The sequence below is a fragment of the Homarus americanus genome, unplaced genomic scaffold (genome assembly GCF_018991925.1).
Source record: "Homarus americanus isolate GMGI-L3 unplaced genomic scaffold, GMGI_Hamer_2.0 scaffold41643, whole genome shotgun sequence".
In the NCBI taxonomy this organism is placed as follows: domain Eukaryota; kingdom Metazoa; phylum Arthropoda; class Malacostraca; order Decapoda; family Nephropidae; genus Homarus; species Homarus americanus.
In genome coordinates, this window is record NW_024719383.1 from 54,043 (window position 1) to 198,221 (window position 144,179).

At 42.1% G+C, this 144,179-nt stretch overlaps 1 protein-coding gene across 3 annotated transcripts; it reads left to right on the plus strand.

The window, feature by feature from the left end:
- Positions 1-10,242: 10,242 nt before the first annotated feature.
- LOC121860053 (phospholipid phosphatase 2-like) lies at positions 10,243-73,998 on the plus strand. Of its 3 annotated transcripts, XM_042357063.1 has the most exons (8): positions 10,243-10,428; positions 41,254-41,293; positions 51,347-52,199; positions 66,246-66,400; positions 69,735-69,958; positions 70,192-70,321; positions 71,567-71,743; positions 73,678-73,998. In XM_042357063.1, exons 3-8 carry the CDS (start codon positions 52,139-52,141, stop codon positions 73,885-73,887), a joined length of 957 nt encoding a protein of 318 aa, XP_042212997.1. In that variant the 5' UTR covers positions 10,243-10,428; positions 41,254-41,293; positions 51,347-52,138; the 3' UTR covers positions 73,888-73,998. The 3 variants fall into 3 exon arrangements, with proteins under 3 accessions (XP_042212997.1, XP_042212998.1, XP_042212996.1); XM_042357064.1 differs by lacking the exon at positions 41,254-41,293; XM_042357062.1 differs by lacking the exons at positions 10,243-10,428; positions 41,254-41,293; positions 51,347-52,199 and adding an exon at positions 64,107-64,499.
- Positions 73,999-144,179: the final 70,181 nt, after the last annotated feature.

Here is a 144,179-nt window from a genome sequence, read left to right on the forward strand (position 1 = left end):
GTTTATAGTGACGCCATGTTAGTTTATAGTGACGCCATGTTAGTTTATAGTGACGCCATGTTAGTTTATAGTGACGCCATGTTTGTTTATAGTGACGCCATGTTTGTTTATAGTGACGCCATGTTGGTTTATAGTGACATATGTTAGTTTATAGTGACGCCATGATGGCGTTTATAGTATTGACACCATGTTAGTTTATAGTGACGCCATGTTTTGTTTTATAGTGACGCCATGTTTGTTTTATAGTGACGCCATGTTAGTTTATAGTGACGCCATGTTAGTTTATAATGACGCCATGTTTGTTTATAGTGACGCCATGTTAGTTTATAGTGACGCCATGTTAGTTTATAGTGACGCCATGTTTGTTTATAGTGACGCCATGTTAGTTTATAGTGACGCCATGTTTGATATTGATTGTGAAGATTATTGTTGTATAAATAAGAGGTTGTTATTTGTATTTTATTAGCATAGGTGATGTTGTGGTCTAGATAAAGAAGATTGTAGTGTAGGTAATTTTGTTGTTGTAGCAGTACGTAGCCAAGCAAAATAACACACACACACACACACACACACACACACACACACACACACACACCAAACGTTTTCTTCTGTCACCTGGAATAAACGTTTTTTTTGTGTAATCCATTAACGTTTTGTGTATTTGTGAACGTTTGTTGTATTTTAGTTATGGGTTTTGTTAATCAGTAAATTATGATTGTGTATTGTGAAGTTAAATTAAGCAGTTATAGTTTGGTTATAGACACCAGTATAGGAAACATATAGACCACTTCATAACACTGTCAACTTAGTGAAGCATAAATATAAACGAAATGAAAAACTTTAAAAAATAATCTTACCTTAATTAATATCCCGAATAAAACTTCACCAGGTAAGAGTCTTGTTGTTAATTAGATGACATTTGTATTTTATTGAGTATTTTAGTGTTTAATTGTATGTCATTTCAGTCGTTCTTGTAGGTGTGGTCGTTCTTGAAAGAGGATTATCTACTCTGAGGTTAACGTCACGGATTTTCTCACGGCTGTACGAACGCTATGACGTCATTCTTATTTACAAACAAACCGGTCAGACCTTGAAACTGACGGGAAGGGGTGAGTGAGAGGGGAGGGGAGGGAGGAAGGGGGAGAGAGAGGGGGTGGAAGTTAGATGGGAGAGGTAGAGGAAGGGAAGGAGGAGGTAATTAAGAGAAGAGGGAAAGATAATAATAAAGGGAATTAAAAGGGAAGGTAGAGACGAAAGGAGAACGAAAAGTAAGAGGAGTGGTAAAGATAAAGTAAAGATTGGGGTAGGGAGAGTAAGAAGAAGGAGGGAAGGAGAGAGAGAGTGAGGGAGAGGGAGGGGGAAGGAGAGTGAGGAAGAGGGAGGGGAAGGGAGGGGTGTTAGTAGGGCAGGATAAGTGTAAGGAGGGAATGGTGTAGGGAAAGGGGATGTGTGTTGAGAGGGGGTGGGAGGGGCACACCTAGAAAGCAGGAGGGTCGTTGTGATGATGGTCAGTTGCTGCATCAAGTAGCAAGGACACTGGTTCAGGCTTCCTTGTCAGTCAGGAGGGGCTATGGATGAGGGGAGAGTAGGGGCTATGGTTGAGGGGAGAGTAGGGGGCTATGGATGAGAGGTAGAGGAATTTATGGATAAGGGGAGAGGAGGGACTATGGATGAGGGGAGAGGAGAGGGCTATGGATGAGGGAGAGTAGGGGAGCTGGATGAGGGGGATGGGGGCTATGGATGAGGGAGGAGAGTGAGGGCTATGGATGAGGGGAGAGGAGGGCCTATGGATGAGGGAGAGTAGGGGGCTATGGATGTGAGGGAGTAGGGGCTATGGATGAGGGAGAGTAGGGGCATGGATGAGAGGAGAGTAGGGGCTATGGATGAGGGGAGAGGAGGAGGCCTATGGATGAGGGGAGAGGAGGGGCTGGCCTATGGATGAGGGGAGGAAGTAGGGGCTATGGATAAAGGGGAGAGGAGGGGGCTATGGATGAGGGGAGAGGAGGGGCTATGGATAAGGGGAGGAGGGCTATGGATGAGGGGAGGTAGGGGGGCTATGGATGAGGAGGGGGGGAGTATGGACGATGGGAAGGGGAGTGGAGGATGATGGAAGAGGAGAGGGGAGAGGATGAAAAAAATATAATGAGAAGAAAAAAGTAAAGGGTGTGTGTGTGTGTGTGATGAGTGATGAGTGTGTGGGGTGAGTGAGTGAGTGAGTGAGTGGCGTATACTGTTCAGCGTAGTGACGATCCTAGACCTTTGACCTTTAAAATCACCCCTCATACCACGAGCCACTTTTGTTTACTTACCCACGCGCGTTCAATCATCTTTGTTTACGTTCGTGCAAGTCGGATAACATAAAGTTGGATCAAGTCGTATTCTTCCACGAACGCCATTGTGGATTCATGATTGTTTTTTGTTTTTTTTTGGGTTTTTTACCGTATTAGTTTGTTGGTGTTAGAACGTTTGTGGTGTTAAATGGTGTTAAATGGTTTAATTTGAGTTTTATTGTTTGGAGGTTTAAAGATAATGTTTCCTTAGATGTTTTATTGAGTGTTTAAGAGACTTGCTTGGGGTGAGTGTTGTCTTGTGTGTGGGTCTTTGTTTCGAACCCTTGTTTAGTTTAGTTCAGCCGAGATATGGTTACCTTCCACCCACATTCATTTGTCATTACTCCACCCATACACTTTCTAACTAACCCCTTCTTCACCCACACTCTCTACCACCCTCTACCCACAGTCTCTACCACCCTCCACCCACAGTCGCTACCACCCCCCACACCCTCTACCACCCTCCACCCACACACTCCCACCCTCCACCCACACTCGCTATCACCCTCCACCCACAGTCTCTACCACCCTCCAACCACACACTACCACCCTCCACCCACCACTCTACCACCCTCACCCACCCCACACACCCACACACCACCACCTCACCCACCCCTCTACCACCCCTCCTCCATCGTCATAAATAAGAATGACTGCTTCAGGATCCTTGAAACGTTCACTTGTCAAATGCTTGAGTGGATTCCTAAGGTGGTGAACGTGTAGTGTTACGACAGACAGACATGACAGACACGACAGACAGACAGACAGACAGACATGACAGACACGACAGACAGACAGACAGACAGACAGACATGACAGACACGACAGACAGACAGACAGACAGACAGGATTGCAGATTAGGTGAACCTCTGATATGATAGGCCCTGACCTGATTTGACCTGTCCATTATGACTGAGGCCATTTCACTAGTCACCTCAAACACAGACAGACAGACAGATAGATGGACAGTTAATAAAACCCAATTTGCTACAGTGATAATTTTTTCCTGTCTTATTTTCATTTTGTTTCCTGTTTTTTTCGTCTCTTGTTTTTTTTTTCTTATTATTTTCGTGTTTTTCTTGTGTGTTTTTTCGTATTTGTGTTTCTTTATTATTTCGTCTTGTCTCGTTTTATTTCGTTTTGTTTTTTACTGACGTATTTGAACGTGAAGGAAGGAAAAGGAGAATAGGGAAGGAAGAGAGGAAAGAGGAGTGAGGTAGGTAACGGAAAGGAGAATGTAGGGAAAAGGAAGAGAATAACGCAGGAGGGAGGAGGAAGGGAAGGGAAGAAGGAGGAGAAGAAAATGGAGATATGAGAAAAGGAGAGAGGGAGAAAGAGAGAGAAACAGTGACGTCGAAAGAGATAATAGGAAGAGGAAGATGGGTAATAAAGACGAAAGAATGAAACAGAGGGAAAGACACTTGAAGGATGGATAAACAGAAGGAACTTTTGAGGGGAAATGCCGAGGGAATTTCAGCCCGAGGGGAGGAAATACCATGACACTCAACTTCTCAGCACTTTAAATTTTTTTCCTCTCCCCTCCTCTCCTCTCCCCTCACCCTCCCTCTCTGGTCAGGCAATTGGTGGCAAGTATGACCTGACCTGACCTGACCTGACCTGACCTCCCCTCTTTTGTGATTTCTATAGGGGCTGCCATCCACTAGCTCCAGTTTATCTTATACTGTATATATTATTTATCTGATTGAGTAATGTCCTGTCAGATTAGGTTAGGTTAGGTTAGGTTAGGTTAAGTTAGGTTAGGTTAAGTTAGGTTAGGTTAGGTTCCCATAGCCCTTTGATGAGTTAGGTTTCTGAGTGGTGGCGCCAGTTGTCCATCTCGGGAAAAAAAATAATCAGAATTATAATGTTCTAAATAAGGGGGCATTATAGTTTTGAGAAGCCTTATTAAACACGGGTCATCTAAATATATATATATATATAAGGCTTTCGTATTAACCCCACCAGTTGGTTAGTAAGAATCAACTTTTTTTTGACAATGTTCCGAGAAGTTCAGTTCGCTGTCAGTTTTAAAAGATGTAGGAAAATGTGGTACTAGGAATAAAATGGGACAACTGATGGCTCACCAATCACATCAAGAAATGTAAGCCTTGACCTGACCTGACCTGACCAAGTTATCACCCTCATCCATTCCTCAGAGTTGCATTCTCAGTAGTCTTCTTGAGAGCCAAACACGATGCTGATAAAAGGTCCTTTTGTAGTGCTTTATAGTCCCCTTAGAGATAATATTTACCCTGGATAATTTACCATGAGCTGTAAACATTTGTAAACAGGATTTGGGCATAAAATTAGCGCTCGACCACACTAGTCATTCGTTGTTTACAAGAGTCGGGGAAAAAAATGTGTGTATTCTTATTTTTCTTATCTAATCTATCTTATCTATATATCTAATCTATCTATATCGTCTATGTAATCTATCCACGGTATCTGTCTATCTATCTATTCACGGTGTCCTATCTTTCTATCTACAATAAAATTAAACCCTGGCCCCCCACCTCTCAGACAAGAAAAAAATATATACTTAACACAATATAATCTACAATAAATTCCTAGCATCATCATCATCAGCCTAATGAAGGGAATAAGAGCATTAATTACCCGAGTAGTTAGACTCAAATTACCAGGAAAAATCAGTCGTTTTCGTAATAAGGGTAAATTAGTATGTAAATGAAGCTCCTCCGGTTCTTTGATGTATTATAAGTGAAGCTTGAGGATATTTTAAGAGTGAATATTGGCTAAAGTAATTTACCTGTCACACCTGTAGGGAAGTAGATGACAATTAGGTCTTTTAAATGGTGCTGTAGTGACCTTTTATGACCTTGGACCTCTGATGTGTTATTAGGTTTGTTATGTGAGGGGTAATAATAGTGTGTGTGTGTGTGTAGTAGTGATGGTTGTGTAAGTTTGTAGGCAGTACGTGTTGTGTAAGTGTGTGTGTGTGTGTGTGTAAAACATATTGTACACGTGTGGGGCATAAATTCTGGGAGAACTGGCAACAAGGTCGACCAATAATTTAATCGCTTCTAATAAGTCAGTAAAATGAGACTGAACACGGAGAAGGAGTGGCCCATGAGGGAGTGATGAGGAGAGTTTAATGAGGAAACTACCCCCAGAAGGATGTAATTTAACGAGTTGGTCTCTAATTGGCTGTTTGTGTTTATCTGGTGACCCATCTAGGTGTGTGTGTGACGTTACTGTTTGATCTATGAGTAAATGATTATAGTGTTGAGTGTTGTTCGTCTCTCTGTTAGGTTTGGTTAGGTTAGGTTAGGTTAGGTTAGGTTAGGTTAGGTTAGGTTAGGTTAGGTTAGGTTAGGTTAGGATGGCTCGTATAGATTGATACACAATCTAGTGGTCCTGTTCATATTTTGTGAACGTTGTTTAGCTAGTTTGTAAGTTATTTCGCAATATTACCACTATGCATGCTGGGAATTTTGCAAAATAACCGATTTTGCTAAAAATATAACATATTCTGTGTTCTGTGTCTGTCTGTCTGTCTGTCTGTCTGTCTGTGGTCTGTCTGTCTGTCTGTCTGTCTAGTGGTGGTGATGGTGGAGGAGATGGAGGTGCGGGTGTGGTGGAGGAGGAGGAGGAGTTAGAGATGAAGTGTGAGTAGAGAGAAGAGGAATGGAGTTGCTGTGTGGATGGGTGGGTGGGTGGGTAGGTGGGTTTGTGGCAGATAACAGCATTTAAATGGATGTGGCAACAATATCACACTAATGAAAAATGCATAAAAACAGGTGTGATAAGATTCATAGGTAAACACAGGCAGGTAAGAGAGTCGGGATTATCACGTGTAAAAAAAAAAAAAACCTCATATCTCAATCAAATGTCATGAATGGTGCAAATTTATGACCAGACAGACAGCAATGGGGGAGACTCACATACACAAGTAACCCAGGGTAACAGTTTATACAAGACGTGAGGACTACCCTTTGCCGCCTAGGATCCGACACGGGCCAGCAGGAAGAGATATATAATTTACTGATAGTCTTTATTTTCACATCCCTCGTCTTGACTGAGTTCTTTCTTTGTGTGTAGGTGAGCAGGTGGCGTGTCTCCGGAAGTCTGGGATGGGATGGTAATTATCTCCTAGTCTTGGTTCTCTGGGCAGATGTTTCAGTCCCAAATGGTTGATTTTTTTATTTTTTTTATTTTTTTTTTAAAGTTTTATCAAAAAGGCTGATGCTGTGTGTGTGTGTGTGTGTGTGTGTGTGTGTGTGTGACGGTCATTCAGCCACACTATCTCCCTCAATCAACCACAATCCACCATAAGGGTAAATGTTCAGCATATCTCTGCCGCTTTGATCTGTTATTAACCATAACTAATCAACTCAATTATGGTTAGATTAAATTAAGCTGGTTCGTGTGGACTACTTAATAAAGTTATGGCTTACACACACACACACACACACACACACACACACATACACATACACATACACACACACACACACACACACACACAGCTGTTCCTTGTTCTAGTTGGGTTTATACTCTACATATGAAAACAAACGTATCAGTGAAATGACCCCACAAAAAAAGTAATTGACCTTAATTAAACACTGACCTTCACATGTCTTAGGTCAGGTCACGGGGGCGGGGGGGGGGGTGGTCCTAGTTGTTGAAGCTACATCGGAAAGCTTAATAAGTCACAGAAGAGAACTGTAGGACTCTTAGTAGCCAAATAGTCACACCTCACTAGCTTCTTGTAGTATATTACCTCATTGTGTAGCCTCAACACCTGTAATTATCTCATACCTGTACTCAACCCAGGTAAACACAACAGTACACTAAGTTTCTAATCAACTTTTTCTTATCCTTATCATTTTATTTTTATCAGGATGATGATCAAGTGTAAACAAACCACACAAAGTTTTGACGTCCGTTTGTTTACATTATTACGTCATGAGTTGCCAGATGCCTCGACAGGTGGGCTAGGACGAGCGGCTGACGCAGATTAACCTTGAAATTGACTTGAGTTTAACCAGTTTAGGAAATCATTGAGACTTTTGCTGCGTTCTGAACGTCATCTGAGTTCATTGATTTATTGTGCTTAAGTTTAGTGAGAATTTATAGATACATTTACTGCCTTAAGAATCACGGTACATGTATTGCACTCGACTTAGGTGGCAATTCAAGCTGGTTGGTGTCTTGTAGGCAATACCACAACCTAACCTAACCTCCTCTTCCGATATAATAATAAGAATAGTTAATGATGATAATAGTAATAATGAGGAGGAGGATGGTGATGATAACGATAATAATAATTACCACAATAACAACAACAGTAGTAACAATAATAATAACAATAACGACAACAAAGCATAACACTAGTAGTCTCCCGTATAACATTCACAGGTGTACAACAATCAAGGTGTGCATGATATTGAACACTAAGACGACCATACCTGTGTAACATAACCCATGACAAAACAATAGTAAAACAATAATAATAGACCTTTTACGGCTATTGTACATCTAACAAAAAAATAAATAAAATAATAGCAATGTATTTTCGTCATATGTAAATTCGGGAATACAGTATTGTAAGGTAAGGTAGTTTGTGTGATTAAGAGGAGTTAGTATCTGAAGGTGAAAGAACCCGTAAGTCATCCAGGTATTGACGTCACATTCCAGGTAAATTAATTGGGAAGAAATTAACTGCATACCTGTAATTATCTCGCTCTTGGTTATGACTGTGAGGATGATTCACCTAACCTAATCCAGCCCGTGTGTGTGTGTGGGGGGAGGGGGGGGGTGTTGTATGTGTGTGGGGGTGTGGTTATGTGTGTGTTTGTATGTTTGTGTGTATATATGTGTGTAATCACTATATAAATCTATTATTTAAATATAAACGATACGACTTCATTTTATAAACACAAAACCACATTACTAAGTTTATATTGTTACCTTGTATACCTCTACCTGTTATATTGTTACCTTGTATACCTCTAACCTGTTACATCATCAACAACAACAAAAACAACAAAACAACAACAACAGATAAATTGACCCTACAATTACCTACCTGGGTGGATTAAGGGAGAGTACCTGGATGGGTTAAGGGAGATTAAGGTAACTTCACCCTTATAATGAGTTAACATAAAGCCTGTAGTGTGTGTGTGGGGGAATAAAATGCTAGTCATGGTATTGCTTTAGGCAGGACAAGATCGATAATTGTTTCTCGAAGACTAAAGAATCTGGTTTTGTTTTTTTGTTACTTATTGTGACGGTTGAGTGTCTGTGCGTATATGTATGTATGTATGTATGTATGTGTATCTACGTGAGTATATATATGTGTGTGTGTGTGTACAGTATGTATATTTGCGTATTCATCTATGTAGGTATGTGCTTATATGCGTATGTACAGTCCTACCAAAAAGTAGCGTTACCCCTGGAGTCGATTTGGATCCTGATAAATTATTCAAGTTCTTTAAAAATTCACTCAAGTGCTTTAATAATTCACCTAAGTACTAAAATAATCCTTGGAGTATAATAAAAAAAGAAACCTTGAGCGTTATAAACTAGGGAGTATGATAAAAGACCCTTGATTATTAATAAAACTCCTGTAGTATGATAAGAGTTTTGAGCATTATAACCCATAAAGTATGATAAGACCCTTGTATGATAACAAACCTTGAGTATTATTTTAACCCAGTAACTATAATGCCTAGCCTCTATGTATTAAAACACGAGTATAATAACAAGCCTTTGAAATATAATGACAGCCTTTGAGTGTGATAATATTTTTCATTATACTCTTATATCCTAAAGTTGACTAATTAAGCCTTATGAGGAATTACTTAAGGTGGTAGTTAGTAAGTACTTTAGTTTGTGTATAAGTATTTAGTGCACTTAAATAACAGTTTTAAGTAAATAGCTCGACTTTATAAGGGTTAATTGAAGGCAGTATTACTTTTATCACCTTGATAAAGTATTCCTTTCACTTCATTAAAAGTTTTTCATTCATTCATTACGTCATTAAAAGCATTTCTTTCATCAACAACAATAAAGTAATTCATTCATCTGGTCTGTAAAATTCTGATTGATGTATTCTGCTTGAGGGATTATTTTCTTTCAGGTGTAATGATTGAAATGACTAATTAACTGTGTATACCTGGCTGCACTGTCTACTGTATATACATTGTTTATGTGACTGTAGTGTCTATGGGAGCATCGTTTGTATACCTGTAGTCTCTATGTACAGGTGTAAACACAAGTGAGTGATTTCCTAAACGATATCAGATGAACATTACTTAAGGCCACTCTACTGTTATTGGGGTCACCTGAAGATTAACCACCCCAGTTTATTTCACCTGATCAAACAGTGGGGTTAGATTAAGTTAGGTTAGGTTAGTGTGTTTAAATCACCAGGTGAAATAAGCTGGGGCCGGGGCTAATCATCAGGTGATCCGGTTCATTAGCGCTCTGTCAGCAGGATCCGATAGGTGATATCCCGACCTGAACAAGGCCATAAGTAGTGACAGGACCTTGTGTCAGGGCTGGCCTATACTGACGGGCGTGGGAGAGAAGGAGGGGGACAACGCACTCACTCACTCACTCACGGTCGGGAGGGGGGGATGTAGGGGTTGGTGGGGAGTGAAGGGGGATATAGGGGTGGTGGGAGGCGGAGGGAGGGATGGGGACAGGGAAGAGGTAGGGAGGGGGGTGATGGGGGCAGAGTGAGTGGGGAGATGAGTGGGAAGTAGGTGGGAATCTGTTGGAAATGTTTGTTTGATGAGGAAAGGGAGAGGGAGAAAATAAAACAGGAAGAGAGAGAGGGGCAGGACAGTGGCGGGGAGGGAGGGAGGGAGGGAGGGAGGGGGGCGGGTGGGGTGAGGAGAACTCTTCTCTCATGCCAGGCCACAGGGAGGCAGGAGATAGTGTGCCGCGCGAGGCCGTGGTGGTGGTAGTGGTGGTGTTGGTGTCAGTCACTCAGTACTACTGGTGGTGTCGGCAGTGACGGTAGTGTGTGGTGCTGTGCTCGCCTCCTTGCCTGTCCGCGCATTAACTCACCAATAGCAACAGGTGTCTTATCCTTCCACCTCCCTGCTCCTTCACGTCAACTAGCCTGGGTGTAAGTAGCTGAAGATATATATAATTGCTAGTTTATATCAGGGGATGACAGGTGCTAGGTGAAATGACCCCCAGTGTTAATTTCAGTTGTTCCTTATGTGTAGAGAACAGGTAGAGTAATACTAAAAGACACAACTGTACATTAAAGTCTTCATAGATACCGGACAAAATTTATAATACTTAACGAAAAAATAAATACAGGTGAATGAACTAATTTCGTCAATGACTGCCATTCATAATTTCTGATAGTACGAGAAATATATACAATTATTCGTGTAGTTTGTTGTATTATTATTTTATTACGTATTTATACACGTATAACTTCACATAAATACAGTAGGTTAGGTTAGGTTAGGTTAGTGTGATGTATTAAAGGTATCTGGAAGGTATAACTCACGTGTGTCTGTATATCATATTTTTTACTCCGCTCCAAAACACTCAACACACGATGAATGTGTATCACCAGTCCTTAAGAATCACCACAGTATTGCGATTTATTGTTTAGGATGTTGTTCGTACTCTACCCTCTACTGAGTACTATATTGGGTGTTGAAGAGTACAGAGTCATCAAGTACTTAAACACATACTTTATTGCCTTGCGTGTTATGAGTACTTGCCACGCTGTTGAGTATGATACAGTACATTATCACCGAGGGGTCAGCCTGGGAGGGAACACCAAGTAGAAACAGTATGTCAAGACGCCCAGTACAGGACCCCCACACACACACACAAATTGCTTTGAATATTTTAATCTTTGGAGTATTTCAGCGTGGGGACATTTTACTATTTCCTGTACCGTAAATTAGGGAATAGTTAGCTATACTATTTTTTAAGTCTTCCATTTCTCCATACAAAAAATAGGAACATTATCTTGTTTTCGTTATCCAATTACGAATTTATCCAGTTACGAATTTATGCTCAGGTTTCCATTACTCACCTATATTGATGTTATTTTGTTCTTCCTGTTCTACCGCCCTCCTGTGAACACCATAACGTTCCTCAAAGCTTTACACAGTTGCTGAATCAATAACACTGAGGATCCACCGCGGCCTCCATGGTGTGTGAAGAAGTGCTTTGTAATGTTGTAACACAGGTCTTGGCTCAGCTCTGGGCGTCCTCTCGGCTCTGTTTGTTTTACTGTAAAAATAATTTGGGTGTTGAATTGTTTTTATTTTTTAATCTTGAACGTCGTAATTATGTCACTATGATGTCTCCTGTTTGTGGTACAGCGGTGGCCTGTTATTTAAATGTTCAGGGTTCGATTCCTGGCCCGGGTCAGATGTGATAGGGGTGTTATCTGGTGTGACCCATCAAACAGAAGGTTTTCTCCGAGTGCTATGGTAATATTTCAATTGGATGAGCACGTTTATAAACTATACAGTTATACAGTTCAGTGTGAATATACTCAATGTAGGTGTTGTACTGTATATGGTACACGTAGGCCGAGACTGCGCAGGTAAACAACAATAATAAACAGTAAGGCAACTTGACCAAGGATAGTCGACAAAGCTGTCAGCTGTTTATTTCCAGGACACTGGAGGTGGTAACAAAGAACAGACCGACCGACCGAACGGTTAGTAAGCTGATAAATGGTGTAATATTAATAATAATAAAAAACATCTTTGGAATGTTAAGTAGTTGGAGACGCCCCCCAGAGGGCAGCCTGGGGGAGGGGACCAGCCTAGTGATGCGGCTCTGAACGTTTTCAAGGACCTTGTGGTTGTGCACACCTGGCCTCACCCAGTGCGGTACTGCAGGTAAACATGAAACCTTCAACTATGCAGTAACTCGTCTTGGGTAAAAGATAAACCATGCGGTACTGTTTTTGTTGCAGTGAAATGACTTATAATGTGTTGTTTAAACTTTAGGTCTGTAGTTGTCCTCCTACCCAGCTGCTGCCCTTCCATCTGTGCCGCAGTGCTCACGGTGTACCAAGATGTTGTCATGCACGTGTCCACATTCTGTTGTGAGTTTATCTTACAACATATTTTGATGGAATCTTATTTACACGGATCATTTTAAGAAGCTCATTTATTAGCACGAGGAAAAGTATCAATTAAATACAGATCCTTGAGCGAGTCATCCACTCTAGGCAAGAGTTTGCCCGAGACACTGTACAGTTTTAAAGTCCGAGGAAGGTATTTGCCTCTCGTGTCGTGTCGTGCTGGTGGCTGAGGCGTCCGTGTCGCACACACAGCATAGAAAGGTCACCGCGTCATCCTTCACTATTCATCTACTCAGTTAGTGATGGTTGTCAGTTAATTTGTGAGGCAGAATCTACCTTGTCAAGAGCAGCCATCTTGCCGGTGAACATTATATTTAGTGTGTTGGACAACTCACTAATGAGAACACCGATGACTGCGTTACAGGTCATTGTCTTCCTTCTCTAAGTAACCAAGGAACAGTTGTTGTCAGGGTGTTGGGAGGAGCAGCCGGGGGGAACACTGGCCGGAATGTTAGTGTCAATATGGGGAAGATCAGGTAGGTGAGCCTTAAACGTGAGACTATACACACCTGAGGCTGATATTTACATGGAGGGGGCCAGCCAGGTGATGGATACACATACACACGGAGGCTCACACGATAGCAGGAGGAGGAGGAGGAGAAACGCATACCTGTGGAAGACCGATATTTTTTATTTTAATCAGCAGTGAAGGGGGAAGGGATGGCTCACAACCTCACCGTGGCTCCCTGACACACACACACGAAGGGAAGAACTCGAGGCTAAAGAAAAATAGATGAAGGTTGTAGACTAAAGGCAATTATACATAGATGATACTGGATACATATCAACACTTGTATACATAAACACAGATGGAATAAAATTGATGATGATTTATTTGACTGGAAGAGATTAGATTTCACTGATTAAATATTGATGACCGACAGAAATAGATAATAGCGAAGAGAATTGGACAGATTGATATAGACAGTTACTGATAGATGTAGGGAATATACAGTGATTGAATACATAGGTTACAGGTATAGACAAAATTACAGGTACAGAGTGAATTACAGGTAAACAAAATTACAGGTGCAGAGTGAGTAACAGGTATAAATTGAGTTACAGATAGACAAAGTTACAGGTGCAGAGTGAGTTACAGGTACAAATTGAGTTACAGATAGACAAAATTACAGGTACAGAGTGAGTTACAGCTACAGATTAAGTTACAGGTACAGTAATACATGTAACCAGAGTGATAGTTATGAAGTAATAATCTTGTTAATGCATTTCTGTCGGTGTTGAGTGTCCATGAGAGTGGATGAGTGACCACTTGATGTAGGGCCGCCACTACTTACTTCCCCCGTCACTCATCCAATAGCCAGGTTTAGCCCGTCCCTCACACACACATACACACACACATACATACACACACACACACACACACACACACACACACACACACACGTAGGGGTATTGGTGAGTGTCGGTGAGGGAAAATAATGAGTGATTAATAAGAGTAACGTCACTAGCTCAACCGTCACTCCATCACTTTAAGCGCTAAGGGGATGATGGAGTGACGGTTTAGGGCCTTGAGTAACTCACACGGTTGAGTGACTAAAGGGTGGCTAGATGAGTGGCCAGTTAATAGAGTAACCCCGCTATTTCTTCCGTCACTCAGACACCCGGGAGGCTCTGCTGAGTGACGGGGAGGGGTTGGTTGAGTGACCAATTTCGTACTCTTGGGAATTGGAGTGGCCCAGGAGAAATAGAGAGGGAAGGAGGGGAAGGGAGGGTATAGTCGAGGGAGGGAGGGGAAGGGGGGGCCATAGTCGAGGGAGGGAAATGTAAACAGAGGAAGAGGGAAGGAGAGGTAAAAATGAGGTGTGGGAATAATAATAAATACAGAAGAGAAAAATAGACGAGGGGAGAGGAGTACTGTGTGTGGGAGAGAGAGAGGGAAGGAGAGGGAGGAAGGGAGTGAGAGAGAGGGAAGGAGAGTGAGAGATGTGAGGGAAGAGGAAGAGGCTATGGTTGAGAGATGCAAGTCACGGTTATGAGGTAAGAGGGTGAATGTTTTGGTGAAGATGGTGACTGGTGGTGGTAGTGGTGGTTGGTGACTGGTGGTAGCGGTGGTAGTAGTAGTAGTAGTGGTGGTGATTGATGACTGGTATTAGTGGTGGTGGTGGTGGTTGGTTACTGGTTGTGGTGGTGGTGGTTGGTGACTGGTGGTAGCGGTGGTTGGTGACTGGTGGTAGTGGTGGTGGTTGACTGGTGGTAGTGGTGGTGGTTGATGACTGGTATTAGTGGTGGTGGTGGTGGTTGGTTACTGGTGGTAGTGGTGGTAGTAGTAATAGTAGTGGATGGTGGTGGTTGATGACTGGTATTAGTGGTGGTGGTTGGTTACTGGTTGTGGTGGTGGTGGTTGGTGACTGGTGGTAATGGTAGCGGTGGTTGGTGACTGGTGGTAGTGGTAGCGGTGGTTGGTGACTGGTGGTAATAGTGGTAATGGTGATATTAGTGGTGGTGATAGTGGTGATTATGGTAGTGATGATGATCTGTTTATACAAGTTATATTACAATGTGCTGTAACTAATTAATTAATTTATCTCGTATCATCAATAACAACACGACTAGTATACGTTATTGATATTGACAATTAATTTAAATTATTCCACACACACAAAAAAAATCATCTGAGTAAACACTAAAACACATTCGGCCAGGTGACATGAAGACGTTCTCACACACGACTGATCACGGCACTAACAGGATCTGAAAGTGAGACGCTAAAGGGATTAGAATCTACAAAGGAGATCGAAGCCTAAACGATTCTGCTCTATATTGCGAGTTATTTATTTTTTGGGGGTAAATTTGTTGAAAACCGAAATTATCATCAAACGAACAGGTATATATAACTTCCTTTACGCAAAAATTCCTCGAATATTGGATAAATTTCAATATTTTTCAAGTTTATGTTAGTTAAGATTGCTATTGCCTTTAGACGCCACGAGATAGGACAACAACTGCTTGCTTTAACATACACCCAGTTATTAACACACACACACACTCCCCCTGTTCTCCCCTCCCCCTCCCGTCCCTCTGCCCTCCCCCTGTCCTCCCCTGTCTTCCCCTCCCCCTGTCTTCCCCTCCCCTGTCCTCCCCTCCCCTCTGTCTTCCCTCCCCACTGTCTTCCCCTCCCCTGTCTTCCCCTCCCCTGTGTCTTCCCTCCCTCCTGTCTTCCCCTCCCCCTGTCTTCCCCTCCCCCTGTCTTCCCTCCTGTCCTTCCCCTCCCCCCTGTCTTCCCCTCCCCTCTGTCTTCCCCTCCCCTGTCCTCCCCTCCCCCTGTCTTCCCCTCCCCTGTCTTCCCTCCCCCTGTTCTCCCCTCCCCCTCCCGTCCCTCTGCCCTCCCCCTGTCCTCCCCTTCCCAACACATCCCGTCCCTCTGCCCTCCCCCTGTCCTCCCCTTCCCAACACATAGAAGGAGAAGACGAGCTAGGCCAATCCCTGAAGCCATAGAAGTGTTGTTGCTTGTAGGAACCAAGACGGTGGGGAGGTACGCAAGCAAGAGTTGTCGGGGAGTGTAGTGTTACTCCCCTTTCCTTGCCTTACCCGTCCTTCCCTCCTTTCCCTTCCTTTCCTCTCCTTTCCCTTAGCTTCCTCTCCCTTCCCTTAGCTTCCTTTCCATTACCTTCCCTCCCTTTCCTCCCCCTCACTCTCCTTTGCCTTGCTTTCCCCCTCCCTTCTTTCCCTTCCCTTCCTGTCTGTTCCTTTCCTTTCCTCTCCCTTTCTTTATCACAATTACGCAACACACCATGGGTCATTCTTTCAACGCCCACACCCTTTGTTCCTTCCGTAGCTCCACCCTATATCTTTCTGCACCCCATGCTATCTCCCCATCACCACCCCACTACACCCATGTTACCTCCCCATCACCACCCCATGTTACCTCCCCATCACCACCCCATGTTACCTCCCCATCACCACCCCATGTAGAGTACAACAAAAATACTTATTCTTCTGTGTTAATAAACAACTCCCAGCGCCTCTAATGACCATCTTAACTACCCAACCACCGCTCTAATTGCCGTAATATGACCGTAACCATGGTAGTAATAATGAAAACTGTCACAAAACCGTAACATCTGGCTGACGTTGCCCGGACATTAGTTAAATTAAGACGAATATTAAGAGAGAGAGGAAGGGAGAGAGGGACGTGGAAGAGGAGAGAGAGAGTGAGTTGAGTGCGTGTGTGTGTGTGTGTGTGTGTGTAATCGAGGCCAGTAAGTCCGAGACGTGACCTATAAAAATCGAGACATTCCCAATTTCAGTATTTATAGGTTACCAGGTGATATAGCTCCCAGGTAACTTCTCCTTACCTGAACTTAACCTAATCTAACCTAACCAAACCAGTCAACAACTCTCTTCCAACAGAACTAAAAAGAAATAAATGTGTCTCGTGGCTTACATCATTGAAAGGGGATGCCAGATTTCAGATTGAGATTTCATTATTGGATTTGGTTGTCAGGGGGAAGGGGTGCTGTGAAAGGGAGGGGTGTTGTGAGGGGTAAGGTTGTGGGAGGGGGGGCTGTAAGGAATTGAAGGGGTAGTGTTGTGGAGAGTAGAGATCCCTTACTATACCATACCGCTCATCACTAACGTATGACACTGTGCTACAAGATAAAGAAGAGGAAAATAGACGGAGGAAATTATAGAACGAGAGAGAGAGAGAGAGAGAGAGAGAGAGAGAGAGAGAGAGAGAGAGAGAGAGAGAGAGAGAGTGTGTGTACTGGAGGTGGTGGGGTGACGCCTTGTGACTGACTGACTGACTGACTGTGTATATATGTGTAAGATAATATATACTGTACACATGACTCGGGTTAATGTACATAGTGGATAGTTGTTGATATCTGTGAGTGGTTAATTATTTTTTTTATCTGGTTGGCTGTCCACACTGGCTGACTCTTCAACTCCCTTCTCACTGGGACAGTTTTTGTTCTCACGAGGAGGAACATTGAGAGACCTTATACTCTGCCTGACAACAGTGAATGAGCTTTGTGTTGAAAAATCGATTTAACACTTGACATTTGTTGCTTTTGAGTATTAATAGTTAGTTTGTTGCAGCTTATTGCAGGACCGTTTCTTATAAGTACACATTACACCATCCCCCAGCACGTCAGACACCGTAATGTAAGGAAAGTACATTGAAGTACACTGTTTACACTAACTGTGTTTACATAGGAAAGCTTTTGTTTATAATTCCACATTTTGTTTACTTTTTGGATTATTTGTTTAGTGTGGTTCTCGTACCCTCGCCTGGCCCAGAGTCTCTTAAATTTCTCACTTTCATTTCTTACCTCAAGTAACTACGTGAGAACCCTTGTGGGGACGATAAAGTCTCCCTATAGTTTATACGCCACTTGGGTCGCCGTATTAGGTCGTATCATAAACCTTTCTGATAATATTTTACAGCTTGAGGTAAGGGAGATAATCAAGACTTCGGTGTGTTGGGGTGAGCCAGGTAGTAAGGTACAGCTGACTGGTGAGGGGGAGGTGGGTGGGGGGGGGCAGGTAATGTTAATTACTTGAAAGTCGTAAAAGACATGATAGACAAATAAACAGATAAAGATTGTGTTTACATATCTCTTGAGTGGGAGGGAGGCCATGATAAATTTATATCCCATTAAATTATCACTAAGAGACATTCCCTCCCCCCCTCCTATAAAGTTACTCCGCATCCTCTCGCGTGTATGCAAACCTAAGGGAAATTTGTCTTCATTTGTAGATCCTCTGATAGTTTAGGATAGTTATACCTTTATTCCTCTACGGGTCATATCTTGATGGTGTGTGAGGATGTCTTGATAACCAACAGAAATAATAAGAGGTGAGTCCATTCAACACTCCGCTATTGACCTTGGCTATACTACTTACTCTCGAGTTTAAGTAATCCAATCTCCCCGCCGTCGCCGCCTCCGTCAAGTGCCTTTGTCTCTGTGTTACACCTGACAACGAGTCCACTATTCAAGGAAGTTTAGGTGAGTTCACTGTTATTGTGTTGAAATTCCTACCGTCGACGAATTTTTTTTTTACTCTCGTTTTACCTCGATATATTCTAGATTAAATGGAGACATCGCTGGTAGACAAAAACATTTCAATCTGGTGTGATATTAAACATTTTTTGTTTGTATCTATATATTTTTTTTATCTTGAGGTATTTTTCATGATCTCCTTTAAGATAATTCCTTGGTATTCAGATACACTCGCTACAGCCCAGCCATCAACACCACGACACCACGTTTAACTTAATTGCTAAGGGAACAGAGTCAATACACATACCAATATTCACTATCTGCAGTCAGTCATTCCCATAACCCAGAGAGAGAGAGAGAGAGAGAGAGTCCGACATTTATTAGTCTCCGTAAGTGTAGTGGTCACGTAATTGAGAAGTTTATGTATGTATGTGTGTATGTAATAATAATAATAAACGGTTTATTAATAGATTTGCAGCCGGTGGCTGAAAATATACAGACTTACATTTGATTTAGACATAATGATATAATATGCATTGAATACATTTACAGGGCTGTACAGTACATAAATCAGGAGTTGTTTATTATTTTAACAATAGATGGGATGGTGCTGTTCTTATATCTATCGGTGCGGGCTCTTATGGGCTGTATTTTGTTGTAATAATAATAATAATAATAATAATTAACGGTTTATTGAAAGAGCATGGCAGCCGGAAGGCTGAAAATATACAATTACATAATCGGGGAATGGGTCTCTTGATTTACAAATGATGTACAAGTAACATAAGTAATACAAATATGATATATAATAATTAGGTGTTGATAATTTTTACAATGGTTGGGACTGGACTGTTCTTGTAGCAATCAGTTCGTGCTCGTATGGGCTGGCTGCGGTTGGGCAGGTGTGTGGCCACGTGGCCAGGACAGTAGCTTGGGGCAATGCAGGTGTGCTCCATCCTTCAGGTTAGGTCAGGTGAAGCCGAGAGGTCAGGTCAGGTTAGGTCAGATCCAGCCACAATCAGTATTGCTGTGTTTTTGTGCTTTTCCTTCGAATTGAAATTGCCACTTTTGTATATCACTTGTGGGTTGATCATCAATCTTTGCACTGTACTGTTGGTGTGAGGATGTTGATAAATCCAGATGGGAAGGCGGAGATGGGGGAGGGGACGGACCGTAGTGGCGGACTGCGCGAGTTGGGTGGGGGGCTGCAGGTGGCAAGAGGTGGCGATGACGAGGGTGGTGCATGATTCTGCAGGCCCTTTTCTGTACCTTCTCTAGCTGACGTTGTTGGGTGGAGTTGAGAGAAGGCGACCAGGCTGGTGACGCATATGTAAGTTTGGGGAGAATAAAGGCGTTGTAGATGGTCCTCAGCTCTGGCGTGGGTGTCCCAAGTGACCTAAGTCGTCGTAGCATGTAGAGACGGTACGAGGCTGCCTTGACTGTGTTATTTACATGGGCCTTCCAGTCAAGTTTGTTGTCTATAGTTACACCCAGGAGTTTGGCAGACTGCACCAGCTGGAGAGGATGGGCACCCACTGTGACTGCTGGGGCTTGCACTGGAGTGGTGGCGGTATTGATGTGCATGACTACGGTTTTGGTGTGGTTGATGGTGACCTTGTTCTCCGTAGTCCATGCCTGTAGCCTGTCCAGGGTGCCTTGTAGCGATGAGTAGTCTGGTGCGGTGTTGTCCACTGAAACCCCTACAGTGCAGTCATCCACGTACTTCCACCTGTGAGGAGTGTCCGATAGAGCGTCGTTGATCAGGATGAGGAAGCACAGTGGTCCCATCTTGGTCCCCTGGGGAACACCGCAGGTGTGGTGTTGGAATGTAGAGACCAAGCCCTGATTCCTCACTGCCTGGCGACGTCCACTCAAGAAATCAGTGAGCCATGAGACCAGGTTTGTGGGCAGCCCTAGTGCAATAGCCTTGTTGATAACAGTGCAGTGATCAACAAGGTCAAAGGCTTTCCTGAAGTCCACAAGGGCAACGGCCAGTGTTGTCTTACGTTTCTGCAAGTTTTTGTGCAGGAAGGTGTACCAGAGAAGCATGTCAAGGTAGTGTGTATTACGGACGACACGACACCTTGTGGGGAACATGGTGCTGACGTCCCGTGTCCTTACCTGAAGCCTGAGAAGCGGTCGTAAAAAGTTGGTTTCATCTTAGGGGGGGGGCTTCATTTCAGGGGGGTTTCATATTATGGGGACTTCAACTTGTGGATGGGGCTTCATTTTGTAGATGGGGCTTCATTTTGTGGACGGGGGCTTCATTTTGTGGATTCATTTTGTGGGAGAGGCTTCATATTATGGGGCTTCATCTTGTAGTGTTGACCAGTAGTGAGGCTGGTAGACCATAAATTTGTTGTGTCACCATTACTGAAGGGACATAGTCTCTCCCAGACCTCTGCTACCATGCACAAGGGTTAAGTTGGGTTAGGCTGGGTTAGTTTAGGGTAGTTTAGAGTGAATTAGGTTAGTTTAGGATGAGGTAGGTTAGTTTGGGTTGGATTAGGTTAGTTTAGGTTTGGTTAGGTTAGTTTAGGTTTGGTTAGTTTTGGTTGGGTTAAGCTAGTTTGGGTTGAGTTAGATTGGGTTAGTTTCTTGGGATATAACTGTCCTCTTGCTTGTGGCGTTAAACACGGTATAAAGTTATTCAATACAGTGTGTTGCAACATTATTGTGGTGTGTCGCCTGATCGTGCGGTGATGTTGTCGTGTCCTCACCCCAGCCCACCTCGCCTACCTCTTCCTACCCCACTCACGCCCATCCCACTCACGCCCACCCCACCCACGCCCACCCCACCCACGCCCACCCACGGCCACTCTTACGAACAAGGGATAGTTAATTCCTTCAGACAAGAATGCTCTCTAGAATGCACTTGTGAATAAACAAAGATTTAGTTCATCCATCCCCTTGTACAACACTGCCCAGGTCTTGTACAACACTGCCCAGGTCTTGTACAACACTGCCCAGGTCTTGTACAACGCTCCCAGGTCTTGTATAACACTGCCCAGGTCTTGTACAACGCTCCCAGGTCTTGTACAACACTGCCCAGGTCTTGTACAACGCTCCCAGGTCTTGTACAACGCTCCCAGGTCTTGTACAAGGCTCCCAGGTCTTGTGTGCTCCTTTTTGGTCTTATTACTGCTTGGGTCTTGTACAACGCTCCCAGGTCATACAACACTGCTTGGAGTCTTCTGGCTGCTGCCCAGGTCTTAGCCTGGCCACTACTTGGGTCTTGCTGGCACTGCCCAGGTCTTGTACAACACTGCCCAGGTCTTGTACAACGCTCCCAGGTCTTGTATAACACTGCCCAGGTCTTGTACAACGCTCCCAGGTCTTGTACAACACTGCCCAGGTCTTGTACAACGCTCCCAGGTCTTGTACAACGCTCCCAGGTCTTGTACAAGGCTCCCAGGTCTTGTACAACACTGCCCAGGTCTTGTACAACGCTCCCAGGTCTTGTACAACACTGCCCAGGTCTTGTACAACGCTCCCAGGTCTTGCACAACGCTCCCAGGCCTTGTACAACGCTCCATGGTCTTGTACAACGCTCCCGGGTCTTGTACAACGCTCCCGGGTTTTGTACAACGCTCCCAGGTCTTGTACAACGCTCTCATGTACATCGCCAAATCCAAGTGAACACTACGTGAAGTTTTAAGGAATGTGGAGCGAACCTTGTGCATGACGACACAGCCCAGGCAGGTGTGCAACGTAATACTATACCTGGCACGTGTTACTTTACCTGTATAAGATTGTACCCGTTACTGTTTTATAAGTGGAAAATTGTAGTCACAGTCGCGTTACAAGCTTAGAATTGTAGTCACAGTCGCATTACAAGCTTAAAATTGTAGTCACAGCCGCATTACAAGCTTAAAATTGTAGTCACAGTCGCGTTACAAGCTTAAAATTGTAGTCACAGCCGCATTACAAGCTTAATATTGTAGTCAGGTCGTCACAGTCGCGTTAAAATTGTAGTCACAGCCGCATTACAAGCTTAAAATTGTAGTCACAGTCGCGTTACAAGCTTAAAATTGTAGTCACAGCCGCATTACAAGCTTAGTATTGTAGTCACAGTCGCGTTACAAGCTTAAAATTGTAGTCACAGCCGCATTACAAGCTTAGTATTGTAGTCACAGTCGCGTTACAAGCTTAAAATTGTAGTCACAGTCGCGTTACAAGCTTAAACTAGTAGTCACAGCCGCATTTCAAGCTTAAAATTGTAGTCACTGCCGCATTACAAGCTTAAAATTGTATTCAGTACCGCGTTACTCACCAGAGAAAGATTGTTGTCGGCAATATACTGACGTGGTTGTGATTGGACCTCGCTTAAGCTGCACAATACCTCCCAGTTGCAGATCTGAATGGCGCCAGTGTAAGAGGATGGGTGGGTGGGTGGTGGGTGGTGGAGTTGGTGGTGTTGGGTGTTGAGAGGTGGGTGGGTGGTGTTTTGGAGGGTGGGTGGTGTTGGTTGTTGGCGAAGCTAGGTTTGTGGTGTAGGAGAGGGTGGGTGGGGGAGGGGGAGAATGAGGAAGAGAGAAGATTGAGTGACTGTGAGAGAGGGAGAGGGAGGGAGATAGTGAGAGAGAGGGAGAGAGAGAGAGAGAAAGTGAGAGCGAGAGTGAGAGTGAGTAGTTCAGTGATCCGGGCCACGATGAGAGTGTGTTGGGAGAGTTCCTGTCTGGCACCTCCCTCACTCTCCCTCACTCTTTCCTCTCCCTCATTCTCTCCTCTCTCTCTCCTCTCCCTCACTCTCTCATCTTCTTCACTCTCCCCTCTCCTTCACCCTCTCCTCTCCCTCACTCTTTCCTCTCCTTCACTCTCTCCTCTCCCTCACTCTCTCCTCTCCCTCACTCTTTCCTCTCCCTCACTCTCTCCTCTCCCTCACTCTCTCCTCACCCTCACTCTCTCCTCTCCCTCACTCTCTCCTCTCCCTCACTCTCTCCTCTCCCTCACTCTCTCCTTTCCCTCACTCCTTCCTCTCCCTCACTCTCTCCTCTCCCTCACTCTCTCCTCTCCCTCACACTCTCTTCTCCCAACCGCACACTCCAGAACAACGGTAAATGGCAACAGGAATCAACAGGAGCTGGTGTAACTAGGCAACAGGACGTAGCACCGGCTGGACCAATCGGAAGGAGTTGTGTAGCTGCTGAGACGATGGTAGAGGGAGGGAGTAGTATGGTAGGGAGGGAGGGAGGAAGGGAGCAGTATGGTAGGGAGGGTAGTGAGAGAGGGAGGCAGCCAGCAGTATTGTAGGGCAGGAGGCAGTAAGGGAGGGAGGCAGCAGGGAGAGGAGGAAGGATGTGCGCATTGAGCTCCACACAGTTAGGAGCCCCCACGAAGAAGGTACTGGGGGTGTCTGGCTGGTCCTCTCTAGTTCACGCTCTTCCGTGTTGGAGTCACATTCAGATCCACTTCCGTCCCGTCAAATCCTAAGGCCACAGTATTCATTATAGTGTGGAATCGAATCGGGTTTTTTTAAAGTCGGGTTCGAATAGTGTATAGACCATGCTAAGTTGTTTTTCTTTATTTACTCTATGATCGTAATTTTATATGTTGAGTTAAATTTCTCAATCAATATAACATTGCTATTTAGTTATTTGTTTTGATGTGCTAGTGTTATTATTGTTATTAACCCATTATTTAGATAAGGTATGGAACATTCTAACGCGCACACACACACACACACACACACACACACACACACACACGTTGAAAAACTATGAAATGAGAGAAGAAACATAATATTATCACACACACAAAATCTTCTGCGTCACATTTAAACATTCTTTGTGTTTGACGACACTGCCCCCTACTTCATCTCTCTGTTGTTATAGGACCCTCGCCCCCATAAGCTATTCTCAACCATAACAATAAAACCTTTAGGAAATCCGACTAGACTCGTAATCCGATCTTCCGCGAACGGCTTCTCTTGTTTTGTTTACTTTTGGGGTCTGCTGGTGTGTGTGTGTGTGTAGGGGGTGTTGATGGGTGTAGGGGAGAGGGGTAATGGTGTGTGTGGTAGTGTAGGGGGTGTTGATAGATTGAGAATGTGGTGTGTGTGTGGTAGTGTGGGGTGTTGGGTGTGGGGAATGGTCTGTGTGTGGTGAGTGGGGTGATGGGTGGCCAAGGGGTCTGTGTGGTGGTGTGAGTGGGTGTTGATGGGTGTGAGAGATGGTCTGTGTGGTAGTGTGAGGTGTTGATGGGTGTGGGGAGAGGTAATGGTCTGTGTGGTAGTGTGGGGAATTTGTTGATGGGTGTGGGGAGGGTAATGGTCTGTGTGTTGGTGTAGGGGGGTGTTGATGGGTGTGAGAGAGGGAATGGTCTGTGTGGTAGTGTAGTGGGTGTTGATGGGTGTAGGGGAGAGGGGTAATGGTCTGTGTGGTAGTGTAGTGGGTGTTGATGGGTGTAGGGGGGAGGCAATGATCTGTGTGGTAGAATTGTAGAAGCGGAAGACGTTTAGCAATAATTGGTCACCACTTAAAGTTAAGACGTCAACACCGCTCTCACTGGCAGGCAACGGAGGTTAAACCAATAATGACTTCAACCTAACCTAACCAAACCAAACCAAACATAACCTAACCAAACCAAACCTAACCAAACCAAACATAACCTAACCAAACCAAACATAACCTAACCAAACATAACCAAACCAAACCAAACATAACCTAACCAAACATAACCAAACCAAACCAAACCAAACATAACCTAACCAAACCTAACCTAACCAAACCTAACCTAACCAAACCTAACCTAACCTAACCAAACCAAACCAAATATAACCAACCAAACATAACCTAACCTAACCAAACCAAGCGTATCTAACGACGTCAAGTTATAGTTTGTGTTGCTTAGTTTCATTTGGTTCTGTTTTGTTAGTTCGTGTTCTTTGATGTCATAGAGAGTTTAGCTTCCCCGGCTACTGACAGCAAGACCATGACAATGTATAGGGAATTTTTCAATGTTATTTTCCCTAAGTTCACGTATTTTTTTTTTCCCTAGTCCCCCTGCCAACCCTTAGACTGGGCTTTGAGATTTGTTCGTGAAAATCCCGTGGAAAAATGGCCTAGGGTAGTGTGGGAATCCTCTATACTGGAGCGTAGGGGAAGATTGGGGGTGTGTAGGGGAAAGATGTCAGGGGTGTGTAGGGGAAAGATGTGAGGGGTGTGGGGGTGTTTAGGGGAAGGTGGGGGACGTGTAGGGGAAGGGCTAAGGGTGGTGTGGTAGGAGAGGGAGGTGTGTGGAAGGGTGAGGATGGGGGTCTGACAGTAGTGTGCCGCTGTAAGTGATGGGAGAGGTGGTGGTGAGAGGGAAGGGAGAGAGAGTGTGTGTGTGGTGTTGTGTGTGTGTGTGTGGTGTTGTATTAATGTAGGGTAACAGTTAACGATATCATACACAGACTAATATACTTAGACTGAAGACCATCATATACAATACAGCTTGTTAAATATATTCCTGTATACCAAAAGAATCATTATGTATTTTGTGTATATTTTAAGATAAGTCAATGATGAATACAATATACCATACGTGTTAAAGAATAAATACACATTACAGTGAGATGTTACACTGTATATGAAGATAAATGCAAAGGGGTTAGATAAAGAGGAAGATAATGGAGCATAATGGCGTATAATGAGAGCACTGGACGCTAAGAAAGGTACAGATTAGGTTTGTGGTCATCAAGGAGAGGAGCTAACCCACCCACCCACCCAATCTTAAATAAGGCATCACATAGTAAAACCTCATTAAACTGCTGTGTATATTTTTTATTTTACTCTGAGATGATTGATGAGATTAATACCTTTTCATCTCACGTTTAATACACACTAAAGGTTTAATATCATTCTTGCAACTGTTTATCATGGAGGTCTTCTAATCATGTCTCTGAAGTATGTAAATTAGTTAGAATAGATTGATAGTTTGTTAGTTTTATCACTGAAATGCCTATATGTTAACACCCCCCCCCCAACTCACTCCCCACGCCTACTACCCCATTCCCCCACTTCCCCCACTCCCATTCCCCCACTTCCCCCACTCCCATTCCCCATCCCCAACGCAGCGTGATAAAAGTAAACATTGATTGGTTAAGGTGGCCGCCGCTAGAGGTCCGGTGTTTATGGTCATTATCCATTTAATTACACAAATACGCGGGAAAATCAACAACACTGTTATTGGGGGTAAAGGTAGTGGTAAGGGTTGTTGCTAAGGGTAAGGGTTGATGCTAAGGGTAAGGGTTGATGCTAAGGGTAAGGGTTGATGCTAAGGGTAAGGGTTAGTGCTAAGAGTAAGGGTTATGGTAAGGATAAGTGGTGGTGGTAAGAATAAGGGGTGGTGCTAAGGGTAAGGGCTGGCGCTAAGGGTAAGGGCTGGCGGTAAGGGCTGGCGCTAAGGGTAAAGGTTAGACACTAAGAACAACCTAACTCAGCTCCCCAAGTAGTTCCAAGAAGCTCCTAAGCAAATACTGTATCCTCATTATTGAACTCACCCCCCCCCCCACCACCACCTCCCTCCATGGTATAAATCGACAGGCTGGGCGATATAGGAGGGAGGTGTTGTCATGTGAGGCTATAGACAGTATATAATATAGTCTCCTCCTATAATGTGCTATATTAAAATAGTTTATATAACTAGGAAAAAGTAAAGAAGTGAATAACAATTGACGTGAATGAGGATGGCTGCTAAATCTTACTTGAGATTATAACAGTGTCTCGGGTTGTATTTTGAGTGATATAATACACAATTTAGGTGTATGATTTTGCAATTGTTGTATTGTTGAATGGTTGTAGGTTGTGAGTGAGGTGATCAGGTGGTTTTCTTACTTCATAGTATTAATAATATTGTTTCTTTTGTTTCTTTCTTTTCTCTCCCCTTCTTCCCATCCCCCTTCCTTTCCCCCACCCATCCTCCCCCATCCATCCTCCCCCACCCCTTCCACCCATCTCCTCAATTCCTTCTCCACTCCATCTCCCCCAATTCTCCAACCCATCCTCCCGCACTCCGTCTCCATCCCCCCACCCCATCTTCCCTCCCCTCCTCCCCATCTCCCCGTGTAATGCAGTTAGTCAACAAGTTCACCTCCCCAACAAAGGGCATTAGTCAGTGGAATTGGATCCTACGTTGTTGTGTTTGTTTTCCGGGCTCTGGGTTCATCATCCCTTCGGTCTGTTGATTACAAACCCAGAGTAGTGTTGTTCATCCTGTTCCTGTTCTAAGGCTCACTCGACTGTACGTGTGTATAAATATCCTTGTTCGTCCTGGGGGTAAAAAAAAAAATATGGAGGGTGGTTTCTGCTGATAGCGTCTGTGGCTCCTTGTGTTACCCATACTATTACCACCAATTGCTTTGTTAGCCTGACAATATGGGAGTAGGAGGGAGGTTATTTCCGTGTTGTCAAGATGGTGTTTAAAATGAACATACACACACATAAGCAGACAGGTAGGTTCTATTTTTCATTTTATTGGATGGCCATATATACAAACATTTTTATTATTGTGTGTTATAAATTGTGTACAGGAAATGCGCAGAAATTTCCGCTAAATCCAGTGAAAATCCGCTAATAGTGCCGCTGTCTGGAGAAGATGTAAGGTTTTGTGACCCGGAGATAAATATGTGAAATGTCACTAGTTTAAAAAAAAATGGTTAATTCGGGTTTATTATTATTATTATTATTATTATTATTATTATTATTATTATTATTATTATTATTATTATTATTATTATTATGATTAATATTAAGATTATTATTACTACTACTACTATTATTATTATTACTGTTGTTATTATTATTGTTATTATTATTATGATTACTATTAATATTATTAATACTACTACTAATATTATTATTATTATTATTATTATTATTATTATTATTATTATTGTTATTATTGCTATTATTACTGTTATTATTATTATTATTATTATTATTATTATTATTATTATTATTATTATTATTATTACTATTTCTATTATTATTACTGTTGTTATTATTTTTATTATTATTATTATCATCATCATCATCCTGGCGTGGGTCGCTACAACAGGTGACTGACACTAGGACTGACTGTTGTTGTAATCTAAGAGACAGTGACCTGTGTCTCCAGGGCGTGGGAGGGAAGGAGACGAGACAGAGAGATAATACTAGTCTCCCTCCCACTGGTCTCTCCATCTCACTAGTGCATTGGTTCCCACGGGCGGTTATAAAAATCTGGAAAATTTACAAGAAAATCTGGAAAATCTGAATTAATTAAAGTTTTATTATTCAGTTTGACTTGACATAATTTTTTTTCAATTTGACTTTGAAATCACTCACTGGATGACGTCACGTGTTATTATCACTGTAGAAATGGTTGTAGTTTATAGTTGTAGTGTTAAGTTATTGGTGGTTGTGATTTTGGTCTTCATTGATCAGTTTTGTTTATTTTATTTTATTTATTTATTTATTTATTATTTTTTTATTGGGGAGGGGGGGGGGGTCCTCAAGGGGGTGGATGGAGTGGAAGAGATAGGGAGCCACTCCACCAGTGTCTCCTTCCCTCCTTCCACTTTAATCAACTCCACCACTTAACCACAGTGTCTGGGTCAAGATAATGCTAACACGTCACTTAATGGAGGTTGAAATGAATTGCAGATGTCAGTGTGTGTGTGTGTGTGTGTGTGTGTGTGTGTGTGTGTCGTTTGTCTTATGGATGGATGGAATAAGTATGATGAAATGCGCCATTTTTTTTTTAAATGTTGGTGGGTGGGTAGGTGGATATGTGAGCGGATGGGTAGGTAAGGAAGTGGGTTCGATCATACATGGTACAGTATATGTATGATTACCGGGTATGTATATATTCTTAAACGTACACAATTAAGCATGTATGGGTGTATGCATAATATATACGGGTGTGTATGTGTGTGTGGACAGATATATTTGCTTTTAAATGTTTGTCTACAGATCATTGTGTGACCAGACAACACCCTTTGTTTACTGGCGGTCAACAATAACCCCTCTCCCCTTCCATTACCCCCCCTCACCACCCCCCCCTCATACTGTTCCCTCCTGGTGGTCCCCTCCTACCCACCTGCCTTTCCACTGTCCTCTCCTACTCTATCCCTTACCCATTCCCCTCTTTCTTTATCTATTCCTTTTCATCTCTCCCTCTGTATCCCTCTTCCTCTCTCTTTCCTCCTCTTCCTCTCTCCCTCTTTCGTCCCTCATCTAACAGACAAACACACCATCAGGCTCGTCCAAATACGGAAAACAGCTGATTTCCTTATTTTTCCGCGAACGATTCATGATCGAGTTGTTTGTAAACAGAAAACTCTTGACGAGATATGAACCAATCAGATTAAGTAAAAAAAATACAGCGCCTTATGGTAGTAACTAAAACACTCCCTGGTGGATATGAATAAGTAGATGGGGGACTGTGATTGGTTGAGAGAAGCGTCTAATGTAACCAAAACACTCCCTGGTGGATGTGAATAAGTAGATGGGGGACTGTGATTGGTTGAGAGAAGCGTCTGATGTAACCAAAACACTCCCTGGTGGATATGAATAAGTGGATGGGGGACTGTGATTGGTTGAGAGAAGCGTCTGATGTAACCAAAACACTCCCTGGTGTATGTGAATAAGTAGATGGGGGACTGTGATTGGTTGAGAGAAGCGTCTGATGTAACCAAAACACTCCCTGATGTATATGAATAAGTGTATGGGGGACTGTGATTGGTTGAGAGAAGCGTCTGATGTAACCAAAACACTCCCTGGTGTATATGAATAAGTGTATGGGGGACTGTGATTGGTTGAGAGAAGCGTCTAATGTAACCAAAACACTCCCTGGTGGATATGAATAAGTAGATGGGGGACTGTGATTGGTTGAGAGAAGCGTCTGATGTAACCAAAACACTCCCTGGTGTATATGAATAAGTAGATGGGGGACTGTGATTGGTTGAGAGAGACAGTAAATAGTGTTCTTGATGTTTATATATGAATAATTGAACGTATGACTCTTAACTGATCGTGTTGATATAGTAGCTAGGTATTTACTGGTCGTGTACGATAATAAACGGAAAATTTTGGAGGTTGTGAAGAAACTTTTGACGGCAGATTACCACTCACTAAAAATACCGGAGGTGTCGGATGAGTGAGGGTGATGGATGAACGAGGGTGATGGATGAAGAAGGGTAACGCAGATAAGTGAGGATGGAGGATAAACGATGGTGGCGGATAAGCGAGTGGCGGCTAAGCAAAGATGATATGGATAAGCGAGGATAATAGATAAACGAGTGACGGATAAGAAAGGATGTCGGATAAGTGATGATGACCGATAAGTCTGCTACCTCGCCTGGATATGATAAGGAAGGCGGATAATGAACCTCGTATTGTGTTCAGAAATAGACACTTTTATGCAATACCTTCAAGCACTTCCTTCACTATTGTTTTGACTGTATTGTTGTTATTATTAATGTTATTTATTATTTTATCTTGGGTGTTTCTTAATCGTTTTATTGACCCTTATTATTATTATTGATGTTATTGATATTATTGTTATTTTTATTGTTATTATTGTTGATATTATTATTTTTATTATTATTATTATTATTATTATTATTATTATTATTATTATTATTATTATTGTTATTGATGTTATTTATTATTATTATTATTTTTGTTTTTATTGTTATTTTATTGTTATTATCGTTGTTGTTGTTGTTAAGTACAGTACAATTTCCCCAACAACACTGAGGTCTTCCCATTATAACAACCCTCACCTGATAGCCAGTAATTACTTCCCAGAACCACCACCAGGGGGCTCACGACGACCCTACCAATGCTATAGTCTTCACAGAATGCTACGTCAGTGAGTTTCTGACGCCCGTATTATTAAACAACATCTTCCCTTGAAGAGGGTCGTCGTGTTTCAACCTGAGTTTTAAACTAAATGAGTCGTGAGGGACACCGCAGTACAGTACTTAACGGGGTGGTGTGGCGGTAAAATTAACTAATTCCTCTTCCCCCTCTCCCTCCACCCTCTCCTCTCCCTCCATCTCCCCCTCTCATCTCCCCTCTCTTTCCCCACCTACAAGTAAGATGAGGACACTTCTAACAGGTCCACTAGAAGATGGTAACTTGAAGGTGTGTTATCGTCGCCCCAGTAGAAGGTAAATAAGGTAAACATAGGTCTGGGTACGAATCAGTGAGAGAAAATCCGCTTCGAAGTTACCCTGGAGGTAACTGTGCTTAGGGCCCTGTGAGATATTCCGTCGCACGAGATGTTTGGGTAGATCTCTCTCTCTCTCTCTCTCTCTCTCTCTCTCTCTCTCTCTCTCTCTCTCTCTCTCGTGTCTTGGGAGGATGTGGGAGACAAACTGTTTTGGTCAGGACAAGGAGCTCTCTCACGCCATAGCCTTGAGCATTTGACCGAAATACGATTCCATCCTCTGACGAATTGACCCGGACGCGTCAAGCCTCGGACCATTTAGCCAGGGTCATGTTAGGATCATCGGTACTCACCATACTTAAAGGAAATAATTTATGGTTCTCAAGGATTTAAATCTTCGTTCTCAAGGGGTAAAGACATCGTACTCAAGGGGCCAAGTCATCGTACTCAAGTGGTTTAAATCATCGTACTCAAGCGGTTAAAAGTTAAAACAACATTACTCCCTCGCGGCATCAACATCAGATTCTGAAAGCTTCCTGGTAAATCAAGTTAAATAGCTGTAACCGACCATGAAATTACAGTGGGGAGCTTATCTTATCATAGTCTCGTGAGATAGAAACATGTGGGAGCTTGAGTAGGGGTGATGAGGCCTTGTGGGGAGTTGATAGTGTCAGAATGGGGTGCCAGGTGGTTATGGGGAGATTAAAAGATGGGTAAGAGTGTGTTGGGGGATTATGGGGAAGTTAAAATGTGGGTAGGGGTGTTTTGGGTGATTATGGGGAGGTTAAAAGATGGGGAAGAGTGGTGGGTGATTATTGGGGAGATTAAAAGATGGGAAGGAGTGTGTTGGGGGATTATGGGGAAGTTAAAATGTGGGTAGGGGTGTTTTGGGTGATTATGGGGAGGTTAAAAGATGGGGAAGAGTGGTGGGTGATTATGGGGAGATTAAAACCAGGGGAAGTGACTATGGGGAGGTAAGATATGACAGGTAGGAGCTTAGAGTAGGAACGTGGGGGTGCTTATATTAGTGACCTTTAGGGGAGCATAAACATTTAAGTCACCTGGTGTATCCCTGTCCTCTCCCCTTCCACCTAGCACTTCACCTCCACCCTTCACTTCACCGTCACTTCACCTCACCTCTACCGTCACTTTACCTCCACTTCACCTCAATATTAACAGATTATTCTTATCTTCCTTCTGTAACAATAAAACATTTGTTATCTTTTAATGACAGATAACAGGCCTGACTATTAGAGATAACTATTGTGTTATTAGATTGATAACATGACAGGTAATCTATTCTATCACGTTCATTTCTCCAAGCGAAAATTTAAGATACTAATTCACGACTTTAGGTGAGTTAGGGGATAATGTGGGATTTAAACCAACGAGTGACTTATTTTTTATCACAGGTGGCGAGTGTTGAGTCCACTTGGCCACCCGCAACTCTGATGATTAGATAAGAGAGGAAAATTATATATATTGATGAGAGAGACGTCCAATTGATATCACACTGGGGCTTTATTTACTGAGAGAGACGTCCAATTGATATCACACTGGGGGCTTTATTTACTGAGAGACGTCCAATTGATGTCACACTGGGGGCTTTATTTACTGAGAAGGATGTCTGGCTTGTAATAAGGACATAAATGATAACAGAGGAAGAAGTCATGACATACAAACAGGTAACTAGGGCGGGCTTGAGTCACCACCAGCCTCTTGACTCACCACCAGCCTCTTGACTCACCACCAGCCTCTTGACTCACCACCAGCCTCTTGAGTCAAGGATCTGGAGGGAAATGACAGCTGTGACAAGGTAGAGGCGGGTGTTCACTGGTGAGTCATGGTGGCGGTGAGTCGCAGAAGTTGGTGACTGCTGACGGAGGCAAGGCGGGGTACCTGAAGGGGGTTGACTCACGGTGTTTGAGGAGGTGTGTTCAAGACTCAGTTGGATTAATTTCACCACTGGAGTTAAGATTTATTATTACTTACACACACACACGTACACAGACATACACACACAAACACCTCGAGTGACCTACGATCTTGCGCCTTACGTCCCAGTGAACTGTGTCGATATCCTCTGTACAAGATCCTCAGTAAACACCACAGAATAGATAAAAATATTTCTCCAGTCTTGTGAGTAAAGTTCAGTAAATAAATCACTTTCTCCCTCTTTCTTTCATTATCCCTTTCTCTTTGTTTTTACTCTTTTGTTTCGTTCTTTTTACCCCCCCCCCTTTTCCTCCCTTCCCTATCTTCTCAGTTCTCTCCTCCTCTCTCCTTCCCTACCTACTCAGTTCTCTCATTTATCTTCTCCTCCTCTCTTGTCCCCCTCCTTTCCCCCCCTCTATCTCCTTCCTGCCTTCCTCTTCATTCACCCTCCTCGCCTCCTTCCTTTCCACTCCACACACCCATCTCACCTCTGCCCTCCTGCCCACCAAAAAAAAAAAAAAAAAATACAAAGAAAAAAACGCCTCTTCTCCCCATAGCAAAATGGAAAGATAAGACTGTGCCTGGTGGAATGGGTGGGGGGAGGGGGAAGGGGGAAGGAAATCTGCTCTAACACAAGCACGTCTCCCTCAGGATGTGGGGCAGACTATGGAGGTGAGACGCAATTTTGTCCAACGTCTCTCATTATGTCCAGTTTTGTCCAATTCAGGTCGTTATGTCCAATACAAGTCATGCATTTTACGATTAGGAACACTTCTCAGTTTATTTCACCCGCTGGTTAAACTTTCCTAATGATTAATTTGGTTAGGTTAGGTTAGGTTAGCATTAGGGTAGAGGAGATGGTGGTGGAGGAAGGTGTGGGTGGAGTGAGGTGAGGATGTTAGGGGGGGGGGTGTGGACTAGGTTGAGATGTTGTGTTAGGTGGATTAGTTATGAGGCTATAGGGAGTGTGTGGGTAGAAGGAGGGATGTGTGGGTAGAGGGATGTGTAGGTAGAGGGAGGGATGTGTAAGCTAAGGTGTGGTTATCAGGATTTAAGTGTGTGGAATAATGTGTATGTATGGAATCAGTAGGTGGATGTGTTAGAGGTGGAGAGAGAGAGAGAGAGAGAGAGAGAGAGAGAGAGAGAGAGAGAGATTGCGTTCCCTCGTGTATCGGGTGGCTAGGGTGCATGTCAAAGGTGTAGTTGGTGTAGTGTAGGGTAGATGTTGGGTGTAACGCCAGGTGGACGGACGGACGGATTTCCTTAACGGGGATGGTACAGAGGGTGGAGGGTTGAGGGGGATGATCTGATTGGTCGAGGCCAGTTATACTCAGACCTTGCAGTGAACGGTGATTGGTGGGTAGTGACGTATAGCAAGAGTGATGACACACAATGTAAACAAAAGCAAAAAAAAAAGATAAATAGAGTAAATAAGAACGAATAAAAGACACATAGAATTATATGAAAGGAGATAAATAAACGAGTAAAAGTTAGACATAATAGAGATAAATAGATAAGAATACCAAGATAGACTGATAAATAGATAGATACTTGAATAAGATAATAAATATATAGATGAAGTAATGGATTGATGTATCATATATAAATGGTGGTTTTTATTTTTGGTTGTAGTTCAGAAATAGTTGTAATTGTGATGGTTGTAGTTGTGAGATGGTTGTAGTTACGAGAGAGAGAGAGAGAGAGAGAGAGCAATCAAATGATGTGCTAAATCATCTTGATACTGACTAACTGAATGTGTGGGTGTGTGTGTGTACAGGTGTGTTAGTGTACAGGTGTGTTAGTGTACAGGTAAAAGCATGTGTGTTAGTGTGGGTTATGTGCTACAGGTGTGTTAGTGTACAGGTGTACATGTGTGTTAGTGTACAGGTGTGTTAGTGTACAGGTGTGTGTGGCAGGAGTGTACATGTGTGTTAGTGTACAGGTGTAAGCATGTGTGTTTGTGTACAGGATGCTATGTGTGTTAGTGTACAGGAGTGCTAAGGCAGCATACAGGTGTGCTACGTGTGTTAGTGTACAGGTGTGTTAGTGTACAGGTGTGTTAGTGTACAGGTGTGTTAGTGTACAGGTGTGTTAGTGTACAGGTGTGTTAGTGTACAGGTGTGTTAGTGTACAGGTGTGTTAGTGTACAGGTGTATGGTGGAGGAGTTATTGGTCATACCTATAGTGTGTGTGTTTCTTGGCTGTATTCTGTTTGTAATATTCACACTGACGGAGGCCTGGAAGTGTTGTTGTTGATGTTATTGTTGTTATTGATGTTATTGATGTTGTTGTTGTTGTTGTTGTTGATGTTGTTGTTGTTGTTGTTATTGATGTTGTTGTTGTTGTGACTGTGCTTAATGGTAGTGTTAAGAGAAGGAAGACAGTAAACAGCTGAGCAACTACTTTACCAACTAAATTGTTTACCACACACACACACACACACACTGCCATCATGCCTTTATTTACAATCATTACCACAGACAGTCATCATCATCATCATCATCATCATCATCATCATCATCATCATCATCATCATCATCATCACTGTCATCTTGTGTCCTCTGAGCTTCACAACCTTATCACTGACTCTAGATTCGAGACCTGGATGGGTTACTGATAACAACCTCCATAACTAGCTGTGGATTTCCTTCATAGCTGGACACTCAAACACTTACCTGACCTTGTGTGGTTATTCAGTGTTGTGATGCGGAACTGTAAAACACGTGAATTAAGGAAGAACTGACTGATGAATGTGAAGCAAAGTTGATGAATGTAACTATACGAGGAGTCTTTGTAGGGTGATTAAAGCCGTGTGGTGTTAAGTCAAATGAGATATTAAACGTGGCATCCAGTAGTGAAGGTGTTGAATGATATCTGTTGCCCACCGTGATAACAAGATCAATAGACCACAGGATGTTGTTACTGTCAGACTCAAGACAGGATTATACCTCCATCTGACAGTACTGTTATAGCTTGAGAATGGCCACACCAACACCTCCACACCCTGTCAATCCAACGCCATACCACCCTCCCCCCCTTCCTACTATACCATCATTAACCCCTCTCTCATTAACCACACTCAGTATACCACTTTCTTCCCCCTCACCATGTCAACCACCACCCTCCACCACCCCCAACGACCACCTCTCAACCACACACCACCCTCCTTTCCTCATCGACAAACGATTCCTGCCCCCACACAAGTATTTCCTGTAGCACCTCTCCCTCTCCCTCTCTCCCCCTCCCTCCCCCCACGCCTCACGCCCCTGCCAACGCCCATGAAAGATGATACCTGTACTATAGAAAACGTTGAGTGGAAGGGGAGGAGGATCTCTTATCTCTCCTACCCCTCCTCCTCGTTCTTTACCTCCTCCCATCCCACTCTTTTACCTCCTTCCTCTTCTTCCTCTTCCTTCTTATTTCTCCACTTTCTTCCCCATCTTCTTTTCCCATTCTACTCCTTCCCTTTTCCCTTACCCACTCTATACCCCTCCCTCCCTCCCCTCCCTCCCTCCTCCCTCCCTCCCTCCCTCCCTCCTCCCTCCTCCTCCCTCCCTCCCTTCCTTCCTTTCCTCCCTCCTTCCCTCCTTCCACAGAGTACAAGGATCGTGACGCTTTACTAAACACAGGAGGAGGAAGTCTGGTCCCCTAAATCCTCCGGTCACGACAAAACAACAGGACTCCAAGGATTCTCAAAGGATCCCACGTTGAATTTTCCTCTCTCTCTCTCTCTCTCTCTCTGTTGAATATTAATACGCACATATCTTTGTAAATGTCATAACGTGCGTGTGTGGAATATTAATGCGTACACGTGTAAGGCGTTGTAGCGTACACGAAGCACACATTTTAGGGGCAACTGCGCGCATGTTCAGGGCGTTTCCTTACAGTGATTGATGGAGATAGTTTCACACGTGGAAATTAGTTTAGGTTTGGTTTGGTTTGGTTTGGTTTGGTTAGGTTTGGTTTGGTTAGGTTTGGTTTGGTTAGGTGTGGTTTGGTTAGGTTTGGTTTGGTTAGGTTTGGTTTGGTTAGGTTTGGTTAGGTGTGGTTTGGTTAGGTTAGGTTTGATGGTTTGGTTTGGTTTGCGGTATCTGGCTACACGTCTTCATAAACACCAAGAGACACTATTCACCCCTCCAGAAGCTGTGTGTGTCTTAACGCTATTAATCCATAACTATTCGACTCTCAAGGTCAAAATGCCCAAACATCAACTTTAATCAGCCACAATGTTCTCAGTTCTCACCTTTAATTACCCGGATTTCATGTTCGGGACCTTTGACACTTTGCTATTGGTCGAAACTCGGAGTAACAATAGATCTGTGACGTCATAGGCCAAATGGAAAACAAACAAACACACACGCACACACACACACACACACACACACACACACACACACACACACACACCCACACCTCAAGAAAGTGCCAAACCAACCATAAGATTCAATAAACTTAACTAAGGTCGAAATGCAATTAGGTTAACGATACAAATAAGACCTTGTATGTTTTGATTCGCTGGGAGGTGTGTTCGCTGGCGTGGGTTTGGCGTGTAAGTGATGGACGCTGAGCCTTGTTTGGTTGGTTGGGCGGGTAGGGTGAGGATTTGTGTGGGGAGGGGAGAGGAAGGGGGAGAAGAGGAGGGGGGGGTGAGAAGGGGGAGTAAATTAGTAGGTGGGGTTGAGAATTTGTTTTCATGGGCAGTAATACGGGAGTTTAAATTAAGATGAAGAGAGAGAGAGAGAGAGAGAGAGAGAGAGAGAGAGAGAGAGAGAGAGAGAGAGAGAGAGAAGTGACTTAGGGAGAATAACAATTGAGTGAGAGTAATCTTAATGTTCCTGTTGTTGCTCCTTCCTGTTGTCTGTTGCTGTGTTCCTCTTCTGTTGCTGTGTTCCTCTGCTGTTGTGTCCTTCTGTTGCTGTGTTCCTCTCCTGTTGCTGTGTTCCTCTCCTGTTCCTGTGTTCCCCTCCTGTTGCTGTGTTCCTCTACTGTTGCTGTGTTTCCCTCCTGTTACTGTGTTTCCCTCCTGCTGCTACTGTTGTTTCCTGTTGTTCGTTCCTATTGCTGATGTCCCAATCTGTTACTTCTGTTGTTTCGCTACTGTTGCTTCTGTTCTTTTGCGCTTCTGTTATTCCCCCATTTTTTTTATTTTGTTCCCTCCTCCTACTTTTGTTTCCTCTCCACCACCTCTTCTCTTCCCTGCTCCTGCTTTTGTTACCTCCTCCTGTTCCTGCTTTTGTTCTCTCCACCTGCTACTGCTTCTCTTCCCTCCTTCTGCTCCTGCTTTTGTTCTCTCCACCTGCTACTGCTTCTCTTCCCTCCTTCTGCTCCTGCTTTTGTTCTCTCCACCTGCTACGGCTTCTCTTCCCTCCTCCTGCTCCTGCTCCTCTCCTCAGCAGACAGGGACTCGAAACTTTCACTCTCCTTCGTGGTGTTAGCTTAATATACACTCGTCATGCCTCGTGAATTCATTCCAAGTGTATTTACTCTGTCATTCTTGCTGAGAGAGAGAGAGAGAGAGAGAGAGAGAGAGAGAGAGAGAGAGAGAGAGAGGACAGTACCTGGCCATACCCCCCCCCCCCCGCACTCCCCTTAACGACTGGCCCAGATGACCTCCAGGTATTTCCTTCCCCTCCATCCTCCTTCACCCCCCTGCATCCACCCCTGTATCCACCCCCCCCCATTCCACCCTGTCTCCACCACCTGTCTCCACCCCTGTCTCCATCCCTTCCCCTCCACCTCTCTTGCCACACTACCCCTTCCCTCCCTCACCCTCCCCCCTCCTGACCCTCCTCCTCACCCTCCTCCCTCACCCTCCTCCTCACCCTCCTCCTACCACTCCCTCCCTCACCTCCTCCTGACCTCCTCCTACCTCTTCCCTCACTCTCCTCCTCCCACCTCCTCACCTCCCTCCTCACCTCTCTCCTCACCTCCTCCTCACCCTCCTCCTATCTCCTCACCCCTCCCTCCCACCCCTCTCTTCCCTCACCCCTCCCTCCCACCCCTCTTCCTCACCCTCCTCCTACCCCTCTCCTCACCCTCCTCCTCACCTCTCTCACTCCCCCCTCTCCTCACCCTCCTCCTCACCCTCCTCCTAACCCTCCTCCTAACCCCTCTCCTCACCCTCCTCCTACCCCTCTCCTCCAGACAGCCTCGGGGCCGTGGGTTGGTGGTCGACAGGTTGGTAATAATACAGGTAACAAATTGATAATTAACTACCTGCAGTGACTAGTGATTCACACATCCCTATAGTTAATAGTGACGGCGATGTGTGTGGGCGTTCATTGGCTGTGGTGGGGAGTACAATAGGTATCTGGACGTTCATTGGCTGTGGTGGGGAGTACAATAGGTATCTGGACGTTCATTGGCTGTGGTGGAGAGTACAACAGGAATATGGGCGTTCATTGGCTGTGGTGTAGAGTACAACAGGAATATGGGCGTTCATTGGCTGTGGTGGAGAGTACAATAGGTATCTGGACGTTCATTGGTTGTGGTGGAGAGTACAATAGGTATCTGGACGTTCATTGGCTGTGGTGGAGAGTACAACAGAAATATGGGCGTTCATTGGCTGTGGTGGGGAGTACAATAGGTATCTGGACGTTCATTGGCTGTGGTGGGGAATACAATAATCTAACTATACGTCCTTTGTCTCTACTACCACACTAACCACCCCCCTGCTAGTGATTCAGACATTGCAGTAGGTAGATATCAAAGTCATTATAATTACTACCCCACTACCTGACCATGTACAGTTGTGGACGAAATTACCTGGACACGTATGGTTCTGAGGTTGAGGGGGGGATTCTTACGTATTTTCTCAGATTTTTTTTGTCTTTGTATTAACGAGTTGTTGTTTGTATTCTCCGATGTAATTATATAAAGGAAAGTAGTATTATTAACTACTATAACCTTTAATTACACTAGCTATTGTTTGCTAGTTCACCAATACATTTAGCTTCACTCATAAAAGATGCATAGATGAATGAAATTGATACGTAGATGGATAAAGAAGATACATAGATGGATAAAAATGATACATGGATGAAATAAGAAGAAACATAGATGGATAAAAATGATACATGGATGGATAAAAATTATACATAGATGGTTAAAGAAGAAACATAGATGGATAAAAATGATACATAGATGAATAAAGAAGATAAATGGACTGAAGCATAGTCAAACTGCTGTACCATGTATCACAATAACGCCTTGGAATAAAAATGGTGATGGTTACTGGCAGACACGCTTTAGGTACGGCTTAAGTTATGCAAATTAGGGGCATTTGCATATCACAGGAACCGCTACAACGAAGACTACAGTGAGCTGCATGGGTAGGTGCTGTGGTAGGTAGGTAGGTAGATGGTTTGTTGTAGTGAGTTAAAGGAGAATGAATTGTTAGTGAGTGTGTGGAAAAGTGTGTTGTATTTAATGAGTTGAGTGTGTTGTGTTTGATGAGTTGAGTGTGTTGTGTTTGATGAGTTGAGTGTGTTGTGTTTGATGAGTTGAGTGTGTTGTGTTTGATGAGTTGAGTGTGTTGTGTTTGATGAGTTGAGTGTGTTGTGTTTGATGAGTTGAGTGTGTTGTGTTTGATGAGTTGAGTGTGTTGTGTTTGATGAGTTGAGTGTGTTGTGTTTGATGAGTTGAGTGTGTTGTGTTTGATGAGTTGAGTGTGTTGTATTTGAGTGAGTTGAGTGTGTGTGTGTGTTGGTGAGTTGAGAGTGTTGTGGGGGTGAGAGTACAGTGTAACTAAGAATATTTCCTTGTTATTTCTCTCTTTCAGGACTGCTAAAATACCTTCACTAACGACCCCGCTACACCAGGTGGGTTAACTGTCCCCCAGGTTAATTGTTTATATTTGGGAGTGAGTTAAGAAGGAAAGTACAGTAGGCTGTTAAGATCAGGATTCTCAGAGGACCGTAGGTTTTAATATTCCCCGCCGTGATGTTGGGATGAGGGGGGTAATTGTGTTTCCCCGTCTGTCTGTGGGTTTTCGATATAAGGATGCTGTAGGCTTTGTTATTTTCTCTCTTCCATTCTTTTATGTTTGGTAGTATATAATATAGGGTGTTGGGTATTATCTTATTTATAAGGTATTTCGATCTGCTGGTGTGAGGCGCCGACAACTACCCCACGTCACGCCATGAACAAGAATCAATCACCACAAATCATGACTACATACACGTGTGGATTTTCCCAGATTATCTCAGGGCTCTACTTGGATCTCTTTTACCCTACTCCTTGTCACGGTGGCTCTACAAAATACCCTATTACTCTATTAACTTAACTGAGTGATATTATCCCCGTGTCATATTTCATGGAATCGTTTTATGTCTTTTCACACACAATAGCACCAACGTTCGCCACTGTCACAAGTAAGACATTTAACATCGTCACCTTAGTTATACTGTATATTTTTTCCGACTTTATAAATAGTCCAAGAATTTATACACCAAGATGGCGGCTCGTCATAGGGGTTACTTAAGTGTTTGGTGTTGAGGAAAGTATAGACGACGTGACCCGTGTTTGGTGCGACCTCTGGCGGGTGTATGACAAACTCTCCTCCCTGTAGAGAGGTTTAGTGGGGGTTCCTCCTCCTCCTCCTGTAGAGAGTTCCTGCTACATCAAAGTCGATCTACTTCCACCAATTTCTTCCTCCATCACCCTCCCCTTCATTCTCAACCCCCCTCCTCTTCTCTCTTCGACCACCACCCTCCTCCTCCTCCTCGACCACCACCCTCCTCCTCCTCCTCGACCACCACCCTCCTCCTCCTCCTCGACCACCACCCTCCTCCTCCTCCTATCATCAGCGGATCTCACGTAACAAATCAACAACATAGGTAGTGATGACACCTTTAATACCAGAGTAATAATGCGAATTTCTCGTGTGTGTGTGTGTCCTCCCTGTCACCCCGACTCACCTAACAGCTGATACCAGTGTAAAACTCACAACACACACACACACACACACACACACACACACAACATACATACACACACAACATACACACACACACACACACACAACACCACACCATCACACACACTTTAAAATGTCAGATAATTTAGTCACCTCAGTCATAATGTTTGTGTAGTGTCTCGAAGCGTCATGGTAGACTCACACCCAGGCCACAGCAAAGAAAGACAGACATACCTTCACTTACCTACTATACCACAAGATTGTCCTAGAGAGTTACTGAAGAATACCACTAGCTCTTGAATTGGTGGTGTTGGTGTTTATATTGTGAGTTTAAGGTTAAGTGAAATACCCGTGTGTGTGTGTGTGTGTGTGTGTGTGTAGGGGGGGGGGCAGACTGACACTTAAACGCAGACTAATTCTTTCTCCCACGTATGAGATGAGTCACCTGGGAGTTGACTTGATTCCCAGCCAGTCACGGTAGTAAGAACAGTTAAGTCCTCTTCCTTCAGAGTCTTTCACACGTAATGTCTGTCTTGTCTGTCTGTCTGTGTCTGTCTGTCTGTGTCTGTCTGTCTGTGTATGATGCTCTTCCTTCACATTTTTCGGTAATTAGTGTTGTTATGTCTTGTTGGTCACTTGTTCAGAGGGTCACTCACTCCTCGTGTTGTTACAGTCGGCAGGTACTGGAGGTGCTCAGGCCTTTAGCGTACTTTAAACCAGGACTTTAGAGTTAATTCTTCTTTACTATCACAACCTTCACCGTTAGTCTAATTCCAAAACTTCACAACTCTTACTCAAAAGAAGTTAATCCCGATAGTTTCCCGTGTTAGTACCTTTTTTACCTCTGATAATTGCCTCGTTATAAAAGGTAGTACACAATATGGCACAGTTTACACTACTTATGATGTAACTGAAGAAAAATCACCACTAGAAAACCGAAATTAATCCATACTAGTCTCGTAGCAAGTCTTGAGGCCCCGAGTCACAGAGGATAATGCTCCTTCTGGCTACTTGTATCAGGGGTGTGTTTGTGTCCTAAACCTGATCCACCAACCTGACTACTGTGGTCACCCAGGCCTCTTCACTGATACACACACACACACACTCCTCAACTCCACACTGTTGGTTTATGTTTAGTTAAGAGCACCACGAACACGAGGTCTCTCTCTCTCTCTCTCTCTCTCTCTCTCTCTCTCTCTCTCTTACCATTTTCAAACAACAATAAAGTACACAGTCAAACAAAATCCCTCTCCTCCCCCACCCTCCCTCTCCCTCCCTCCTCCCCACTCTCTCCCCTCCTTACTTACACTCACTCAGTCAGTCAGTCAGTCGACAATTTCCAGCATTTACCAACAGTACAGCCGCTACTCTCGCGCGAGGTGGGGGATGGCACACGTGGGTAACCTCCCTAGTGTTCTATAAGGATATACGCCCCTATGACCAGGTGAAGTAGGGGTGGTAGTATCGATACACAAACAACGTGGTTAAGGCGCCTCTTGGGTCATGGTGGCACTCACTGGGCACTTGTTAGATCACTGTCGTCTTATCGTTACCTACACGCGAAAGGGAAGAGATGGGTAGTAGTGGTAGCAGCAGTAGTAGTGGTGGTAGTAGTAGTAGTAGTAGTGGTGGTAGTAGTAGTAGTAGTAGTGGTGGTGGTAAGAGGAGTAGTTGTAGTAGTAACAGTAGGAGGTGGAAGAGGAGGTGGAAGAGGATGGGGAGGTAACGTGAGGCGGAGACAGATGTCCTGTAACGTGACCACCTACTCAGGAAGTGTCCACCCAGAGAGGAGGAGGAGGAAGGCAAGAAGGAGGATCAGAAAGAAGAAGAGGAGGAGGACGTTCAAGAAGAGGAGAAGCAGGAAGAAGAGAATCAGAAAGAAGAGGAGGGTCAAGAAATGAAGAGAAGAAGAGATGAGAGGAGAAGAAAAAAAGAGAGGAAGAATAAGGTGTAGAAGAAAAGGAATAGAGGGAAGAGGAAGAGAGAGAGAGAAGGAGAAGTAGTAGAAAGAGAGGGAGAGAAGGAAAAGAAATGAGAGACGGAGAAGACAGAAGGAAGGAAGGAAGGAAGGAAGGAAGGAAGGAAGGAATGAATGAATGAAGGAAAGAAGGAAGGAAGGAAGTAAGTAAGTTTCTTTGTTCCTCACAACCACCTGTCTCATACCTTCTTCCCTTCTAGTCTCTCCCCTATTCTCCCCAGTTTTTTCCTCCCCAACTCTGTATCTCCTTACCTTCTCCACCCCCAACCCCCCCCCCCTTCCCCAAAAAATTACCTGTACAGTACCTGGAGGCGAGGCAGCGGTCACACGATGGTGGTCAGCGTGGTGGTAGTTCATAGTTCACGTGTGTGGTTGATCGCCCTCTTATCTAGTGGACGAAATCAAAGTGAAATTTCAGAGGTTGAAGTGTGTGCGTGTGTGTGCGTGTGCGTGCGTTAAGTAATAATTTTGTAACATCTATTGCTATCGTGTAACGCTTATAACACGGGCCATACCGCCATGACACACACACACACACACAGACACACCCACACACACACACAGACACACACACACACACACACACCCCCCACACACACACAGACACACACATGAATGAAAGCTATAGTAAAGCGGGATTTGTGGGTGCTGGAGGTTAAGGATTTATATATACATAATACCTCCAGAAAGAGACTTTTTATTCAACCCTGTTTTAAGAGAGACAGTAAATAATAATAATGATAATAATAATAATAATCAGTATTAATAATAACGTAGATAATAACTTTATTGGTTCCACACACATTATAGATGGCGTCTGCAGATAATAGGAGTTATAGGTAAATCATTATACCAAATAGTTGTTGTTGGTGTTTTGTGATGCGGCAACTTCCTGTTTACACCACTCGGAACTATAGAATCAGAGCCGCTCGGGAGGATTCCACACGACAATACCAACTAGCGAAAAATGGCTATGCAATTTTTTTTAGATCATTTACTTTATTTTTAATTTAATGTTTGTGTTGTTGTAAATATTTATCACCTGACATACACAGTAAATTATTTTATACCTGTTCCACCTGTCGCCACCTCCACTTGTAATATAAACGTTGTCTATATTTATAAGATTAAACCTTTAACTCTTCAGAGGCAAAAAATTTTCATGTGTACATTTGATATCACTGCGGTAGTCTAAGATGTCGGTCATAATGTAAAAATAATTCTTGTTTTTCTTCTTCTTCTTTCTTGTGATTGTCATTTGTTTTTGTTTTTATTCAGGGATTTTTAATACATGAGGATATTATGGTATGTGTGTGTGTGTGTGTGTGTGTGTGTGTGTGTGTGTGTGTGTGTGTGTGTGTGTGTGTGTGTGTGTGTGATGTAGGGTGTGTAAGTGTTAATAATAAAAACTATTGAGCCTGACACAAGTCCTTGAGGAACACAGTTTTCGTTCGCTTTAAAAAATTGGTGGAAAAAGTTTTACATCAAAATATTCTTCGTGTAAAAGATGACTTGATGAACTCTTTATATATTAAGTTGTTACACACACACACGCACACACAACTTATACTACTTTGCTGTCACTCGGAATCTAGTATGACGAGTTATTAAGGATATTTCCTTCGTTGGTGAGCTCTGAGGTGACTCGAGAGGCCGATGTTGCACTTGTGGAGGGCTATATCTAGTGCGGGAGGGGCGGCGACAGCGACTTTCCGGCGTTGGCGCTTGTCTGCCTCGGTTTGCAGTCGGACTAACTCGAAAGTAATGACACCTTCTCGTGTGGTGCTCCTCCAAGCGTTACGGTGTGGGGTGATCGTCTCTCAGGTGAGGGGGTCGATTTGGCACTTTTTCAGGTTTGCCTTACAACTATCCTTATAACTTTTTCGTTGTCCGCCAGCGTTACGTTTACCATTTGTTGGGTGACTGTAAAATAGCTGCTTTGGCAATCTATTGTCGTCCATGCGGGTAACACGGCCAGTCCAACGTAGTTGTTCCTGGATAATGGTAGCCTCGATGCTCCTACAGTTGGCGTCAGCAAGAATACTGGCAGTTGTTCTCTTGTCTTCTCAGCGAACTCGGAGGATGGAACGTAGACTACGTTGGTGAAAGTTTTCAAGTGCCTTGAGGTGCCTCCTGTATGTGACCCATGTCTCGCTGCCTTATAGCAGGGTGGGGAGGACCACTGTTCGATATACGTGCAACTTTGTATAATTTCAGCTCCCTACAGCTGAAGACACGAGTATGGAGTCTGCCAAAGGCTGAGATGCACATCTGATCCGATGTTGAATCTCTTCATCGACGTCCGCAGTGGTGGACAGGTGGGAGCCGAGATACCGAAAGTGGGTAACATTAGAAAGGGTAGTACCGTTAAGCTTATATGGGTGGTGGAGGTGTGGCTGAACCAGGGGCAGACTGAAAGAGAATCTGAGTCTTACGTGTATTTACCTCAAGGCCGAAGTGTGCATACGCATCTGCGCGGGTGCTCAGGATCTCCTGTAGGTCAGTGTGAGCGACGAGTGTGAGGTCGTCTGCATACTGAAGTTCAGTGAAGGAAGCGACCGACATCTTTGTTCCTGCCTGGAGTCGTCTTATGCTGAAGACCCTTCACCCGGTACTTGAAGAATAGTCCCACCAGCCTATTTCACCTGAAGACTAACCTAGCCCCCCAAGGTAACGTTAGGGTGGTTAATCTCCAGGTAAACCTTATTATTAGTCACAGGAACTTGCGGTTAACTCTACATAAAACTTTTTTGACATATTTCTTGATGTTGAATAGTAACAACTTATTACTACCAGGGAATATCCCATAACGTGGAGTAATGACCGAACACTTATACCCAATACATGTTGCAATAACCGATGACTTGTTGATAATTATCGTAAGTCGGAAGTAGGAAAAGTCACCATCTACGCCGTGAGTAAAAGAAAACGGAAGCATAACCAACTACGCCGTGACAATAACAAGCTGTCACGTCTCACCCCGGAAGTGTTACCAACTACGGCGGCGTGGCGGAGTTGACGCAGTGTTGCCATGCCCCGGGTGACCGCAGGCAGGGCCGAGAGTCATTCATAAAGGTGACCTTGAGGGTGTGGGCCCGGTAGCTGCCACTCACCCTCCACGCTGACCGAGGAAGTCCACAGGCCCTCGTCCGGTGTTTGTCTGACCACCCCCCCGAACACCCCCCCTCCATAGGTCTACCCCAACCTAGGTAGATGGAAAGGTAGAAGATGTTCCCCATCCCTCACCTACCCATCTTGATAGTTTCCTCACTCATCACACCTGGATCAGTCAGAATATAATGACCACTTATGCTGGATCACGTGAGGATTACCCCCCCCCCCCCAACTTATTTCACCTATACACTCACCTGATCTAGTCCCTCATGTAGCAGTGGGGTCTTTAACAGGTGAAATTAGATGGGGTGCTTAATCATCAGGTTATCCATCCACCTCGAGGAATAGCTTGACAGGTGGGAGGAGGTGAACTCTACCCCCCGTCACCTTAAACTCTTACCCTCACCCCTCACCCCCATAGGTCTTTCCCACGGGTAACAAGAGGGTCAGAAGGAAGGGGTCGGCCTGTCTTGAGCTGCCCACCCTAAGGTACAGGAGGGTGCGTTTGTGGTCCCTGACGACTATAATAGGGCGGAAAGAGGGGAGGGGAAGAGCTTAAGAAGGGGGGTAGTTATAGGTCCCCCATCTACTGCCCCCCCCCTCCCCCACCTGGTATTATTAGTTGCCTTGCTTTCACCTCAAGTGTCAACAAGTTAGACTGTAAAGGGAATTTTACTTCTAACCTGACCCTACAAGATGGTGCTTTAGAAACTCTGAAAAATAACACGAGAAGTTATGTTCTATCATAGCGTGAGAATCAACCCATTATTATACTGACCACACTAACCCACATACCTCGTAAGCTTATGTCAACACAGAGATGATGAATAGGAAGTATACAATATTATACATCATTATACAGCATTATCCAAGTGTCATTCACCTCCATTAGATAAAAAAAATCCCACGTCATGGATCTCGGTAAAATGTTCTAAAATGGTGTATCAAATGAAGACAGAAAGCAGAACCAACATTTGTGTGCGTGTGTCTTGAGGAACACTTGAGGGTGTGAACTTAAGTGGTTATGTTATCACGGGTAAGTGGTGACATTATTCCCTGATTGTGCTTTTCCGTCTCGCTACTCTGGCTTTCTAAACTACGAGTAGAATTAGAGAGGTGTGTGTGTGTGTGTGTGTGTGGAGAGGGATGGTGACATTATGAGGGAAATTGACCTGACATGACCCCAGAAGGTAAAACGACCTCTGATACTCCACAATAGTTATGATATAATATTTTAAGATAACCTTCAACCTCAGGAGTTATCAACACAAAACATAGACAAACAATTCCCCCCCCCTTTTTTTTTACTTAAGAAATTACATAATACCACAAATTCCGTCTATTCGAAAAGATAAGATAAACAGTGAAGCAATACGAGATCACTCTATATATTTTGATTGCTTAAGAGTTCCCGGTGTTATGATTGGGTTATAAAGAACTCCAATTTTTTCCGTGCTCATTTTCCTACTGTGGGATTTCCATGTTAATACTGTGCAAGGTTAGGAATACAGATCACACACCCTTAGTGCTTAATTAATTACTTAGCAAGATCATTAAAGCAATAGATTCCGTACGTAGATCACATCAATGGGTTCACCTGATGATTCGAGTTTATTTTACCTGATGATTCGCCCCCAGCTTATTTCACCTGATGATTAACTACTTAACCAAACTTAACCTACCATATCCCACCCAAAACCAGGTAGCTTTTGGGTAGTTAATTTTCAGGTAAAATAAGCTGGGGGTGAATCTTCAGGTGAAATAAGCTGGGGGTGAATCTTCACGTAAAATAAGCTGGGGGTGAATCTTCAGGTGAAATAAGCTGGGGGTGAATCTTCAAGTAAAATAAGCTGGGGTGAATCTTCAGATGAAATAAGCTGGGGGGGGGGGATGATGACCCCTCTCTAACCTCACATCCAACACTGAAGGGGGACAACTCAGCCAGTCTTTACCACCGACTCGTCCACTTAACCGACCATGAATATGTAAATACTTATGTCTGCTAACAACTACACATACAGTCATGAATAAAAAATGACGCTATATGTATACTGTGTGTGTGTGTGTGTGTGTGTGTGTAGAGGTTATTCAGAAAGGGTTCTCCTCATAATTCACTTCAGAACACATTGTAAGGTTCAATGTGTGTGTGTATGTGTGGACCTGTGCCTCCCAACGCAACTACCACACCCTATAGCTAGCGAGGTCTTATGGTCAGGAACCAAATGATTCGCTCTTGCTATAACTACTGACGTTAACGAGCGCAGTGACCTCTCGTGTCAGACTGCGTAACTACCACCACCATCAAACGCCATGCACCACCACACACCACCACCACCACACGCCAACAACCAAACTTCACCTCACTCACATTGCGTGTATGTGTGTTGACTTTTATATAGTAATAATATGCAGTATAAGACACTACATTATGTTTATCATCACCACAACAGCAAGCTCATTGGCCGTCAGAGTATGTGTGAGCCGACAAGACACCCTCACTCATACCCTGTTGTTTCGAATAATAATAATAATAATGATGATGATGATGATAACACTAAACCTGTAAAAATCTAAACCTTGAATTAGTATAATGAACCTTAATAGATTCCAGGATCCATTTGACTATCATCCATCCATCCATCTCACCCAAGAGCCTATCGAGTTCAAGGGCCAGGCGTGACACAAGGAGGGAGTATTTACATTGAGGGCCTCTGGAGTTTGGTGTTGAGGCCTTGGTTGACTGATACACGCGAGGCAACACAGTATCTTTATTACGTGTTTTTTGTGATACAGTTTTGAAATGGTTTTGTGTTTCTGTTTTTCGTTTTTTGGTGTTTTGAGATGAACTGGTTTATGTGTGCATGTAGACGTTATTTATTATTATTATTATTATTATTATTATTATTATTATTATTATTATTACCGGTACTCAAACCAGTCATATACTACTTCCTGTCCCTGTAAGCCCCCTACACAGACTGCTCTTACTCAACCTGTATATACTGTACATATATCCGCTTACCCTGTATACCGTACTGTACTTTATACCGAGGATCTTCACTTACTTAACTTTATAATTTTATTCACAAATTCTCTTCACTGATTTCTCGACTTTACTTCGATTTTACTTAAATATCTTGACTGACTTTACTGAGACTTTACGTGTTTGGTGTTATTGACTTTGCTGAGTAACTTATCCTTCAATAAATAAACTTGACTGTTGTTTCGCAGATGTGTTTATACTGATTCCACCAACTGACTAACTCAGTGACTCACTAAGTTATTCACTGATGAGGTCATAACGTATTGACTCAGCGCGGTGGTCGTGTGTGTGGAACCAACATCCGGTGTGGTACCTGTAACATTGTGACCTAGAACTATACGAAGGACCATTATTATAAATTCACGTTTAGAAATATTATAGAGTACAGTACCTTAATGAAATGGTACTTAAATTGGTTTTGAATTTAATACTTTTCAAATATTATCAGCTAATCCGTAATAATTTCGAATTTAAAGTACCATAAAAGTTTTGATTTAAAATAAACTTCAAAATCTAGTTCGTCATATTCAAGGGGCTGTCATCGTACTCAAAGGGTTAGGTATTTTACTCTAGCGGTTAAGTCATCGTAGTAAATTGGTACCCATAACAAAAATACCAACAAAAACATAAAACAATAATAAATACAGTACACCTACGATAACACCTAACAAAGAAAGATAAAAACAAAGCCACAGCGAACGAAAAACTATGAGTACAATTAAGCGTATATGTCAACAAACCGGACAGGATGAGGAAGTGACGTGACGTACTGCAGCCACTATAGTAAGGGTGTAATAGATTTTCTTTTTTCCCATTCACAGAACGTATGTGGACTCTGGCCCAGGCCGACGTAAACACTGTGAGGACTACCAGGGTGTTGAAAGCTAAACAGTGAAGAGCCGAGCTATCTTCTTGGCGCTGTGGTGGTCGCTGTTTAGGGCCGCTGTGAATGCCGTTTACCCTGGACGCTGCTGTGAAAAACGCTATCAGCCTGTCGGAGATTTCTGTGAAGGTCTGTGTCCAGGGAAGTGATCTTGAGTAAACACAACAGATGGAAATATTAAGATAATTTCATCGGTGGATCAACAGCGTCATCAGAGTATTGGGCGTGAGTGTTGGGATAACTCTTGTTGTCCGTCGTGTGAAGTACCAGAGTCTGAGTGGAAATAGCCTGGTGAATTAGTGAGTTCTCTTGATTGGACATATAACAGAGAAAGTTCCTATGAATTGTCAAAGAAAATACCCAAGAAAGTAAAAAAAAAAAGAGTTGTATAAAGTTAAGTATAGTCAAGAAGGTAATTTCTGAGAGATAATGCCAAGGTGGATAGAAACTATGGTATAAGGAGGAAAATTTATAGTGGGAACCTTCACTTGATCTTTTAGTCGGAGGAACATCTGATTTCTGAGACGAGGAACAAGACGAAGGCGACTACTAGATAAAACTCGGTCACTGAAGAGGAAGAAGAAAAAGATCTCGTGTATCAGAGCTCGTCAATACCCCCAGGAAGAACTGAACAACAGGAGCCACGGCAGGCGAGGATTCAACAGAGTTTCTCCTGGGGGCAAGGACCTTAGTTGGTTTCAGAGGGGTCCGGCAGGAGCAGAACAGCGTCATGAGGTGTTTCTCCACGAGGGTGTGTCGGATGGCCTTCGACATATTCCTCTACTTGACAGGTAAGTTCTCTTGCAGTGTTTTTTGTCTTCGCTTTGAATGAATGTCCTCCGTTAGTGTCTAGTTCTTGTAGGTTCTTGATCCTTGTCCTTTAATACAGGTCGGTGTCCGTTGAGGTTCTGTTGTTCTCAGGACAGGTGGACAGGGTGCCCCAGGGGTTATTTCTGTCTCTCTCTGTTTAATGTTCAGTGTGTGATAGAGATCCAGTAATTTATAGGTGATTTTTTCTGTAGCTAATGTTTCAATGTTATTTAGTGTGTGTGTGTGTGTGTGTGTGTGTGTGTGTGTGTGTGTGCGTAAACAAAATATGAGTTTACTGATTATGATGAAACTTGTCCGATGGGTTTAATACTGACAAAGAAAAAACTTATTTAAAAATTTTTGTTATGTAGGTCAGGTTTAAGTGTTCCTTGATAACTTGGGATCTTGGTATAGCTCTTGACATACAGGGGTAGAGCTCTTGACATACAGGGGTAGAGCTCTTGACATACAGGGGTAGAGCTCTTGACATACAGGGGTAGAGCTCTTGACATACAGGGGTAGAGAGTTCGAGTGTTCTTCTTAGCCTCTGACGCACACAACGAGGTCGTCTTAGATAATGTCCTTATCAGAGAGAACTTAATATTTGAGGTCCCTATCGCTACCTGGAGGAACTAGGGGTAGGCTGGGTCAGGTTAGGTCAGATCAGGGTACGTTAGGTTAGGTTGACGTTAGGTAAGGACAGACATACAAACAGAAAGTGGATGAGAGAGAGAGAGAGAGAGAGAGAGAGAGAGAGAGAGAGAGAGAGAGCGCACACAATCAAGTAAAAGCGAAAGACGACTCCATCATCAAGTTGTCACTCCCGCCACAGCTCAGTTTCACCACCACAAACACCACTACCTAAACAGACTCCTCCCCCCCCGCCTCTCCCTACTGGACTATCGCCAACACGACAAACGCTACTTCTTCTTCTCCTTGGAAACGTTCTATCCCACCCAGCATAAAGTCGAATCCTCAGAGAACATCCTACGTTCATTATTTTCTCATAATAATAATACGATAGGGTATAGCTCACAGACACACACAAGCATGTCTGTCAATATGGCATCGATGTTTAACTGTGCTTCTATTGTACGTAACTTGATGTGATTTCGTATTCCGTAAGAGGATTGAGTTTAGGGAATTCTAACATCTAAACCTTTTCTTTGATTTGTTTTGGTAAGAGATTAGACTCCAGATGCACCTAGATTCGTATCGTTGATGTAGTATTCACCTCAAATAGGGCCAAAAAGCTATATAGTTCTAGTCAAGTCTCGGTGGAATTTTGACGCCATTTTCACCTTCTTTGTACTAGTAGAAGGATATAGAAAACCTGAGGGAAGACCAGTATCCCAACTCTCGGAAAACACTGACCAATTTGTGTCCACACTCTCGGACCTTGAAGCGTTCCCCCGCGCTCAAGTATGCAAGCGTCTTGGTATACTGCGTCACGGGGATAGTGTTACGACGCATTAAACACTGCTTGTTGTATAGATTAAGGCTTACCCAGAACAATAGCCTGCTTGTTTAACTCGTCATAGGGAGGGAAAGATGTTTCAGGAATAATGTGTTAATGAAATTCTTTTTGAATATGTCGTAAGCTGGGTATTTTCTGGTTTTCGTAAGTTGATATTTTATGAAATTATACATCATTAAAAATCTCATAAATGGTTAAAAATCCATGAAGATAAATATTACGCATTAAAAAAGCTACTAGAAATATGTTTAATAATAGTCAACTTGAACTTGAAGATTTTAATAATGAGAAGATTTCAAGTACGCCAGGATCCACGGACGTGACGTCATAAACAACATCAAGCTTCACTACACAATGTTAAAATAAGAACGCAACTTAATCTTTCCTTCCGGAGTTGATTTCTTTTTCATAGAAGACTATTTTTACCTTGTTAGTTACAGCATTTTGAGCTAACATTTTAGTGATATTTTAGTGTACTTTCAGTGTTATTTTAGTTTAAGTTTTATATAGTACCATTATAGTTTCATTTTAGTGTTATTTTAGTGTCATTTTAGTTTTTAGTGTCATAGTGCCAGTTTAGCGTCATTTTAGTGCCATTTAGTGCCAGTTTTGTAACAACAACTATATATACTCCTGCCGTGGAGATCTCGAAGTTTCGATATTTTGAGTACAGCACTAGCTAATAATTCCCACCAGGAAACTTGTTTCGAGACTCCCCCAAAGCTTCGAAAAGTGAAGTATTCCATGTGTTAAAGGCGATATTGCTGAAAAACACCAGGGCAAGAAGGTCATCGTAAATGGCGTCGTACACCCCATAACCGTTCTTGCAATTGGCCGTAATAACTATAGTATAAGTAACAACAAACAGTAGAAGCCTTATAAAGATAAATGATTCCAACCCTCATGGCGCCAGACTTGTCTTTACAATCTTCCCTTTTTTTCCTGCATATTTCAGCGTGTTGTGAAAGCCTCAGTTCTCAAGACTACCCTGTTTAAACGATTCACTTAAACTAACATACATAAAGATGATGACAACAACGATAAAAATAATAACATGAATAACGTTTCATCGTCTGAGATTCTAGGAGTTTGAAATTTATATTTTACTTAACAGATAAATTGGATGTTTCCTCCCGCCGTCGCTGATCGTCTACTGAAACGTTAGACTTGGTGTGTGTATCCTAGCCATTATGTCGGTCTATTGTCGTATTGTTTTCGTTATTCTCTCCAACAGTTCAAAGTGTGACCAGAAAATTGAAGGGAAAGTTATACTCTTGAGTTCTACGAATATGCTGGTAGGAAGATTAATCCATAAATGATAAAACAAATAACTAATACAATCGTTCCTGGTAATGTTGTAAGGATGAAAGAACAGGATGGATGTTCTTAAGATTATTGAAGAAAAATATTTAAGAAAGAAAATCTTGATAGATTCTTACGTGGCAAGATTGACAGAACAGCAGAACCAGAGGATAGACGAAAAAGAGTAAAGGCGACCAGCTTATTTTTTTAACGACATGAACTAACCTATAATCTAACATAATCAAACCAAAATCATCTTAGAATTATTTAAGTTTGGCTTGTTACGTGTCGCTTAGAAAAACAAAATTGAGTTGCGATAAACAAAATCGAGTTGCGGTAAACAAAATCGAGTTGCGGTAAACAAAATCGAGTTGCGGTCGTGTTCTTTAACTTTACAACATGGCTCGGCGTGTTTATATTAAGATTACGATGGAAACCGGATTTACACTTGATGGAGGTATTTGTTTATTTTAACTCAGTAAATGAACATACAGTCTTTTGGTCTAACAACATCGTCTTTTATGGGTGTGTAGTGTAGCTGGGGATTATTTTGTTTTCCTTTAATTGCTGTTGTTTAAAAGATCTTTGCATGAACTTCACTTATATTTTATCACATAAATACGGGTCATGCTAAATTGTATATTGAACTACTGTACTGTGTTTAATATCAATGTTTTTTTGTGCACTTAGCAGTTTTACAAGTACTCTCCTTATCGAACTAATTTAATTGAAAAGCTTTTAAATATGACAATTCACATTAAAACTGCTTATTGATGTCTACGATCTAGAAACTTCAATCCCGCCTCCCAGAATGTCTCTCCTTGGTAGTATGTAATTATTTTCCTACGCCAAACTTTTTACATCCATTTATTCATTCATAAGTTATATATTTTTCTTTTTCGAATCACATGAAAAAAAAGTAAATTCGGGTGTCCATCACGGGAACACCACCAGAAATCCTCTGTCCTTTGAGTGTCAGATTACGACTAGACTCAGTAGGGGACCAACTACCTGTCCACCTGTCAACATTAATCTTACCTCTAACTGGAGGCGTGAGTGCGCATCTACCTGACTTACTGTAGGCCTACCACACAGACAAACAGACGTATACGATAAATTATACTTAAAGCTTAATATGTTTATTTTTTTTCTCCTGGTGGGCTTGTGGTGTGAGAACGTGATTGGCTGATGGTGTGAGAACGTGATTGGTTGATGGTGTGAGAACGTGATAAGCTGATGGTGTGATGACGTGATTGGCTGATGGTGTGAGAACGTGATTGGCTGATGGTGTGAGAACGTGATTGGCTGATGGTGTAAGGACGTGATAAGCTGATGGTGTGAGAACGTGATTGGTTGATGGTGTGAGGACGTGATTGGCTGATGGTGTGAGAACGTGATTGGCTGATGGTGTGAGAACGTGATTGGCTGATGGTGTGATGACGTGATTGGCTGATGGTGTGATGACGTGATAAGCTGATGGTGTGAGAACGTGATAAGCTGATGGTGTGAGAACGTGATAAGCTGATGGTGTGAGGACGTGATTGGCTGATGGTGTGAGGACGTGATTGGCTGATGGTGTGAGAACGTGATAAGCTGATTGTGTGAGAACGTAACCAGGCAGATCTCTTCCCTTACGACAATATCTATATTTACACTCGTACGCTTATCTACATGAAGTTACGACACAAAGATGGCGGCCACAACAGCATACTACATAGAGACGTTCTCCCATCACGTTAAGGGGGAAATTCTCAGCCATCTAGTTCCCCATGGTTTCAGCGACGCCACTAAGATTTATTACGACTATCGTCTTCATCCAACTGACTCACGTATCGCTCGCTGATATTACTCAACTCACGCGTTATCTTACCTTTACTTGACCGCCTTGCAATATCATCTGTTATCATGTGACATCTCTGATCACCTTCGTATCCTCACTCAGTCTTGTTCAATCTGGGTATTGTCTGACCTTGGCACCATCCGACATCTCCGTATCACCCAAGAGCTCGACGCATTTATTTACGTCAAGGAGAATTAATGTCACTTTAAATCTTCCCTTCGTGTTTGAGGCTCCAAATGGGTATCTTTATTAAGGGGGTATTGAATCATGTGTTACCTCCCCCTACCCCCCACCATCCCCTGAGAGAGAGAGAGAGAGAGAGAGAGAGAGAGAGAGAGAGAGAGAGAGAGAGAGACCTCCTGCGGTGGGTTGTGTGGACTATAGCGGTGCCATAAAGGGATGAAGGGAGGGTAGATCAGCAGGGAAGGTCTGCTCTTTGTATCGGCTCGGGATGGGTTTCTGATAAAGGGTCGAGTGAGGAGGTTTTTGGGTCCTGAGTGGTGGCTATGAGTCGGTGGATATGGAGGTTTTGTCGAGACTGTAGGTGGAGCCCCCTCGCGGAGTCTTCCTACAGGAGATAGTTGTTATCGTGACAGATCTTGGAGTGGGGGGAGGTGAAGTGAGTGGGGAGAGTCAGTGGGGGCGAGGAAGTGAGGGGAGAGGAGGTGAAGTGAGTAGAGGAGGGGGGGCGAGGTGACATTCATCTAGTTGCTGGGAAAGCTAAGAGAAGTAAAGACGTCATTTAAGCTGTACCAACTAGTGTGTGTGTGTGTGTGTGTGTGTGTGTGTGTCCTGGGGGTGATATACGAGGTAGGAGGTGGACCATTAATGTGACAAAGGACATATGGTAGACCAGGGGTGGGGGGGAGGTCATATGGGATAAGGTAACGAAGGACAGACCTATACAGCACCTGGGGACGGTAGTGGACAGGTGTAGGAGAAAGAGACAGATGGGAGGAGGGAGAAGGAAGGACGGATGAGAAAATATGGTAGGAGAGGGGGGGGGGTGTTGTAGGGTAGGGAGGGGTGGGGGGACTAAAGTAGGGAGGGTAGGAGGGGGGGGTGTTGTAGGGTAGGGAGGGGGTGGGGGGACTAAAGTAGAAGAGGGTAGGAGGGTATGCGACAATGATCAGGATCTTTATCGTTCACGGGAGGAGGTAGACAAGACTAGGGTTTAGTATCCTTAATAATAATCCGCCTGTGGGTGAAACTTTAACTCAAGCGTATGTGAGATTCCGGGACTTAACTGAATTGTACCATAAGACCACATACCATGATTCTTAGTACCAATACGGGCCCAGGATACCAAGGAAGAAATACCCCCCCAAAACCCAAGAAGTAGGGGTGGTTGTCGCGCGTACCAAACCACTACCACCCACTGGCTTTACCATGCTGAATATTTTCTGGGGGTATGGTTGTAGAATACCTCAATACCAGACTACCAGCCACTACCACGCCAGGGCTGTGTTGTGACGGTCGCTTGGCAAGATAATAATATATACAGTATAACTTTTTAAGCTTTTGAACAGGTGACAAGTTGATTGTACAGGTTTTTGTCTTCTTTTGGGGGGGTTGATGTCTTCGTTGTTGTGGTGGTAGTTATTATTGTAGTTATCATCATAGTTGTTAGTTATCGACCTCGTTGTTAGTTATCGTTGGAGTTATCTATATCTCTTAGTGGTGCTCGTGTCATTACCCTCCGTCAGGCAGCTCCTCAACCCCCCCCCCCAACACACGTAAATAAAGCAAGGTGTATTACCAGTGTTAGGCAGCACAAGGAGACGCCACATAACGTGTGGGATGTAAACCACAGCGGGAACGGAAATCCGGCATCATGACCACTGACGTTTTGTAAAATTCTTTGTCAAAACTGAAAAAATATTGGAAGAATTATTTGGTTCTTGAATGCTAATTATGGTAATGAGTTTACTACTACTACTGATAATGATGATAATAATAATAATACAGGTAAATATATATACTTTCTTATATACAATGAAAAGAAATACTTATTTAAAATTTATTGCAAATTTTTTTTAAATATTGTTCATATCTTGATTTTAATTAAAATTTTTATACAAATCAAAGTTGTGTTCATGACGGGAACGAAATGTTTATTATTTTTGTTATTGTAGGAAGTTGTATCTTTTTGTCCAGAAGCAAATTCGAGGTAGTGAGCATGAATATAAAACTCCGGAACTGAGGTCTGGTGCATGACGGGTCCCTCTTCCTCCCTCCCTGCCTCCTCCCCTTCCGTCTATATTACCTCCCTCCCTCCCTCTCCTCCCCGCCTCCCCCAGCGTCTGTGCATGGCTACTCACTAAATTGTTACTCAGAAGAACCTCATGTTTATCCTGGTATACTTATCTCACCGCAGTGTAGTGACCTAGGGAAGACGTTTCTGCTGTGCTAAGGAGCTACAGGAAGTCCTTGACATGCAGCTTACATGTTTTAAGAAATTTGCTTTGTGTTCATTGTTCAACAGACCTTAAAACCAGTTAAAGATGACAGTGGGTGGTAGATGAATATATCCGCTGGCTGCCTGGGTAAATTATTCCAAATTTTATTGAATGATCTTTTTTTATTCTCCTCTCGGTTTTCTTTTATTAGTATATGCTTTTGGGAGAACTTTAGACCATTTTACAAAACAATATGGTATAAATAAAACTATGGACATGACAGGTGAGATTGGTAGTGTTTTTGAGTCTGTTTTCACCCCGTTGTGCTTCCTGTCAACGCCCCCGCCCGCCTTCCACCCACCCACACACACATGTTCCTTACACCCAGCTGGCGCCATCTATCCATCACTTCATGCTTCTCGAATAAACGACTGATAATTATATATCCAACTCGATGAATATTCCTCGTAACTAAAATTATAAAAAGCCCATCAAACAGATTAATTTCATAAAAAAAAAAACGTCAAAATTAACTTCAAAATTACACTACGCTACATGATTTAGATCCGTTTATTTAGCGCCAGTTAGGAGAATAATTACTGGGTACAAATATTCCTCACTGGCCCCCACTAAGTAATTTCTAAAAACAGTGAGATTTGTGTTTGTTTTATTCGTTGTTATATGAAGGTGACAAACTTAGCAAATTTGTATGCTTTTTAGCCCAATCGGTGTAACTCAACTAATAGGTATGGTACTTGGTAGAAAGATAGCTTACATTTTGTAGCTTTTGAGTTTTAAGCATTTTTTTCCATTGGTCATAGGTCACCAAAATACTATAAGAGATTATTTTATCTTAAGATACAATTTAAGTTCCTACAATACACCTCGTCCTGCTGGTCAATACATCACACACTATTGGTGACGAGGGTAGGATGTGAACCAGCTCAGGAAAACATCTACGACACAGAATACAATGATTGGTTTCAATTTAATTCATTGGCACGATCACTTGCTCTACAGAATAATGAAAACTTACGTTGAATGTTTACCCGTCTGATATTTTTCCTTTGTGTGACATAATCTCACTTTACTAAGAAACAACTGTGATGTGTCTTAAGCACGCAACAGGAAATTCGACGACGTCTTAATATTTAGAACCAAATTCACCAGACGAATTATTCATATACGCAAATATTGATCCATTTTATATATTAAATATCTTTCGTCATCGTATTTTGAAGTGTCGTCACAGGAAAATTACCATAGTATGTCATAAATAGCTCTTACGTTTTCTTTATATCTCGGGATTTATGTCAGTCACTGCGTTAAATATTTAGACCAACAGTTCATTATTGTGTTTACATGCATCCCACAACATGTTCAATTATCAGGGTCATTAGTAGAAATAAAGAATGATTACTCCTACTGATTTTTAGGTTCCTGTTTATTATACGTCCTAATATATAGTAAATTAGGATTCTCGACTAAAGAATTACCCTGAGTATCTTAACGTTGAATTGATCAGACACCCACAGCCTATCAGAATGACATTGCGATATTGTCACTATATGTATCTTTGAAAACAAGATAGTAGGATTTTAATCTTTAACTTATCAGTGTTCAAAGATATTGTCACATAAAATACTTTACATTTATACTAGAGTTTAACCATTAAATTTGATGCTCCCTCCTTCCTCTTGAAGTACAACAAATTAACGAACTAAACTACTGTGAACAACCTCATTTACCATCAGTGTTTAAATCCTGGAAATATATTCTTAACGTGTGTAATTTGAGTTTTCATATAAATATTTTAAACCTTCAATGTGGAAATAAAGCGACACAAACAATATTCAACCCACATAGACTGTAAAAAACATACTGTAAATATACGTTATATATATATATTTTTTTTTTCAATTTCCATGTATAAAATGTAGAAGCTTGAACTTGAGCTTCAGGTTACACACAAAAGTAAGAAATACTCGTATAACCCAGAAATTTTAGTATTGATAATAAATTAAATTCTTACTGTTGATTTCGTGCATTAAGTTTATTTTCGCATTTCAGGAGGAAGCCTTTATACCAAAAATAACAATTTCTAATATAGCAGCTGTAAATTTATGACACGGTCAATTATATTTCACTTATAATCCATAAAGAACAAATAAGATAACAGAATTATGGTTATACTTACACCAAGGGACCGTAAATAAGTTCTTTTCATGGCTAAGCACTTAGTTCATGGGTAACATTAGATTTACAATACACACACTCATGACGGCGTTAAAATACTTCAGCAACACCGAGTACGCGCGCCATCATCCACAAGTGAACCCTGACGTTTATCGTGACAAATGGTGAGTTGTAACTTGTAGATGGTGTGTGGTGTGAGGCGTTTAGCTGGATTAGTGGAGGGGAGGGAAGAAAGCTACCCCACCCTGCTTCCCCCTTCTCCCCCAGAGCAAGCAAAAAAAAAATTATATATATACTGTACATATACTTTCAATATAATGTTGCTGTTTTTAGTATGATATTCACGTGACCTCCCTAGTGGTGATTTTTATTTTTATTTTTTTTAAACTATCAACAGCCTTGATTCCTCAGGTTGTTATCGGGGAAAGTTGATCACAAACTGAACTGTAGGTGGAAGTAGGAGGACCCCCCAGGACGTGCTAGACAGTGGGTGTGGAGGTATTCACACTGAGAGGCAGCTGTGTTATTGACTAATTTAGAATCATCACTGTGGCGGTGAGCGAGACACGTAGCTACGGCTATTGTTGTTCTATGACTGTTCTTTGTCTTCTGAAGGCGTCCAGGTCACCACACACGACGGTGACTCACTCTCACGCTCGACCTTAGCCAGGATTATCAGAGCTGCGTTCATTACCATTTGTTCACGTAAATGAAGTTTTGAATTTGTTACAGCTCACTAAAGCGACGATACAAATGCAGCTACCAGAGTGTACCGTTACCTGTCCCAAGTCCACGTGGTGTCCAAGAGTCCAAAACTTGGCCAGAATGGCGGCATCCAAGGAGTCCGTTCACAAAGTAGCCAGGGGAACCACAAAGGGTCGAGTGAGCTTCCAAGATGTCCACTAAGCTTCTACGGGTTCCAGTGTCCTTGAGGGTTCATCGGACTTCTGTAGGGCTGCTAGTGGGTGTTCAAGGGATCCAGTAGACGTTCAAGTGCGGACATATAGCATCTAAGGATTCAACAAGGTTTCCATAGTACGTTTAAAGGATCACGAGGACTTTCAGGAGGATCCGCAGGCGTGGAGTGCGTCCATTTAGAGTTCAATCATTCCACAAGGCGTCCATAGGCAGCCCAGGTGACCCGTAGGATGTCCAGAGTGTTTAGGTGACGTCGGGGGTTATGCAAGAGTGTGGTAGAGGAAGTGTGGGGAGGAATTAAATGGAATTGAGGGATGATGTGGGGTGGGCGGGGCATCATAGGGTAGAGAGGACAGAATGGGATTGCGGGATGGGATGGGATTAAAGGAATTGGGTGAAGGGGACGAGAAGGAAGGATGGGGTGGAGAAAACGAGATGGCATAAGGTAAGGTTTGGTAGATGAGTCATGCATCTCCACCAACACCACCTCCTCCTCCGTCCACTTCCGCCCACAACACCTCCGCCCACCAGCACCTCCGCCCACCAACACCTCCACCTCCGCCCACCAACACCACCACCTCCGCCCACCAACACGCCACCTACCTTACAGTAGTATTTGTTGGTACAAAAAGCAAGTTATAACTTGACACAGTATGTCATAATGCGTGGTAAACATTACATTATCACCTTTTCCTGTCGGGGGGTGGGGGGTAGTAGCCAGGTGGTATCCGGAATGGTGTCTTCGTAAATATAAAACTTTCTGTACCTACCCTGTCTCCCCCCCCCGTTCTCCCCACACACAGTACGTGTCGCTGACCCCACTATCCCTCCTCAGAGGCTGTGATGTGGGTTGATTAAACTATTGTGCGTGCATCCCACAATATACTCCACTGACGCGCCACCCAGACCAGAAAAGTAGACGTCTGGCCGGTCAATTTACTGCCCAGTATAACACTCGCAAAACATCAGCACGAGCAATCAACTGGGTATAATGTTTTACATTCTTCGGCATCAAACGTATGGAAATTATGTCAGGTAAAGCATAATCTCAGGTTTTGTGCTCACAAGCTAGGCATAACAATCTTTGAAGTGACTAGTCATGATAGCATGGAGAAGTGTTTGTTATTGTCGGGGGAATTTCCATTAAAACTGCGAGTATTGTCCATGTAAACATTCACCTGCCTTATAGTAGACCCGTTAAGCAAACATCCAACATAACTGTGTTCATTAATAACCCGTGTGCATCACGCTAAGAACAACGATCAGACGTCTTTATCAGGTTGATTAACCGCAACAGGCTGTGATATGGCGCACACTGGCATAAAAGTGAATCATGGCAACTTGTCCAAAACATTTATATGGCCTTCTTGGTGTGTATTTTTATTTTATTTTTAATTGGTTTTCTAAAACTCAATTTGAAATATAAAGTGTAAACAAAGGGACGTTAGGAGATCTTTCAAGGGAGTACAGAGAAAAATGTGATTTATAGTGAACAAAACAAGCCGTTGGCAACATGTATCATTGGTGGCATTGGAGCCTCACTGCCATAACGAAACACCAAATAATTTTTTTAAGACTCACTTTCACGTTTACAGAACTGAATATATCACAAATAACATTATGGTATGTATATAATCATATTAGAATTGAATACCTTTTAGGATTACAATTTAAAAGGGAAATATAAGGTAGGATATTTACAATTCTGGCGAAACTGAAGCAAGAGTAGTGGTAAGGGGGACTGCCCGCAAGTCTTAACGCAACAACATTCAGGGGCTAGGTGAAGCTAGTCCCCTTGAGAGGCAAAGCCACGGCCTACTAATTACGGGTTTTCCTTACTTATACTCATCTTTAATAGTGTTTTTATACTTTGTGATGTAATTAATGTGCCGGAGAAAGATTTGAAGGACTTATCACCGCGTGACTAAGTGTGTGGACTGTATAAAGTGCCTCGATTGTTGAACGAGATAGTAAAAGAAGAAACAAACGTTGGTTGTGTAATTTGAAAATTGTAGAAGAGTGAATTTTAGCTCCTTTAAATCTATAATAACGAAAATGACCAGTGAATCAACTGAAGATGAAGCCAGAAAAAAGAGTCAGCGACGTGTGGTGTTTCTTCAGACACACAAACGGAGGATTGGGTGGGCTTGTGAGTTGAGTTAATTCTCAGTTTCCCTCACAATCAGATGATCCATGAAAATAGTTGCCAACTGGTAGTACCATTGGTTGGTAAGGTTACCATGTGGTGAGATACATTACCATGATAGGTGTGGTTGCCATGTGGTAACCTTACCATGGTAGGTAAGGTTGCTTTGTAACAGGATACAATACTATGTGGCAAGATACCTTACCGTGGTAGGTGAGGTTGACATGTGGTGAGATAGAAGTTATTAAAGAAATGTAATAAGGGAATTTTACACATGTTGATAGCATTTTTCTACAATAGTAGCAATGTTGGCTGCTTTAGTGTACAGTGCAGTACTTTAGTGTACACAGTCATGTACAGTACTATAGTGTACACGCTCATAGATCTGAGTCAGGAGTGAAAAGTGTTGTCTAGTATGATCTTACTTTGCCCTTTATTACTGGACATAGGTAGTTATTCAGTTTGTTTAACCAGAGGACAGGACAGAGGAGGGCAGGGGCAGCCAGTGTTAACCCTAACAGATTTATTACTTACTCTATCAGTAATTCCTGTCACGATAAACTTGGATCAGTCTTCAGTTCTGGTGATAACGAAGGTGAATGGTGGAGGGGTAACATTTTCGTACAATTTTTCATGATAAACTTTTTCAGGTTAATTAGTATTTCTTAAAATAAAAGGCATGCGAAGTGCGTTAAATATAATTTTCGCTGTTTCTTAATACAGCATTAGGGTGTCAGCTATGCAATCTTATCAAGCCAGCGGGGATTTTTTTTATCTCACTCTGTTATCAAGCCATGAAGGTTATCTGATCAAGGTAGCCGACAACAGATAGTGTTTGGTGTTGGACGTATGGATAGAGTCAGTGGTGTATGGATAGGAATATACTGTACATATAGTAGATAGGCTAGTTAACTAGTAGATGGGTTAGTGGTACTGTATGTGATTCATTACAGTATCTTCCCAGTCCAAAAGTTGGTGGGACAAACCCTACTGTATTGCTCCCCTCAGTTCTAAAGGGGGGGGACTACAGTACAGTGTATAAGGGTCTTGTAGATTCCTGTCATCTATATTTTATTTACATGAATAGTGGTTCATATACTGTACTGTACTGTGAATTGTATACTGTACAAATGCTACAATGATATCATGTGAAACATTACGATTATTTCAAAGTCCTGTACATGTATACAGTACTGTACTTTACTGTATACAGTAGCTACTATCAGTGCCGGATTTAGACCTGTGGAGGCCCATGGGCAGCCTCTTTGTGGAGGGCCCCCTCATTATAACTACCCAAGAGGGTTGGGTGGCGAGTGAAGCGAGCCTAAACATCTGGGAGTAACGGGGGGCGCTGTAAGCCCCTGGGAAAATTTTGAAATTTGAACACTTCTTTGGAGAATTTTGAAGCCATATGTAGTTATATTGAGCTAGCCTAATTTCCATCACGCTTCTTGCTGAACATAGTTTTACGTGATGGAATAGATAAACACGAATTTTAAAGAATGAAAATAATCAAAATGAATAAACAAATAAATAAAATATTGTATTATGTGGAGGCCCCTGGGCAGCTGCCCACTTTGCCCACTCCTGAATCCGGCCCTGGCTACTATGCTTACGTGTCATGGGGTAAGAAGTTTCATATATTGTAGGTTGTAACAAATTATTAGCATAGGAATATATACTGTATACTGTACTGTAAGAGAAGTTTTCCAAATACAGTATGAAGCTTATCTCATTTGTCTGTTTCAGTTGCTGCCTGTCTTGTGGTGACGCTGTTGGGTATTGTGCCTCCATCACACACAGTTATATCATGTGCTGATCCCACCATCAGGATGAACTACCAATTTGACACCATTCCCGTCAGCATGCTCGTCTGCATCAGCCTTTTCTTGCCTTTCTTTGTGGTCAGTTTGGCACCTAACTATTTTTATTTAGTTATGCATTTGCAGTGGCGGACTGGGTCAAAAATTTCTACCGGGAAAACTTGTAAAAGGTCCCACTCAAAAGGGTCCAAAAGGGCCCACTTAATCCCAAAACGTAGTCAGAGGAACCATCACTTTGGGGCCCACCGGGAAATTTCCCGGTATTCCTGTGGGCCAGTCCGCCACTGTGCATTTGTTATATCACATAAAAAATTCTGATCGTGAAACTAATTCAACAGTGAAACAGACTTATTGCAAAATAAAGATAATTGTAGTAATGTATAGTAATTTGATGCTGTGTGGTCATTTGATGGAGCCATTCTAGCACCCTACAGTACTACTGTACATTGTAGCGTCTGACAGAATGATTCCTTCATACATTTTGTCAGAATCTGCAAGACTTTCTGGATAATATGAATATTCAAGAATTCCATATTATATAATAGTAGTACTGTAATGATATTAGGTAGTAGGCAGCTATCAAACAGTAAGGTACTACTGCCTGGAAAGATATTGGAAGCATAATGAATTGTCTAATGGTAGACCCGACTGCCATATGGTATCACAAAAATAGATGAGTTGTCGGTCGGAATTTTTTCGTAAGATGGCAGGTCAATGGGTAAAGAAAACGCTTAAATTCACTATGGTAATGATATTTTTAAAGAAATTGGGCCAAAAATGTAAAAAAATAATAGATAAAGTAGCTAAAAAGTCATGTGACTGCAAAAGGCTCTGTGATTGGTTGTGACTTCACAGGTTGGCTCGAGCAGGAGCCTGGAGGCAGCCAGCTGTGGTGTATGTGTTGTTACCAACACAGGACTTGTGGCCATGTACAATGTTGATATACACAGGCATACATCATTTTTAAGTTAAAATAAATTACTGCTCAAGTATCCTCGTGTGTATTTACTTTCTGGCTGCCAAAATGATGCCAAAGACCGATAACTCTAACATGGAAGTTTTCATCACTGTTCTCTATTTCATGTCTGGAAAATGTAAGTTTTTATCACTGATGTCTATATTTAATGTTGTGGAAGAACTAGGGACGACCATGGCCAGGGAATGGGCTTGAGATGATCAGATGACAGATATAATTTAATGTGCTTCATAGCCGGATGGCAGAGTTCTTGATAATACTGTACTCGACAATCATAAAGACATCTACTTCTGGTAAATTTCTTTTATCTGCCATGATGAACCCTGGAAGTAGTTATCCAACCTTCTCGGCTGATAGGCTCTATAAATAAATATTATTAGATAATTAATTGTGCTTTACTGTGCAACACAGTAATTCTATATTGAATATATAAGTATTATTAAGCACATTTACTAATTCAAAGAATATTAGCTGCCCATACTACAAATTTCATAGCATATAAACATTCCAAACAATATTGGTATTATTTTGGTTTTGGTCATCTGGGGAACCTTAAGATTCTAACTACGGGATTAAATACTTTAAACAATAAGACACATTATCTCTACGGGATTTATGTGGAAATTTTTTTTCGACCGCATAAGAAAATACAGGTGTCAGGTTAGGTTAGGTATGATGAGTTATGTTATAAATTATAAGGTAAGCTTAACATACACCGGTAGAGGGGTTAGCAACTCAAAACTAGTGATTTCCAATAGAAATGAAGGTCAAAATCGTTCGTAACACATCACAAACCACCAGAAAAAACATAGTCTGCATATCTAAGTACAGGAATGACCAAAACTTAAAATTTACCTAATATAGCCTATCTTGAATCTAAACATCCAAATGCTTATGGTAGTGAAAGTAAATTTTTACTCATTAATTAATATAAATGATGATATATCCCAATGCATTCTCAAAACAAAGTCCAAACTATGTCATTACTTTTACATTGACTCGTATCTCCTTCTAGTACTGATATACTACTGTGTAAATGCACTGGAAAAAAAAGAGAGAAAGATTACCAGGTAAGAGCACATGACAGCTGAGCTGGTGTGAACATGGAAGATTTTATGTCCATAAGCTGCTCTTCACGGCACATTTCTTCACTTATGAAATGTCCAGGACTTAGACCATAAAAAACACCCTTAAAACTTACCTGAACGTGGCATTTGGGGTCTGAAGAGGCCATCCTTTGTACTACCTCCTACTGCAACGGTGAGTTTGTTGGAGAACGTCGTCAGCGGGGAAACTGGTGATGTCATTGCAAATAGAGGCCCTCTTTCTAGAGAAATAAACTTATCTCGACTATTATAGCAGGACTTTAAACTGTTATTGCAAATTATATATACAGGGTACTGTGTCACTCTACGAATATGGCAGAGTGTATTTCTTGTGTTTACTCAGAACTGACAACTCGTCCATTGTGACCGAGTTCCATGTTGCTGATCTGCCTTTCTGCCACATTTACACACAATTGCAGGGTTTCACAACGTAAGACCATTAGCCTTGCTATGAAAATAGAGGTTTTAATCCGGGAGGAGGAGCCACCCGCCGGGTCACAGTGACTCGCCATCCTCCTCCTCCTCCTCCTCTTCCGCCCTCCTCCTCCTCTTCCACCCTCCTCCTCTGCTTCACTACCGACCACACACTTGCTTCACCACATCCGTCCATCAGGGAGTACAATACAAAATGATATAGTTTATTTATACATACTATTTTCTATAAAAATTACATTGAATTTCTGTATATGTTATGTATTTCATGGGGCAAAGAGATGCTCAAGAACGTAACTCCCTTATTTTATCTATTTCTTATGGGGAAAATTGATTCCGTTAACGTTGCGGTTTTCAGGAACGGAACCACAACGTTAAGCAAGGACTTACTGTACTGAAGCAAGTGAGGCATCTGCAAAACCTAAAGAAAAGACAAATGGGTGTATCGTGAAGTTTCTTTAAAACTGGCTGCAGCTGGCTGGTCACAGAAGACAAATAAATAGAAATATATCACTGTTTGTGTTGTATTTTAAATTAAATTTTTTTCATGATTTATTTAAATTTTTACTTGAAATTGTATGAAGTTCATTTAAGCACTAATCCAGCCAGCAAAGATCCACAGCAAACTGTTGTCCATTTCTAGCGACAGCTGAAATCCTGCTGCTTGCTGGGCATTTTAGACAACGGCCAGCAAAACGGGCTACATGTTTGAGGAAAGTGCCCATTGTACTGCCACCTTTATCTCCTGTTCAAGTGTCTCCATGTATCTGACACTTTCAATGGAATTTTTAAAGCTCAGTGTAATTTCACAACACTACTGTAATTATAAAATACTAGTGAGGTTAGTGTCCATTAAACTATATGTAAGAGAGGAGGAGACTGTATCATACCCCTTCTACAGATGATGGTAATGGAATGGGCTTTACCCCCGTCCTCAGTAGTTCTCGGAACATCACCATTCCGTTCAGGATTACGACGTGGTTGGAGTTACACCACTGACCTGTTTGTGGGCGGCCTCTTCATGTACTTCATCAATGATGTAGCCAAGACAGTCACAGCTGAAGCTAGACCAAATTTCTGGGATTCATGCAGACCAAACATTACTGAAGAACACTGCCAACAAAAGTTAGTGTACTGTATTCTTATAAAATTGTAACCTAATAATTTTATATAATGTTAGAGTTTAAATTTAAATACTGTACAGCAAAGTAATAAAAATTTATTTCATTTTTTTTTTATTATTATTATTTATATGTACTGTAAATCAAAGAACTGACAGGTGTTTTATCTAGGAATTCCCATTCATCAAGTACTGTACTGGACAATATATAGATTTAATAAATTTTCCTGATTTTCAGATACATTATGTTGACCTGGCGTGACTGTATAAATCCTTATGGGCTTTCACACCCGAGGCTTGTGGATACTATGAAGTCATTCCCATCTGGCCATGCATCAATTTCAGTCTTTTCATCAGTGTTTATGATTGTAAGTTACTCTCACTATGTACAGTGTTCTTCAATATTTTCCATTTATCTATCTTTCTAGCTACAGTCAGTACAGTATCTTCATTTCCTCCTTCCTAGCCAGATAGAGAGAGTAGATGAGTCGAGCCTTGTAGAAGTTCCGTATGAATTCAACCCACAAGACAGTCAACGGGTTTATGGCTTCATTTTCAAACTCTTGGCAGAAAAGTCCACAGGCGTTCTGGTTCGTATGGAAGACATGAGTTTGAATATTATGGGCAATTCATGAATATTATATGGATAAATTTTAGAGTCAAAGGTATGTATATCTGTAAGAGCAGATACTTCCATTATATTTAGGACATTTTTACAAGTATGAATCTTTAATTCTCATTGGCATGTTGACAGACGGCCACATCCCTGATATACTGTATTGAATATTGTAAAAAAAAAAAAAAAATTGTGACTGCACTTTCTCTACTAGCTATAACTCCTCTAAACAATGGCAAAATAAAACCCACCCTTGTCATACTTCATCTTTATGCTTAAATTAATCCCAAAGCAGATATTACTCTTTAAGAGTGTACTGTAACTGTATTTTGAAATGTTACAAATTCCATTAAATTTCCTGAAATCACACTATTTCATATTTAGTTTATTGTGGAATCATTAAACTGTACAGCTTCTTTCTTAAAAATTCCTTAGTTTTCAGTCTTAATGTACAGTACAGTACTACTGTATGTAGCTCTCTGCATGTCTATGTCATTACTTATATTTCTATTATCTCACACATCATCACTTACACATTTCTTAGTTTTTTTAACAACTTCCATAATCTGTGACATCTCACTCCTTTTGAGAGCTTCCCTCTGAATGAATAATAATAATAGCAGGTCTTTTGTTTCTCAAAAGTACCAGTTCTTCAAAAGAATTCATTAGTGCTCAAAACACTACGAAATCAAGGACCTGAGAAGAAAAGAAATACTAAAACAAAAAATTACAAAAAGTGAGTTAGATTTTATCTTATGAATCTTACTCCTTTCAAATGCCATTAAATTAATCATTTTTGTGAGTACCTTCCATCACACACCCTGTTATACTCTCGCATTACCACTCTTCGTAATTCTTTATCAATCTCCATGAAAGACTTGTTTGTATTGTTTGTCTATGTATTCAGAACCCTCTATGAAGTTTACAGAAATGACACATGCCATATACTGTACTGTACCTATATATTACTGTAACTGAGAACCTAGTCTTCTTTAAGGTGTACATCAAGCAGCGTTTGTGGAATAGATGTTCCCTGCTGTTGGCTCCGTGGCTACAACTCATATGGGCAGTTTGGACTCTAATTTGCTGCCAGTCTCGTATATGGGACAACAAACACCACTGGTGGGATGTCCTGGGAGGTGGTCTCCTTGGGGCTTTTGGAGCTTTCATGACGGTATGTGACAAGGATTTGTACCGTATCCATGATGAATTGTGAAATGCCTGTAAATAAATCATATATATCTTGTACCATACTATGTGTATATTAGAAGAATATAGGAAGAATTAATAACCTGGTCAATAGATGTATCTCCTTATATTTGGTTTTTCATTGTGGAGGGATTTAAATGTTTTTATAAGCTTTATATATCTGAATGGATATATTTGTCCTTTATTCATCAGTGATATGTCATATACACTCAAACAACCACTACCTCCATGTTATACCAGGCTTCATGCACACAATTACTTAATAGCTGGTATTTCCTCTTTCTTTCATTTTTGTTTTGTTTTACTCTATCCTGTTGAATTAGTTATTTCCACGTGTCCCTCAATGTATAGTACACTTAACACAGCAAAGCCTACAGCAACCCCTTCATGTACCCTCTTATTTACTTCAGCAACACTCTTCTGTACCACAATAATTGATGCAGTGCTGATTGGTACTATTGTTGGTTAAGTTTAGTTGAGTTACAACTACAATGATGGGTAACTATGATGGGAAGATGTTCAAAGGGCCACACTCATCCAATGCACTATTTATAACACATGTTTGAGGGATTGTGTGTGTGTGTGCGTGCATATGTGTGCATGCATGTGTTTGTGTGTGCATGCAAAATCAATTCCCTATGAATTGGAAGAATATTCTCATTGAAATAAGCTTGACATCTTGCAATTTTGCATTCAAGAAACCTGGCATGAAGTCATCAAAACTCCTCTATTTTCAGGCCCACATAATTGATGCCATGGGGTGACTTACACCCAGGCCCACAAATAAATGCTATAGATTAACTTAGAAATGATCTTTGAATGATCAGTGAACCAGATAATTATTTGCCAATAAGCCAAGCTTTGACAGTATGGGAAGAGGTTATACTCCCATATGTAGTACAAAAGCCAACCTTTGTTTCCATGGGCAGCCACAAAACTTTTAGCAATTAAAAAAATATATACTGTATACAGTATACTGTACTGTACTTATGGAAAATATTGAAATTTTTGCACTTTAAAAATGGAAACATAATTGAAAATTCCAGTAACTGAGAAGTTAGAAGAATTCCTTGTAAACTTAAAAAATAATTTATATTTGTAAGCACATCACATTAAATGAAGGAGATGCAATACAAACACTTTTCTGGTGTTTAAACAAAACACAGGTAACTAAATTTGATGTGACAGGTTACTACAGTAGTAAGCAATGTGACCTAGGTTATTAGAAGCCAGATTGAGTTTATGTTATGATGCCCATCAGGTTTATTGGCAAGAAATATTTACTGTTATCATAAAGAAAAAATTTCACCTCACTTTCATCAGGAGACAGCGTGGGTGTGTGAGAACTCTTAGTCATATTTAAATGTACACTCAACAAAAAAACTTTTTGAAAACCTGGGCACGATGGATGTGAGAATGAGCAGAATGGGGCTTGTCATCTGGGAGTGGTTTCAGAGTCTTCGTTCATTTTTCAGATACATAGTGCTTATAGTGTTCGAGAAGTTTTTGGTAAGAGAGTACAGTACAGTACTGTACTGTACTGTAAGAGAGTACTGTACTGTACTATTCCAATTTTGACAACTGTCCACTTTCAAAAAATCTTTTATAATGTAAGTATTAAACTGGTAAAAAAATACAATACTAGACTTTTGAGTATTTTTGCTTGAAGAAATTCCTAACTTAGCCTGGGTCAGGACTTTCTGATACTGTACTTCCCTAATTTTAAGAAAATTTTTGGATTTCTTGATTTTTCTAAGTGCTTGTACTGTATTGTACTGTACTTGTACTGTGCTGTGTTTTAGTTGAAACACAAAATTTTTATGAGAAATGCAATACCTTTATATCTTTTAAATACTCTAATATATCAATATCTGTTTCTTCTTTCACATAACCCTGCAGCTGCATTACCTCAGTAACTGGTTTATACGAGAGGATGACCTGGATAAGCCAAGCAGCAGGGATTTACCATTCCATTGTCAAGAGGATCGTTCTTCTGGGTTTTCCCGAAACTCTGTTAAGCGTCTTATTTCTAACACATCAGACACTGACAACCACAGTGACCTCCGCCACGATGATCGGGAACTTAGAGATATTAATGGCACTCCCTAGTCTTAACCTTATTGCAAATAAAGTACTGTACTGTGAAGAGATACTTTTATATATATATATATATATATATATATATATATATATATATATATATATATATATATATATATATATATATATATATATATATATATATATATATATATATATATATATATATATATATATATATATATATATATATATATATATATATATATATATATATATATATATATATATATATATATATATATATATATATATATATATATATATATATATATATATACATACATACATACATACACACAGTGGTCTCTCGGTTAACGAACACAATTCGTTCCAGAAGGTCGTTCGTTAACTGAAAATTTCGTTGACCGAAACCATTGTTTCAATGGGATTTTGGGTAATTGGTTCCAGCTCACCGAAAATTACATACAAAGTAAAAATAAATGCAGTAAAGTACACTTACTTTGAGGTATGTATGTAGAAGGCTCCTGGTTGATGATGCTGATGATGAGAATTAGAAGTGGGGGTGGAGGAGAAGGGAGAAGAGAAGGAAGTGGGGGTGGAAGAGAAATAACCCATGCTTCATGCCGTCATTTCACCCATAAAATTTTAAGTTCACTCGGTGTAATTCAAGATTATTTTCTTTAAATCAACACTGCACTGCACTATATATTGTCAATATGTAAAATAAATTTCAGAATGACCAATAATTGTACTGTAAAAACATAAAAATAGTTTATGTTCAAGAGAGCCACAAGCAAGATGTTACCTCCACTGACCAGAGATACAAACTGACGCCTTTGTGGGTGAGTCAAGTGGCTGATTGGCGCACCAAAAACTAGTTTCCTGTATTGCAATTATGTTAAATATGTGTTAAAATGACTAAAAAATTTAATATAAAACTTGGAAAATTATTGAACAGTACAACCTTCTTGATATTTACTCAAATGGGAACGAATTTAAGCCCAAGAACCGATTACTGTATTGGTGGACTAATATTTCAGCTGGTGAGCAAGCGAAAACATGTTGACATGATTTCGTAAGAATCTCGTTAACCGAATTTTTTTTCGTTAACCTAAATTTCGTTAACCGAGGGATCACTGTGTATATATATATATATATGTATATGTATATATATATATATATATATATATATATATATATATATATATATATATATATATATATATATATATATATATATATATATATATATATATATATATATATATATATATATATATATATATATATATATATATATATATATATATATATATATATATATATATATATATATATATATATAAACTTAGGTTATTATGTTAACTAAGTTATGTATTTTACTGTAAACTTTTAAACAATGGAAGAAAGCTTTGTCTATAAGGCTAAAACTACTTTAAAGTATATATTTTTATATAAATTATATATGCATGTAGATTTCTAGTGAAAAATTTGAAAGGTAGTTGTGAATAGAATTTTTTGCAAATAGGGATGAAAATGGTAATGTGCATTTGTTACATAATACTGTATACTGAATGTGATTTTATCAGTGTATGAATAGCATTTAAGTATTTTATAGCTTAGGAGTAATGAAATAAATAAAAATTTGATGGATATACAGTACTATATTGATTTCAGTCTTTAAATTTTTCTATAAACTGTACCTTATAGGTCGAGTAAGTTAAGATAGAAATTTTCAAGTGCAGGGAAGCAGTCCATGGTGTATGAAGTTTTGGGGGGATTAGTTGTAAAACCTAACAAACATATAATAATAATAGCTGGTATTTTGTTACTCTAAAGGGCCAATTCTTCTAAAAAATTCACTAGTGTTCGGAACACTACAAAGTCTAAGACTTGAGAATAAAAAGAAACACTGTACAACAACAAAAGATCACAAAAAGTGACAGTTGGACTTCTGTCATTCATACACCCTAAAGTTTTAATACCCGGTACTTCCTAAACATTGTAATTCTCCACCACCGTAGAAAGGTTTCAAATAATTTTTTAAAGGCCTCCACAGAAGTCTGTTAATTATTTCCTTTATACAACTGATCTTTGAGGTTCTAATACAGGAGTTTATAATAAAGCATAAGTACAGTATAAATATACTGTACAGTACATTTCAAATTACTGTTAGTTAGAAATTCATATGAAGATGTAGACTGTGGTGTTTTATTGTGAAATTTGTATATCTGGTTCTCTTTGTTAATGAGATAAAGAAAGTTAAAAGTTTGAGGATCATGAACTGATCCATTACTTTGTTAAACTGCAGTAACATGTAGTAGGAAAGTCATGGTGAAACAGTGACTGGTGTGGTGAACCTGCTTGAAACTGTGAAACGTTACCAAGAAAAAAACAGTGATGGTAAAAATTTTAATTTTCTTCTAGAAGGACATTTAAGCTTGGTATTCATAGAACTTCTGTACTTAGAGAAAACAATTACAGTAGTTACATGTAACCTTGAAATCATCATCTTATATGAGCACCTAACTGGGCAACACCTTCCAATCACATCAGCTGATGGCAGAGCTCACACTGACACTTGAGCTGCTGTGAACTTCAATGCATATTACAGATACTGAAGACCTTGTTGACTTAGTATGGCATCAGGTCATTGGTTGAAGTATCAGTCTTTTGCATAAAACTGTACAATGAATGTCTTTCTTACACATAAATATTTTAAAATGTTAATGCAAATCAGTAAGGGGTTTGTCCTCTGAACATTTAACAGATAATGTAAAATTTGTATCTAGTAGGCCAGTTTCCACATTTGTGTGAACTTTTAACAGTTTAACATGCATAAACAATATGTTGGGATGTATATGAACATTTATATTACTGTACTGTTGTGGTGGATGTTACCTGTCTCATTTATTATATTCATTGAAAAGTCATTGAAATATTTTTGTAAATACGAGGTGTTATCCAAAGGTTCCCGGACTGGCTTCATAAAACCTTTCTCCTAGCAGATATTGAATCCAAATCATCAGCAGCTACTTATCTTGGGTATAAGTTAATTACTGCATCGATTTGGCAGGAATCTGTGTCACCAACCAGCCACTCAATCCTCAATATGGAGGGAAGTATCGAGCAATGCTGTGCCATCAAATTTTGCTTCAGACTAGGAAAAATTGGTGCAGAAACCCATGAAATTATTAAGGAAGCCTACAAAGATGAAGCAATGTCCAGGGCTCAAGTTTTCAGGGGGCACAAGCACTTCAAAGAAGGGTGCACCTCCTTTGAAAATGAGCTTTGTTTTGGGTGGCCTTTTACTGAGAGAAGTGATGAAAATGTCCAGAAAAATTACCAGCTTGTCCATGAAGAGTGTAGGGGACCACCCATGAGATTGCTGATCGGTTGGACCTTTCATATGGAAATGTTAACCAGATTTTGACTGATGACTGGCAATTGGCTCCTTCACCAGGGCAATGCACCTGTGCACACTGCCCTCACTGTGAATTATTTTCTGGCGAAGCACAGCATCCCAGTGGTCCCTCCACCCTCCATACTTTCCAGATCAGGCCCCCTGTGACTTCTGGCCATTTCCGAAGTTCAAGTTGAACCTCAAGGGGAAGAAGATCGTGGACAGAATGTGTTCTCCAGCCTCACCAACAAGGACTTCCATATCTGCTTCCAGAAGTGGGAGGAGGGGATTCGGTGCTGCATTGAGGCCTTTGGAGAATATTTTGAGGGTGACTAAAGTTTCACTGTAATAACTTGAAAAATAAAGATTTTATGAAGCTAGTCCAGGAAACTGTGGATCACACCTCGTATTAATACTGTATGCTTACTTTTTTTCTTTAAGCTACTTTGTATGGATACATTTCTCTTGCCCATTAATATATTTCTGTAAAATATATTTTCAAAACTAGTTGTAGATGACTGCTTTATCTAATATTTATTGCTGAATAATGCTAGCACACATTATAGTGTATACAGTACAAGTTATTTGAAGTAATGCATTATTTGTTTTTATCAGCAACATTATTATAGATAATTGATGAAGTTAAAATACTTTTTCATCAATTGTTTGTCATGGTTGAACTAAGAACACCACATGTTATATGTTTTGTACCTCAGAGACAGGAATTTTAAGTTCTATCATTGTACGCATTTGAACCACTTGATACATAGCAGGATCAACTGACCATATATTAACATGGCTTAATAGTTCAGTAGGTGGAGTGTTCACTTTGAGAACAAAAGGTCACACATTCAGTGTTTGACAAGTGAAAATTTGTGTTCCTCCTTATACGCTCCACAGTAGATAAGTGCATATTGGGTACCCTTGGCAATTGGTAGAACAACCCATTGGATATCATCCTGCTAAGGGGTAACCCACTAGATGCTAAGAATCAGGAAATAAGCACCAATATGGCCAGACTGCATTATGGAAAAAAGGCGTGTGTGAAAAAAAAATTGTATTGGACATTGATGAACATGCGGTACATGTACTGTGTAGTCATCAGTACAAGAGGTCGCTGCTTATTATCTCCCCATTTATCATTGTTTCGTTATTAAGTTGCTAATGAATTAGGAAAGGGTTTCATTATACACTACTGTTATATTGTTGGCTGTCATCTGATGCTGCATAACTACTACAGGTACTGATGTTTCTCAAATTTTCCAATGCCATGCACAAGAGCAACCTAATGAATATTTAAAACTATTACAAATGCCCAAAGCTATTGAAGGTGTAGATAAGGAAGCAAAAGAAATGCCCAATCAACATCTGATAATGAAACACATGGCTCAAGCATTTCAGATGATTGAAGGTGGATAATAAATTAGTGATGAGACTTTAAAAGAGAATGGAGTTCAGTATGATTAGGACAGATGATGCTCTAAAGTGCTTCAAGGAAATTCATCAAGAGAAGAAAAGGGAGAGGGCAACAAACATTGGGTTTTTTGGGGGAGGAGGAGGGGGCTTCAGAAAAAGCAATAGAAAAGAGTATAACCAGAGGGTCCGCACTCGTCTTCCTTCTGACTTGAACACACTTATTCTATTCTGCCTTCTCAAGCAACCTTCACCACACTCATTCATGAGCATTAAATTTTTTATTTGACAATTAGATTATCATATATTTTACTTGGTGATTTTTTTTTTCCAAAACCTAATCCTCCCTATATCATTTCATATGGGACTAATTGATTTTTTCAATGTTTCTTTTAAAGTTGCACTTTTCAAGAATGTATGTACTACTGTACTGTACTGGACAACAATAAGCAGGAACTTCCTGTGCTTCTTATGGGAGTTTTGAGAATAAAAAGTGCTAAGTATTCTGTGGTTCAGAAATAGGAATTCTATGCTCTCTTAATGTATTTGAATTGCTTGATACATTGTAGATAAATTGACCATGTAATAGTATTACTCCGCCATGTTTCTAACATATTATTGTACATAATACTACAGTATTGTATAATTTACAAACACTGGTTGGTGGTCTAGTGAGCCCTAGTCTGAATAGGCTTTGACCTCACAGCCTGACCATTAAGTATTAAGCCTCTTTAATATTGGTGCTCAATTGAACTGAGTTCCCAACTTGTTGGTTAGGTTGGCTGAGGACCTATTAGTACTTTGGCCCATTTATCTAGTCACTAGCACCTCATTTTTTTTAATAATTGGTTAATGTTACGGTTGTAATACAGGATTACCAATACCTACTTACTGTATTTGTATGTACTGTACCTAAATAACTAGTTCTTTCATTATTAATGCAGTACTGTACTTATTTTGAGGTCTTACTTTGTTACTGTTTTAATATTCCCTTCTGTATTAACCATAAGCAAAAGGTGAGACAGATGTACAGTATTAAACTTCATTACTCAGGTGTGTCCACAACATTATCATCAGTGTGGGTGATGGAGGTTGTATAATACTGTAACTAAAATGCTTCACATCTTTTCACTTGACACACAGCTGGTTCATCAAGTGAGACTTGTGTTTCCTTTCACTACTCCAGTTTTACACAAAATGGCTCCACTGTACATGACAAGTCAGTTGTACATATGGCAGGATTGACTAACTTCAAGGTATGAAGAATTCATTCTTTGACTTTTAATGTGTAGCCTGTCTTGTTCTCTACTAAATTCAGAATTATTTGCTAAAAATTGGTGTACAGTGCAGTACTGCCAGGTTTATAGAAAATTACAGTATAGAATAATTTTTTTTTCAAATTGTGTAGGCTTATTAATTTTTGCTAATTTCCATGAAATGTAAGTGTGAGTAAAGCAGAAAAAATGTGAACAGAATAAAATACCTGTTACATGTACAAGAAAGTAGATGTTTATCTGTGCATAACAAATACTGAAAATAAAAGCGATTTTTAATGGTCTTTTATTCTTAGTTCACTTGCCGCAAGAAGTTCTTGACCAGCTGGGCACGACAGATTTCAGAATCAGCGCTTTGGCTCATGTCATCTCGGAATGGTTGGTATGCCTGGTTGCAAAGTGACTTGGTACTTGTATTTCATAATAATATATGTTCCTTGTCTTTATAGGGTTTACACGTGAAAAGAAGAAATATAATTTACAAGAAAACTTCCTCGGCAAGGAATGTTCAGATATTTTTTTCTTATATTGTATGACATTTAGAGTATGTACAAGATTTTTTTGTGGTAAGTGTACATCCACAAAAAAATTATTCGGCACCCATGTCATATTGTATCATGCCGTAAGGGTGCCGAATAATTTTTTAGTGGGTGTACATGTTTATATAAATGCTCATGACCACACAGGTGTACACCCAATAAAAAATTATTCGGCACCCTTACGGCATGATACAACATGACACGGGTGCCGAATAATTTTTTTGTCGGTGTACATCCTATCAAGTGTAGAAAGTGTAATGTATTGAGATCTACCATTTAAACACAGGTTAAAGATCAAACAAACTCTCGTAGTATTTTATACTCGGCACATACTGGACTCCCTTTTAGGAAGGATCAGCCCTGGTGAGGCCAATACCCAGTCCATTACACTATCCTGTTTAGGTGGCACTCAGCCCCTTCAAGACCAACTCCTCCCACTACACTATCATCTACAAGGCATCATCTGCTGTACACTATCATTGCCATGTTTCCTATCATTTTACACAATTCTTCTTTCCTCACCTCTGTTGTTCAATACAGTACTTGAGAAATCTTATTTCTTTCTTTATTACTCTTGTAATTACTTGTATTATTATTACAGCAAGCTCATATTCCCTGTCATACTTTGATCCGTTTTCAAGAATCTAAACAATTTCAGTTAAAAGTATACAAAAAATATTTGACAAAACTAGTTAGCTGAGAGAATATCAGATAATATCAAGGACTTTCCTAGGATAAGTTTTCTAAGAAACAGTCCCTGATTTAGACCTGTGGAGGCCCATGGGCAGCCTCTTTGTGGAGGCCCCCCTCATTATAACTACCCAAGAGGGTTGGGTGGCTAGTGAAGCGAGCCTAAACATCTGGGAGTAACGGGGGCCGCTGTAAGCCCCTGGGAAAATTTTGAAATTTGAACACTTCTTTGGAGAATTTTGAAGCCATATGTAGTTATATTGAGGAAATTAGAACATTGAGAAATTTTTAATTAACTATATTTATTGATAGTGTACAAATTCCCAACACACACACACACACACACACACACATACATAAAAGTGAGACATGACTGGAGTCATTCATATGAATTTTAAAGAATGAAAATAATATTAATCCAAATGAATAAACAAATAAATATAATATTGTAATATGTGGAGGCCCCTGGGCAGCTGCCCACTCCTGAATCCGGCCCTGCTAAGAAAGCTACAAAACACTTATATGTAGGAATGGTACATGAGAAAAGAGTGATGATATAGTTCAGTACTGAAGTCCATTTGATTCCTTACAAATGCCATGGGGATATTGAGTATAATATACCATACAATAAGTCAAGACTAGTTAAGAAAAATGATTTTGCCGAAGGACTTGGTCACTATTGTGTCCAAATTTCAGCTTCATGGTTCAAAATATCCCTGCCAAGCAAGAAAACACTTAAAATGGAGGGGGGTGTACTAAACACTGTATGACGAGTCCGTGTTTGATGTGATAAAGAAGACCAAGATATACAACTCGGTAAAGATTCGTTTTTTGTCGACCACAGAAACTACTAAGATATGTTTTCCTAGTATTTTTGTGTTGTTTCAAGCGAATCTAACCGTCTTTTCCGTCTCAAATGAGCCGTAATGGAGATATGACCCCTCAATTACCAACAATATTTCATGATTGTTTAAAGTGGGCAGGGGTTTGAAGCATTGTACAGGAAAATGTAAGGTAAAAATACTAAAAAGTATTAAACAAACCTTTGAAAAGCATACCTAACTTCTAACCTATAAAGATTTATACAGTTTACCTTATTCGTGTTCATATGAGGGGGGGGGGGTGATAAACTCGAAAGCGATTCTATTTTTACAATTTAGGTCAGGTTTGTTCGGTGTTCTCTAATATTTTACCCCACATTTTCCATCTACTTCTAAACCCTGCTCACTTTGAACAACCACTATTATTGGTAATTGAGAGGTCATATCTCAATAACGGTTCATATGAGACGGAAATGAAGGTCAGATTCGTTTGAAACAGCACAAAATACACTCGGAAAGGCGGAAATTCCGATAAATCTAGCAGAATGTCCTTTCAAAACGCGGATGGCTATTGTTTAACAAGAGGTGTAGACTGTAGACAACACATGCTGATGCTTATTATACTCCAAGCACCTAGAGTTGCCGAGTAACAAGTGTTTGTAATACAAGTGCTCAGCTGTTGAAATATTAATATTCATTCATGATTGTAAAAAGAGTACTAACAAATAATGGTTTAATTTGTAATTTTTCGTCTGATCATTGGTAAACATAAAGTTGTAGATGTTGAATACTATAACCGGCAACTGTGGTACTGGAGGCCGAGCAGACTGATTGACGGTGTACCTGTTGTGGGGAAGGTGTACCTGTTGCTGTGCCATCCGTTCAAGTGGTGAGGATTACAGGTAAGATCATTTTATTGTAGTTTTCCTAATTGTGTGTTTACTGTGCTGCTATTGTGTATAGTATACTGCATTGTTAATTGTTGTTCTTCCTGTTCACTAAAGTACAATACTGTACAGTGTTAAGGTAATAACAATAACCTTAGTAACAGGTAAATTAGCAGATTAAGGTAGAAATACTGGCGTGAAATTTATTGTTACCACATATTTTCATGGAATTGTTAATATGTAGAGCTGCATATAGATTTACTTAGTAATATTTTACCGAAATATTCACTCGTTTCAATTCATGTGAGTTAAGTAAATGTGTCATGTAGAAGTTCGAGTGTTTGTTTAACTTTTTTATTTATTATTATTATTTGATTAGTAACTGATTCGTACAAATACCAGAGTGGAAATAACCTTTTAATAGCTTTTTGGGGGCTGACGATGGTTGAATCAACTTAATTTTCATCACTGAATACTGTATCTGCTTATCCTGTGCAAATGCTGAACTAGGGTGAACTAGTTTATTTGACCGGGACCCACAGGGATTGTGTGATTTCATTATGATTTTAAGGAGATTCTTGTCAGGATGCAGGGGGGGGGGGGGTCTGAACCCCCCTTTTCATAAAAAAATTACAATACTTTTTCTTAAATGCACTATTGTACTCAGGCATTTTTGTATAGTAAAAAGTAATTGCTATTGACATCAGAATATCTCCTAATATCTAATACACATGGCTTCAAAATGCAACCCAGCTGGGTGGGCTCGCTGCACTCGCCATGTTCCCCCACCCGCAGCTGGATCCGCCCCTGGGATGGGGTCCGACTAATTACCCAAATGTAGCCCAATATAGCCGGAATGAAGTCAAATAATGGTCCTAGATGAATAAATCGGACTGCTAATCACTTCTCGACTAGTATTTGGTGTCAGAAAGTTACAAAAGATTGGAAAACTTACTTTAATCTGAGTTAATAGATCGAGTGCATGTACCTAACCTAACCTAATCTAACCTAACCTAACCTAACCCAACTCAGATTAAATTAAGTTTACCAATTTTTTTTTACTATGACACCAAATAATAATCGAGAAATGATTCACAGCCCGAATTACGCTTGTACGACCATCATTTGACTTCATTGCGGCTACATTTGGGTAATTCCTCGCTCCCTCGTTACATGCACGCGATCTATTAACTCAGATTAAAGTAAGTTTTCCAATTTTTTGTGACCTTCTGACACCAAATACTAGTCGAGAAGTGATTAGCAGTCCGATTTATTCCTCTAGGACCATTATTTGACTTCATTCCGGCTACATTTGGCTACATTTGAGTACATTTGGGTAATTAGTCGGACCGCCTGGGGGGATGGCTGTGGGTATTACACCATTATGTAAGTGTTGAATGTCTTAACCAAACTATCCTTCTTGTTTTATATTTCCCACTATAAGAAATAATTAACGGATGATGATGATCATAAAATATATTAAAAAGGTTTATTATATTAAAATATATCTCATTATTTGTATTCAGAATATATAATAGCAATAAATTACTAATAGCACTCTCCAGACACAAATTAGATAGACGATAGAAACGGACAGACAGGTACTATATGGAACAGCTTACATTTTTGTACATTTGATACACAAATACGTTATGATACCTGGGCAATTGGCCTGTTCCAGCGGCATTTCGACCGCCAACGAGTAACCTAACACTCTAAAACTAGTGAACGATTTTTTTCTGAAACTTTGTTTATAAATTGTTTGTCTTATAGAGATCGTGCGCCATACACATTACATCCTACATATTTTGCCTGAGAAACTGTTATGTCAACATTTTCCCCGGGACTAATCGCATCATGTTTCCATTTCATATCAAGTCTCTTGTATTATCTGTTTAGTGTATTAGTATTTGTTATAACTGATCACAAACGATAATGGGTCGTCAGTGAGGACCGCTATTTCACACCACATGTGGAAGAAAAATTCGTGTTTAGTTTAGCTAAGTGTGACAGCGAAGGGTAACCTGACTGTAAAACACCTGGTTCAGTGTCGCTCTCCTCACACCTTTTAGTTGTTATTTTACTGAGCCTTTATCACTGGTTTTAATTTGAAAATTCAATAATATACATATATATATATATATATATATATATATATATATATATAGAGAGAGAGAGAGAGAGAGAGAGAGAGAGAGAGAGAGAGAGAGTATTATACGGAAAACTTCAAGTAATGAATACATTGAAGACTCTTGATATATTTGATATATGAGCTCTGTTCAACTATTTCGTATGGTGTTCATTCGAAACAAATTTCCCTATTGTATTTGATATTCGAATGGATACTGCTAATATTATAGACTTCTGCTCTGGTAAACAAGATATTAACACATCTTCATCACCCATCAGCAGTAACGTTGGCCGATATTCACATTATTATCCTTCCAATCCCTTTTTTGATGAGTATTCGTTCGACTCACACTGCTCCGTTGCCAGTTCCACTGTGTGTGTTGGTGGGAGGGTCGGCGTAATGACCTGTAGTCCAGAAAGGGCACAAAAGACTATGCACCCTCCACCGCCAGTGTACCATGAACTTCTGAACGGAACTGTACCTGTACCTGCGCCAGTTTTGGTCAAATCTGGTCTTGAATGCGCTCACACTCTGATCTCAACGCAGCAGATCCGTGTTGTGTATCGCCTGTAAAACCTGCAAAAAAGTTTGACCTAACTAATTTACTTAACATCCACCACTACACATCGAGATGGCCACGACTGGTGGGGGGGGGGCTGATGGTGTATGTAGGATAGCCCCACACTGTTCTTGATAGTCTTTCCAGGGATATTTTGAAGTCCAGTAGCCTACTGTTCTTGCTCCCATGGATTCAGTTAGTAGACTGTTCCTTATATTAGTTTTTGTATGACAACTTGGTGAGCTTGAAGCTGTGACTTACTTTGTGTTAGCGGCACGTGAGTTAACATCTTCCATCCCTTCCATGATTTTGAATGTCCCTTAAAGGTCCGGCCTGTCGTGTCTTGTCTGTAGAGTTGTCAGTCCCAAGACCCTAGTCTACTTGGATAATCGAGACGATTTAATTCAGGAAAAATTCTAGACGCCCGGTGTTGCACCTTCTCTAACGATGTTAAGTTATTTTGAAGGAGTTGGCTCCATGCTTTTATACAGAAGTCCAGCTGGGGATGCACGAGGGATGTATGATGTTGATTGAAAATTTTCTTATTTTCATACTCAAAGGCGCGATTTAGGGGTTTACAATTCCTAGAGTTTGGTTGGCTTCTTTCAATGCTCCGCCCACTTGCTGCTCTGCGTTTACTTATTGGTCTGTCACAGTAGTTCTTGGGAGGTGTGTCATTCTTTCACAGGGGTGGAGGATAGTGCCAAGTTTTGAATATATTTTTTTTACTTAATATATATTCCTACTGAACTAAATTCGTAATTAAAAATTGGTAAGGCAGGGGAGAGAAAACTTGCTGTTCATTAATATCCGTCTTAACGTCATGACCATGGTGTATTGCTAGAGATGCTATGCTATTAAAAGGAGTCCCGGATATTATGAGAATTTTTGGAGATGTTGAAGTATGAGAAAGACTCACATAAAAAATGAAAAATAATATGCATAAACAATACACACACACTCCTCCCCAGCACACTCTTTCCCACCACGTTCCTCCTCATCACGTTCCTCCCCATCACACTCCTCCTCACCACGTTCCTCCCCACCTCACTCCTCCTCACCACGTTCCTCCCCACCTCACTCCTCACCACGTTCCTCCCCATCACACTCCTCACCACGTTCCTCCCCACCTCACTCCTCACCACGTTCCTCCCCACCTCACTTCTCCTCACCACGTTCCTCCCCAGCACCCCCGGGGTCCTTCCAGATTACATCACCCAAAACTAAGACATTTAGTTTCCTTTCCTTAATCAGAACGACCTCAAATAGTTTGCGACACTCAGTTCTTGATCACTATTCTTGTTGTTCTTCTTGTCTGTGTGAAAGAAAATTAAAGGGATGAGGGTAATACTGCTTGCTGGCGTTTGGTGGTAATATATGCCTGAGTGGATGAAGGAATGGAAGGAACACTCAAAGCCTTACCTATTGTACAAACACACCATCCCAGTTACAACGAAAAACAAATATCCTGGATACCTATACTGGACAAACTTATCCTATCGATTTTCTTTAATAAAAAATAAAGGAAAAAATGCAGGAAGTGAACAGGGAAAGTTTCTTGTTAATATTTTGTAGGGGAGGAATATACTCTTCACTGATGCAACCAATGGAGAAATAATTGGTGGTGGGCGACACACAATGAACCATGTACACAAAGACTGATTAGAGGGTTATTATTTGGATGGAGGAGGGAGGGAGGGTAGAGGGTGGAGGGAGGAAGGAGGGAGGGTAGAGTGGAGGGAGGAGGGAGGTGGTGGAGTGGAGTGGAGGAGGGAGGGAGGGTAGGGTGGGGTGGAGGGAGGGAGGGTTGGGTGTTCGTAGGTGAGGGAGGAAGGGTTGACTAGACAGTGAAATATAGCGTCTCCACAATGAAAAAACTAAATACAATCGACGAACGTTCAGAGATGGGAGACGATATTGATGTCCCGGGTTGAGAAGCTTATGAGGACCGTCTAAGGAAGCTGTAGATAATATAAGTGGTTAGTAGGATGCGTGAGGATTTGAACTAAACCTTTCATGTGATGCAATGACTATAAACTTGACTGGGTACCCCTTAGCTAGCCTCTTGGGTATGTATATTATATTGTGGTGCCAATACCATGCTGTTAACGTGTAGGTCTTTGAGGGATACTTGATCACCCAGACAAATACAGTAGTCTACTTTTTTTGTTTTTACACTCAACGTGCATATGCTGGGCTGAGGGTCTGGTTTTCGCGAGTCCCCCCCTCAGACACATACAACCGCATCCATCTTCTGTGTGTGTTTTGTGTGTGATGTCAAGTCATAACTTTCTCCCTCAATGGATCCAACTTTTTCAACACTCAGGTATCGAGTCTGTAACTATTGGAGAATTGTGGATAAATGTTTTTTTTTCTTATAATATGGCTGTTTGTGTATATTTACCCGTGTTATGTTGGTCAGAATTAGAGATATCCTATCCACACTAGCACAAAAAATAGCGGGAATACTTGAGACTGCACTTTTTATGCTCTTCATGACATCCACACACCAAGCTAAGGAAGAATAACTTGTAATCGTTCACTGGAGACACACGAGACAGCATACTAGTCTTCAATAAAAGATCGGACAGGCATTGGGGGGTGTCAAGATTAATACATACTACTTCTGCTGCAAATGTTAATAATAGTTTCGTATTTAACAGAGACTACGAACTGCCGGGACGAATCTCTCTAGTTACTGGACTTGTCTACACATTAATGGCGCCACAGTACCTAAGGTGGGTAGTGTACAGTTTCATACAGGAGTGACAAAACAATATGGACTTGTTTATGCCATTAACTGAGTACTTATGTTGTGCGTGTGTAGTAATGCCCTCTGATTGGATGTAGCATAGATACACGGCCGATGATGATTGGCTTAGAACAGTTGAACGCTTCTTGTAGACAAACGTATCCTAAGTCAGAATCAGGAAACTGTTTTATGAATTACAAATCTGCTTGATTATTAAAAAAATATTATCTAAAACAATTGAACATCGGGGGAAAGAGTGCGTAATTTTGTCTTCTGCACACATTAATTATAAATGGACCAAAATGAAAAATGACGAACCTCAGCGAAATAGTGTATGACCGTAGAAGCTCAAGTGGCAATGTCTTAAGAATAACCCCAAAGACAACTACATCAGGTGTCGTTCACAGAGGATTAGTATATTGTGATTGAGAATGAGTAAGTGGTAGCTGACACCACGTTGATGTGTATGGTGTTGATGATAAAGTTTGTGTATTGTGATATAGTGAGTAAATAATGTTAGACTAATTATAACTATAGTTATGTTACAACACCATAACATAATATCTAAGCGTTGTGGGAGAAAGAGAAGGGGAGGTGAGGTGCTCGCGTCCTGAACACCTCCCCTCCCCCCTCACCTATCCTCCCCTACATTTTGAAGCGGGGGACTGAGGGGGGATGAGTAGGGGGTATTGCACTCCTACGATTTTTATGGTGTGTTGAGGGTGTATTAGTGTATAGCAGGAATTATAAGGGAGAGGGTAAGCCAGACGGAGTTCAAGAGCTGTGTTCGGTTCTGTGGGGTAGGGGGGGGGGGTAAAAGCCATCGTGGGAATTGATGTTTAGATCGTTAGCGCTGAGGTCATTTTGTTGAGTTGGTAAGGTACGGGGTTCTAGGTTCTGTTGAGTTCCTTGGACTCTTGGGTACTCTTGGGTTTTAAGGCAAAAACTAACCAAAATTGTGAGGTTGTAATGGTTGTTAGTCCTGCGGTTATCATAGGAATTAAGATGAGGTTCTAGTTTATATATGAGGTTGTAGGGTGGTGGAGGTGTAGGGTTGTGGTGTTTTGAGGTGGTGGAGATTTAGCTAAAGACGTATTCATAGGTGGTGGAGTTTGTTGAAAGGAAATTACTAGCACTGACTGATGACCTAAACGACCATGGTTGATGCACACACACACACACACACACACACACACACACACACACTGGAGGTTAGAAAATTGGTTAATATGGTGGTAAAGGCTGTGGTGAAAGACACGTGACAGGAGAAAGAATGCTTGAGTTTGGGGTTAAACTGAATATGCTTGTATGCAACATATTTAAGATGAGGGCGAGTTAAGTCGATTAAGTATGAGCCAGGTGGCACAAAATCCTAGACTGAATACATACTTGTCAGGATATCAAGACAGGAACCTTGTTTGAGATGTAACGGTGATAAGGGGGGAAGAATGTGCCTTACAGTACTGATTATTTGTGTGTGTGTGTAATGTGTTGCTTAAAAGGACTGTAGAGAAAGTAAGAAAGTGTATGTTCCCAGGTGAGTGTGGAGATTAAATGAACATAATCTAAGGGTAGTATCTTATGTCGAGTTTAGAGTGGAATCAACTAGTGATAGTGTGAGGGCAGTGTAGGGAGATGCCGGGTCAAAATGATGATGTTCTGCTGAGTGTGGCTGACGAGGTGTGTGACTAGCATACAGTAAGGTGATGGTGGAACGGTAAAGTGGACAAAATGATGAAGGGGAAAGGACGAATGTATAAGTCCTGGAAGATGGGTGGTGAGGAGGAGGAGTACTTGTAGGTCAAGAGCAGGACCGGAAGTGAGGTTTACATGGCGTGAACTGAATGCATTCGCGGATATGCTCAATGTGCAGACGCAAGAGGCGGGGTATTCAGAAGAGCAAGGGAAATAATGGGTTGAAACGAAGGCGTTGTTTGTGAGAAGTAACCATTGTGATGTGGTTGTTGATAATAGGGTAATCAAGGATGCATGGAACAAATATAACGATTGTCTGTTGAATGAGGAGTGGGATAGGGACAACCGTGCCAGTTCAGATACCATGCCCAGGGATTGGAAGATAATGGGTAAAGGAAGCTCTGGGCTAGTTGCTGAAATACTGAAAGAATTAGACGATGAATGCGTGTCACTGGTGATCGAATTAATTATTGCAATCAGGATGGCATGTTCTGTTCCAGGTGGCTGGCGGAAGAGTGTGGTCGTGAATACTTACAAGGGTAAAGGTGATGCACCTGGACGCGGGAACAACAGGGGCATGAAGCTGTTAGATCAGGTTATAAAAGTTGTGGAAAGTGTTTGGGTTCATGCAAAATTTGGGGGACTACAGAGGAAGGAGAGAAAGTTGTGCTTCTTAATTTATTTGTTGTCTCAGAGAAGGGATTTAACAGGATACCACTTGAAGTAGTACAATGAAGGATGAAAAAGCTTTAGAAAGTGGCGAATTTGAGGTGAAAGTTGGGGTTCATCAATGATCTTGAACCCCTCCCTCTTCATCCTGGTGCTTGAGGCCTTATTACAGGTCTTTAGGACTGGTCTGGTCTGTCGATGAGATAGTACTGAAGAGACAGTGAAGTCATCTAAGAAGTAGAACGATGGAATAAAGTCAGAGAGCTTGAAAGTGAATGGGGCAAAAAATAAAGTACAGTATTGATTAATGGCTCGGGTGAGGGATCCGTGGTGGAAGGTGAAAAAGAGCCACCTATGTGTTGTCTATCGGTAGGTGGGTACACAGGAGACGTAGTGGCAGACTGCTGGGTGTGTCTATGTGTCCAGTGTGTGCATTTAATCCTGTGGCCTTAATGCTAGACTATGTTGATGAGTGCTGTTACCTGGACAACATGATAAGTACTGCAGGTGGTGTTGAAGCTAACTCATTTACAAGGGTCAGTAGTGGCTAGAGAATATTTAGGGAGTTGTTGCCTATATTAACGGCAAGAGGACCTCTCCCTACCCGTGAAAGGAAAGATAAATGCAACTGGCGTGAGAAGTGTGATGTTTTATGGCAGTGAAACATGGGCAGTTAAAGAGGATGACATACGCAGGCTTGAGCGAGCTGGAATGAGAATAGTGAGGTGGATGTGTAATGTGCCAAGAGGAAAGCTGGACATTTCAGAGTACAGTATTGTCGAAGTTTTGCGGAGAGGCGAGCAAAGATGGTGTGTGTGTGTGCATATAGTGCGTACTGAGCGAAGAGGTGCATGGGCCTAAATGTGGAGGGGAGGAGAGTAGAGTCAGGGGTAGACCGGGTACTACAGGAGTGGAGGGTTGTAAGAGACATTAGAACCTACCTTAAGAGGCTGCAACACACCTGACAGCTTAGAGTAGAGAGGTGCCATCAGGTAATAGCGGCTAACCTACCCAAAGGTGTAAAATGACCATAAAAACATTGATGAGGATAATGATGATGATGATGAGGTGGTGGAGGTTTTGTGATAAATATTGTTCTTCCTAGCTCACCTGTTCTTCCTAGCTCACCTGTTCTTCCTAGCTCACCTGTTCTTCCTAGCTCACCTGTTCTTCCTAGCTCACCTGTTCTTCCTAGCTTACCTGTTCTTCCTAGCTCACCTGTTCTTCCTAGCTTACCTGTTCTTCCTAGCTTACCTGTTCTTCCTAGCTTACCTGTTCTTCCTAGCTCACCTGTTCTTCCTAGCTCACCTGTTCTTCCTAGCTCACCTGTTCTTCCCTAGCTCACCTGTTCTTCCCTAGCTTACCTGTGTTCTTCCTAGCTCACCTGTTCTTCCTAGCTCACCTGTTCTTCCTAGCTCACCTGTTCTTCCTAGCTTACCTGTTCTTCCTAGCTCACCTGTTCTTCCTAGCTTACCTGTTCTTCCTAGCTCACCTGTTCTTCCTAGCTCACCTGTTCTTCCTAGCTTACCTGTTCTTCCTAGCTTACCTGTTCTTCCTAGCTCACCTGTTCTTCCTAGCTTACCTGTTCTTCCTAGCTCACCTGTTCTTCTTAAGATCATTAGTCATTTGGGGAGATGATGAGTGTTAATGAGGTGACGAGTTGTGAGGTGAGGAGTGTTGTGAGGGAGGCGAGGAGTGTTGTGAGGGAGGTGACGAGTTGTGAGGGAGGTGAGGAGTGTTGTGAGGGAGGCAAGGAGTGTTGTGAGGGAGGTGACGAATTGTGAGGGAGGTGAGGAGTGTTGTGAGGGAGGCGAGGAGTGTTGTGAGGGAGGTGACGAGTTGTGAGGGAGGTGAGGAGTGTTGTGAGGGAGGGGAGAGGTGTTGTGAGTGAGGGGAGGGAGAGGCTGGTGTTGGTGAGAGGAACAGGTGGGGTGCGCGAGACTGTGTGTGGGCGCAGAGGCGGGCATGGCGCAGGGGTGGCTTGCGTGCGCGGGCGGATAGTGGTGGCGCCTCAGTGTGCCTGACGAGTGAGGGGCGGCAGCACGCTACTAGTGCCTCCGAGTGAACCTAGACCCGCTGGTCCGCGCCATGCCGCCCGCATGATGGCGGTGCGGACTCTGCGTTATGGCCGAGCGCCGCTGCAGGTTGACACCCGGCCCAGCTTCAGAGAGCGTGGCTCCCCCTGCTGCTTGTGAGGGACTGATCGCAGGCGACCCTTCACGACACAGGGCTCTGCTTAAGCAGCTCTCAGCCGCCGCCGCTACTGCTGCTGCTGTCGCTACTACCACCTACAGAAGCGTTAAACCCGCGTGGGTTGTGATCGCGGGTGATAGCCAGAGCCAGCGTGAGGGCCCCTCGGCTGCGGCCCTACTGAACCCGACGGTGGCACTGTCGAGGGTGGCTGCGGCCGCCCGCGTGTGTGTGGACGTGGTGTGGGTGTTGGTGTGGCTCCTCAAGAGTGTGGCCTCCCTACTGACCTGTCTTGCCTTGGCACTGTGTACCCAGTGGTCCGTGAGGGCTTGTTATCGGGCCCTGAGTGGTCTGATCGTAGGAGACACCTGCTGTTCACCCTCTTCTCCTCATTGGGTCTCGGCTTCAGCTGAACACGACCCACTCCCTTCACCGTCTGTAGATACTCACACGTTAGTCTTGTGGACGGCGGTGCAGGTGTTGAGTGCGCGCACAACACCGCAGGTGGTACGGGGCGGTAGCGCGGGCATCTCCAGCCTCCCCAGGTCCCCCCGGAGTCAGCTGCTCTCCCACCTGTTGGGTGGCGTCGGTGCCCTGGTGGGCGGGCTACTGCCGCTCCAACTCATCATCATCGTCAACGCACACCTGAGCAGGCCGGAGGGGCGGCTGCTGCTGCTGCTGCCAGGACTCGCAAGTAGTGTTTGTCTCCGTCAGCTCGCCAGCGTGGCCTCCCCACCGCCCATCGCCAGCAAAATGAGGCGCACCTCACTACCAGCCATCTCCGTGCAGCGCCCTGCCTCATCACAGGTCAGTCACACCCTTCACAACACCTGCCTCGCCAGGTACTTTTACCACTCCTGGTCACACTCGGAGACAAACTGCGCTGATATAACAAGTATTGATTCTTTCCAGTGTGAACTGCGTTAAGGAAGTGTGAGGCCATCACATCATCATCAAATTTGTAGAGTCATGCCACAGTATCAGTAAAGGTCACCTGCAGTCCTTACCTGTGTAGTCTCTCACCATTATCAATATCTCCTCCCAGGTGGATACTGTTTTACTAACCAGTACAATACTCTTGTAAACACAGACCGATGTGCCACGTTTGTTTACCCTGAAAGTCTTCTTAAGACAAAACCAACCAACGTAACACAACATAACTGACCTAAACTACTTGTATACTGTATATTGTACGAGCGCCCAGTTAGGTTTATATTCCTTTGTATTATAAGAAATATTTAACTTTATGAAGAAATAGTGTTGTGTGTATTTTATCTGTGGTTCGTGTCAGGTACTGTACTGTCACTTAACCATAGAGAGCAGCGGAGGTTTGCAAGTATTAGCTCATCTGAGAGTGATGATGTCTGTCGAGTCGTGTGATTCGCATTAAGTAATACCGACCTACGTGATGTGCAGTGAAGAGTGAAGGTCGTTATTACATACATGTGTGTGTGTCTTCCGGTGTGTGTATATACGTGTGTGACCAGCATCTACCTTTACCATTGTCTTAACGCGGCAGGAAACCCCACAAAAACATCACAGCAGTAAAAAAAAAAAAAGACCTATTTCAAGTCGTATCGTGAACTTTTTTCCCAAGCAAATCAAAAAATTACTTCCTACATTAGAGAATTTTAATACAATTTCAGTCACTAGTATTTCCCTTTCTTAAAACCATAGAAACTGGTGATTATTTTCCTATTTCCCCTCACCTGTCTCATTAGAGGTGTAAACAGATAAATTGAGGTTAGCGTTTTCTTCCTGTCGTATATTATGGAGATGTCTGTCTGTCTGTCTGTCTGTCTGTCTGTCTGTTAATTGGAGTGATTTTGAAGTCGATGGTTCGTCTTGGTTGGTGTTATAGATGAATGGTGAAAAGTATAACACCATACCCATAACACCATACCCAGCGGTACGGGCGGGAATATTCCAGTAAGTACCAGCCAGACAGTGGGGGGGGATGGAAGTACCATCCAGATAGTGGTGGCAAGTGCCAGCCAGACAGAATGGGGGAGGCGGAAGGGAAGTACTAACCAGACAGTACAACAACAACAGGATGCAGTACAGTGTAACAGTAAGGTAACGTCCCTAGCTATTAAGATAACTGTTAGCCGGGATGTACAGTGTGTGTGTGTGTGTGTGTGTGTGTGTGGTAATGACTCGGGGAAACGACGGGATAAAGCGGCGATGCAATGACTTACAACACACAAGGCGTAATGGAGAGAGAGATGTGAGTTGTGGTGGGGATTGACTCAAGCTTAAGGAGAGATAACTAGATTATAATAAGCTATATGTCGTCCCTCCCCCTCCCCTGTTTCCCCGTTTTCCTCTACCCCGTCCCTGTTACACTCCTCCCGTCCTCGCTTCCCTCCCCCCCCCCGCCCCCGCTGCTCCCCCTCGCCCCCGCTGCTCCCCCTCAAAAAATTTAAAATTCTTGATGCTCGGGAGAATCATAATACCAGAGGAAAGTATAAATAATTCAGTATTCTGTAGCAGATGGCTGGCAAACGCACCTTAGGGTCAGGGGGCAGCAAACGTGGCAGCTGTTGGTAGAGTTTGTTTTGTAGTGATGTCGTGGAGAGAGAGAGAGAGAGAGAGAGAGAGAGAGAGAGAGAGAGAGAGGGACAACTTGCCCTCATCCTCGAGTTACTTTTGAGGAGAACTATGAATGAGAGGGTAGTTTAATCCTCCACCTCTCTCCCCTCCCCCAAAAGAAGGAGAGAGGGGAGGAGGGGGAAGACACTCAGATATTATAGGTGTCTTGGTGTCGGGTCTAACTTTTCCTTCCCTCCTTCCCTCCTCCCTCCCTCCCTCTTCCCCTCCTCCCTCTTCCCTCTCCCTCCCTCCTCCTCCTCCTCCCTCCCTCCTCTTCCCTCCCTCCTTTCCTCCTCCTTCTTTCCCTCCCTCCCTCCTCTCCCCTAACAGAGAGGAAGGAAAGATCTAAGACATTGAGAGGCGAGAGAGGCTGAGGATGATGGTTGGTGAGGGTGGGTGGAGTGGGTGGTGAGGGCGGTGGGTGGGTGGTGAGGGTGGGCGGTGGGTGGTGAGGCGGGAGGGGGATGAGGGAGAGGACGTGACACAGACCATTGGGATTATTGACAAGTTCCAGAAGTGCAGGATATAGAAGGTTCCAGAAGGATCAGACAGGATATAGAAGGTTCCAGAAGTCAGGCAGGATATAGTTCCAGAAGGTCAGGCAGGATATAGAAGGGTCCAGAAGGATCAGACAGGATATAAGGTTCCAGAAGGTCAGGCAGGATATAGAAGGTTCCAGAAGGTCAGGCAGGATATAGAAGTTCCAGAAGGATCAGACAGGATATAGAAGGTTCCAGAAGGTCAGGCAGGAGAAGGTTCCAGAAGGATCAGACAGGATATAGAAGGTTCCAGAAGGTCAGGCAGGATATAGAAGGTTCCAGAAGGTCAGGCAGGATATAGAAGGTATCCAGAAGGATCAGGTAGGATATAGAAGGTCAGGGATATAAAAGTATCAAGAAGGTCAGGTAGGATATAGAAGGGTCCAGAAGGTCAGTCAGATATAGAAGGGTCCAGAAGGTCAGGCAGGATATAGAAGGGTCCAGAAGGTCAGGCAGGATATAGAAGGGTCCAGAAGGATCAGGTAGGATATAGAAGGTCAGGCGGATATAAAAAGGTATCCAGAATGCAGGATATAGAAGGGTCCAGAAGGTCAGCAGGATATAGAAGGACCAGAAGGTCAGGCAGGATATGGAAGGTCCAGACGGTCAGGCAGGATATAGAAGGTATCCAGAAGGTCAGGCAGGATATAGAAGGGTCCAGAAGGTTAAGCGGGATATAGAAGGTATCCAGAAGGTCAGGCAGGATATAGAAGGGTCCAGAAGGTCAGGCAGGATATAGAAGGGTCCAGAAGGTCAGGCAGGATATAGAAGGTATCCAGAAGGTCAGGCAGGATGTAGAAGGGTCCAGAAGGTCAGGCAGGATATAGAAGGGTCCAGAAGGTCAGGCAGGATATAGAAGGGTCAAAGTCGGCAGGATATAAAATGCAGTGGACGTCTTCAAGGTTCTTATGTTAACATCTGAATTGTTAGTTTGTATTCGAAAGTTAAACCCTGGCTTAGATTATTAAGCGTAAACCCTAGCTTAGAATGTTATATCTAAACCCTGGGCTTGAAATAAACCCTAAACCCTGGGCTTAGAATATTAAACCTAAACCCTGGGTCTTAGAATATTAAACCTAAATCTTGGGTCGTAGAATATTAAACCTAAACCCTGGGTCGTAGAATATTAAATCTAAACCCTGGGTCTTAGAATATTAAACCTAAACCCTGACTTAATTTGATATTAATTATTACACGTAAACCCTCGCTTAGAATATTAAACCTAAACCCTGGGTCGTAGAATATTAAACCTAAACCCTGGGTCTTAGAATATTAAACCTAAACCCTGGCTATGCAGACTGGAAAAGAGGACACGAGCTTGGTAAGGAAATGAGTACTGAACCAAAACCAATGCGAGTGGGAGAAAGAGGGTAACTGTGTGTATACAAGGAAGACTCTCAAGTGTGCGTGAGATCAGACCAAAAAGACGGACACAGCAAGTATGAGGAGTGTGTGTGGGGGGTGAGGAAGGTGTGGGAGGGTGGGGGTGAGAGTGTGTGGGGGTGAGGAAGGTGTGTGTGAGGGTGGGGTGAGGAGTGTGTGTGGGGGGTGAGGAAGGTGTGTGTGGAGGGTCGGGGTGAGGAGTGTGTGGGGGGTGAGGAAGGTGTGTGTGAGGGTCGGGGTGAGGAGTGTGTGTGGGGGTGAGGGAAGGTGTGGAGGTGTGTGTGGGAGGGTCGGGGTGAGGAGTGTGTGGGGGTGAAGGTGTGTGGAGGTGTGTGGGAGGGTCGGGGTGAGGAGTGTGTGTGGGAGGGTCGGGGTGAAGTGGGTGTGTGTGGGAGAGGGTGTGTGTGGGTGTGGGAGTCTTAGAACACCACATTCCTCAGAGATCAAGGTGTGGGAGGTAGAAGAGCGTTTAAGAATTTTTTTTAGCATAGTTCAGAGCCAGGATCCGTATAGAGAAGAAAGAAGGAATATGAATGAAGTGTCTCAAGAGTTGGAGTAAAATTTCAAGAGCAACAACATGAGGGTCAAAATATATATCTGACGTTGTGGATACTGACTGGGGTGATGGTGAACTTCCTAGGGCAGAAAATGGTGAAAGAAATCTGACTTTTCAAATAACTCCTTTTAAGAGTCTTTTCACCATTGAAGATTGTGAATGCATTTCTCTCTTGGGCCTCAAAAGGTTCCTCCTCTTGACTGGTACCTCTTGACCACGCCGAAGACAAGATTCTAAAAAGCTTGGGGTAAGGAGGAGTCGGGGGGTAGTTTAGTTTTGTGTAATATCAACTCAGCTGACTAATCTAACCTGACCTGACCTGACCCAACCCGGTATTGTCGTCTCCGCCTATTTTGACGCATGGCGGACGTATCACACACACACACACACACACACACAAGTTCTCAAGTGTTTACAAAAGAAATCACATTCATCTCTGATCGACAACAACCAATGCCTCGACCTAATAAAAAAAAAGCACAAAAAAACATGTAATCTGTGAACTTCTGTGTCGATTTTATGTTCTTTCCCTGACGCATACGTGAAGTCAACATGTTGCTCTGTAAATAATCACTATTGTTCACGAGAGGAAGATGTTATGTAACCAAGCCAATTTGTTATGGAACCACTGAACGAAAACTTGGGCCAAGATGTCAGTAATTTTACATGTGAATGGTGATTGATAATGTGTCTTAGGGAGCAGACACCCTCCCCCACGTGTGTGTGTGTGTGTGTGTGTGTGTGTGTGTGTGTGTGTGTGTGTGTGTGTGTGTGTATCCATCTCTAACAGACTAAGAGACGCACAAGACCATATTTATTACCCAAGAACGTTCCTACTGAAAAATAAAATAAAATAAATAAAGTTAAAGAATCATTATTATCAATATCGATATAACTCACTCAAGAATATTATAATAAATTCATGTAAACTAAAATGAAGGTCAATAAGTATTAAAAGTAGGTATCAAAAGTGCTAAATAAACATTAAAGTAAGTCAGTAGGTTATCAAGGCACATATCTTCCCAACTTTAAAGACCAGCAATGAAGTTGTACCCCAGTCAGCCCCTCCCTGGCATATGTATATCAAACTTTGAAATCTAATAAAAACAGAAATCTTGAGTTGGTTTCCTTGGCATCTAAAATCGAGGGGGGTGGGTAGGGAGGAAAATCTTAGTATGGTTGGCTTGTTCGAGACCCTTAGTGAGGAAAATCTTAGTGTGGTTGACTTGCCCTACCAATCAACCACGAGAGGTGATAAAAATACAATAATCTTCACTCCATCACGGCCCGGGCTATCAACCATAAATTTGGAGATTTTTGCGTGTAATGCTGGTGGTAGTGGAGTGGGTTGGTGGTGATAGTAGTGGTGATGGAGTGGGTTGGGGTGATAGTAGTGGTAGTGGAGTGGGTTGGGGTGATAGTAGTGGTGATGGAGTTGGTTGGGGTGATAGTAGTGGTGATGGAGTGGGTTGGGGTGATAGTAGTGGTAATGGAGTGGGTTGGGGTGATAGTAGTGGTGATGGAGTGGGTTGGGGTGATAGTAGTGGTGATGGAGTGGGTTGGGGTGATAGTAGTGGTGGTAGTGGGGAGTTGAGTGTGTTGGTGATGGGGAGTAGGGAGGTGGAGTGGGAGTGGCAGGGATTGATGATGGTGGTAGCTGTGGTGAGGGAGGGAGAGTGAGAATGGTTGTTTGGTTGGGTTTGATGATGGTGGTTGGATGAAGGTAGTTGATAATGACGGTAGTGGTGATAATTTCGTGTCATTTAAGTTGGTGGTGATGGAGAGTTTGTTAATTGTTGGTGATTATGTAGTTACTTTTGCTGATTGTGGTTGGTAAGGTTGGTGATTATGGTTATTACTTGATATTGATGGTAATAAGTCTCTCTCTCAACCTTTTTTAACTATTTGACCTTTTATCTGTTTTAGCATTTTCCCTTTTTCCTTTTTGACCTTTTTTCCCCTTGACCTTTCTTGACCATATGACCTTAACCTTTTTTTTTGCTCTTTCTTGACCCTTTGACCGTTTATGACCTCTTCCGTTCTCCTCTGATTCTGGATTCTTTTTTTGTTCCTTTTTGACCTTATTTCTTATCCTTCATTGACGTCTTTCTGTGTTATGTAATTAGCCTCACCTTAATTATGCCCCAACTCGCCAGACATTATTTATTGCATCTTCTTTCTTCCTCTTCCGTTCCTTGTCTTCCTCTTCTTTTCCTTGTCTTCGTGTTCCGTTCCTTGTCTTCCTCTACTCTTCCTTGTATTCCTGTCCCGTTCCTTGTCTTCCCTCACTCTTCTTTCTTCCTCTTCCGTTCCTTGTCTTCCTCTTCTTTTCCTTGTCTTCGTGTTCCGTTCCTTGTCTTCCTCTACTCTTCCTTGTATTCCTGTCCCGTTCCTTGTCTTTCTGTTCCGTTCCTCGTCTTCCTCTTCCCTACCTGAGGGTTGGTATCTCAGTCAAGGGGTTAAGTATTGTTCCCTGAGCTGTCGTGTTCCTTCTAACCTAACCAAACATAACCTAACCTAACCTAACCTAACCTAACATAACCTAACCTAACCTAACCTAACCTAACCTCACGGATTTAATTTGCCTTCTCGATTGATTGTTTTTTTCCCCCTCCTAAAGAACTTCAGATAATTAAGCAAACTTCAATTTCAAAAGTTAGAATTGGGTTGTTAGTTAAGGTCTTTCAAGATTTTGGGCCGGGCGATAGAGGGAGGGAGGGGGGTAGTTAAGTCAGTGCCATGTTTATTTTTTTTTTCTTTGTTGTTTTCGCGCATGAATGAATGTGGTCCTTGGTCGTCGGTTTTTTGTAACATAATTTTTTTAAGTAGAAGTCTTGAAATGATTGTAGTTGATTGTACAGTAATTAGTGGTAAGGACAAGTAGTAAGGATAGTAGTAGTAATAGTAGTAGTCGTAGTAGTCGTAATAACTAGTGGTAGTTTAAATAGCAGTAGTAATATAATGAGTAGTAGTTGAGTATACCGTGATAAAAAAAAATGACGTTTATCCCCCTCTTCCTCCCCCCTCCCCACCCCCTTCCCTCCCCCCTCCCCCGTAACATCCCTCCCCCCCACCATTCAGGTTCCATTGTACCCCATTAACAAAAGATTGTGGGACGTATGAGTGTATCAAAACAATAAAGGTGAACCATATAATAGCCGCCCTGTTTGTAAACATTTCTCCTCCATTGTGTGTTAAGACTCCTTTAAGAAAATCACCATGGAGTTGGAGGTGAGGGGGGTGAGGGATCTGGAGGGAGGGGGGGAGGGGGTGAGGGGGGAGGGGTGAGGGGGGAGGGGGGAGGAGGGGTGAGGGGAGGAGGGGTGAGGGGGTGAGGGGGAGGAGGGGGGTGAGGGGGGTTCTTCGCTGGACTGTTCTGAACGAGATGTTTTATCAATTGGATTTTAAGTTGGGGTTTGATGTTGTGATTGCTCTTGTTATTGTTGTGATTTGTTGTTATTATGATTGGATTCTAAGTTGTGGTTATTATTATTATTGTTATTATTATTATTGTTATTATTATTAACATTATCATTATTATTTTGTTATAGTTTTTTGTTATTAATATTATTATTGCTCTAAACAATTTAAATGAGAGTCGTTTGGGAATGTAACAAAAGATTAATTTAAATAATTGAATGAATCTCGAGAAACCTAACCTAACCTAACCTAACCTAACCTAACCTAACCTAACCTAACCTCAAGCCATAAACACCAAGACGCTCGCAATTTCTCGTCCCTCTCGAGAAACAACGTGACGAGTTCTGTTTACGCTACGAGATTCCGCGTTCACTTAAGACCAAGATTTTCCCTCTACACTTATACAAAATATAATTGTTAAATATAGCGACACCAGCTTAATAAATTTCAGAAATAAATTCCCTTGCCGTTACAGAAATAACTTTTAATTTCCATTTACGAAAATTACTTAATTACTTTCCTCAATAATTGTTCTTGTTCGTATTTTTTGGGGGGGGGGGTGAATTTTACAGAGTTGCGGTGGACGAGTTGTTACACCGTTGGCTTCCTGCTCTAAGGGACGCTGGTTCGTTCTCGAGGCTGTTGAGTTAGGTTAGGTTAGGTTCATAACATTCCTACATCCAATAACACACTCTTAACACAACCACATTCAATAACACACTCGCTCAAAACACACCCACATTAAAAAAATTCAACGAGTAATGTTTTCAGCGGACGTTGAAAACAAGGTGACCCAGAAAGCAGACTCCATACACCTGAGTGCGTATACCTGAAGGCCAATTAGAAGCGGTATGGATACAGCGTACTGAAATACTTAAGATTTGCGGTACATAAGGAGGCAGGGTGTGTGTGTGTGTGTGTGTGTGTGTGTGTGTGTGTGTGTGTGTGTGTGTGTATAGTCGCTCGCAGCCCAAATTATGTCACCTCGACGACTTGATTTCACACCTGTCATTTGTTCAGACCATCTCAATACGTTAATTCATTCGACTTCCCTGATTTTTTCTTCCTAATCATTCACTGTTTGGCTTCTGCACCGTGAATGAAGGATTGTGAGAGTGAATGAATGGTGTGTGTATAGGAAGACCTCTTGTGGACAGACGTGAGAGGGCCCAGTGTAATCTTTAGTTCGCTATACACCTCTGGCTGGACTGTCTTTTATAACGTTCTGAGTGAGATTAGTTGCTTCGTCCGTCCGTCTATCCTTCTGTCCGTCCGTCCGTCCATCTGTCTGCCTGTCCTTTCGTTCGTTATGTCGGAGTGAATTTTCCTGGAGCTGCAACGAATATAATGATGACCAAGTTATTTATCGTCTAGTGGCTCTGAGTGGTGTTCCCTACAAGGTTTTATGGTGGATATTATTACACAGCACCATATAGAAAGAGTTGGTGATTGTGGTGATTGTGGTGATAGTAGTGATTGTGGTAGTAGTGAAGGTAATAGTGGTCATAAAGATGATTGTGGTGATGGTGGTAGTAGTGGTTGTGGTGGTGAATGCAATAGTGTTGTAACTTTTCAGTGACTTGTGAGGGAGAAAGGGAGGGAGAGAGGGAGGGAGAGAGAGAGAGAGGGAGGGATGGAGGGGGTAGGCGTTGTACAAGAAGCACTCTGACCTTTGGGTGTAGGTCAGTGAGGAGGGAGGGAGGGAGGGGTGGAGAGGAGAGGGAAACGGGAATGGGAGTGACGGCATGGAGGGAGTGGGGAGAATAGAGAGCAAAAAATGGACAGAAATCAAATATAGACAGAAAATATCAAGTGACGGGAGAATTATCCATATTTAATCGTCATAAAGGAATAACAAAAAGTTAATATAGATAAACATAGAAGATACATAGAACGAAAATTGCATGACCGATGTACTTAATGATGATAATAGTAATAGTAATAATCATGGCAATTAAACAGTAATGAAAATTATGGTGATTAAAGAAGCAGCAGAGAGAGAATTATCAGCGGAAATAACACTTTTAATGACGATACAAATGACGATTATTACTTAAAGAAATAATTCGTTTTAGTACCGGTAATAAGCAAGATAATGACGATGCCTTATACTGGTGATTATAATGTTATCTCCGTGTTACCTAGAAGGCTTCATTATAACGATTATCAACTCATCTCATCCTCCTGACATCCTCATCCTCCTCCTGACATCCTCACCCTCCTGACATCGTCATCCTTTCTTTGACTTTCTCTTACTGACATCCTCCTCACCCTCCGCCAACCACCTTCCTCTTCCTGACATTTTTATCCTCCTGACATCATCCTCCTCCTGACATCCTTATCCTCCTGACATCATCCCCCCCCTCACATCCTTAATATTATGAGTTAACAGAACAGTACCAGGAGTGAGGGCAAACGAGGTCAATCTGGCGGAGATGACCCAACCTTAGGTCACAGCGGCTCCTCACACCACACAATAATGGGGTCAGAATGATTTACCCTGACCCAGATTAATTTTTTTTATAGGAAATTGATTCAGTATTTCATAACATATCAATATTATCACATTTGTAGGAAATTTCACTTTTTTTTTTAATATTTCACTTTATTGTTTACTTCATCATGATGTATATTATGAAGGGAAAATTGGGATCTCCTGAAGATTCGACCCCCAGCTTATTTTACCTGGAGATTCGACCCCCCAGCTTATTTTACCTGGAGATTCGACCCCCAGCTTATTTTACCTGGAGATTCGACCCCAGCTTATTTTACCTGGAGATTCGACCCCCAGCTTATTTTACCTGGAGATTCTACCCCCAGCTTATTTTACCTGAAGATTCCCTCCCCCCAGCTTATTTTACCTGGAGATTCGACCCCCCAACCCCCAGCTTATTTCACCTGAAGATTTGTCTCCCCAGCTTATTCCATCTGATGAATAAACCAACCTAATGTTACCTGGAGTTGGTAATGATAGGTTAAATTAGGCTAGTCTAGATAATAGGTTAAGTCAGATTAGTCTAGGTAATAGGTTGGGTTAAGTTAGGTTGAGTTGGGTTAGATTAGGTTAGATGGGCATTAGAGTGATTAATTCATGTGAAATAAACTGAGACGAGACAAATTTTCAGTTGATCCGAAAAAATTCACCTCTATATACTGTATATTATTTTATAGCTTATATATATATGTTCATTAATTGTGTCATAAGAATCTACACAAGTTTTCTCCTACGTAGATAAAATCATAGTGAGGAGAAGTTGTAAACACCGTCCTTAGCTGAGCCTCTGTGGTGTTTGATCTATGTGGCGTGAGTTGGGTGACTCTTGTCGCTAATATATTGAATGGGTGTTGTCTCTCTCTCTCTCTCTCTCTCTCTCTCTCTCTCTCTCTCTCTCTCACAACGTAACAGAAACTCAGTGGTTAGTAATGTATTTAGTTTGGGCTTGAAAAATGTGTTTGTTTATTTCTTATGTTTTCTTTTCTTTCTATTTCTTTTTTCTGTTTCTTCCTTTCTTTCTCTTTCGTCTTTTTCTTCCTGTACCTTTTTTCATCAATTTCTTTCCCTTTTCTTCATTCATTATAGCGACTCACATTCACTAAAACCCAAACAGCTTCACGTTATCTCTTCTTTTTTAGTTTGTTTTTATTGCGTGGCTGTGAGCTGCGTCATACACAACCCCGCCCATACTAAAAGTTTTTTGTTGTTGTGGCGTCAGCTTGAAAAGGCTCGCGCGTTCGTAGAAATCAGCCGGGCGCAGGCGGGGTTGCCAGGCAGGTTTTTTGGCGGTGTTTGCTTGAGGGACTTCCCTTACCACCTCCTCCTCCCTTCCTCTCCTCCTCCAATCCTCCTCTCCTCCTTACTCCCACTTTCCTCCCTGGGCCTGCCTGCCTTCCTCAACCTCCTGTCCGTTTATAATACTGCTTGTTTACCTCCCTCCCTCCTTGCTTCTCTCTCTCCTCCTTGCTTCCTCCCTCCCTCCTTGCTTCCCTCCTCCAGTGCTTCCCACCCCTCCCTCCTTCCCTTCCCCTTGCCTCCCTCCTCTCCTTCCTATCACTCCCCCCGCCTCCCTCCCCGCCTGTTTCCCTACCTGACTGGGCACATGTGAGGGGCCACGCGCGCTACTGTTGCTTGCTTCTCACACACAGTCGCTAGGAGCTGTGTTATCGTGCGTCGAGCTTCTGTTTTGTGTTTTGGAACGTTTTTTATTTTTATTTTTTTTTTACGTTGAGAGCGCTTGTCATGCCTGTGATGTATGTTGTGGGTTAAAAACGTTTTGTCGCGAGTCTTTTGTTTCTTGTGTGTAAACGTTTGAGGGTCGTTAAACGTTTGTCGTGTGTGTGTGTGTGTGTGTGTGTGTATCCCGGTTGTAAAATGTTAGTGTATTTGGATTGCGTTATATTTAAAGTTTCATGAATATATTACGCTTTTATTGCTTTAAGCGTATTAGTGTTTAGTGATTAATATACATTTTAAAACGTTTGTTAATTTTACATGGGTTTTATTATGTGTTGAGAGTAATGCCATTTGGTTTCGCTTAACAGCAACAGTAAATTAAAAAAAATAATTGGTTTTAGTGATGTTATCCATGAAATATTTAGAATTGTGTTTATACTGTTTCATATGACGTCACAAAATCATACTTGCCCCACGTGACGTCACAAAATCATACTTGCCCCACGTGACGTCATCGTAGAAGTTCATGACGTCACTATACGCCATTGATAAAGCCCTGTGACGTCATCGTAGAAGTTCATGACGTGACTTGACTCCATTGATAAAGCCCCGTGACGTCACACCATTCATAGTAATGTTTTCGTACCCATTCATTATGTATATATAGGATTTAGTGCTTTAAATAGCTTGGTTCGGTGATATTTTTATTTTAGGTAAATAATGTGTGTGTGTGTGTGTGTGTGTGTGTGTGTGTGTGTGTGTGTGTGTGTGTGTGTGTGTGTGTGTGTGTGTGTGTGTGTTTGGAGAGTATATGCTGTGGCCGGTGCGTAAATAGTCTCTCTCTCTCTCTCTCTCTCTCTCTCTCTCTCTCTCTCTCACACAAACATTCCTCCTCGACACACCCACCTTCCCCCACTCTTCCCCCCGCACACAGTAACACCACCCTCCCTCCCTTCTCACACACCCACAGTCAACTCCCTCCCCATCAGAGTGCGTGTCTCCCTTCCCATTCCATCCCATTCCTTCACTAAACACCATGAGGGGACACACCACTCACCATCAGGTCACCAAAAGGAATGGTAACTTCCCTTCCCTACTTGGCACCCCTGGTTGGCATCACGGAGACAGGTGCCAAGTCGTAAATATTCATTCCTCTACACTAGGTCATCGCTTCACGGTGAGGAAGTGGAAAATTGTGTGACTAGATTCATTTGGGGACAATGGTATAAATAAGAATACAGGTAGATACAGGTGTTATTACAGGTAGATACAGGTGTTATTACAGGTGGATACAGGTGTTATTACAGGTAGATACAGGTGGATACAGGTGTTATTACAGGTAGATACAGGTGTTATTACAGGTAGATATAGGTGATATTACAGGTACATACAGGTGGATACAGGTGTTATTACAGGTAGATACAGGTGTTATTACAGGTAGATACAGGTGTTATTACAGGTGGATACAGGTGTTATTACAGGTAGATACAGGTGGATACAGGTGTTATTACAGGTAGATACAGGTGTTATTACAGGTAGATATAGGTGATATTACAGGTACATACAGGTGGATACAGGTGTTATTACAGGTAGATACAGGTGTTATTACAGGTAGATACAGGTTGATACAGGTGTTATTACAGGTAGATACAGGTGTTGTACAGGTAGATACAGGTGTTATTACCGAATTGGAGTACAGGTGTTATTACAGGTAGATACAGGTAATATTACAGGTAGATACAGATGTTGTACAGGTAGATGCAGGTAATAATACAGGTAGATACAGGTGAATACAGGTGTTATTACAGGTAGATACAGGTGTTGTACAGGTAGATACAGGTGTTGTACAGGTAGATATAGGTAATAATACAGGTAGATACAGATTGGATACAGGTGTTATTACAGGTAGATACAGGTGTTATTACAGGTGGATACAGGTGTTATTACAGGTAGATACAGGTGGATACAGGTGTTATTACAGGTAGATACAGGTGTTATTACAGGTAGATATAGGTGATATTACAGGTACATACAGGTGGATACAGGTGTTATTACAGGTAGATACAGGTAATAATACAGGTAGATACAGGTGTTATTACAGGTACATACAGGTGTTATTACAGGTAGATACAGGTGTTATTACAGGTAGATATAGGTGTTATTACAGGTAGATATAGGTGATATTACAGGTACATACAGGTATTATTACAGGTAGATATACATAGCAATACAGAAATATTTCAAAATGATTAAAGTCCTTTATTCCTACAGTACAGGCTCAGACTTTCAAAATACAGTAATGCCCTTTTTCAATAAGACACATATATACAGTTACAGGGTACAGGGATTTCAAATTGGCAAAACAACTGTATATAATTTATAAACGGGTCTTATACAGGTAAAATTATAGGTATTTCAAAACGATAGGTTAATTGATTAAGTCTGAATTTATGAGACACAGGTGCAGGTATGTGTCATTTACTTTCATTAAAAACAAAAACAACTTTATAGGTCAACAACAGATGCAGTGAAACCCCTATTTAACGAACTATATAGAGAAGAAAATCCATTATATCGAGAGTCCGTTAGGTCTGAAATCCCCATTTAACGGATTATATGAGAGGAGTCCGTTATATGGAGGTTTCACTTTACATAGGACATTATACTATACTCAGATACAATACCACAGCTTATAATTAAAGTAATGTACATCATATCACGGTACATTACATTATATTACACAGAATACAGGAACAATTATAGGTAACGTTAATACAAACCACAAGAGTCAAAATCCATTTATGGAAAGACAACGCACACACCATCCATCTGTTCTTGTGAGCTAATTGAAATATTATTAACCACAACAAAATTAACAAACATAAATTAACATAATAATTTAACACAAAAAAAACCCCCGGTGATTCTACCATGTTGTGGAGGCTAACAGCTGCACTTGATTTATGACCACTTTAATCTATAATTAATTAAAAGATAATAGTGTAACATTAATAGTTGTTGGGTTTATTATCAGGATAAATTACCTGTCTTAGAGTGTTTTAACAGGATTGAGTCTATATGCACCTGGTGGTATATATATTATAGGGGATATATTGAGAGCTCTTAACACGTGGCCTTGTATAGTGTCTTCAGTAGTGGGTTGTTTTTGTGGCTACACATTCCTCACACTACCTTGACCATCCTAGTGGGGGTTTGTGTTTTGTGTTGCCATAGTGGTGCACAATAGGAGAGACTCGTGACGCTGTATCTTCTGAAGGACACATGACACTGTACCCCCGAGGACACATGACACTGTATCCCCTGAAGGACACATGGCACTACCCCCTGAAGGACACATGGCACTACCCCCTGAAGGACACATGGCACTACCACCTGGAGGACACATGACACTACCACCTGGAGGACACACGACACTACCCCCTGGAGGACACACGACACTATACCTCCTGGAGGACACATGACACTGTACCCCCTGAAGGACACATGACACTATACCCTGGAGGACACATGAGGTGAACTGATGTGTCTCGGAACGAACTCTTGACCTTTAGGAGAAAAACCAACTCGGCTTCCTCATATAATAATAATAATAATAATAATAATAATAATAATAATAGTAATAATAATTGGTACATTAATAAAAATAACTCCAGGTTGTGTTATAATAATTTTTCTCTTATCAGTCAGCTATTTCCCGATAGTCTATAATATACTACTATCCTATCCTACCCCACTCCTCCCACTCTATATGAGCGGGCACCCCTCCTCCCACTCACTATATGAGCGGGCACCCCTCCTCCCACTCTATATAGGCGGGCACCCCACTCCTCCCACTCTATATAGGCGGGCACCCCACTCCTCCCACTCTATATAGGCGGGCACCCCACTCCTCCCACTCGATGACAATCACACTCCATTTTTCGTCCCCAATTATCAGTCAAAACCATGAATGCCAAGATATGATGCGTGCCATAAGGTGATGGCACTACAGTAAGGTGATGGCACTACAGTAAGGTGATGGCACTACAGTAAGGTGATGGCACTGCAGCAACAGATTCATTGAACTGGTTTAGAGTTTAGGAGGGAGATAGGAAGGAACTGGTTCGCAAATAGGGTGGTGGACGAGTGGAACAAGCTTAGAAATTTTGTAGTAAGTGCGGGAACTCTGGAAAGTTTCAAAAGGAGGCTGGATAGATTCATGGATGATAGAGAGTGGTAGTAACTCTCGACAGGAGCTGCCATGCACAGGCCAACCGGCCTATTGCAGACTCCATATTTTCTTATGTTCTTATAACACCTGTAACATGACGTAACACCTGTAACATGACGTAACACCTGTAACATTACGTAACACCTGTAACATGACGTAACACCCGTAACATTACGTAACACCTGTAACATGACGTAACACCTGTAACATAACCTAACCCCTGTAATATGACTTAACCCCTGTAAAATGAAATAACACCTATAACCTGTTATAATTATCACCTATGACATGACATAACACCTATAACATGATATAATTACCACCTGTAACATGACATAACACCTGTAACATGACATAACACCTGTAACATGACAAAACACCTGTAACATGATATAACTAACACCTGTATGACATAATCCCCCCCCCCCCCGCTACAGTGACGCGGCTGGCATAACTCGTGTGTATTTTGAGAACATGATCCGTTTAGCTGGAGAGAGGCTGAGAAAAATAACCCGACCATCGTGGATATTATTAACATTGTCAGTCCAATTAAATGTGGTGGTGGTGATACCTTTGTGACTTCACGTGGTGTGTGTGTGTGTGTGTTATGTGGCTATATGTAACTTTTGGTGTGTGGTGGAGGTATATGATTTTTTATCATGTAGTTTGTGTGTGTTTTGGTGAGGTGATGTTTACCGTGTGGTGATGTGGTATGTGTGTGTGTGTTATGTTTGTGTTTTGGTGTTGATGTGTTTGTTGTTTGGTGATGTGATGACGTACGTATGTGTGTTTGTTTGTGGGTACATTACTTTGCTGCCATTTATCTTACTGGGTAGGGGAGCATACTTAGAGAAGAGAAGTGGAGAGAGATGGGGGAGAGGAGAGAGTGGAGAGAGAGAGAGAGAGAGAGAGAGAGAGAGAGAGAGAGAGAGAGCTCCTCACTTATGGCTGGACTCCTCTCTCTCGGCAACATCCTCTTTCATTATATATAAAAATATATCAGGCTCCTGTTTCTGAACTCTCCCTTTAATCACCCTATATCCTCCCTGATGATGATATAGTCTCCCTGGTGGCACTGTAGTCATTCCGATGGCACTGTTGTCTCCCTGGTGGCACTGTAGTCACCCTGGTGGCACTGTAGTCACCCTGATGACACTGTAGTCTCCCTGGTGGCACTGTAGTCTCCCTGGTGGCACTGTAGTCACCCTGGTGACACTGTAGTCTCCCTGATGGCACTGTAGTCTCTGGTGGCTTTTTCTTAGTCACCCTGATGGCACTGTAGTCTCTGGTGTACATAGTCTCCCTGATGGCACTGTGAGTCTCCTGGTGGCACTGTAGTCACCCTGGTAACACTGTAGTCTCTGGTGGCACTGTAGTCACCCTGGTAACACTGTAGTCTCTGATGGCACTGTAGTCACCCTGGTAACACTGTAGTCTCTGATGGCACTGTAGTCTCTGGTGGCACTGTAGTCTCCCTGGTGGCACTGTAGTCACCCTGGTAACACTGTAGTCTCTGGTGGCACTGTAGTCACCCTGGTAACACTGTAGTCTCTGATGGCACTGTAGTCACCCTGGTAACACTGTAGTCTCTGATGGCACTGTAGTCTCTGGTGGCAACGAACGCTTAAATATACATGAATACCTATACTTACTATTATCTCGTATAATCTTCTATTTAATAAGGGTCTTTAACTACCTATAATTTGTCATAATCCTTAACAACTACCTATAATTTGCGCTTTAATTCCCTATAACAAGGTCCAGAACTATACACATACCATAAACTACCTCAAAAAAAGCCTAACAAGTGTCTATAACAAGCATCATAGCGCTAATTATACAGGAATCTATAACTGACTGTCAGACTACCTAGAATTATGTATAATGTTTAATAATTTTAATAAATAATTATCCAGACCTCGATGGCAATAACTGTCAGCTAATATAATTCAGTTCAGTAATTATTCACACACCCATGATAGCTTCTATAATCTGGTATAATTCATCTTATTAACTATTCACACACACGCCCATAACCTAGATGTGATTATACGTATTTCATTCATATTAATAGAATCAAGGCCTATAACTTCACACTAACACTACATTCACCTATAACTTTGGTATAATCGTATAGAGTGACCTTGTAACTTGACTCTCACTCTACAGGTATACCTATAACCAGAAGGTAAACGCAGCTATAATTAACCTGTAACCCCTTCCTCCCCCTTACTGATTATACACAAGCTGTAACAAGAAGTTAGATCCCTATAAAATCATCGTATAACTACATAGGGATGGTAGAATATAGTATAATTATCCTATAACTCTACGTATAAGGTGGGTAAATAGGACTCCTGTTTAATCAGCTTGTCGATAACACGGGGCCGGCAAGCTTGGGTGGAGGGGGGGGGGCTACTACTGCGCACCACCTATAATTAAGTACCTGCCTCAATTCTGATTAATCCAGGTGAGAAAAAAGTGAGGTGTTGGGTTGCTTAAGATGGGGGGGGGAGTATGGTGGTCTCTCTCTCTCTCTCTCTCTCTCTCTCTCACAATCATCTAAAGAAACAAACAAACACCGCTGACACACACACACAAACACACTCTCCCACACCAATCAGCCAAAACAACACCTTGCCAAAGTACCCAGCGAGGGAACGAGTCCATGATTGGCTAGTCGTCTCCCTCCGCAAACTGCCAAATTGAGCTGTTAGGATTGTCCCTTCCTCTCCCTTTTTCTCTTTATCTTCTCTCTGTCTCTTTTTATTCTCTCTCCTTTCTCTTCTCTTCTCACCTAGTTGAGGAGAAGGAACTGTAAGGTGCCAAGCTGGTAGGAGAAATGGTAGGTGGTCTAGGTGGTGAGTAACTTAAGTTGGTGTACCTGAAGGAAGGGTAGGAGGGGAGACAGGAGATAATGAAAAGGAAGGAAGGAAGGAAGGAAGGAAGGAAGGAGGGAGGAAGGACAAAGGAAGAATAACGATAATGAAGGAGGAGGGGGGAGAAAAATATGAGTGAAGATAATGGTGTATATGCGTGGTGTATGTATGTATGTATATATGTATGTATGTATGTATGTATGTATGTATGTATGTATGTATGTATGTATGTATGTATGTATGGATTGGGTTTTCCAGTTATTACAATCCTGACATCGTAGTTACTCTAAGAAATAAAAAAAAAAAGTGAGAATCCAACAAATGGGAATCACTTTTGTTAATACTTCATGGCTTTTGTTTTTATAGAATAACACCCTGAGATTTCCTTGTGATTTTTAGCTCATCGGGGGTGATACTCTCTCCTCCATTGGTTGATAACTCGCGAAAATTTATAAGATAGATCCGATGCCATGGGAGTGGATGATAATTTGAGTAATTTACACATAATTGTCCTTCAGGGTTGATTGATTTACAGGTAATGTTTCTTAAAGGTGATAATGACCTCTAATTAACGTGATAATTACCTCCAGGTGAGTTATTTAGGATTAATATCTCACAGGGTTGGGATTTTGAGATTGCTTGGTGATTGCAGGTTAGTTTATTTTACCCTGAAGATTAATCACCCTAACTTAACCTAATCCCCCCCTCCCCCAGGTAGCGTTAGGGTGGTTAATCTTCAGGTGAAATAAATTAAAGGGGTGACTAATCTACAGGTGATCCATATTTTTAGGGGGTCTCCATGCAACAGTTGCCTTTAAAACAACAATATCGAAACTGCTATAGTGACTAGGCTCTCTCTCTCTCTCTCTCTCTCTCTGTTGACATGTTCGGTGCATAGGTGAGAGAATGTGCTGATTACCTGGACGAGGGAGGGGGGTGGGGGAGGTGTCCTGGGAGCTTGTTATTACTGTTTGGCTGACTGATGAACTGACAGATTCAACTGACTGACTAACTGACAGGTTCGACTGACTGACTGACTGACAGATCCACCTGACTGACTGACGCAATCTGTCATAGTTTCTTAAGTAGTCATTACTGTCAGTCGAAATATTTGTCAGGGATATTATTTTATATGTACACACACACACGCACACATACACACACACGCACACACACACACACACACACACACACACACACACACACACATACACACACACACATACACACACACAAACACACACGGTATGCACAAAAAAAAATTCATGTACCGAAAAAACAAATAGATATAAAATTTACTCCATTGCCAATTTAAATCACAATCAGATACTGTACTCCAGAGATGATTACAATACGATAAATTAATAGGGAAAAAACACGAACTCACGAATCATAAACACGAATCATAATATGTGATGGAAGGAACGTTGATTACTGACGAAAGGAGAGAGGGTATTCGTCTGGCCACACTAAAGTATAATTATTCGTCCGTAACTTTGGTCTAACATAAACTTAAGTCGTCTTTTCCTTATATACAGACAGACAGACAGACAGACAAAAGGCATGCAAACAAGGGCAGATACAGACAAAGACAGACAGACAGACAACAACCCCGAAACGTCACGAAGTTCAAACGGAGTGATCGGTCGTCTCTCGCCTTGTTGTGGACATGTTTCTTGCCTCTAAGGTAATTATGATACATATACACAGGAGGGGAGGGGAGGACAGGAAGGAGGGAGGGAGGGAGGGGGAGAGGGTCTAACTAAACTATATAATACACGGGAGGGGAGGGGAAGGGGATGTGTGTTGGGGAGGGAAGAGAGGGAGGCGTGTTGGAGATGAGTGTTGGAGTAAGGAAGAAAGGTGGTGATGGTGGTGATGGTGATGGTAGTACACAGTATATTCGCGTATATTAAGATTTCGTATAAATCAACAGTAATGATTTGTTTCATAAAATACCAAAGGAAATAAGTTCATATCTTCGAAACAATTGTAGTTCGGGTTTGCTTCAGACTTCATTCACATCAGGGCTGCCAACATACCCAAAACCTTTTTCATATGTGTTCGGATATCATACCTCACTTGTCACTCTCAGGCTATTGATGGTTATAGCTAAAAAAAAAAAAATCAAATCTATATTTATCTAATGAGACGTATCAGTAATATGTTATAAATATGTATATCGTGTTTGGTTCGTATCCTAATAATTAATAGATCGAAAGGTAAGTCAAAACCAAGGTCAGCAAACGGAGTAAATGGGGGGAGGTTTTCTAGATGTTCTATGTAGACAAGAAGGTCGAGGGACGCGGAATAAAAATAGCCGGGTGTCTCTACTGTAACGTCAGATACTGGTAGCTATCATGGGAGAGTTCCAGCACAGGAATCATGACACTGCGACCCTGTCCATGAAAAATAAGGCGTGGATTGATGCAGAGGCTGAATTTAACGCCGTTTTTCATGAGGACCAAAGAACAACAATTGAGCTGTAGAGACCGTGGGGATACCTCAGAGACAAAGTGAGTTTATTAGTATTCTTAATATATTTGATTTAGGATAATACTGCTGGGATAACTACACCAGGTGGTTAATATTCGAGTTGCGGCTACGGAGAAGTTGTCAACCATTTACTGTATTTTAAGTACAAATTCATGACGTTAACGACTGTGTCAGTTTGTTTCATCATCTACACAGCGTAAAACAATGCTGTGATTTATTGAGGGTATATTGGAAACTTTTAAACATGCGTAGGTACCCTCTTGACCACAGTTTATACAGTGTTTTAAATAAATAGTACATTCTCATGCATACCTTACGAGTTTATTAACGAATTTTGGACCGGTGTCAAATTTAGTTTTCTTTCGTTATTTTTCGGCAACTTAAGAAATATTACTGGAAATCCTCGTCTTTGCTGCAGGTTCTTCCCTCACTAACACCAAATAATTGTCAAAAAGAAGACAGTCTTACGGAATTGTTGCCGAAGACTTACACCTTTACTGTCGCATGACGGGGAGGAAATAGTGCAATAATAATACAGTTCTTAGGTTTTATTACTTCTGGTTTGGGAAGTTCTGAATGTAAAAGGTTAATGAGAATACGGGCCATTGTGAGGTGGTGCAGGGGTGGGTGAGGTGAGGTGAGGGAGGGAGGGGTGAAGGGAAGGGAAGGGGGGAAGGGGGGGGGATGTAAAGTGGAGGGAGAGATGAAGGGAAGGGGTGGGAGAGGTGAAGGGATGGGTAGAGGTGGGGAGGTTCAGTCAATAAGGACGTGTCATCAGGCAAGATAAGGACGCTGTCTCAGTGTTGACATCCCGGATTTTCGTCTGTCAAGTGCCATTGATGTTCTTTGATGTTGACCCTACAGCAACACACTCCGCTATGGAACGTTTTCTCCGATAATTTATAATAGTTTTAAGGATTTCCTATAATATGACATGATTATACGGGGTTTAGTGATTATAGTTTCTTGTTATGATGTCTTCTACTTTGTCATGTTCTTCGTCTCATTTTATTGTTATTCCTCGCTTCCATTTCATCATTTTCTTGTTATTTCCGACTTCTATTTCACTGTATCTGTATTCCTCTGTTATTAGACACTGTTATTGGTCATTGTTATAGCCTAGTCGATTGGTCGTAGTTATCGTAAAGTGCCGTAACATAATATAAGTTTTCCTCGTTGATAACCTAACCTATCATAGTTCCTTTACTGTCTTATGTTACACCGTGGCTCAGTTGGAAGAGCTTTCTACTCACGAGTTCATGGTCACGGATTCGATTCCCTTCTAGAGTGGAGGATTGGGTTACCTTCTTTTTGTGTGTGTGTACTAGTCTTTGTGTACTCAGCAATAAAGTGAGTACAATATTGGCTGCATCCTGTCAAGGTGAAGGAGGAGGAAACTAACTATAGATACTGAATGATGGTGGAATAACTAACAAACTTTTACACTATATATTAAAATTTTTTATAGGAGTCTTGCTCATAATAACAAAATTTACAGTTGAGGTAAACCATTTTTTTTTTTATTGTTTTTATTTATTTATTGGGCACCACCCCCCCCCCCTACAAGGTGAAGCGTTTACAGCGCCCAACAGGGAAGCATGCTAAGTTCATGCTTGCCTTTATGTCTCTTGAGTTAAGGGCGTAGAAGCCTGAAGAGTCACGGTAAACCATTAAGAGCACTTTACTGGGGTCACAGGTCAAAGGTCACTTGTTCAGGTCATCATATCCCTACTTACCTGCTCTATACCCTTACCTGTGTTACCTACTTACCTGCTCTATATCCTTACCTGTGTTACCTACTTACCTGCTCTATACCCTTACCTGTGTTACCTACTTACCTGCTCTATATCCTTACCTGTGTTACCTACTTACCTGCTCTATATCCTTACCTGTGTTACCTACTTACCTGCTCTATACCCTTACCTGTGTTACCTACTTACCTGCTCTATATCCTTACCTGTGTTACCTACTTACCTGCTCTATATCCTTACCTGTGTTACCTACTTACCTGCTCTATACCGTTACCTGTGTTACCTACTTACCTGCTCTATACCCTTACCTGTGTTACCTACTTACCTGCTCTATATCCTTACCTGTTACCTACTTACCTGCTCTATATCCACACCTGTGTTACCTACTTACCTGCTCTATATCCACACCTGTGTTACCTACTTACCTGCTCTATATCCACACCTGTGTTACCTACTTACCTGCTCTATATCCACACCTACCTACTTACCTGCTCTATATCCTCACCTGTGTTACCTACTTACCTGCTCTATATCCTACCTGTGTTACCTGCCTACTTACTTACCTGCTCTATATCCACACCTGTGTTACCTGCTCTATATCCACACCTCACCTGTGTTACCTTACCTGCTCTATATCCACACCTGTGTTACCTACTTACCTGCTCCATATCCACACCTGTGTTACCTACTTACCTGCTCCATATCCACACCTGTGTTACCTACTTACCTGCTCTATATCCACACCTGTGTTACCTACTTACCTGCTCTATATCCACACCTGTGTTACCTACTTACCTGCTCCATATCCACACCTGTGTTGCCTACTTACCTGATCAGTGTTTCTGAGGTTGATTGACTTCACAGAAACAACTTTAGTTTATAGAAAATCCTTGAGTTTATTTTATTTTATTTTTTTATTTATTTATAATTTTGTCCGGGAGCATTTAGCGGTCACCATACATCTGTCTGTCTTGTTTGGGGTGTGTCTGCCCTCTGAACCTGTGTGAAGGGATTGCGAATATAATTTAATGAAAGGTTAATGTTTGTTGTCATTATGCAAAGTAGTTGTAGTTTGTGGTCGTCTTTTTTTTTTAATACCAGATCAACATTATGGATATTTTATGACAATGTTCTCATAATCTCTTGTGACGAGGTGGGTGAAGCTATCTGGTTCACTGAGTTTCGTTCAAGTGAGATGGTGATAAGGGATAACGAGAACGAAACATTTAGAAAAACAATGAAGATTTTTGTTGTATATAATTCATGATTTTGTTCCTCGATGTGATGCGAGATTGGGTACATGTTATTAAAAACTGATTAATACACGGGTAAAAAAACCCCAAACAAACTGACATGCATAGGAAGATATATACGGACAGGTGTTAAAAAAGATCTTTGACTCACCTGAAGGTTCGGATTAATTAGGGAGACACATTCAAAACAGGTTAACACGCGAGGTATGAGTTAGTTTAGATTAGTCACTGGGACATATTTGCAACAGGTGAAGCGGGTGTGAGTTTTACAGGTGTGTGAGGGCAGTTAGCGTGATATAGTGAACGATGTCGGTGAGCAGCTGAAACATCTGAATCATACAAATGCTTCGTTAGTCACGACCACATAGTTATGATGACATATTAGTTAGTTAAACAAGCTTCTCGGGTCGCTGCTTACGTGTATGTGTTTGAGGAATGTGGGGAGGTGGTGGTGGTGTTGAGGTGTGGTGTTGAGGAGGTGTGATGGTGTTTTAGGGTAGGTGTGGTGTAGTGTTGAAGAGGAGGAGGAGGTGGTGTGGTGTTGAGGAGGTGGTGGTGTGGTGTTGAGGAGGAGGAGGTGGTGTGGTGTTGAGGAGAGGGTAGTGTGGTGTTGTGGTGGTGTGGTGTTGAGAGGGTAGTGTGGTGTTGAGGAGGAGGTGTTTTGTTGAGGTAGTGTGTTGCTGAGGAGTTATGGTGTTGAGCTGTAACAGGTGTGGTGGGAAGGTGGTGTGGTGTTGAATGGAAGATGGTATGATGTTGAGGGGTAAGTTAAGGTTAGGTTAGGTTAGGTTAGGTTGGCGTGTCTAATCATCTGGAGAAATAAACTGAGGTCTCTTAATATTATCGTAGTTCGGGTGTAAATTTTTTTCCCCTCGGTTTATTTATGCCCGTAGCCTTGACCAGCGCCCGCCCCGCCATGAGCTGGATATAAACACGAGGTTACAGCACTGGCAGCTTACGTAACTTTAGTGTGCTTATGTTGCCTACCTGGGTAAGTGATTCAGTTAGTTCAGGGTTGTGTCGGGTCAAGACGGGTGGTATACACAGAATTCAATAAGGCTCACTACACAGAATCACAACACTGGTAGACTCACAAGACTAGTAGACTCACAATAATGGTAGACTCACAATACCCCCCCAACCACACAACCACAACCACACGCCGGGATATAGGTTGTTGTATACGCTTGTCATGACTTCACTGAGGTGGTATGCGCCTCCCTGGGTCTACCTGCCACCTGAGAGACCTGCTTGTGTATAGAACGGTTGTAAACTACGGTTGTGAGTGGTGGTATATATCTCAGATTGTATTACCAGGATCTTCTCTCTCTAAGCCTCTTCTTCTCTCCCCTCCCACTCATCTCCCTTTCATCTTCCTCTCTCAGTGGTCCTATTCATCACCCTCCTTCCACTCATCCTTTTCCTCTCCTTGCCCCATTCGTCCTATTCAACACACCTACTTCTCTTTCCCACCACTCATCCCCCTTATCCCATTTCCTCCCACTCATCCCCCTTCCTTCCCTTTTCCCCCACTCATCCCCTTCCCCACTCATCCCCCTTCACCCTACCCCTCCCTCCACACACACATACCTCTTATCCAAGTTACACGTCATACAGAATTGCTTAACACGCGAAGTCCAAGACACGATGCATCCTCGAACAGGTTCTCATCTCTGCAAGGGTCCCGAGGCTCTTTGTGTGTGTGTGTGTGAAAGAGAGAGAGAGAGAGATAAGAAAACCCTGTATGGAGCTCCGTGTGTCTGTGGGCGGGCGGGTGAGGAATATCATGAGAGAGGGAAGGACAGCAACCAAAGCGCCAATTTTATTCGGATCATGTCTGTTACCAAACTCCCGCGGCCAGCTCTTGGGAGGATCAGCGTCCGGGCCAAAGTTTCAAGGAAGCACCGGCCACCCTGCCTGAGTTCTGACGTTCACGGGGGAAGGGAGTGAATGCGCGGGGGGCGGGGCGGGGCATGGCATGGTGGGTGCGGGGCTTCTTATTCTCTCTTTATGTGGAACTTGTTTGGGGATATGGGTTTACATGTATGAATATTTAAATTTTATATACATGGGCACTTTCATACATATGCCCATGGATGTTTTTTTTGTTTTTTTTACACTTTTGAGCATATTAGTACACTCAAACAAACGCACACACACACACACACACAGAACTCCACCTACAGTTTAACACACACACACGCACATAACTCCCCCTACTTCCTCTCCTCCACTGTGGGCGGATGTTACAGGTTGGTGGGTGTCCTTCCTCCTAAACTTGTTGTAAACTAAATCATGTGACAAGTTAGCCCCTTCCTCCCTGGCAAGAAGCGGCTATGCATTTCACCTTATTACATCACGTTAGTTCGCTTGTGGTAGTTTGTAGTATTGTGTTAGAAGAAGTAGCAGCAGTCTGTAGTGTTAATTTTATAAGTTTAATAAGTAAAATAAGTGGAATTAAAGTATTGTAGTATGCAAGTTGAAATTAGTAGTTGGTGATGTTAAGTAGGTAATTCTTTTTTTTTGGGGGGGGGCTTTATTTATTATGTAAGTAAAATTAAGTACTATTATAAGTATGTAAGTAAAAATTAACTTATTTTGTTGTGTGTATTTTTATTTTTGTCTTCCACCAGTTTAAGAGTTTGTGGGAATATTTAGAGGAATTGTGGGAATGTTTTGAAGACTTGTACCGTAGTTTTTTATAATATTTCTTAATGTTATTGTAAGAAGTGAACATAAGTAATACGTCATAGTGTGCGTATGTATGTATGTATGTATGTATGTATGTATGTATGTATGTATGTATGTATGTATGTATGTATGTATGTATGTATGTATGTAACTGAAGTGAACCGGATAGATAAATCATAATTACGTCTCCAATTAAAAGGATAAAATTAACTTGACGAGCCTTTGAGAGTCCATCTTTGTGCCGTACCTTAATTAAGATGATAAGATGCGTGCTCACATCTCCGGGAACACTAAACCTCGCAACTTTTTTTGGAGAATTCATCTTTGTGTTGTAGCTTAAGTGAGGCTGATGGATGTGTCCTCACGTCTTCAGTCATTCTCTAACGAAAGCAACTATGGGAAATATGTTTTTTTGTTGTTTTTAATAGGTATTGTTTCTTAACCCCTTGATGATGGTTTTAACTCTTTGGTGATGGTTTAACTCTTTGGTGATGGTTTAACTCTTTGGTGATGGTTTAACTCTTTGGTGATGGTTTAACTCTTTGGTGATGGTTTAACTCTTTGGTGATGGTTTAACTCTTTGGTGATGGTTTGACTCTTTGGTGATGGTTAACCTGAGGACGATGATCAAACCCTCCCCTAAGGACTATGGTTTAATATTTTGATACCTAGATTTAAGCCTCTGAGGACGATGTTTTAAGCCTCTGAGATCGATGATTTAACCCCTCAGGTCTCAAAGGGTCAAGTCAGTTAGGTACGTTCTCTCCTTTCCTGCTGGGGGAAAACTTTTAACTTACGACCCTTTGAGATTACGCCGTGGACTTACGAGTTAATTACATCATAAGCCCGGATCACTACTCGGCCTGGGATGAGTGTGTGTGTGTGTGTGTGTGTGTGTGTGTGAATCTCTGTTGTAGACTAGACCGTGATTGGCTGTGAGGTGTGTGTGAGTCTCTCTTTTATGCTTGAACTGAACCGTGATTGGCTGTGAGTGTGTGTAGAGTCTCTCTTTTGTGTGAACTAGACCGTGATTGGCTGTGAGTGTCTGCCTTGTTATTTTGAGATCCTGCAAGAGTCAGGGTGTGTGTGTGTGGGGGGGGATAAATAAGGTGTGTATGTTTTGTTTTTGGGTCAGCTTTGTAGAGAGAGAGAGAGAGAGAGAGATCATTATTGAAGTAGAAAATCCCATCTTACAATTTTAATTCTTGTAATTTTTCTATCATGTTTATAGTTATCTAAAAGTCGAGAACATGATATATCCCCGAACACTCTCAGTGCCTTGGTTGGAGTAATCGGATCGTGCCAAATATTTTTCCCTGTCCAGCCTGATAAAGAGTTGTTAAGGCATGACCAACACACTTGAGTAATGGGACCTTGTTTACGGGTATGGTGATGGTGATGGTGATTACGGGATGGTGATAATGGTGACGAATACGGTAATGATAGTAGAAATACGGTGATGATAATAATACTAATAATCATACGGTAATATTACTACTACTACTAATAATAATAATAATAATACGGTAATAATGATAGCACCAAGTATGATGATGATGATGATGATAGGTGGGTAACAAAAGAGTTTACATATTAAAAAAAAGATACATAACTATAGTATTTAATATTTCTCAAAGGTTGTAGGTAAGTTTTTAGTTCCTCCTCTTAAGTGGCCGAGTCTAAGTGGGAGGGGGGATTGACGCTCATTAACCTAACCATATTATATCAGTGTTGAGCTGGTGAGAGATACCCCCTCATATAACCTGACCTGACCTGACCTGAGAGTAAGGACACACTGCCTCAACGTTACTGTTTCTCCCTGCTAGTGTTATCGTACTAGTTTCACCCTCCTTGCTAGTGTCGTCTTACTAGTTTCACCCTCCCTGCTAGTATCGTCTTACTAGTTTATAATGTACAGACAAAGTGACAGGTATGGTGTTGTAGCGGGGTGGCTTGTGTCTCGTCCGTAAGGAGTGGAAAGACCTTATTGATTTTAAGATAATTAGGTTAAAGGTCAAGCTGATTGTTACTGAAATGAGATTTTTTATTCTATATGACCTAATGACCACGATAGTTCATATGGATAATTCCCTTGTCTATTGGTAGTTCCCTGTACAGCTAACTGCCCTTTTCTAATCACCCTGGGAGAGTATTACTAATCATTGGGTCAGAGGTCAAGGTCATAGGTGTTTGTGTGTGTGTGTTGATGGTTTTGTTTGCCTGCTGGGTTTCCTAATTGTGCTTGTCAGTTACGCCTGCCAATTTTGCCAGCCCCTTACTCTTACCCCGTTTGTTGACCAATTATGTTGTCTGTTTTTTATCCCGATTGTCTTGTAGTTCTCTTCGCTAATTGTGGGTTGGTTACTTTTGTCAATTTTTTTATTTATTTTTTTTTTTGTCTTTTATAGGTTTTTGTTGTTGATTTTAGCCTATTATTTCCTCCTCCTCTCTCTCCGCTTTTCTCTCCTCTCCTCCTTTCCCTTTCCTTCTCTCCCTCCCGTCCCCTTCCTCTACTCCCCTCCACTTCCTCCCCCACTTCCTTCCCCCCCCCCCTTCCCCCACCCCTTCCCCCTACTCCTTCCCCCCACTCCCTTCCCCCACTCCCTTCCCCTCTCCTTCCCCCTCTCCATCCCCCCACTCCCTTCCCCCTCTCCACCTCCCCCCCCTTCCCTTCCCCACTCCCTTCCCCCCTACCCCTCCCCACTCCCTTCCCCTACTCCCCTTCCCCCACCCCTTCCCCCCACTCCCTTCCCCCCCACTCCCAACCCCCCATTTCCCCACCATCCCTTCCATCTTTCCTCTACCCCCAACCCCTCCTCCCACCAACCCTCCCCCACTCGTCTCCTCCTCACCCCCCACCACACACATATGATTGTGACGCCATTGTGATTATGAAAGTTAGCGAACACCAATGTGTAGTTACCTCGTTACACGCTGCATCAAACTACCTAAACCCCCCACCCTCATTCACCACTTTGCCGCTCGTTAACGCCCGTGGAACAAGCATGGCGTGAACTACTCTGACAGCTGACTCGTTTCACGCTCGTTGTCCTTGTGTTTGTTTGAGTTTATTTATCGTGTGTCTTTGTCTGTCTCTGTGTTTGTGTGGAAGAAATGTATTGCTTTTTTTGTTTTGTTTTAGTTTTTTGTCATTCTTGCTTTTTTTTTTGTATTTCCTTCTTTATTTTATTTTCTCTTATTCTCCTTTTATTTTTTTATTTTATTTCTGTTCATTGTCTCCGTTTCATATTTTATTTTTTGATTGCATTTTTTTCATTTGAATGTGTTTATTTTTCGCTGGTTCTTTTTTTTTTTTATTTCTTAACACGTTACAATCTCTCACCATTCCTTAATTTCCTGGTTGGTCGGCTTGAAACGTGTGTGTGTGTGTGTGTGTGTGTGTGTGTGTGTGTGTGTGTGTGTGTGTGTGTGTGTGTGTGTGTGTATTTGAACCATCCCACCTCCTTCAGACAGGCCTGGCACTTGGTCATACATCCCCAATGGTCATTTTAGAGGGCGTCAAACGCTTCCTAACACTACGTCATTTGTTTTTGTTTTGTGTTTACATTTTTTCTCAACAGGTGTGAAATTAGGCAACAGTTTACCTTCCCACGGAACGCCAATTATCAGAGGAGATTGTTGAGATCTGTTCATTTGTGTTGACTCTGCAAAGGTCAGAGGTCACAAGATTAGGTCACACGTCACAAGATTAGGTCACACGTCACAGATTAAGTCAGAGGCCACAATATTTGGCCAAAGGTTACAACGGTCAGAGGTCACAAGATTAGGTCAGAGGTCACAAGATTAGGTCAGAGGTCACAAGATTAAGTCAGAGGTCACAAGATTAGGTCAGGTGTCAAGGATTAGGCCAGAGGTCACAAGATTAGGTCAGAGGTCAAAGGATTAGGTCAGAGGTCACAAATTAGGTCAGGTCACAAGATTAGGCAGAGGTCATAATATTAGGTCAGAGGTCACGAGATTTGGGTGTTTTTCTTGTTATTCCTTCATGTGTTGACCAGTCCAGGAAGCATTCTGTATATTGCTGTTGTGAGAGATACTAGAGAGAGGTGAAGGACTGAGCGAGAGAGAGAGAGACTTTGAAGAGTGAGAGATAACGAGTGGGAAGTGGTAGAGAGTAAGGAGTGGGAGGGAAAGCGTTGAGGAGTGAGAGACAAGGATGAGACATAATAGGGTGGGGAATATGAGATGTGTTCCCCCTTACTTTTCACTCTCACGTCCCTCCCTCTCACCTCCTCTCTCCCCACCTCCCTCCTCTCTTCCTCACCCTCTCTTCATTTCCCTCCACCTACCTCCCCACTAGCTCCTCGCGGCAGTCAACAGCATAATAAGTGGCTTTGTAAAGTGATACTTGAGAGGTTATCTCTGGAGGATTGTAGTGTGTTAAGTAGAGTGTGAAAGGCTTCTCTCGTTTTCCTCCCATTCTCTTCTTTGCCTTCCTCTCCCTTTCTTGTATTCCTGTATCTTCCTCATTTCCCTCTTTTCCCTCTCCCTTTTTTCTTCCCTCTTCCTCCCTTTCTTCCCTCTTCCTTCCTCGTCTTCCTCTCCTTTCCTCACCTACCTTACCATTTCTCACCTTCTTCTTACCTCTCTTCTCCACGTACACTTCTCCACGTACACTTCTCCCTCCTCCTCCATCTCTCCCTCTCTCTCCTCCTCGTCTCTCTGCCCCCCTTCCTTTCTCCACGCTCTCCTCCTCCTCCCTCCCTCCTCATCTCCTCATCATCTCCCTCCTCCTATTATGAAAGAATATTCCGGTGTGTCTGTTTGATGTCGGATTTAAGATTTTTTAAGACGTAAAAAAAAAACTCAGAATGATGAATTTTAATTATTCTAAAAATTTCCATAAAAATTCAAATGAATCTCAGGTGTCATTAGTATTATATTAACTTTACAATTTATAAGTTTATTCATGTTTTATATTGTGAATATTATTGATTTTCAGCCGCATTTTTTATTTTTTAAGTTTGGAATAAAAAAAAAAATGTGTGTGTGTGTGTGTGTGTGTGTGTGTGTGTGTGTGTGTGTGTTTTATCTTGCGGGTGGTGGGACAGTAGATAGAACACCCGCACCTCCCTACCAAATTTCATCTTTATGTCTTCAAACTGGAAATACATAAGGAACACACACACACACACCAAGAGAGAGAGAGAGAGAGAGAGAGAGAGAGAGAGGGAGAGAGAGAGGAAGGAAGGAAATGAACAATAACAGGAAGTGGGATAATGGAGACTAAATAGTTTGCATTATGATCGTATAAAATTTTGTAGAATGAAAGAAAGACCTGATGCATAATTATGTGTTGTTATATGACGTGTAAACTTTATTGTGTGTTTGGTATGACGTGTAAACTTACCTTATATTGATTGGTTTTGGTAATTATCCCTTTACCTCCTTCTCCTACAGGTGAGTGACGATGGTGCTGAAAATCCAGGGACTCAGGTACTGTGATGTGACGTAATGTTTGTTGTTGTTTTTTTGTGCCCAGGTGAACATTTATTGAAAGGGCATTTATGGGCATTTAACTCGAGAACATTTGGTTGGAGGGGCATTTATGAGTATTTGACTTGAACGTTTGGTTAGAGGGGCATTTATGAGTATTTGACTGTAACGTTTGGTTGGAGGGGCATTTATGAGCATTTGGTGTGGGAGCATTTAAGAGCATTTAACTCGAGAACATTTGGTTAGAGGGGCATTTATGAGTGTTTGACTGTAACGTTTGGTTGGAGGGGAATTTATGAGCATTTGGTTTGGGAGCATTTAAGAGCATTAGACTCGAGAACGATTGGTTGGAGGGGCATTTATGAGCATTTGGTTAGAGCACTTGCTTAGAGGGCATTTATGAGCATTTGGTTAGGAAGCATTTACGAACATTTGAATCGAAAACATTTGAATGAAGGTCTCTAATGAGCATATAATATAACGTAGAGCATTAAAGGCCAATGGGGAGCATTTGACTCGAGAGCATTTACTTATTTACGAGCATTTCACTTACTAAAGCATTTACTCAAAGGTCATTAACGAGCATTGACTTAAGTGTGTGTGGGGGGGGGGGAGGATGAGCAACCAGTTGAAATACTTTGAAGGTGACGAGGGTCTTGTGTGAGGGGAAACTCGGGTTATGAGGGTGTTGTGGTGTAAACTAACTTGGTTGTCGTGAGGGTTTTATTGTGTAAACTTCATGTATAGAAACGCACATACACACACAAACATTCATAATACACACTCACATACATGGACACATACATACATACATTCATTAACATAAAACATAGATACCGGTATTTATAAACATCACACACACACACACACACACACGCACACATACATGTATACGAAATACATGTATGTATTATCGCTTGTTGGATGTATGATACAGTATTTATAGTTGGTATGTATACAATAGATTGAGCAACGCGTGTGAGAGAGCTGATGCGTAGTTAACAGAACAACTCAGCTCTCTCTCTCTCTCTCTCTCTCTCTCTCTCTCTCTCTCTCTCTCTCTCTCTCTCTTTCTTTCTTTCGTCATCTATTTAACCTTTTTCCTCTTTTCTCGTGTACACCGCTTTCTTATCTCATCCCTTGTCGTTCCTCTTCTTTTTCTTCTACATCCTGTGTCTCCTTCCATTTTTTCTTCTTCCCTCTTTCTTAGTAGTTCTTATTCGTTATCATCACCATCTTCATTATCGTCTAGTATTTTCTCCCCTCCCTTATTTACACCGTTTTCATTATCGTAACTGTCCTCTTTCTCATCATCATCCCTTCTTTTCATTACTCCCGCTTCTGCAGTTATCATCATCTTTATTACTATTATCCTTCCTCCTGTTCGCAGAATTTCCACTACTTGTACTCACTCAGGTTACGTAGGAGGAGAAAGCAAGCAAGCAAGCAGGCAGTCAACAAAGGCGAGGAAGGGTGGGGCCTATCAGCTGACTGCCCGATCAGCTGACTGGATAAATAAACAAACGCCTCCGAACTCAAGGGGCAGGCGAGATACGTGACCGGCCATCAATTAATGTACCCAATTGGTGTGGTTCTTGCCCTCCCTCACGTCACTCCCGTAAACAATCACCCCAACTTCCGGGAGCGGCCATTTCCCCCCCCCCCTCACCCCCCCCAGGGATTTCTTATTTGCCGTGTGATCCCTATTTTGCCGGATTACTCTGTTGACTCGGGATTTATTTGACTCGTAGAGAACTGAAGCCATGAATCTACTTTTTCCGATGAGATTTTGATGTTATTGGCATGGTAAGGAGTCGAATCAATGAAAACCAAGATGGGGTTTCGAATTAATGAGTCGTGGTGAAGATTCGAACTTATGAATCTTGATGAGAATTTAAATCTTCGAGTTTATGATGAGAATTCGACCCCCGTAAACCCATAACGAGGATTCAGACATTATGAACCGTGATGATGAGAGGATTTGAACCCCCATAAACGCGTGATAAGGATTCGGGAGATCTTTTGTGCCCTAACAAGGAGTCTAATCTTCTTTAAGTGGGTGGGTAGGTGAGACATCCTCGTCCACGGCTAGCATGACGGGGCAACAATTTGTACCCAGACGTTTACGCGAAGGTCAACAAGGACTCGAACGTGTGTCTCATGTTGAGGAGAAGACCGAACCTTCTATCCAAGTCTTCGGGGCATAAACTCGAACGGGTGTGTTTTGTTCGGGAGGATTTGAATCACTTCTTTTGTGAACTTGGAATTGGTGTTTCGTTTTAAGGACTGAGAAGGTTGGAGGGACAGGGAGGGAAGGATGAGGGGAGGGAGAGAGAGAGAGAATGGGAAGGAGGATGGGGGAGAGGGATGGATGAAGAATGGGAGGAAGGGGAGGGAGGGGGGAAAGCAGAATGATGGTCCTCTTAAAGATATTATATATTTTGTCGGTTTATCATCACATTCATTATACCACACATCATGCATTATACCACATCATTATACCACACATCATTCATTATACCACACATCATGCATTATACCACACATCATGCATTATACCACACATCATGCATTATACCACACATCATACCACACATCATACATTATACCACATGTCATATGATGAATAGTGATTTATATGATAATATACCACACATCATGCATTATACCACACATCATGCATTATACCACACATCATGCATTATACCACACATCATACCACACATCATACATTATACCACACATCGTACATTATACTATAAAGAAAATAAACCAACAGTCTGCCAAACAAGGAAAATAAATCCGCCAGTTTATATTGCGTGAGTTAAAGCCCAAGACAACAGCCTTATGTAAGCAGAGAGAGAATGTAAACAGAGTAGGTCAGTAATATACCAGAGTCACCCCTTGAGGATATGACTTTCCTCTTCTTCTTCCTCCTTGTTTTTTCTTCTCCTTCTCTTCCTTGTTTTCTTCTCGTCTTCCTCCTCCTCCTTGTTTTTCTTCTCTTCCTCCTCCTTGTTTTTTCCTCCTCCTCTTCCATGTTTTCTTCTCGTCTTCCTCCTCCTTGCTTTTCTTCTCTTTTTCCTCCTCCTCCTTGCTTTTCTTCTCTTTTTCCTGTTCCTCCTCCTCGTTTTTTCTTCTGCTCTTCCTCCTCCTCTTCCTTGTTTTTCTTCTTCTCTTCCTCCTCCTTGGGTTTTTCTTTTCTCCTTCCTCCTCCTCCTCCTCCTCCTTGCTTGGCTAAGTGTTAACCACAGTGAGGCTCTGAGAGGCAACAAGATCTAGGAGTACAATTGCAGGTCAGAATAGGCCCCAATCCTAATAGGCCCCCAGTCAGAATAGGCCCCAATCCTAATAGGCCCCCAGTCAGAATAGGCCCCAAACCCTATCTCAGCACGGAACTCCTAGGACTGGATGCCATTAGGATTAGGTTCCATTGTGATTGAGTCTCCTTAAGATTGGAATTAATTTTGGTAGTTACACGAAAATACTAACTTCGACAATTTAAGCCCAGGGTTAGGTTAGGTTTCGGCTCAATGTAATTATCCACCTGAAAATACCTTGAATATTATGCACTTTAACTCAAGGTAAGATGAAGCGTTGTCTCCCTCGTAACAAAGATTAAATTAACCTAAGACCTTTTGATGATCTGATCTCAGGTAAAACCTAACAGGAATCTCAGGTGTAAAACACTTCGCCACTCTCATAAGAATAAAATATAGGTAATTATATATCTGTGAAAGGGTAGATCGGTGTGACCTACTTTATACAGCAAGTTACAGTCTCTATAGCATTTGTGGGCAAGATAATGCTATAACACACTGACCTCTTCTTGAGGAGTGGGTCACTGTGTCATGTTTTTATTGATTAAGTTATAAAAGATACATCAAGTTTTTTACACCCTAGTTCTCGCTCATCGATGTCTTTGCTATACTCCATACTCGCCAAACTTTACCTCAGTGATCGTTCAGTGGTGCCTGGTGTGGGTGACCTGACTGACATGGTGGGTTGAAAACACTGTACACAGCTGTTAGCAAGTCTCATCGTCAGCGGATGTCAGCGTCTCATGAACAAGTTAACGATGTTCTGTGTCATGGCGGATACCCTGATGATGGGCATTGAGGCAGATGGTAGAGTGTGTAGTGGTGAAGGAGGAGAAGTATGGAGGAGTGAAAGAGAAAAGAGAGAATAAACGAGAGGTAGATTACGAGCAAGATAAATATATAAAGAATGAAAGAGGATAAAAAAAATAAAAAGCAGCAAAAGGCTTAGTACATCGGGAGGGAAGGAAGGATGAAGAGAAAGAATAAGAGCCAAAAAAGGAAGAGACGGGAGGTGTTAGTGTGTGTACCAAGTGACCGGGAGCTGATGGTGGTGTGACGTCACGAGGTATAGGGGGGACAAGATGTAAACACCAGACACATGGCAGCTAATGTTTCTCCCAACTGACACTTACAACCCCCTGGCTCCCTGCCACTACCTGCCACTATTTGCCTATTACCTGTCCGCCTGCCACTACCTGCCTACTCACTACCTAGCTGCCCGCCATTTCTTGCCTACCTACAGTACCTGCCTGCCTGTCTACCCACCCACCGACCGGTACGATTCATTGTGACCTAAAAATAATCCACTTAACTCGGAATACTTGTCAAAATATCTGAGAGGCGAGTGAGGTGATTTACTTGACCCTCTTAAGGTACTGACCAGGTGTGATGGTCGAGGGTATAACACGTCCAAGGTCACAGATGGGGGGTCAGGGTCTTCCTCATCATCCTCCTTATAATCCTCCTCCTCCTGCTAATCCTCCTCCTTCACCTCCTCCTCCACTTCCTCCTCCTCCTTCACCTCCTCCTCCACTTCCTCCTCCTCCTTCACCTCCTCCTCCTGCTAATCCTCCTCCTTCACCTCCTCCTCCACTTCCTCCTCCTCCTTCACCTCCTCCTCCACTTCCTCCTCCTCCTTCACCTCCTCCACCTCTTCTTTCTCCACCTCCTCTTTCTCCTCCTCCTCCACCTCCTCCATCGCCTCTTCCTCCTTCACCTCTTCCTCCTTCTCCACCTCCTCCTCTTTCTCTTTCTCTTCCTTCTTCACCTCCTCCTCCTCCTCCTCCTCCTCCCTCCTCCTCTTCCTCCTCCCTCCTCCTCCTCCCTCCTTTTTCCACCTCCTCCCTCCACCTCCCCCTTATTCACACCTCCTCCCTCCACCTCCTCCTCCTCCTCCTCCTGCACATCCTCTTCTCCTTTCTCCACCTCCCTTCTCACCTCCTTCTCCACCACCACCTCTTCCTCCTCCTCCACCTCCTCCCACCACCTCATCATAATTTTTTTTATTTTAGTTACAAAGTGTATCTCAATATCAACATAAACGAGAATATAATTTTATCCCCCGCACCACACAACACATTAGAGAAAGGGGGTGTTTAAATGTTCACATCTGTCTGTACTGTCTTAATCTCTCCAAAACACCAATAAACAGTAACTTAATGGCGAAAAATTCAATATAGTTTTTTTCACTTTGTCTTATTGTAGTAGGTCAAAAAATTTCCTCGGCTGATAGACTGAAGCGTGACAAAATATCTGCCAGAAAGTTTTATACCGATTTCTTAAGAGAGCTTTTGGGCTGACAGGTTGGCTTGTGGAGGAGAGTGGGGGGGGGGTTGACTTGAGGGGTGGGGGACTTGTTTCATTTAGAACCTGTGTTGTTGTTTTTTTTTGTTGTTGCTTTTGTTGTTGTTTTCTTATTCTTGTTTTTAGTTATTCTTCTTCCCTCTCCTCCACCTTCCAATACCTCCTCCTTCCACCCCACCTTCACCTCCTCCACCTTCACCCCCTCTTCCTCTAGTGCCAGGGCTTGTATCATAACATGTCAGGTTTAGATAAGATGTAGAGACCTTGTGAGCAGAATTTAATAACACCTGGATGTTGATAATTATTGGTCCCTAGTTTATTTATACCTGCGTGTGCCTCGACCAGCTGGTGAGAGGGAGAGTGAGTGGGGGGAAGAATATGGAAGAGTGAATGGAAAGAAGAGAGGGTTAATAAAGAAAGATTGAGAGATAGAGAGGGGGGGTGAGAGGAGATGGTTGAGAATATGAAAGATTGAGAGATTGAGAGGGGGAGGGGGGAGTGGGAGGGAGTGAGTGGGGTGAGAGGAAGAGATAGAGAATAAGAAAGAATGGGAGAAAAGGAAGTGAGAATGAGTGTACAAGAAAACAGAAGGAAATGGAGATGAAACTTGACAGACAGACAGACAGACAGACAGACAGACAGACAGACAGACAGACAGACAGACAGACAGACAGACAGCTCCTTGTAGCACCTTGTTGTTGTCATCAAGATCTTTTGTTAAGTTATAAGATCGAAGTTTTATTGCGCTTGTTGTTTGTCGTGTTTGTTTTCTTTTGTTTTACTGTTTTTCTTTTATTTTTATCGCATTTTTTATCATCTCTCTCTCTCTCTCTCTCTCTCTCTCTCTGTCCAATGACGTTTAAAATTTGTAATATATTAAGTCATTTTTTGGACATATCATCACATCCTCGGTACACACACACACACACACACACACACGGATGTTATATCCATATCGCCTAAACCGGAACGAGAGGGACAAACCCATTACATATTTAACCACTAATATATATATATATATGTGTGTGTGTGTGTGTGTGTGTGTGTGTGTGTGTGTGTTTGTTTTACACACGATTATGACACACCATGGAGTAGTTAACCGGTGTTATCGTTCTGCTTGCTGGATGTTATCGTAGCGGTTATCTTATTTCCGTCGCCTACACTTTGTTTGTGTTGCTCTGAAATGGTTAAAAAAAGATATGATGGAATTGTGTTTATGGTTGGTTACAAAAATTCAGCGATTATTGTAGCTTGTGGGTGATTGTGGGTGTGGGTGTGGAGAAGGAATGTTAGTGTTTGTGTGTGGGTGGTTGGGTATATGTTTGTGAGTGTGGGAGGTGTGTGTGTGTGTGTGTGTGTGTGTGTGTGTGTGTGTGTGTGTATACATCATAGCAGATAAGATGTACAGTAGAATATACTCAACAGTGTACATGAGACAGTCGAGGGTGGGGGGACCTTATCAGTTAGTTAGGATGTTGTAACGATAGTGAGCTGTAACATCCTGTATGAATAACACTCTCTCTCTCTCTCGTACGTTGTTCTGTATTGTGGATATAGCTATTGGGAGGAGATGAAGGAGGAGAGGAGGAGGAAAGGAGGGAGAGAGGGAGGAGGGGGCATAAAGAGGATATGATGGATGATAGAAGGAGAGTCATGTAGGTTTGTCTCTCAATTATGGATTTTATATGTTATCTGTCCGTATAACTCTCTCTCTCGTCTTTAGGGTCACTGAGTGCCGAGCCAGATAGTGAGGGGAGGAGTAGGATGAGGAGGAGGAGAGATGAGGAGGAGGAGGAGAGATGAGTGAGGAGGAGTGAGATGAGGAGGAGAGGATGAGGAGGAGGAGTAGAGTGAGTATAAAGTGAATAGTAAGCACTGTTTGTAGGAGGAGGAAGAGGAGGAAGCTTGGCAAATTTTCAAACATTTTCCCAACATCTCCAACATTTCTCTCTCTTGGCATCTCCAACATTTCCTCTCCCCTGCATTCTGCACATTTCTCTCCCCCGGCATTCCAACATTTCTCTCCCCCGGCATCTCCAACATTTTTCCTCACATCTCCAACATTTCATCTCCAACATTTCCTCACATCTCCAACATTTCCTTCATCTCCAACATTTTCCCCTTCATCTCCAACATTTTCCACATTCCAACATTTTCCCCACATCTCCAACATTTTTCCCCCCACATCTCCAACATTTTTCCCCCTCATCTCTTTTGAACAGCCATACGCCATACTCACCAGAAGATATTGGCAAATAGTTTTCAATAACATGTTTGGTGAATCAATATCCAGCGGACAAAAATATCTCGGTGACCCTGTTGGTGAAAGGTCAGAGGTCAGGAGGGTCATTCGAGACTTAGATTGGAAGTTAAGTGAAATGTAGTTGGCAGTGGAAGTTGATTCGTGTCTCTTCAGATAAAAGAAATTTGGGTCACCTGGAGAATAGACACCTTAGTTTATATCGGTTAAACAACCTTAACCTAACTAACCTTAACTTAACCTAACTTAATCTAACCTAATCTCTATCCTTTAACCTACCTACCCTCCCTCCCCGTCCAAGGTAGCATTTAGTGGTTTTAATCATCATGTGAAATAAATCCTGTGTCTAATCTTCAGGTCCTCCCCCAAAAGAAAGGTCTTATTTGAACAGACTCGTTTTCCGCTATTCACCATCCTCTCGAGTGGAGCCTGAAGTCATATCATAAATGCCGAAAGAAATTGGCAAACGGTTTTCAATAACATATTTATTAAATCAGTTATAGGGCGCTGAAAGAGTTCCATTACGAAAACTTGAGTTATCATTTTGTTTCGTATTCACTGGGGTGTTTTTTTTTTTTTTTTTACGAGTTCCCCCTCCGCTCCACTTCCGTTTTCTATAGGGGAGACTATGGTATTTTTTTTTGGTACAGATATTATTATTTTTTTTTTACATTTAATTTTTGTCTATATTAACGTGATATTCAGACATTTTTTGGGGGGTATTATTTTCCATGGCTTTATTTATTTATGTTATTTATATATCTGTTTACTGTTGGTTATTTTTATTATCTCCTTTTAACTGGGATTTATTTGCTTAATTTTTTTCAGTCATTTGATTACTTTTTTTTTTTAGATATATACGTTTTTTTTAGTTTATTGGTTTATTAATTTATATATATATATATATTTTCTATTTTACATTAATTTATATACATTTACTTGTGTTATTTCACTAAGTCATTACTTGTGTTATTTCACTAAGTCATTCCTTCACGTGTGGTTCCTCTTGACTAGTAATTCGGAACAACAATTACGAGTATTATTTTTTTTCTAATTATAAAAAAAGTGATATTGTTGTTCACCTGATTACAGAATATTTAATATTATCTGTCGCATCTTGGTGCTTTAGGTGAATTAATTTTCATTTTCTATTTTTTCTCAATTTTGGGCTTGGGAGAGATAAGGAAGGAAGAGGAGAAGTGTTGGGGGGGGAGAGGAGGAGGGATGTGGGGGGAGGGGAAGAGGAGGGGCGTTGGGGGGGAGGGGAAGAGGAGGGGCGTTGGGGGCTGGAATGAGAGGACAGAGAGATAGATAAATAGAGCAGGAGAGAAAAGAGATGGAAAGGAAACAGGATAGGGCAGAAGAAAGGGATTGGAATAACAGAGGAAGGGAGAGGGGAAAGGAAGAGAGAGGGAGACGATAGGAGCGGAGGAAGAGAGAAGAGGAGCAAGAAAAAGGACAAAGGAAGAGGGGAGAAATGTGATAGGTAAGGTGTCAACATGATATCTTTATGAGACGCAAATCACCGCCTGTATGTTTGTTGGAGTGTTGGTGGTTATTGTGGTGGTGGTGGTGGTGATGCAGGTTGTGGTGGAAATGTTGTTGTTAGTGGTAGGGGTTGTGTGGATAAGTTGTGGTGATTGTAGCGATAGTGGTGGTGGTGATGGCAGTTGTAAACCATCGGTGGAAGATGTATCACACACACACACACACACACACACACACATGTTCATTGGCAAGATAAAATCCTTATTCTCAGAAAGCTAATTTCGAATATTTGAAAATTATGTAAGTCAGGTGGTACAAGATTAATTATGCGTCGCTTTTCAGTGTCGTCCCCAGGAGGGAGAATTTTTAGATTAAGAATTACCAGAAACGATAATTATAGAAGGGAAGATTTTGTTTGTTTTCCTGATTAAACCACGAGAACAGTTGATGAAATCTTCCTTCTCTTCTGTGTGAGTTAATGTTGTCTCTTTCACAAAATGAATTACGCCATTTATGGGGAAGTGTTACTGAAGTTTGTTGAGATGGTTTAACATATGAGAGTGTTGAGGGTGAAGCCAAGTGCCTCTCTCCGTGTCATCACTCTTCTGCTGAGGTCCTCAGTATGTCATCATCCAAAGGCCAGATATTGAGTCCGTTGGCCAAATAGTCTATAAGCTCCTTTTGTTTTAGCTATACCAGCAGCATGAACCCGCTGACCCGTGGGGCAGGACACAGTGATGGGCGGCTTGGATCACCTCGTCTCTTCAGCTGTGATTGAGACCGTTGATGATATCCATTATGACTAACACAGTTCTCGGTGGTGCTGTTGACGAAGCTCCTCGGCGCGTGGGTGATATAAATAACTGAAATTCATTAGCCTTAGTGTCCTTCTCTGAACAGATATTATTCTAAGTTTTAATATCGTAGGGGACATGACTCTTGCTTTTCGTTAATACTAATGACGTTATGTAAAAAGCCCTTCTGTAGCTCTAAACTGTAGCCTCCAGCGAGCACCATTATCTCACCATCATCACATAACCGTAACTACAGAATCACCGAACAACCAAACACTAATCACATGAACTGAACCTCGAGACTTCCATTCCAGCCGAGAGTCTCAGGCGTGTGCCGACTTATCATTAAAGACCACTCCTTCAGGGAACCTCAGAACACCATCAAGACATTTCAGCAAGTCTCTTAAGCAATTATTCCTGGCATTACGAGACTTGATATGTATAACAAAACCGGAATTCAGTAATTTAGAATATAGCGAAACACGTCTCCATCTTTTTCACTTTTCCGTCTACATTTTTCTTGATAAATCTTCGTGGTATATTAAGAAACAAAAAACTACCATAAATCTATAATGTGATTTAGAGTTACAGTAAATTTCTCCCTGGATTTATCAATTTTTTGGCTTCTAGTGGAAATGTCTTGAGCAAAATCGAATATAGACCTCCAGCACCATCCAGCCAGCCTGGGATTACCTCTCTAATCCTTCCAGGCTTAGGCTAGCATGGCTTTGGTCTTCCAGCACTATCCTACCAAGGGTCTGAGGCTTCTCTGCCATCCTTTCAGAGGCTTAGTCTTACAACCATCTTCCAGGGTTCGTGTTTCTAGGTTCCGTTCTTCCAGATTTTGGGTTTCCATGCACCATTCTTTCATTGGGTCTGGGTTTCCATGCACCATTCTTCCATGAGCTTGTTCTTTCATCACTATCCACCCAACACCATCCGTCCAGCGCATAGGGCCATGGGTTCCAGTGAGTGTTTTGGCGGGGTTCTGGATGCGGTGCGGGTCCATTGTGAGGCGGGCTGGATCACCTGGAGTGGTATTGACACCCGTACATTAGCCTGATTACTGAAGCAACCACGACCACCTCCCCCCCCCTCCTCCCTCCTCCCTCCCTCCTCCCACTCCTCCCTCCTCCTCCCTCCCTCCTCCTCCCTCCTCCCTCCCTCCCTCCCCTCCCTCCCTCCCTTGCTGGTTCTTGAGAGGGAGGAGGTGTGGAGGAGGAAAGGACAAGGGAGAAGAGGATCGGAGAAAGAGATCACGCAGGAAGAGGGGGAGGAGGAGGAGGAAGAAGAAGAGAAGGAGGAAGAGAAGGATGAGGAGAAAGGGGGGAGGACGGGGGACAATAGAAGTGCACAAAGGGATGGAGTAAAGACTTTGATATAAGGAAGAACAAAGAGAAGAATGAAGAATGGGGAGGTGGAGATGGAAAGGAGGGAAGGGAAGAGTAAAGGATGAAAGGGAGGTATGAATGAGGGAAAGTGGAGAGAGGTACGAATGAGGGAAGAAGTGGAAGGTAAGAAAGAGGAAGAAAGGAAGACGAAGAAGGGTGTGGGATAAAAAAAAACGAAATTGAGAAAGGGAGAAGATAAGGATAATGGAAAAAAGGAGGAATGTGAATGAAAAAGAGAGAAAATGGGGATTAAAGAAGTGTGAAAGAATAAAGGAAGGAAGGCAACTGGTGTTAGATAGGCTCGATGTTGTTTACACTACCAAGAGTGGCAAGATTCATGTTTACCCGGGGCATGACGGGCGCTGATTGGTTCCCACCCACCCGTGACGTCATGGCGGCAGCGTGTTTACTAGGGGCTCTCCACACCACTGAAGAAACTTCGTCCCTTTAGCGTGAAATTTGCTTTTGATGTTGAGATAAAAAAAAATATAAAAAATAGAACGTCATTGCTGCCATAATGTAGAGTTTTAGATAAAAAAAGATGGCGGGTTGGGTTAGGTCAGGTCAGGTCAGGTCAGGTTAGGTTAGGTCAGGTCAGGTCAGGTCAGGTTAGGTTAGGTTGCTGGTTGGAATGTTTTGTTGTTGAAGTTCACGTTAGATTTAATTAATACGGATGGTAGGGTTATTGTTTTGAATTTTGTAAGAAAGATTAGTAAATTAAGTAGAAAGGAAAGGAGAGGAGGAGAATAGAGTTTAGAAGTGAGGGGAAGATAGAGGAGAGAGAGATATGATGTGTAAGGAAGGAAGAAGGAAAATGGGAAGGAGGAAGAGTCGAGAATAGAGGAGAAATGAATACAGCAGGAAGAATAAAGAATAGATGGAGAACGAAATGGAAGGGGGAAACAGAGGAGTATTTAATAGGAAGGAGAAATGGGAGACGAAAGAGAAGATATTGCGAGTAAAAGAGAAGAATGGAGGAAGGAAGGGGAGGGGTAATGATGGAAAGGAAGAGAGAAAGTGAGGAGGAGGAGGAGGAAAGGCAGAAGAAGAGGGGATGGAAAGGAGAGATGAGAGGGAGGGGAGAGAGGAAAGAAGGGAGGTGAAGAAGGAAGAGTAGAAAGAGGAAATGGAGGGAGGAAATGAAGGGGAGAAGTGAGAGGTAAAGGAAAGGAAAGAAGCGAAATGGGAAAGGAGAGACTGAGGAAGGGGTAGGGAAAGAAGCGAAAGGGAAATGAGGGGAAGGGAAAGAAGTAAGAAACGAGGGAGATGAAGAGAAAGAGGAACGAAGGAAGGCAGTTTGGCCGCCATCCCTCATTGGAGAAGTTTACCAAACACGTCAGTCTTGTCGATCGCCATACTGCCTAGGGTCTCGTTGACGTCACACTGCCAGGTTTCTTGGTGACGTCAGAACAATGTCGGGTATGTTCATGACGTCACAACAATGCCAGATATCTTGCTGACGTCACGTAACTCCTTAACTTCTTGTCTTCCTCAACCACGTCCCTCCACATTCACTAGTGTCTCCCTCTTAATCTTCCTCCCCCTGATTGGGTCATTTTAGGATCTTTTTGATCGCTTCTCCCCCTCCCTGTCCCCCATCCCCTTCTCCCTCCCATCCCTTCCCCCACCCTTTCCTTCCTGGCCTCCCTCCCTCCCTGTCCCCCATCCCCTTCTCCCTCCCATCCCTTCCCCCACCCTTTCCTTCCCCTCCTCGTAAACCACATAACCAGTCCACCTCGGTCTTCTCTCGTCTCTTCTTCCTCCTCCTCCTTCTATACGTCATTCCTGCTCTTATTATGATGTCTCCCTTTTCTCCACCTGTTCCCCGAGTGGCACTAAAGGAGAGCCACATCAGCCTCCTCACCACAGTCAAGTCCGCACTGCCGTAAACTCGTCAAATTGTCGATGAGAAATACTGATTATTGAACTCGCTGGGGATTTTTGTTTTATTTTGCAGGTTTTGTTTTCATGTGTGTGTGTGTTTGTTTGTTTTTAATGGTATTTTGGTTATAATGTTGGACGCACGTACACATAAACACGTACCTACACACACATATACATACACAAACACCCACATGTACATGGAGGGGTGTAATGGATAGGCAATTACCCTCCTTCTCTCCTTCCTTCCTTTCTTTCTTCCTTCCCACCTCTCACTCCTCTCCCACCTCTTACTCCTCTCCCACCTCTCACTCCTCTCCCACCACTCCTCTCTCACCACTCACTCCTCTCCCACCACTCACTCCTCTCCCACCTCCCACTCCTCTCCCACCACTCACTCCTCTCCCACCTCTCACTCCTCTCCCACCACTCACTCCTCTCCCACCACTCACTCCTCTCTCACCACTCACTCCTCTCCCACCTCCTACATTTCCCTCGGCACCTCTCTGGGAAAGTTGTCACCACAGTACTGACATGTGTACAAGATAATTGCTATCATTATTTCAAACGTTAGTCGTCAAAAGCAGAGTTACACAATGTTTATCTTTTGTTTATCATCACAGCTTCCTGGGAGACACTGAAATAAGCTATCACAGAGAGTCCCGGATGATGATTAGTACCATTATGTTATTTGTGTTGTGTAGTCTCAGAGCTTCTCCATATAGTTTGGATTAATCATCTGTTGAGATTAGTCGTCACAGCATCTACCGACAGTAACAGCATCATTATCTTGGGGATTAGTAGTGACAGGTCCCTGAGGTGATTAGTAACATTACCTGCACGCTGCCAGTTGGTCTCTCTCAAATAATCACCCCTAATGACTGTTTCTTTCGGGGAATTGTATTGTCGGAGGCGAGGTTTAGGCTTCATTGAAAATAACCAGTAATTGGTTGGTCTCATTAGTAGCTGAAATAAATGAAAGCGGTAAGTTGGCGTATGTAATGAATGGGGGGAGAGAGAGAGTGACTCGGAGGAAATGCTACCTACAAATGACTCCCAAGTGTTGTGTTCGCCAGGCTTAGAGAGAGAGAGAGAGAGAGAGAGAGAGAGAGAGAGAGAGAGAGAGAGAGAGAGAGAGAGCATTAACATTACGACAACACAGAAAAAACACAATAATTCTCTTAGCACACTCAGATAATATACTTAGATCATCAAAGTGACTGAATATTACAAAACACTAACGAGTCTCATCTATCATAGTCTCCCTCTCTTGTTTGGTTAAAAAGAAAATGGGAATAATGAAGTAGAGATCATGTATGTAATCCTGTATTAAATATCAGACCTGAGGCTCGTGACCTTTGACCTAATGTACTGAGGTCACCCAAATAATTATTCCTCTTAGGTATTGATCCAGTGAGTGTGTGTTTTAGGGGAGTGTGTTCGTCTTTCTTACACAACACAACTCACACACACACACATAATATACAAAAAAAAAACTTACACAACACACACGTTAACGCAATACAACGCACATGCAGTTCAAAACCACCCCCACCCCACCCCCCACCCCCACCCTACCTCCCCTTACTCCCCCCACCCCCCACTCCCCTACCCCCACCCCTACCCCTACCTCCCCCACCCTACCCCCACCCCTACCCCCAACCCAACAAATAATCCCCCGGGCCGTCAACAACACCACCACCAGCAGCAGCAGCAGTGAACTAAGTAAATAAATACCAATCGAGTGAAGGACAAGCATGAGCAGGAAGTAACCCCCAGGAGTAGAGAGCCAAGGAACTCCTCTAGAATGTCAGAATCTTATTTTTAGGAGACTTTAAGTAGGAGAAGGTCAAGATCAATTCACCTGACTACACATTTATAACATGGAGAAGATGGCGGTGTGGTACTTGGAGACGGGAGGTAAAAATGCGTGATGGATGGATGGAAGAGAGAGAGAGAGAGAAAGATAGAATGAGAGGAATGGGAAGGAAAAGGAGAGAAGAAGTGTGTGTTGAGAGAGGATGAAAGAGAGAGAAATAAAGAGAGGAGAGGAGAGGAGAGAGAGGAGCTGGCTGTCGCTGTGTTATTAATGGTTTAAGAACTGACAACTATTATTCATATGGCAACCTGACCTCCTCCTCACCTTCCCTCTGACACACACACACACACACACACACACACATGATTTTTGGAAGATAAAGGCTTTAATGTCTTTGTAAATACCATAGTGAGATTCCAATTTTGTCTATGAAGATGTGGATTGAAGATTGTCAGGTAACGAGTGACATAAGGGGAAAAGGAAGATGTGATTTCGTGGTTTCTTCAGCTTGTGAGGTTGTTGGGCTGTTGGGTCGTTAGTTACCGTGATCTGTGGGAAATATCTTAATGTTAACTCTCCTTCCACGATGGCTACCCTCCTGAGACCTCCTTAACCCCCCTGAGACCCCCTTAACCTTCCTGAGACCCCCTTAACCCCCCTGAGACCCCCTTAACCCCCCAGAGACCCCCTTAACCCCCTTTACCCCCCTGAGACCCCCTTAACTCCCGAGACCCCCTTAACCCCCTCCCTGAGAAACCCCCTGTGGGATAACTGTGTCAGATTGCACAACACACAGGATCTGACACTGTTTAACGACGAGTCTAATGTAGTGTTTTGGGGCTGTGTTGTCGAAGATGTGTCCGCTGCAGCTGCCATTTTGCTATTTACGTAACAGGAACTAGGAGGAACAGCAGCACCTCTCCCTCACCTCCCCTTCACCCTATCCCCCTCTTCCCCTGCCCTCCCCTCCCCTCTCCTTCGCCCCCACCTCCCTGCTCCCCTCCCCCACAGGTGGGTTTCTGTCATATAAACAAAATGTAATGGACGGGTTGGGTTACAGCGAGGTTGTTATGTTCGTGAAACCACATCCGCAGTGACTCATATTTTCAGCGGTGACTACAATTTTTTTTTTCATTTATTCTAGCCTTTATGATTGAAATTGCCTTAACACTTAGTTCCAAATGCTCTGAATATTACGACACAGGGCATCCATATTATCCTCTTTTTGGTATTGATAAAATATATAGTAGTTTAATGAATTCTACTAATGGTCTACGTCAGATGCTTGATTTTTAGACCTGTGTATTCTGCCTCATTATTTCCTATAAGATTAATACCTTTCCTGACTTACCTGATGTAGTTTGTTGGGTGTGAGGTTTTGTGAGACATGGGGGGGCTTAAGGATGACATTAAGTATATATCATACATTACTCTCCCACTGTATTAGAAGATGTTACAGTATTGGTGTATTTCAGAAACTACAATACAGTGGTTTATTGAGCTCCATTTCTTAATTTTTGCCAACGCTGTATTGTGTATTTTTTCAACATACATTTGTTTTTCTTAATTTTTTTTGTGTATTGGATAAATTTGTGGTGGTTATAAGATTATTATTATCCGGAAAAATGAAACGTATTGAGTCGGGTTTTTTTCGTCCGGTTAAGAGATTTTGTTCTGATATCCGGAATTCTCCCTTAACCAGATTGGCTGCTCACCAATTAATCCCTTTAAGAGTGTGTAGTGAGGGGTGAGGGGCCAAGTATGTGTAGTGAGGGTATCAGAGTGTAGTGAGAGGGGGGTGGGTGGGGGGGTACTTAAAAGGTATAATCTTATCCCACTTTAACGCAGGAGAGACGAGATAAAGGATGACCTAAAATTAAAGCAAAAGACCATTTAAAGTAACTAATATGGACATGATCCCTAGTAAAGATTATGATGGTAGTGTAGGAGTGAGGAGCAATATATTTTGTATTTAAGTTAGTTTACCCTTACAAAGAAAATGGGGGAAGAAAATCAAAGAAAGTGTGTGGTAGGAGAGAGTTTCTGGTGTGAAGAGAGAGAGAGAGAGAGGGAGAGAGAGGGATGCTGCAAAATAGTGAAGATGAAGACAGAAAGAATGATAACAGGCGCACGAAGACAGATTGACTGAGACAGACAGATAGACAGACAGGCAGACAGACAGGACGAAATAGGAACTTTCTAAAAATAGATTGCCGAGGAGGTGATGGGAGACGAGACTTCCTACCCAGAGGAGGATAGGTGATGGTGGGGGGGGGAGGGTAGGGGAGGGGTAGATGGTGACGTCGAGAGAGAACGGAGGAAGGAAAAAAGGGAGGGAAGTAGGGAGGAGAGGGAAGGAAAGAAGGAAAAGAGGGAGAAAGAAAGAGGAAAAATGGGATAGGGAAGAAAGGAAGGGGGTAGGGAAGGTAGAAAGAAAAAGAGGGAACTATCGGAGGTAGGGAGGGAGGGGGTAAATCACAAAGAACTGAATGAAGGTACACAAGATCGAATTACCATGGGGAGAGACAGAGACAGCGAGAAAGTACATGAGAAATACAATGTAGTAAAATTAAAAGATAGGAAAATTAAGTCAGTGCGAGTTGTTCCTTGTTTTGTGAGACAGACAGATAGACAGACA

Coding starts and splice junctions, on each gene's coding strand:
- LOC121860053 (XM_042357062.1), top strand. CDS start 64,406: ATGACCAGTGAATCAACTGAAGATGAAGCCAGAAAAAAGAGTCAGCGA. Junction 64,500..66,245: donor ACGGAGGATTGGGTGGGCTT/GTGAGTTGAGTT, acceptor TGTCTGTTTCAG/TTGCTGCCTGTCTTGTGGTG. Junction 70,322..71,566: donor TTTCATCAGTGTTTATGATT/GTAAGTTACTCT, acceptor GTCTTCTTTAAG/GTGTACATCAAGCAGCGTTT.